Source organism: Nelumbo lutea, chromosome 1, assembly GCF_056320005.1.
Source record: "Nelumbo lutea isolate HS-2025 chromosome 1, American lotus-T2T, whole genome shotgun sequence".
NCBI lineage: Eukaryota > Viridiplantae > Streptophyta > Magnoliopsida > Proteales > Nelumbonaceae > Nelumbo > Nelumbo lutea.
In genome coordinates, this window is record NC_142684.1 from 218,398,348 (window position 1) to 218,540,313 (window position 141,966).

The window sequence follows — 141,966 nt, forward strand, 5'->3', positions numbered from 1 at the left end:
CTCCTTGGTGGTGTACCAAGTGAAAACCAAATGATTCTGGGCTGCTGAATGCTGTTGGTTCTGTATACCTCATTTTTTTTTGGATCGTGTGATCCTGTTCATGTGTTAAGACGACTACAGGTCATGGATGACCTGTCATCTCAATAATTTGACTTGGTTATAAGTGATAAGGATCTCTCTTGCTGATTAATGGCTTTAGACATTCTGGAAGGCTGGTGCAAATACATTCCGTGCTTTTAACCCAACTTAAGCTAAAGAGACTTATTCAATGGTCACCGCTAACCGCTTTTGGTCCCAAATCTTTGGGGTTGCTTTTTCCAATAAACGTTGGTTACATTTCTTTATGTTATTTGTACCAATAACCGGTTTATGGATGAGTGCTCTTGGAGTAGTCGGTCTGGCTTTGAACCTAAGTGCCTATGACTTCGTTTCCCAGGAAATCCGTGCAGTGGGAGATCCTAAATTTGAAACTTTCTACACTAAAAATATTCTCTTAAGCAAAGGTAGGTTGGGACTGTTAAAACCGTATAGTTCTGAAATCTACCAAATATTGCTTCTGTTTTTGTCTTGAATTTTGGTACTGTTTGTGCTCAGCCTGTTGTTAAACCCAAGTGTGTGGGTGTGGACTGAGTGGAGCATTGTTTTGTTTAGTAAGGAGGGGTCCTAAGTCCGGTGTTTGGGACTGATTATCTGTTTTGACCATGTTGTCTGAGAATTCTGTTACTTCAGAGATTTCAGGGAGCCACAATGGAGTGAGTGGGGGAATGGATATGAGTTTTCCCATGGTTGTTATTCCCTTTGATGGTCTGAACTACCTTGAGTGGTATAGGGGAATAAAACTCTACATCACTGCTAGGGGGAAAATAGGATACATCAACAGGAGAGTGAAGGAACCGAAGTATGGAAGTGCTGAATATGATAGGTGGAACCAAGAGAATAGTATGGTAATGTCTTGGCTCTTGGTTTCCATGCTGCCACAAATAAGGAAGACCTTTATGTAGGTTGAAACTGCTTGTGAGATATTGGAACAAGCAAAGTCTACCTATTCAGAGCAGAGACACTATGCCAAGATATATCAACTGCAAGCCGAATCCTCTACTTGCAGGCAGGGGGAGAGGAGTCTCTCAATGTACTATTCTGATTTGACATCAACATGGAAAGAACTTTATCACTATCAGAATGTGAATTGGAAGTGTGATGAAGATGCAAAGGCATATAAGTCACTTGTATCTCAGCAACGAGTTTTTGCCTTCCTCTTAGGGCTGAATCCTCCGTATGAGTCCATTAGGGTGCAGATCTTGGACAGTAAAGACTTGCCATCAGTTTAAGAGGTGTATGCATTGGTGCAGTCAGAAGAGAGTAGAAGTGTGATGAACGGTGTAGAAGGGGAGTCAGTTGCCCTAGCTGTCCGGGGAAATTCAGATACACATGTCAGAGGTGGTTTTAAAAAGGGTGACTCTTAGAAAAAAACAGATGATAAGAGCAAACTTTGGTGCACTCATGGCCAAAAGACACGACACACGAGAGATACATGTTGGGATCTCCATGGAAAACCTAAATGGGCATAGGATTTGGGTAAGAAGTCAGCACCTGATCAGAGCAAGAAACCAGGCCAGTAGAATAAAAAAAGGTATACCTCAACTAATATGGCATCAACAGAGACTAGACCTTTGGTAACTCAAGAGAGGCATCCCAGTTCTGACCCTAAGGAAGATATTATCAACTCCTTTCATGAACATTTGGAATTGTATGGTAGGACTCTCCGCCAGATGGATTCTGGTCCTACTCCCTCTACCTCGTTTGCGTCTACATCAAGTAATGCTGCCACAACCTTCCATGTGTCATCTCATACCACTAATTTTCCTTGGATTATTGACTCCGGAGCCTCAAACCACATGACTAGTAAGTCAAATTTGTTTCAGACATATAACCTTATCTCTGGGAGAGATAAGGTAAGATTGGCTAATGGTTCTTTTTCTACCATAGCTGGTCGAGGTACCATACCTCTCCCACTTGGCCTTACCCTTCCTAATGTACTGCATGTTCCGAAATTACCTATTAATTTGTTGTCCATTAGTAGTCTAACTCACTCCTTGAACTGCTCGATCACTTTTTTTCCATCTTCATGTGTGTTTCAGGATTTGGCCTCGAGGAAGACAATTGGTAGAGGAAGCATGGTGGATGGTCTCTACGTGTTGGAGAATAATGATTGTCTTGTGGCTACAAAGTCCATGAGTTCGCCAAGTGAGAGTCAAGCCTATTTATGGCATAGTCATCTAGGTCATCTTTCTTTTGAGTCATTAAAAGTTATGTTTCCAAAGTTGTTTGAGTCCTTGTCAGTGAGTCAGTTACTGTGTCAGACTTGTCAATTGAGTAAGCATTGTAGAAGTTCTTTACCTTTGTGAAATAAAAGATCTAAATTTCCATTTCATATTATTTATTCTGATGTTTGGGGCCCTGTTACTCTACCTACTGAGTCTGGCTATAAGTACTCCATTACCTTGATTGATGATTATTCAAGATACACTTGGATATACCCTATAAGATCTCGGGATGAAGTGTCAAAAATTGTGAAAGATTTCCAACGCATGGTGTTCACTCAGTTCCAAACGGAAATCCATATCTTCCAGTCGAACAATGTGAAGGAATATTTTCTTAGTGATCTCATGAAGTTTTTTGCTTCGAGTGGGTCACTTCAGCGAAGCTCTTGTGCCAGGACACCCCAACAAAATGATGTGGCTGAACGGAAGAACCACCACCTTCTCGAAGTAGCTCATGGCTAATTAATTCATATGAATGTGCCAAAATGGTTTTGGATGGATGCAGTCTTGTGTGCTACATATATCATCAACCGCATGTCCTCTCGGCTACTAGAGTATAAGGCTCCACATTAGCTTTTGTTCCCTACAACCCTGTTGTCCACCATTCCGATGCGTGTTTTTGGGTGTTGTTGCTTTGTCTATAACCTATCCCCTACTCGCGGTAAGCTTGACCATCGGGCTATTCCTTGTGTTTTTCTTGGTTACCCTTTATCTCAAAAGGGGTATCACTGCTATGATTCCACCTATCGCAAGTACTATGTCTCTATTGATGTATCCTTCTTTGAGAATCAACATTTTTTTCTCAGTTTCTCCTCAGGGGAGAGTAGGGTTGAGGAGAAACAAGCGACTCAATTACCTCCTTTACCCGATCCTCCTCCATTCCGAGTTTTTCATCGTCGCCATAAAATCCAGTAGAGTTCAAGAGCCGTGGAATCTGACACTATGCAACCAACATCATCGGATTCACCCGAGGTAGATCCGTCTCATCAGCTAGGTACACTTGCTCTTGTTGATATGTTTGTTCCTCTAAATGTTTATTCACCTGTCATCAAAGATCTTAATATTCATATTGCTAAGAGAAAGGGTGTTAGGTCTTGTACCACTAATCATCTTATTTCTAATTTTGTGTCCTATGATCATTTTTCACCTTCATACCGTGCCTTCCTCTCTTCTGTGGACAGTGTCCCCGTTCCTAAGAATGTGACAGAAGCTTTGTCTAAACCTAAATGAGCAGATGCGATGTAGGAGAAAATTGATGCTTTACACAAAAATGGCACTTGAGAGTTGGTAGACATTCCTAAAGGGAAGGAACTAGTGGGTTGCAAGTGGATGTTCATAGTGAAACACAAGACTGATGGAATAGTTGAATGGTACAAGGCTAGATTGGTAGCAAGAGGCTTCATACAGGTATATGGAGTGGACTATGCAAAGACTTTTGCTCCAGTAGCCAAGATGAACTCTATCAGGATCTTTCTTTCATTGGCAGCAAATCTTGACTGGGAACTTCACCAATTGAACATAAAAAATGCTTTCTTGAATGGTGACTTGGAATAGGAAGTGTACATGATCCAACCCCCTGGGTTCTGTGCCAAAGGTAGTGAACAAAAAGTGTGCATGTTAAAAAAATCCTTATATGGGTTGAAACAATCACCTCGGGCTTGGTTTAGTAAGTTCCATTTAGCAATTCAACATATGGGGTTCAAACAATGCCAATCAGATCATACTCTATTTGTGAAAAGAGATGAAGGTAAAATTGCAGCCCTTATTGTGTATATGGATGACATAGTGATCACCGGAGATTGGGAGGTTGAAATACAGAGACTAAAAAAATTCTTAGCCACTCAATTTGAGGTGAAAGATCTAAGCCTCTTACGTTACTTCCTTGGAATTGAAGTTGCTCGCTCTCACAAGGGCATCTTTATTTCCTAACAGAAATATGTACTAGATCTACTAGAAGATATAGGCAAGTTGGGGTAAAACCAATTGATTCACCAATTGAAGCTAATCATCATCTGGGAGACAATCATGAAGAGTTTTTGAAAGATGTGAAGAAGTTCCAGAGACTCGTGGGGAGATTTTTGTATTTGTTTATGACCAGGCCTGATATTGCCTATGTAGTGGGTGTCCTCAGTCAATTCATGCACAACCCTAGGACAACTCACTTTGAAACTGCAGAGAGGATCTTGAGATACCTCAAGAAGTTTCCCGGAGCTGGTTTGTTGTTCTAGAAACATGGTCACTTAAAGGTGGAAGTATATATAGATGCAGATTGGGCAGGAGTAGTCAATGACTGAAGGTCTACCAGTGGGTATTGTGCCTTTGTAGGAGGAAACCTGGTCATATGGAGAAGTAAAAAACAAAGTGTGGTGGCTAGATCTAGTGCTGAAGTAGAGTATAGAGCGATGGCTCATGGGGTTGCTGAAATCATGTGGATAAAAAATCTGTTAGGTGAACTGGGTTGCGTAGTGAGCAATCCTATGTCACTCTACTGTGACAATAAAGCTGCCACCAATATTGCTGCTAATCCAGTTCTGCATGATAGGACGAAACACATTGAAGTGGACAAGCATTTTATTAAAGAGAAACTTGAAAATGGAGAATTGTGTACACCATATGTCAACTTAGAAGAACAACTTGCAAATATCTTCACCAAAGGTCTTCATCATGTGCGGCACAAAGATTTGTGTGACAAGTTGGACATGATTGACATCTATGCTCCAACTTGAGGGGGAGTGTTAAAATAATTTAGTTTTGGTGCTAGGGTCTATTTGACTAGTTAAAGTGGTTTTTTATTTCGTTTTTTCATTTTTGTTATGTCTGTTATTGTACTCAGGGTCACAAGGGTGTTTTCCCTTGTTATTTCTGCCGCCCTATATATTATAATAAAGGCTGGCGCCGCCAGCACTGTTACATTGCAAATACCCTCTCTTCTCTTCTCCCTTCTCTCTTCTTCTTCTCTTCCCTTCTCTTCCTCTTATTTTTGGCCAGCAATACTGTCAAGAGTTACAACAACCAGTAGATAAAGTTTGTTCCTTTCACCTGAGCACAGGTGAGATACTTTGATGGCCATCTAACATTTTTTTTTCTCTTGATGGATGACTAAATACTTTATTAATGATATAAAGAAATGGACCATCAAACATTTCCATCATATTTTTTATTAATAACCTTAATTCAAAAATTTCAAGGTTTTTTATCAGTATATTTATAGTTAAAGATATGAACCACTGTTTTCCATCATGTGGCCAAATTTTAACTGGTTTAAGGCAGCACTCTTGTACACTTTGAAATACCCAAAAAAAGGCCATGTATACAGCTAATATCTGATAGTTTGATAAAGCAAGGGGTAAAAATAATTATGTTTCATTATGGGATCACCTCTCAAGCAGAAGAATGTAATGGGCATCATGTTAACAGAATAAGTGGGATACCCTATCAAAAAGAAAGCTTAGGTATGAAACCAGATACTGTATATCATTCCTTTTCAGTATCAAACAAAAAAAAAAATCCATTTGATATTAATAAAAAAAACAAGGACAACTTGAACAAAATCCCCAACTTCATGATCTAAGTAAAAAATAAAGATCTTAGAATCAAGTTAAACAGTAGACCTGAAAGTCAAGATATAACAGAACAAATGAACATATTGAAATTTGAAAGCCCATGGCCATATACCTAGTTAGCATCCAATGCCATATACAAAAGTGATAGTGCTTATATACTAGAACAAATGAACAAATAATTGAGAAGTCCTTATGGCTTTCCCATATAGACAACATTTCAGATATATTCAAAACTCTTATCTCACTACATAATCTTGAATAATTTCTGTTACCACTTGAAAAAATCTTCAATTATTTTTGGCCTTCTTCATTTCCTATTAGAATCCTTGTTTGCACCAATTGTTCTTTCTAACTTTTTTTTTTTTATCAATAATTGGTCTTTCTAACTTATGCAGTAGTCTTTCTTTAATATGGTTACTTATCTTCACTTATCATATAATGTGACATGTTGGTTCTAACCTCTGTTCATTGGGTACACCTATGTAATCTATTAACAAGTCATGCTCACCAGGATCCTAGTCTCCAGTACTTCTTGTTGATGGGGGCTGTTTCTCGATTGCCTAACATTTTGGTTTATAAAGAATGGCCTGTCTGATAGCTATCCTATGACCTGTTAGCTCTTCTAGAAGGCCTAAGGCTTATCTATTTATCAGGTTGGAATGATTTGGTAATTGAAGGGGGACTGCCAAGTGGGCGAATGCCTAGTGGTAGTTGAGAGGATGACTTTAGCTGCATGTCAGCATGTAGTCTTTGGCCCCTCTGACTATTAAAGATGCTAAGGCTTTAGCTTACTTTTGAAAATCCATCTTTAATATCTCTATGTATAAGAATGACTGAATCTAACATGAGATCTAGTTAAACCATATGCAGAGTCATAAAGTAAATTGGTCAAACCATAGTTCTTTAGTTAAAAATAAGAACTACATGTTGAGCCACAACAATTGGTGTTAAACCAAACATGAATCCCGTTTCTCCATTCTTTTCTGTTCAATGCCCTGATAAGACAAGGATTTCTTCTAGCCATTAAATTCTAAATTCTTATTGGCATAGTTTAACCCTTCTGCTGGTATTTTCTACAATAAACTCAGCCCTAGAAAACAAAATAGCCTAAACTCATTGTTTCAAACCCTGGTTGCTAATGTTGGCTTTGCTGTGCTGCCACTGATTTCCAGCATATCAGCATCTAGGGGTTGTAGCATGGAGACATGACTATAAATGAATAAATTAATACATAAGCTGGCATGCCAACATCTAGAATCCACGGTATGAAGGTAGGGAAACAAATTAATGTTTTAAATAAAACAATAAGTAGTAGCCAAAATAATAAAATTAAAGAAAACATTGGAAACTTGCAATGTTGACACCTTTGTCATTAAGAGTTGTTCAGTATTATTGGATACTTTTTCTAACTTTGGGAACATCATCAGCACTGAGAAGCATCAATGAGCCTCGATGGGCTGATAAGAAAAGTGAAATGGGCCATGATGGGGGCAAAGTGTAGAAGAGCAGCAAGGTGATTAGGTAGAATCAATTTAACCACTCTGAACTGGTTGAACCAATTTAACAACTTGTTTAAGTTTAGGTTGGGTTCATCTTGAAATTAGCTGAGAACAGGATAGGGGCTGTTGTGTAGACAGGACTGGGTATGGAAGGCTTGTTTAAGTTTAGTGGTCTTGTTGCTTGAGAGTTGAGAGAGAGCCTTTATGGGCTGCAATTGGAAATTATCCAATGAGCCTTTATGGGCTGCAATTGGAAATTATCCAATGAGCCTTTATGGGCTATAACTGGAGTATCACCAAATTGTTTGGAGATCTTGGACTTGTATGGATACAAAACCTATCTCTTAAGATGGTTCTATTTCTGATGACCTGTTCATGGGCCGGGCTTTGGGCCTGAATAGTTTTTGTATTTTAAGTTTTAATTTTTTACAAATAAATGAATAATATATAATAATATATATATATATATATATATATATTAATTGGGGTTGGGGCAGAATGGGGATTGCATTCCCCATCCTGTAATTGAACCCGATCGGGATTCAGGAATAGCCCCATACCTGACCCCGTTGAGTCAGGGAGCCTGGGTGCCCGTCGGGGACGGGAAAATTGCCACCACTCCCCCATAAGAATGCTCATAGTTCGGTTAACCGAACTGGATGATAAATTTTTGGACCTAATTGGTATGTTTGGTTTTTATATTTAACCGAATCAAAATCGAACCGGTGCGTTCGGCAGTTTAAAACTTTAAATGTGTTTATTAGATTTAAAAATCGACGGTTAACCGAATCGATCGATATTCGGTTGACCACCGATTTTTTTAATGATTAATCGAAACTGAAACGAAACTATCGATTTTCTAAAAATATTGAACCGAAACGGAACCGACCAGTTCGGTTTTTCAGGTTTTTTTGCTCACCCCTATTCCCCCTGTATGCAGTAACAGAGGGACCGGGACAGACGTGTTGGTTAGAAGCTGGGGCAGAGCCTGAGATCTAAAAATGGATTTGAAAAATCTTCACAAAACCCTTTTCATGCTTACGTAATTTGGAGCCTACATCTCCTGGGCCTTTCCAGTAATTGTTTTTTCTTTCTTTCTTTGCTCTATCTCAACTGTCTACAAATTGGCCTTCATTTTCTTGTTCATCCAATTTATCTAACTGCTGATAGATTCTACTGAGAAGCGTAAACAGATAACCTAATCCCTCAAAGTGTGAAAGGTAGGAGGGTTGCTTTTGCTTAATTGAGAACAAGAGAGATACTTGCCAGCATTCTGCTTCCCCAAAAATACTCCACTTGGAGTTAACATTAGAGAAGACGTCTACAAACAAATAAAAAAAGGGGTATTAATTATAGGTGACAATTGAATAACGTGAGCCACCCAACTACCTTTCAGTGAAGCGAGATCACATCTGCTGTGTTTGACCCGTCCATTGCAATTGCAAGTAAATTATTCTAGCAGGGTTGTCTTCAAATGCGGCAAGGAACTGTTACACTACATGAGTACTCTGTTTTAAATAAAGAAGGAAAGAAAAGCCAGGTGTTAGGATTAGGATTTAGGAGAGTGAATGTATGTCAGTATGTAGCCCCTGCCTCTGCCTATACCTCCAGTCGAACCACGCCACTATCTGTTTACTCAGCAAGAGTCCAAATTTACTCCCATTCACTCTGCAGGAAAGTGAAAGAATCCCAATTACCAACTCACCGAATCAATGATGCTGTTGAGGGTGATGGCTGCCGTTTGCGTAAACATCCTATTTATCCGATAGGGTGAGGTCATTGCCGGATCATCCACGCCTAATTTTTTGTAGTACGTATGAATAATATATTTTGAGATGAAATTATTGGAAACTAGTCTGAATTCTATTTCCAATCGAAATTAGGAGTTCACATCTGCGCCTCAAAATCTCCCACAACAAGTATTTAGAATATTTCCTAATGACGAGATCATTATATGGATAGATATTTTTAACACATGGCGGAGATGTGCTGTGGGACGTTGTGGGGGCGTAGATCTGAATTAAGAAATTAGGATAATAATTTGATCAACTGTCAAATAACTGAGGCCCTGTTTGGTTTATAAAAATAGGGGTTTGGAATCGAAATTGGAATGGGCTATTCCGATTCAACTGTTTGGTTGGGTGGAATCGGAATTTCATTCCTATTCTTATTGGAATGGAATTCTTCCATTTGAGGGAATGACCATTCCCTGCCCCTCCCTTGGGAATGAAATTCCATTCCTACTGATTTTAATTCCCATTTCCATTCCTGTTTGAACCAAGCAGACTATGAGAATGGGTTTCGATTCTGATTTCGAAGGATTTCAATTAATTCTAGCTGTGAACCAAATGGACCCTCATCAAATATGTATGATACCTAAGGGCTCATTTTCTCATCCTTCTAAATTGGGATTTGGGAAATTGTTTAAAACTCACCATGAGCTTTCAACATTTCTGTTAAACTCACCACAACTTTTCAAAATGTCTAAAACTCACCATGTCACTATTTTGATGTTAAATAGACCAATAGGTGTTAATATATTACCATTTTAACCTTCACAGAAAAATACAAATATATACAAAATAAATTAATGGGTGTTAATATATTACCATTTTAATATTTAGACATGAAAAAAAGGAAAAAGTTCAAAAAAAATTTCAAATATAAAATACATAAAAACATAGAATTTACAAAAAAAAATATACAAATTTATAGAAATTGCAAACAAAATAAAAAATTATTTTCAAATTATAGAAACTATAGAAATTGAAAAACAAAATCAGAAAATAAAATTTGTAGAAAAAACACCAAAATTTATAGAAAAACACATAAGTTGTAAATAAATAACAAAAGTATAGGAAAATTTATAGATTGTAGAAAATAGAAAAATGTAAAAAAAAAATAGAAATTATAAAAAACATTGGAAATTATAATAAAACACTAAAAATGCAAAAAAAAAAAAAGAACAAGAAAATTGAAAACTGAAAAAGAACACTTTTCCTCCAACTCACCATTCAAGGGTAATTTGATCATGAAAATTGTTATTTATGCTGACATGGACACTCTGTTAAGAAGCATTACTGGTGCACTAACGGAAGGTGAGTTTTGGAAAATAAAAACTTACTGACATGGTGAATTTTAGACATTTTGAAAAGTTGTGGTGAATTTAAGAGAAATGTCAAAAACTCATGGTGAGTTTTAGACAATCCCTTCCAATTTTATAAACCCTTTTGGCTTTTGATATCAAGGGCTATATGAAAACAAAACAAAATAATTCATCCATGCATTAATGGTGGGGTCTTTCTATCGGAATATTTCAAATTAGTTCCACACGTTTGAGCTAATTGATAAGTTGCTATTTGGACACACCTCTCTTTCTGCTACATTTTTACCATGCATATAACTTTTTCTTTTTCTTTTTTTTTTTTTTTTGATAGCTAGTGGAGAAGCCCGTGCAATGCACGGGTGAAAATGAATGAAAATTTAATAGTTAAAATTATAACTAAATTCATTAATGTAAATCAAATATGATAAAGAAAATACAACTTGGGATGAAAATATGGACTTGACCCCAAGTTGGGAAGAACTTGGATATAGGCCATTAGAAAGTGGTTCAATTGATATTTGACAATTTATGATTATTTCTTTGCTATTACTTTCTCATGCCCTTTTTTGTGTTATCTACCATCTTTCATGCCCTTTTTTGTATTGTCTCTAGTTTGCACTTTTCACTACTTCATTATAAAATATAAAGTGAGTTGTGTCGTGCCAACATGACACGATTTTGCAGGTTGTTTATGCTTTAACAGGCCGTGCCACGTCAACACGTGGTCCTGGGTGAGTCATGCCCTACCTGACTTGAAACTCTTTAAAGGTTAGGCCTGCAGCACAAGCCCAGGCGGGCTCAGCCATAGGCCGAGGTGTGAGAGGCATGATTTTTTATTAAAAATTTGAAAAAAATAATGAAAAGTTAAATAAATTAACAAAATAGACAAGAAATTGAAAAATCTTAAAATTTTATTCTATATGAATTTGATGTATACGATTGTTTATATATGAAATTAAAAAATTACAATATAATTTGAACAAAATAGTATAATAAAATTGAATTATATATATATTCTCTAATAGGTTGTGGGCCTATACCAGCATGGTACATCTTTTTGTTCTATATCATGCTGATACACGAGCCTCAAAACCCAAGCCCAACACAATCCAGGTGTATGGGCTAGCCCAAATTGCTACAGTGATTGGGTTGTGTCGGGTATAACCCACTTTCTAGTTTCACATTTATGAGAGATCAAACATTGGAATAGCAGAAAATGATAAAGGTAAAAATGAAAGGATGAAACTTTGGTTGATAGTCGGTATGTTAACGGTTAGTATTCATTTTTATTGAAAAAAACTTTGTTTCATAGTGTACATCTCATTCAATGATAGGTTAAATAAATATTGGAATAACAAAAACATGATTCAATCCGATCCAAAGTCTGATCCTATTTTATCATATTTGGATATCTTCATTACGGATTTTCGGATCAGATTGGATAATTGGATCCGATTAAAAACCGAATCGGATTTGGATCACCCCTATCCGATTCGATTCAAAAGGATCCAATATGTTATTTATATTATATTTTTATAATTTTTTTATATTATTTATATTTTTATAAAAAAATTTATATATGATGAAAATAGTTGAAAAATACTTTCATTTTTTGTTTTTCATTATTTAAATTGTTATATTTTCTTTTTTAATAATTTATTATTTAAAAAAAAACTAAATCTGGTTGGATAAGATTCGAATATCCAACATCCTTATCGAATTCAAATCTAAATCAATATTTATGAGATCCGATTGGATTGGATTGGACCTATAATTTATCATATCAGATTCAGATATATCCTGATTTGAATCCAATCTGATCCATTTGCATCCCTATAAAAAGGGAAAGTGTGATCAGGTTTTTTGACAAAAAATATTGCTACCACCTTCATTTTGTTATAGATTATAAAAATATATAATGGTTATACAAAAATTAGGGTAGAATGGCTAAGGAGGGACAATAATAAAAATATAAAATACTATATATAATGTTATAAAACACAATTGAAATAACAATGACTAAAAGGGGCAATAATAAAAATAGATATGTAATTAAAATAATAATGACTAAAGAGAGATAATATGGAAATGGATAATCGGATTACCCATCTATTCTTATTTTTATATATGATAATAAAAAAAATTAAAAACATCCTGTCTTTATTCTCGATTGAATTAGGGTATAATGACTGAGGGGCGAAAAATCAGGTCTTTTGACGAAAACCTAACCATTCTCGTTTTTATACATGGCACAGATATTTGGTGAACAACAGAGCAAATGCCAATTTCGAGGTTGGACTATTTTAGAGAACTCAATTTGGAATTTCGGATCCTAATGGATGGCAGACAGTGAGCTCAGCCATACGCACAAAAGAATCCGATCGAAAATGGTGGCCCGTGGCCGGTGGGGTCTCGCTTGTTCGTGGTCTGTAGTCTGTAGGGGACAAGGATAAGAAGAATATCATTGACGGATCAAAGGGACGGAGTGCACTATTCAACGGCCAAGATTGAGAATACTGTAGGATGGCTGTAGGATGTAGTCTCCAGCACCGTTTTGCTGCTAACAAGTAGGAAAGGGGGAAGGGGGCGATATCAAACGGATGGCTCAGGCCTCAGCTTGCGGTAGATTCCATTGTACCGTAACTATTTGAAAGCGTGGAAGGTCATTAATGATTATTAATCAGAAAAGAGTCGGTTACGCAACGCCTAGGCGCCTACTTGCTTTGGAGAAAGAGAATATAGCGAAAGGCAGAAGCAGACGATGTGAGAAATGGAAGGGCAGTAAGCCACATTTTAGAGAGAGAGAGAGAGCGCGCTAGCGTACCAAATAGACCCATCGCTGGCTTGTGCTTCTCAAGTGGAGGGCCATTGCGGCCGGCTCCGGCTTCTTTCTACTGATTGATTCCTGCTTGCATTGATTTATATTGGAAGTCAAATCATGCGTACCCCTTGTTCGATCATACTTCTCTTTGAGAAAATCAGATAATAGTAAGAAATTGGTGAACAAAGTCAGCACCAATTTTCTTGCTTCCCATTTGCTATCCAGCATAATAATTAATCTTAAATGGAGATGGGAGGTAGGCCCACATAAATAAAAGATTAGCTGAACTCCGGCATTTACGAATTGACATCATTTAATCATTTAATAGGGGCATGAGGCTGCAGGGATTGATAGTTTTGGTGTTTGGTTGCGTCATTCCAGATAAACAATGGACTCAAACAATTCCAGCTTGTTTTCCTCTGTTTTGCTATGTATTATCATCTACTTTAGAATTATTATATGTAATTGTAAAAGCTTTTAGGACTCAATTAGAATGATTGAATTTTAATAAACATTTTGTGTAATGATAGATCGTTTTCCTTTTTATAAACAAAGTAAATTATATTACACAAAGATATATATACATGGGTTCGAGAGCCACGAAGGGTCCTCACTTAATTTTCCCTGCCTTTTCTTTCAACCAAACTACCAAAGTGAAGCTTAAAAGATTTTTATTTTTGATAAAACCAAGGTGGTGTTTTGGTATGTCTTTTCAGTGTATCTTCCAATCTATGCAAAGTGCAAAAGATGAGAAAATTGTTTTTTTTTTTTTCTGTTTGGTATCATATAGATTGAAAGATACAACGGCAAATGTGTAGAAAGAACGAAAAACGTAAAAAATCAGAAAGCTTCAAATGAAGCTTTTGATCTTTTTTATACTGAAAATAACCTTTTTAATTGTTTTTAACAGTCTAATAAAACATAACATGAATCAAACAGTCTTGATCTTTAAAGGTAAGAATCCAAAACTTAATGAGTCAATTGGGCTGTTGGAAGATCTACTTTAAAAGATTTGCCAAACAGCCCTAAATTAAGGTTGTATTTGAATTTTATAGAAATAAGAGATAGAAGGTTGAGAGAAAATTATTACAGATTATTATTAGAAATCCGAATTTTATCATGAAAAAATCAAAATTGCAATTGAGGTAAAGTTATTACAGATTATTATTATTGGTTTTTTTTTTGTAATTAGAAGTCCGAATTTCATTAGTAAAAAATCAAAATTGCAAAGAAAAGTTCAGTGGTAATTGAAATAAATTGAAGCCATTAAGTAGGCCATTACGAATAACGAATGGTCGGTCAATCAACACCCGATCAATCCAATCGAAAGAAAAAAAGGGGCCCCATCATCAGAATTTGAAAAGTTAAATATAATATCACCGACTCCAAGCCAAGTGTGGGAGGAGCTTCTATCATGATGCATTAGGATATTTGGCTCCATTCAACAAAAAATAAATAAAATTAATGTCATTTTCGCTTTTTGGTAAGTTAATAATACTGGTAAATGCAGTTATTTGGATAAGGTTTTTCTGATAAATAATATAATGATTATTTTAGTTATAAAAATCAATTATTAAAAAGAGTATTTTTGTTTTGTTCAAGTGTTGGTAACTTTTCTACTAGGTGGAAAAATTATTTACTCACTTAGGAGATGGGTATCACTTATCGGGGTAAGTGGTGCCCGATAAAATAAACTTTTCCTGGCCCCCACATAAATATGAAAATAGAACATGAGATTTTTGGTCAATGAAAATTAAAATCCCAGTGACTAATTTTCTCCTTCTCGAAATCCGAAAAAAGAATAGCCCGCAGAGGATTAAAGATAGAGCCTTTTACTGGAAAAATATCAAATTTGGATAGGGGCATGTTTAAATCCGATGCCATAAGTATGCAAGAGACTCCATACCGGATGTATATGTAGAAGATTTCAAATTCAGTTCATTTAGAAACCGGATGTAATATGAGGGTACATCTATGGTACCAGATAGACATGATTTGGAAGAGTTACTTTTGGCCAATCAAAACCTCAATGAATTTAACATGATTGGTTGCTATTTTTTGTTTACCATTTTTTTGGATAAATTGTTGAAATCTTCTTTAAAATTTTTATTATTGCTGAAACCTCTGAAAATTGATGAGGGGTAATTTGGTTTATTAGTCATGAAGAGCCACACAATGAGCCCTAATAGTTGAATGACACCTCAATGCCATATGGGGGCAAGTTGCACCTAGCGAAATAGGACCAAGACAATCAGCCCAACCTACATCTCAATCAATGGAAGACCGATGGGTCGCTCCCTGTTAGAGTGGAGCATGTCACTTCGGGAGAACAAACCGATGATTTCGGATGTCGGCTTGACCTCTCCAATTTGGGCAGTTGACGAATTGAATACCCAACCGACCTTCGAGGCTTCGACCTACATGTTGGGCTATCCTTATCCAGTTAGCACACTATCAGTTCGAAGCCAATGGAGACATGTTGCTTACCTAGCACAGATGACCCCAGTCTCCACACACTTCAGATAGATTGGATGAGGATCGTTGCTAGTGTTGGTGCATCGTGCCCCAAAGATAATGTGCCAATAAGGCCTATCACTCTCGGATATCCCAGACATGGCTCTTGGACCCCGGGGCTTATAAAAAGGCATCTACTTGCCTTCATAAGGTATGCGTGATTAAATGCAATCAATCTTCTTGCTCTCACTCTCATTCTCTGATTTTTGCTCTCTAAGCTACTTTCATCAGCTCAGCTAACTTAAGCATCGAAGTGCTTACTCTAGGTCCAAACCCCCAAGTACTTTGGTCTTCTGTTCTTGTAAATCCATCTGCTGACCTCATTCGCCGATCGCTTGAGCTATCCTCCAATAGGGAAGTCAAATGCATGATTTGCTCTTGATTAGTAATTATAATCACCTCCCCTAAACTTTTTAACATAGGTGCAAGGAGACCATCTCTATTAGAATCTTCAAACAAGAGACATGAAAAATGTCTAAAATACCCATATAATTACTTTTAACCAAAATATTTATTTTCCAAATTTTCTCTTCATATTAACCACTACCCCAAACCCTTCCAATCTCTTTTTCAAAATTGATTTTTTTTTTTTCAAATTTTCCCTTCATATCAATCCCTAAAAGGGTAAAGATGCAACTTTAAACTCTCTTTTTTTTGTTCATAAAGTTCGTATTGTTTTCTACCCATAGAAACCAACCTCAATTGTAACTACATGAATATTTTTGAACATTCTCATGCCTCTTATTAGAATAATCTAATAAACAAAATCTACTTGCAACGGTGTCATAAAGTTCAAGGGAGGTGATTGCATTTACCAAACTTTGGGAGATATTAGCAATGGTCAGAAACTTCAAAGGAGGTTTCAATAATTTACCCAATTATTTTGTACACCTTAGGAAAAAAAAATCATTGCTACTCAAAAGAAGAAATACAATATAGGGATGGCAATTTTGACCCAACTTCCCAGACCCAATGGAGTTGGGGATGGGGATTGTTTTGGTGGGGCGGGGATTAATAAGAATCCTCGATCGGGGTCAGGGTCGAGGTCTGGGATGGGGATTGAGGTTCCCACCATGCCCTGCCCCGACCCCGATTATATTATTTCTATATATCAAAACATATTTAAAGCATTGTTTATAATTAAAAAAAATTATTTATTTTAAATATATTTATTTATGAAAAAACTATTATCTAAAAAAAATTTAGGGATTTGGATCTCTATGGGGAACCCATCCCCGTAGAGAGTTAATTTTATTCCAATAGGGATTAATGTCAAGGATGATAATTAATTTCAGAATCGGGGTCAGGGATGGGAAATATGATTCCCACCCCGAACCTGCCCGTTGTCATTTCTAATACAATCAGTCGTTAAGGCCTCTGAATTAAAAAGGAGGATACACAACCGTGTATGTGCAACCTTGACCAGTGGGAGATCATTAATTTCTACAGTGGGACAAGGATGTTTATTATTAATCTACCAAGGAAGAGAAAGGATTCTCGCAATAGAATTCGAACGCTTTAATCGTTCAGCAGGTCGTGGAACCAATGAGGTTCCAACGCCAGTATTAAATTCATGGGTTCCACCGTAAAAGATGCGGGCCCATCTATCCTTGCAAGTTGCAACAAAGAAATGTCCACTAATTATGCATCTCCTTTCAAAAGAATATGATAAAAACTTTAAGGTTGTGTTTGATTTGAAGAAAAAAAATAGGAAAAAGGAAGAAAAAGGCAAAAAAACTTATACAAGGTTTATAAATTTTTTTTTTATATTTATCTTCTTTTCCCTATCTTTTTTCATTCAAACCAAAAATTGGCTAAAAGGACCATCAGTTTATAGGTCAAATATATTTAAAATAAAACAAGTCTTATGACATTTTTACTTAAATCAAACTTAAATAAAATTCATCCTAATATTTTTTAGATACGTGAAAGAAAAGGCTTTAATATAAGCAAGGGGTAATTAACCCCAATGTTCCATATCATGTATTTTTGATATCATAATCGATTGCTTAATATATGAGATTGGATGAAACAATTAGTAAACAGATCAATGTCTTCAGATTTAATGCGATTCAATCATGACTAAACAGATGTCGGAATCCAATATAAATGAATCGAATTTAAATTGGAAGAGATTAAATCTGATCCATTTCAGCCCTAGGGCTAATTTTAAACTACTTTTTGAAGAGCTTTTTCCTAGCATTTCATCCATACTTTTGTCATGTAAATACAAATGAGAACTGATCAAACATGCAATCAAGAATTAGAATACCGATTCGCCTGATAACAAAAGTTAGGTATAAATAACACTGATGTTTTGATTTTGGATACAAATATGATATATCGGATACCCGATACTTTGATCTTTGTACGCAATGACGCAATGCTGACCAGACCCATGTAATAGAGGAGACTAGATTGGTTGGGTTACATATAGAGGTGTCAATTGTAATGAATTTGGTCCAATCCGATCCAGTCCAATATGAATTCATTATAAATGTAACAGGTCCAATTCAATCTAATGAATGTCTTGGATCAATTTGGATTGATCCAATTCAATGTCTGGACCGTCTAATCTATTCAAATTCATTTTGATTTAGATTGATTTTAACCCAAATTTGGTCCATTGACACATATATTGTTATCTTATATCAATAAACCAGATATTAGCTAACTTAATCCAATCCAACCTGAGGATGCACAATCCGGTCGGTCCTAGCTACCAGTTACCTTGTCTCTGACGAAATTGGAGGTGCCTAAAACAAGGAAGAAAATGGAGACTTCCGGGGAGGAACCCGGTTGGATCACTCCGAAGCTCAAGTTAGTGCTCTTGAGAAGGCAAGGGGAATGAAGGACTTCAAGACCAGAAAGCACAAGAATCACATATCTCCTTCGTTGGGGGAAGGGAGCCTTTTATAATCACCCTGTACACTCACTCCCATACCTCTGCCAGATTGGGCATCATCACCTCCGCCAGATCGGGTGTCATCATCTCTGCCAGACGCCAGCTTGGGTGTCATCATTTTTGCCAGACGCCAGCTCGGGTGTCATAACCTCTGCCAGTTGCCAGTTTGAGTGTCATAACCGCCACTATCTTCCTTGTCAGGGTTGTCTCTGCCATGTCTGAGATGGCGGTGGCAAGTGGCCGTTGGAGGGAGGCTGTCATGTGTCGGACCCCTAATCAGTCAGGCGCGCCGCCTCCGTGTACGAGCTTCCTAGGCGTCAGGTACAACTGTTTAGCCAGGCGACTTGGAGCCGAAGTGGTGTGCGAGGTGAAGTCTTGAGTTCGGATAGAAGTGTGGCTCGAACTGCCCCGGGGTGGGTCATCTTGGGTTTTTGCCCTTTGCGCTCCTTGTAAGGCTCAGGACCTCCAAGGGAGAGCTCGGGTTGTGGGTTCCTTTTTTGGGGGAGCTCAAGACTCCTTTTCTCGGAGCTCGGGTTGTGGGCCCGCTACCGTGTCGAGCTGGCGCTTCTGCCAGGTCACTTTCGGTTGCTTCTACGTGTCGTGTGGCCAAGGGGTCAGGCCAAATCGCCCTCCATCAATTGCCCCCCACTCCCCGTGCCTGGGGTCTTGACCCAGCGTGGGGAGTTCATGGGATGACGAGTGGATTTGCCTCATGACGGTTTGGCCTTGGTTTGGAGCTTCTCCGGTCTGACCTGCTTGTGTTTTTGGCCCGATCAGGGTCAGCTTGGTCGACTAGGAGTCAATCCCGGGTTGCGTGCAGCTCACGCGCGGACGCCAAATGATTTTAAAATTTCGAACGTCGAAAATGCGTGCTAAACTGGCTTCTCCTCGGTGGGCGCGCAGCTAGTTTTGCGAGGAGCCGTTGGATGGTTTTGATCTTGGCCGTTGATGCGCGAGTACAGTGGCTATAAATAGTTGGGGGGCCCTGGTCACTTCCCTTTGCCATTCTTCAACATTCGTTCCTTGAGTTCGCATCCAAGGCTGTCAGCTCGCGTCATTCTTCGTAGTCCGGTAGCTTTTCCCCGATGAGTCCCTAACCTTCTTTTTGATTCAATGTCTAGCTCGGGTAGTTTAGATATTCTTCTGGGGGGGGTTAGATGCTGGTTCTACAAACCAAGCTGCTGCACCTGACAGCCTTAGTGAGTCCAAGGCGGGGCCCGAGGTAGAGCTCAAGTTCGAGCCTGTAGGCCAAGTCACCTCGGGTAGCTTGGCATCCACCTCCCATTGAGGTCGGGTGCCAGATAAGTTTGGGCCTTCCACAATGACGCCCGAGAGAATTTGGTTTCTTATCGCTCAGTATAACCTGCCCGAAGAGTATACTTATATTTTACCCTCGAGTGACTTTCCTTGGGAGCACGGTCCGGACGAGATCATGATATTCTGGGAGCAGCTTGTTGCCGGGCTGCGCCTTCCTTTCCATCCCCTTATCGTCGAGGTCATGAATCACTTCAGCGTTACTGTCGGTCAGCTCCACCCGAACTCTATTCGTAACCTTGTTGGGACCATCTCCCTTTGTTGTGAACACTGCCTTCCATTAAACCTGGAAATCTTTTCTGCCATTCTTATGCTCAAGAAGCAAGCGGGTCCCCTACCCGGGCATAGGCAGGCCTACTACTTGTCTCCTCGTCTGAGGTTCAAGCTTTTGCACGATTCCGAATAAGGTCCCAACATGGAAGCAGGACTACTTCGTGGTTCAAAGTGCTACGGGGTGGTCGTTTCTTACTGAGTGGGGATTGGCCATTCCTGATCCCGGTGCCACGTTAGATGAAGAAACAGTGAAGGGCCTCTAGGACTGGGCTCGGCTTGGACTCAAATGCGAAGTCTACCTGATGGAGGCCAAGCTTATCTTGGCCGGTCTGAGTTCGGGTAGGTTTCTTGCTCAGAGGCTTGCTTTTGCTTTGTTTTTTATTCTCGTCTTTTGACGTTGAGCTCTTTTTGCGGGTGTTATGGAGACATCGAAGACTCGAGGTGCGAACTTGTTTGATGGTATGAGGAGGAGGAAGCAAGCTGCTAAGCGGATCTGTGCCGATCCTTCCCGGGTTGCGGAGCCCGAGGCACTGAGAATGGAGCCTCTTGGGGAGCCCGAGGTGGCCCCTCCAGTTCAGAAAGCGGCAGGGGTCCCCTATGCGATACTGCTTATACCCGGGCTGTGCCTTTAGGCTCAGGAAGTCAAGATGGGGGGCTGGGAGCATGCTGACGCCGAGCTACGCTCTCCGAAAAAGTAAGAAGGCTATTTGTCCTAAGGAGGTCGCGGCGTGGGCCGATCTTCCTCCGCAACACATAGGCACACGTGCTGCTACTCACGCCATGGTGGTAAGTTGAAGTTGTTTTTTTTTTTTTTTTGGTTGGGCTGACTATGTTGCCGAACTGCTAGACTTAGGCCCCGAGGTGAGATAACATAGTAAGGCTACACGCTCGATCTGTTTTCCGCCCGGGTTAATTAACATAGGCTTAGAATTGGGCCCTGGGCTATGCACCTCGGGATTCATACTCGTGCAACTTGCTTCGTTGATGAGGTGTCGAGGTCATCTTTAGCTCGGCATTCTGGCCCTTACGGTGCCGAGGTCCTTGCTAGCTCGGCATTCTGGCCCTTAGGCTCTGGTAGTGGCTCATGGCTTGCTTAGTTTGATAATTTATAGGTAATATCATCTTAAGTTGACAATGTTCCATGCCCGAGGTATCTTTTTACCCTCTAGGGTCTCGAGATCGTATGCTCCCCCGAGTGCTCTCTTTACACGGTAGGGTCCTTCCCAATTCGGCCCGAGTTTGCCAACGCCGGGCTCGGGTACCATGACCTTGAGAAGAACCAGGTGGCCGACATGAAAGTTTCGCCTCTTAACTCTGGCGTTGTAGTACCGAGCTACCCTTTGCTGGTACGCCGCGGTCCTGATGTATGCGACGTCCCTTACCTCATCAAGTAGGTCAAGGTTAGTACGTAGCTCATCGTTATCAGTATTGTCGTTGTATGCTTCCAACCAAAGTGAGGGGATTTCGATTTCGGCTAGGATGATTGCCTCCGTGCCATAGGTGAGGTTGAAGGGAGTTTCTCCGGTGGCGGTCTTCTTTGTAGTTCGGTATGCCCATAGGGCGTTGGGTAGCTCGTCTGCCCATAACCTTTTAGCTCGGTCTAGCCTGGCTTTTAGTCCACGGAGGATAGCTTTGTTCTGACTTCTGCCTGACCGTTTGCTTGTGGGTGCATAACCGACGTGAAGTTTTGTCGGATCCCCATGTCTTGGCACCACTCTTGGAATTTGATGTCCTCGAACTGCTTGCCATTGTCGGAGATCAACACCCGAGGTAGCCCGAAGCAGCACACTATGTTCTTCCAGAAGAAGTACTAAACGTTTCAAGCTGTGATGGTTACGAGAGTTTTAGCTTCAATCCACTTGGTGAAGTAGTCTACTGCCACTACTAGGAACTTTCTTCCTCCTGTTGCTGGTGGGAATGGCCCGAGTAGGTCGATACCCCATTGTGCGAAGGGCCATAGGTTGGTGAGGTACTTGAGGTCGACGGCATGTTGGTGGTGAATATTGGCATGCTTTTGGCACTTCTCGCACTTCCTGACTAGCCCGATGGCGTTTGCTTTCATTGTTGGCCAATAGTACCCCTGTTGTAGTGCTTTCTGAGCGACGACCCTTCCCCCCAGGTGTTCGCCACATAAGCCTTCATGAATGTCGTGGAGTACGAGCTCGGCTTCGAGAGGCCACAAGCAGCGCAGGTAGGGGAGCGTGTAGAATCTTCGGTACAATCGTCCGTCTATCATGACATACTTGTCTGCTTGGCGCTCTACCCTCCTGACGGAGTTGCAGTCTATGGGGAGGGTTCCGTGTAGCAGGAAGCTCGCGAGTGGATCAATCCAGCTCGGTTCTGCTAGGGCAACAGTAGCGACCTCCTCTGCCCCCTGAAGAATATTAGGCGGAGGTAAGTCCTCTATGTACACAGTTCTCATGGTGTTGTCACTGGTGCTGGCTAGTCGGGACAAGGCGTCGGCCTCAACATTCTCTGACCTCGGGATTTGCTTGATGAAGTGTGACTAGAAGCTAAACAGAGCCTCTTTTACCTTTGCCAAGTAAGCAATCATAGTTGGCTCATGGGCTTCGTACTCGCCGGTGACCTGGTTGACCACGAGCTTGGAGTCGCTGCAGATAACGATGTGTTTTGCCTTTATCTTGCGCCAGGGCTAGCCCGGCTCTCAACGCCTCGTATTCTGCCTCATTGTTGGATGCCGCAAACTCGAAGCGTAGCGCATACTCCAGTTTCGTGCCACTCAGACCGTGGAGAACTACACCGGCTCTGCTGCCCTGCTGATTTGAGGAGCCATCTACTTGAATGATCCAGGGCTCTTCATCCTAGTTCACGCTTGGCCTAACCAAGAGAAACACCGAACTGGGTGCGACCTTACAGGGCTCGGAATCAATTGGCCTAGAAGCACCGAGCTCACCCGAACTGGGAGCCTCGTGCTCAACTGGGCTGAGGACCTCGGAGCTAAACGTGCATTCTACAACAAAATCCGCCAAGGCTTGAGCTTTGATAGCGGTTTGTGGCTTGTACTGGAGGTCATACTCACTGAGTTCGATGGCCCACTTCGTTAATTGACCAGAGACCTCGGGCCTGAGTAATACTTGCCTCAAGGGTTTGTCGGTGAGGACGATGATGGTATGGGCTTGGAAATACGGATGGAGTTTGCGGGCCGCAATGACCAGCGCATAGGCTAGCTTTTCTATCTCCGGATATCTTGTTTCTGCTCCCTATAATATTTTACTAACATAGTAGATGGGTCGTTGGATCCGATTTACTTTCTTTACCAGTACCGAACTGACCACTTCATCGCTTGCCAAGAGGTACAGTTCTAAATCATCGCCCTCTTCTAGCCGGGTCAACACTGGGATACTGGCGAGGTATTTTTTGAGCTCGTCAAATGCGAGCTGGCATATGATGGCTTTTATCTTGTCCGGGTTTGCCTCAATACCGTGTCAGTTAACAATATACCCTAGGAACTTACCTGAGGTGACACCGAAGACACACTTATTTGGGTTTAGTTTCATGTCAAATTGACGCAGAATTTGAAAGACAGAATGTAGATCTTGTACCAATTGATGCAAAAACTGTCTTGACGACCATGTCATCTACATAACATTCTATCTTTATGGCAATTAAGGGTTGAAACAGCTTATTCACAAGCCTTTGAAAAGTTGCCCCAACGCTTTTCAGTCCGAAGGGCATAACCTTGTAGCAGTACAGGCTGAACTCGGTTACGAAGGCGGTTTTTTCCTCGTCGGCCGGGTCTATCCTGATTTGGTTGTAGCCCGAGTAGGCATCTAGGAAGCTTAGCAACTCGTGTCCCGAGGTCGTGTCCACTAGGCGGTCGATCCTGGGGAGGGGGAAGCAATCTTTTGGGCAAGTTCGGTTCAGGTCGGTGTAGTCGATGCACATGCGCCACTTGCCGTTTGCCTTTTTTACCAGAACAGGATTGGCCACCCAGCTCGGGTAATGAACTTCCCTTATGAAGTCTGCTACGAGGAGCTTCTTGACCTCCTCATCGACCGTCCTCTAGCGTTCTGGGGCTAAGTTGCGTTTCTTTTGTCTAATGGGTCTAACTACAGGGTCAGTATTGAGCTTGTGAGTTATGAGCTTAGGGTCTATGCCGAACATTTCTACCACGGACCAAGCGAAAGCATCTAAGTTATTCAGTAAGAAGCGTACCAGTTTGGACCACAAGGGTTCTTCCAGGGGATGCTCTGACCTGAAGTAATCTGGCGGGGTCTTCTGCCGAGATAGAGATGGGAACAGTTTCCTCTATTGGTGCAGCTCGCTCCTCGTTCTGTTCCACAGCTCGCTCTAGTTCGAGGCCGCCAGTTACCTTGGCTTTTCCCATGAGGGCGGCAACGTAGCACTTATAGGACTCGAGCTGGTCGCCCCGCACTACCCCGATGCCGAAGTCTGTTGGGAACTTCATGGATAAATAGTAAGTAGACACCATGACCTTTAAAGCATGGATGATTGGCCGACCTATTATTGCATTGTAGGGGGAGGGAGTCATGACCACCAAAAAATCAAGATTGAGTCTTACCGTACTAAGCCATGTGCCGACTTCCACGGGTACTATGACCTTTCCTAGGGGTTTGACCTCTTCTCCCCTAAAGCCGACCAATAGGGTGTTCGTAGGCTTCAAGTCATTCTCTCAGAACTGGAGTTTGTCGAAGGCTGCTTTAAAAAGGATGCCTACCGAACTGCTGGAGTCAACTAGTACACGCCAGACTTCGAAGTCATTGATCTTTACCTTTATGACAAGTGCATCATCGAGGGGGTAGTGGACCCCGCATGCATCATCTTCGGTGAAGGATATGGGGTCTCCCGTCCTAGGCCTCTTTGGGGGATTTTGTTCTTCTCTGGCGGCCTCCTAGGTTGATGCCCGAGCTACTGCCGAGGTGCATCCTGCTATGATCAGTCCTCCAACGATCACGTGGATTGTTCCCCGAACTGGCCTTTCCTCCGGGGGCTACTTCTGCGGTTCAGCTGGTCGGCTGTTGGACTCGGGAGCATCTCTGCTGTGCTCTCCCTACCAACTTGTCTTATTACTATTATTATTATTATTATGCTGTACAAAATTCCTTAGGTACCTGCGATGGATAAGTTCTTCTATCTCGTCGCGGAGATTATTACAGTGTTCGGTGCTATGACCGTGGTCTCTATGGAAATTGCAGTACAAGTTTTTATTCCTCTCGTTCGGGTTTCCCTTCAAACGAAGTGGCCATTTCACGTACGGGGTGTCTTTGATCATCATTAAGATCTCGGCCCGCTTCACGTTCAAGGGCGTGTAGTCCGTCTGACCTACTAAGGGAGCTCGGAACGGCTGGCTTGGCTTCGTTCCCCGAGGTGGGTCTTTCCTTCTCCTGTCATCTAGGTTGGAGGATTCACCTTCCCTCTTCCTTTTTTCAATCCCGTTTTCAGTCCTTTGATTGATCTCCTCATCTGTTCTTATGAATTTGTCCGCGAGCTTGAGGAATTCAGCTACGATCGCAGACTGGTTGACTACCAAGTGCCACTTGAACTCCTTGTGTGTCACGCCCCTCTTGGCTGCCGCGAGATGTACTGCGAGGTCTAGGCACGGTATCTGCAAGCACACGTCATTGAACCATTTGACATAGCCCCGGATGGACTCTCCTTCCCTCTGGACTATTCTGAGGAGGCTCTCCTCGTTCGGGGGCACCGCTTGCTTGTAATGAAGTGTGCGGTGAAGATTTACACGAATTGGGTCCAGCTTCTTATCGACCCAGGGGCCAGGTTCCTGTACCAGGTGCAGGCCACTCCCCTGAAGGTGGTAGTGAAGGCCACACACATGCAGGACTCACTGGCCTTGCCAGGTGTATTTGGGACTGGAAAGCATCGACATGGACATTAGGGTCAAAGGACCCATCATACTTGTCTAGAGGAGGGAGTTTGAAATCTTCGGGCATGGAAACTGCAAAGAGTTCTGAGGACAGGAGGGAAGGGACTGAAAGAATAGGGGCAACGTTTACCTTGTCCGAGCTTGTTTCTTCTTTACCTCGGAGCTCGGGCAGTGGCGCTACTTGCCTCGGTGTTGCCGAGCTCGATCGGCCCGACCTGTTGGCAGTCCACGGCCAGGACGCCGAATTGGTTCTCTACGAGCGGGAGCTCGAACTTAGAGTGTTGAGGTGCTGACTTGATCGGCAAGGAGGTTCCTGATCCATCGGCAAGCTGCGAGGCAGGGGTAATTAGTCTTTCCCTCTTGTTCGAGGATGAGGCCTGGCTCCTAGAGGGGCTCTGGAGTTGGGAAGCTTCCCCTTGGTGGAGGTGCCCGCCCTGAGGGGAGGGCTTGACCGGCTTTGGAGCAGGGTGCCGAGGTGGGAGCTGTGGTTGGTTTAGAGGCAGTTGGGGGAACTGCTGTTGATAGTGACACTGAGAAATGTGGTGCAATACTTTCTGTTGATGGAGCTGATGTTGTTGGATATGCTGCATTTGGGCTTGCATTGCTCGCATGCACTGCATCAAGTCATCAAGCTGGTTCTGGCTGGTCGCCAGAGGGACAACGGTTGGTTCGGAGAAAGTTGTCTCGATAGGGGGGCGGGGAAGGGGAACATTCACAGGTGCCACCGCACTTGGTGCATTGAGGCTAGGGATTCCGTCCATCGAGAGGGGGACGGTGAGCTGTCCGATACATACAGTGGCGGGATGAGGGTGTTCCCCTACAACATTCAAGTCGGCATTATGCCTGTTGCTGCTGGAGGAAGCCATGGAGGCTAAGGTTTCTTTGAGAGAGAGAGAGAGAGAGAGAGAGTTAAAGGTTAGGGGAGGCTTTTTGAAGTCTTCCCACAAACGGCGCCAAATGATGATGCGCAATCTGGTCGGTCCTAGCTACCGGTTACCTTGCCTTTGACGAAATTGGAGGTGCCTGAAACGAGGAAGAAAATGAAGACTTTCGGGGAGGAACCTGGTTCAAACACTCTGAAACTCAAGTTAGTACTCTTGAGAAGGCAAGGGGAATGAGGTACTTCAAGACTAGAAAGCACAAGAATCACATATCTTTTTCATTGGGGGAAGGGGGCCTTTTATCATCACCCTGTACACTCACTCTCATACCTCAGCTAGATAAGGCATCATCACCTCCGCCAGATCAAGTGTCATCATCTCTACTAGACGCCAGTTCGGGTGTCATAACCTCTGCCAGTTGCCAGTTCGGGTGTCATAACCGCCACTATCTTCCTTGTCAAGGCCGTCTCTGCCACGTCTGAGATGGCGGTGGTAGGTGGCCGTTGGAGAGCGGCTGTCATGTGTTGAACCCCTAATCAGTCAGGCGCGCCGCCTCCATGTACGGGCTTCTTGGGCGTCAGGTATGGCTGTTTAGTCAGGCGACTTGGAGCCGAAGTGGTGTGCGAGGTGAAGTCTTGAGTTTGGATAGAAGTGTGGCCCGAACTGCCCCAGGGTGGGTTAGCTCGGGTTTTTGCCTTTTGCGCTCTTTGTAAGTCTCAGGACCTCCAAGGGAGAGCTCGAATTCTTCCTTGGGGAGCTCAGGTCGTGGATTCCTTTTTTGGGGGAGCTCGAGACTCATTTTCTCAGAGCTCGGATTGTGGGTCCGCTGCCGTGCTGAGCTGACGCTTCTGCCAAGTCACTCTCGGTTGCTTCCACGTGTTGCATGGCCAAGCGGTCGGGCCAAATCTCCCTCCATCACAACCTAATATAGATATGTTACGGATGGACCGGGTTCAATCTAATATAATAATATTTTGGACCGGAATGTCTTATTGGTCCGTCCAATACGTTCAAATTGATTTTGGAATGGACGGAGTCGAATCCAAAACTGGTCCATTCACACCCTTAGTTACCCATCACAGTAGACACGCCAGCGTTCAGTAAAGATAAGCCTAGACGGAACCCACAGTAAACAGTAACCCAGCTCCAATTCATCCCGTAGTGGAGACAGTTCCGGTATGGTTTAATCGGATCCATCCGACGGTACCGACCGATATACAGCCCTCTACACTACTAATATTGCTTTCCTGCTGATACTTGCCTTGGCTACACATCTGAAATTCTGGATCAGCATAAAAGAATTTAATATATTTATTTCTCTTCTCTCCGGTCATCCCTCTCCTATTACAACCCACTCATAGTCACAAAAAGGAAGTAAAACCGCTTTGAATTTACAACGTACAAAGCGGGAAGGTAGTATAAACTTGTACTACTTCTGAAAGAGAAGCTATTATTTCTGTAATTGTTTATGTTCATTGACCAAGAAGCCCTTGTGGTAAGGTCTTCTGACTTCTGCTGATTGGATCGGGGGTCCAAGAAGAGGTTTCCCTCGTCCCCATCAAAATTGCAAGAGCAGCAGCAGAATTGTAAAAGTGAATCTGCAGCTCCGAAACATAAATGGGTGGATCTCTTTGAAGTCTTGACAACACAACAAAACGATCGCATTCGTCAACGTTCTGGGTGCGCAATCTTCACCCAATCTCGCACTCCTTTTCTTTTTCTTTCAATGGGTGACGTTTAGTGGGCTTTTAAGGGAAGAATCGATCCTTCCTTCAGTTGAATCTTGTTCAAATTCTTTACTCAGTACCCGACTTTCCTTCTCAATGGACACGATAAAAATATGAAGAATAAAGAGAGATCCTTGGAACAAAGAGAGAGCTGCAGATTTCCACCTGTATAGTGTACTACAATCACTAAGTTCTACTTTAGAAGTACATGCTATTGCTATTGTGATCGGAGTTTTCGCAGATTTTCTTATTGTTTTTTTTCTTCGTTCATGATTTTATTCTTGTGTGCGCTTATGCTTTTTACTGCTTCAATTGATTTTTATTTGTATTCATCTTTGCGAACCAGGTGTGTCTTCTGGCGGTTTCCGAGGGAATTCGATAGGCGGGTGGGGTTCAGTTTCAGTAAATTGATCAAGAAGGGAGGCCGGTTTCTGTTTGTTTGTTTTTCTACTGCTTATGCAATTCCTCTGCTGAAGAACTAATAACAACAGCAGGAGGACTGGAGGAGGAGAATAAGGTACCCAGGGTCTTATGCATAAGCACATTGTTCCAAAATTTGTGTGAAAATTTTCTTTTTTACCACTTCTCTAACCAAGATATTGGAATTTCAGATGGGGTTCCCCTGTTGAATGAAGAAGTGGTGCCAAACGACCTGTACTATAAAATCAGGAGCCATGGATATGGAGGAATCGAAAGATAAGAAAGAGATCGATAGAGAGGACTTGGAAGAGCCACAGGAAAAACCGATGGAAGAGTGGAAGAGAATTCCACCATGGACTAAGCAGATTACAGTACGCGGGCTTATTGCAAGCTTACTGATCGGGGTTATCTATAGCGTGATAGTGATGAAGCTTAACCTCACCACTGGCCTCGTTCCTAACCTCAATGTCTCTGCTGCCCTTCTCGCTTTTGTTTTCATACGGTCGTGGACAACGCTGCTTCAGAAAGCTGGAATTGTCTCATCCCCGTTCACACGGCAGGAGAACACCGTAATCCAGACTTGTGCAGTTGCATGTTATAGCATTGCTGTAGGAGGTGAGATGCTCTAATATTCTGTAAATTTATCAAGAGATTCAGAGCAGAGAAAAAGTTTTGTTTTTACCTTTAAAATATCCATTTCTTCCTCACTGTTTTTCAGATTTTTGTTGTTATTTGTATCTCAGGAGGTTTCGGGTCCTATCTTTTGGGATTAAATAAGAAGACATATGAACAGGCAGGGGTTGATACAGAAGGCAATACTCCAGAGAGCTTCAAAGAACCTGGAATTGGTTGGATGACTGGGTTCCTTTTTGTAGTTAGCTTTGTTGGACTTTTGGCCTTGGTTCCTCTCAGAAAGGTAGATTCCTCTTTTTCACTGTTATATTTATAATATGATTTGGAGGCAGATTCCTCTATTTCCTCTCAGACTTGGGTTTTGTTGTATGGTATTTTTTCCTTTGCTTCTAAATTTTCTGGTTACCAGTGAGATTACAATTCATCTTCTTGCAATAAGATTGTCAATTCCTATAAAGGGGTTCTGGGTAAACCACCTTAAATTTATCTTTAGCGCATTAATTATTTCTGATATGCTGTAACTTCTCACTCATGTTGACTTGGTGGGTATAACCCTCGCCCGACCTTGTAACATAATTGGTGTAGTAGATATTTGTCTTTAGGTTCTGTTTGTTTTTGTTTTGTTCAAAAAAGTAACCTTGTCTTAAATAATGTTCCATTTCAAACTTGTCAAGCTTTATGCTGGATTTCTGCAGTTTAATTTTCTCAGTTTTGCTGTTATAGCAGCAATCAAATACAAATATAACGATATAAAATGCTAATATTTTGGAACTGAACATCATTGTGGAGTAGTTCTATAACTCTAATCATTATATCTTTTCCGATCCTAAAGATATGCTCATAAAGTGGATTATAATTATTCCACAGATTATGATAATTGACTACAAATTGACCTATCCGAGTGGTACTGCAACTGCGGTTCTTATTAATGGTTTCCACACTTCTCAAGGGGACAAAATGGCCAAGTACCTATTTGTTTTTCACAGTTCCTTTCTCCTTATAGAATCAATAATTCAGATATAAACTTGATCTAAAAAGAGTTATCGTCTTTAACACAGAAAGCAAGTACACGGGTTTGCAAAGTTCTTCTCAATCAGCTTCCTTTGGGGTTTCTTTCAATGGTTCTATTCTGGAGGGGCACAATGTGGGTTCTCACAGTTCCCAACTTTTGGATTGAGAGCATGGAAACAAACGTGTGTATTGTTCTGTTTCCTACCTTTGCAGCTATACCTGTGAATCATCCTTTCTTGACCGCTGGTTTATGTTCATTGGATTTTGCAGATTCTACTTTGATTTTAGCATGACTTACATTGGAGCAGGAATGATTTGTTCACATCTCGTGAACTTTTCTTTGATTTTGGGAGCTGTGCTCTCATGGGGGATAATGTGGCCGCTGATAAGTGGGCTTAAAGGAGATTGGTTCCCCATGACTTTACCTGAGAGCAGTATGAAGAGCTTGAATGGTTACAAGGTTACCAAAATCAGATATCTCCTTTCAAAATTTTCATTACTGACGGTAACTTATGCTATTTAGAGAAAAAGTGGCTTCTCATTTACCAATGTATTGGGCAGGTTTTTATTTCCATTGCCCTCATCCTTGGAGATGGCCTCTACAATTTTCTCAAGATAATGTTCTTCACCATCAAAAGTATCCATGACAGGATGAACAAAAGGAACTCGAACAGAGGTAAATGAGACCACAAGTAGGACCGTTAGCAATCCTATACATGTGCAAAGAGAGTCTACCTAATGCCTGGCAAGCTGAACTTTGCTGCCTATACTGATTGTTTAATCGTCTGGTCAATGTTGTTGAGCAGGACTTTCTACAGAGTTTATAACTCAGGCCAGATACAGGCCTGGCTATGGACTAAATCCAGTAGCTGCAATCAGGCTATCACAGCTTGAGCCTAGATGCTTTGACCATGATGGATCACAATCAGTTCAGGCCAGGCTTGAGCAGACGACCTTGGCATGCATCCAAACTTGCCTGTTGGCACCTAGCAGTCTACCAACACGTCCCATGTAGACATGGTTTGTTTTACAACTTGAGCTAACATTTTTGCTTCTTATCTTCAGTGGCAGATCATAGGAGTCAGCCTCTTGATGATCTTCAAAGAAATGAATTGTTTGTGAGGGAAAGAATTCCTTTATGGCTTGCCTTTGTGGGATATGCCACCTTCTCCATCATTTCCACTATTTTGATCCCATTAATGTTCCCTGAGTTGAAATGGTACTATGTGGTTTTAGCTTACATTTTTGCTCCGTCTCTAAGCTTCTGCAATGCTTATGGTGCTGGTCTGACTGACATGAACATGGCCTACAACTATGGAAAAGTTGCCCTCTTTGTAATTGCCGCCTTGGCTGGAAAAGACACTGGTGTGGTAGCAGGGCTTGTCGGTTGTGGCCTGATTAAATCCATTGTTTCCATTTCCTCTGATCTGATGCATGACTTCAAGTCCGCTCATCTCACTCTCACTTCTCCTCGCTCAATGCTTGTGAGCCAGGCTGTTGGAACTGCCATGGGCTGTGTGGTTGCTCCTCTAACATTCTTTCTGTTCTATAAGGCTTTTGATGTGGGCAATCCTAATAAAGAGTTCAAAGCTCCATATGCATTAATCTATCGAAACATGGCAATTCTTGGAGTCGAAGGCTTTTCTGCACTACCACGGCATTGCTTGCAACTCTGTTATGGATTCTTTGCCTTTGCAGTTGGGGCCAACTTACTGAGGGATTTATCCCCACCTAAATTAGGGAAGTGGGTTCCGTTACCAATGGCTATGGCAGTGCCTTTCCTAGTTGGAGCCTATTTTGCGATTGATATGTGTGTTGGGAGCTTAATTGTCCTTGTATGGCACAAGCTCGATAGCAAGAAGGCTACTTTGATGATTCCTGCAGTTGCATCTGGTTTGATCTGTGGGGATGGGCTGTGGATCCTCCCTTCATCTATTCTTGCTTTAGCCAATGTTAATCCTCCCATCTGCATGAGGTTCTTGGCTACGTAATGCGGGAATTCTCCAGAAGAAAGCAAAGTAATATTGAAGGAATTGAAACAACAATTGGTGAGTACAAGAGTAGTCTAATTTCAAAGTGGAGGCTTTATAAAGGATGAATATACATACAATGAAATCAAGACGTGCTCACTTTATTTTTAGTACAGTAGTGTTAGCTCAAGCTGAAGCTGACAGAAATCAATATAGGTTTATCCTATATGAGATCATTATGTAAGAGAAAGAATCAATCACTCGCATGGTGTATAAAACACAAAGCACTTGACATAACTGAACATGTGCAATGAAATTTCAATTATCAAATAGTTAGAGATTAATTTTTCGCAGTAGTTTAACAAGGATGCTTCAATTGTTTTGAGTTTTGTTACCGAGGAGCAAATCAAATTTGAAATTCCTCCCCTTTGTCAAAATTACCTTTACGAGCCCGGATCTCCTGCCCATGTTTATTGCAGTCACATGGAGAACATCTCATCCTCTGCATAGTATTATGCTGGGGGAGATGTTCTAAATTCAAGGGGATAGTGTATTGGGGTAGGCGTGGGCAGGGATCCGGAGTCTACCTTTACCTATGTTATAATATTCTTTTACTTCACTTGTTGTTGGTGAAGCAACTTTAGTTTAGCCCCCATAGGCAGGGCTGCAAACGGATCTCCCTCTTTTCTTCCCCTTCTTTTCTATTTTTCTCCCGTCCCTTTCTCATCTGTTTCTGTCCCTCTTCTTCTTCCTCACTCAGTCATCGGTCATTTGCAGTATCCCATCTACAGTGGAAAGGAAAGAAAGGTGAAGTCTTCAACTAACATCAATCACTATTGGAAAGGGAATGCCCAATGCACGTCAGTGTCCATTGTCCAATCGTTTTTTACCTAATGAAGAAACGAGATCAGAGACGCTGAAATCCGAAATAAGAGAGAGAGAGAGAGAGAGAGAGAGAGAGAGAGAGAGAGCTGGTTATCTGTACTGGAAATCGGTAGGTGTCGTCTCTTCCGTCCAAGGCTCTTCGGAGTTTTCACTTTAAGGCCAGAAGAAGAAGACGGTCAAAAGACACCGAAGGGAAAGACTCGCGGTATATAAGATCTGAGATTAAGATCTCGGCTTCGTCTTCTTCTGCGTCTTCATTTAAACCAGAGATACACCACTAAAAATGAAGAAGAGACCGAAAAAACCGTCTCACCTCACTTTTATTGAATGGGCAAATTTCTTAAACTGCGTTTAGCGAATTGATTAAGTACCCTCACTTTTTGAAAATTGACTAACACTTTCAAACAATTGACTAATACTTCTCTTACGGTTAACACCCCTTAATTTTCCGTTAACAAAAATATAAAAGAACTATTTACCCTTTAGATCTGTTTCTGCTTTACAATCATCGCCCTTAAGCAGAATTGTTACGCCAGCTTTCTGTCTTTGACCACCCACCCTATTTCTCGTGGCTGCAAGACCCATATCTCTCTCTCTCCTCCTCTTTCCCCATCGTTGTTGGGTTCATGGACAGAGTAACAGAACATTAGAGCTTCAGCAACCGTCCAATGTTGTAATGGTCATCGGCTTTCGGAGAGCTTCAGCAAGACGAACAAGGGAGATCCGCCGCTTGGTCCGACCAAAACATATGGGAAGGAAAAAGAGAGGGAGTGATGAAAAAGAAAAGAGAGAACGAAGGAGAAGAAGGAGAGGAGGAGAGAGAGAGTGAGAGTGAGAGGTTAACTTCTGATATAGTGCGATCTAGTCACTCCTAGCCGGTAGGGGCTTCACTCCTAGCTAGCAACAGACAGCACCTGAGAATGAGAAGACGGATTCCTGGGAATATCGTCCGACGGGAACACTCTGATACTTAAGTTAGAACTCGGTAGAAAGCTTAGAGAGTAGTAAAGGAAAACGAGCTAAGAGTGGAGATGCACACTACTCAATTACAAAATTTCAATTACCTTCTTCCTTGGGGGTCGGAGCCCTTATATATTAATGCTCTGTCAAATCGGGTGTAATCGCCTTTGATTCTCTACAACTGTTATTCATCAGGCTGATTCGATTGGTGTAGGTATCCGTCGCAGGGTACGATCCTGTCAGCTGAGAGACGTTATGCAGAGTTGGCGTGCACGACGCCGCCTGACGTTGAGACGTGGGCACAATCCTCTGTACTGGTAGGTGTTGCGCCGCCGGACAAGAGACATGGGAGCAGTCTGACAAGCACAGTCTTGTCGGATAAGAAGTTTCCCGAAGACTCCGGGTTACTCAATAGCGAGCTCCCTTGTAGCGAACTCCTTCGTAGCGAGCTGCCTTGTAGCAAGCCGTTCTGTAGTGGGCTGTAGCGAGCTGTTCTGCTGGGATTTCAGCGAGCTCATTACGTCAAGTTGTGGTCAAACTGTCATGCTGAGCTGTCACTTACGTCGAGTCATATCCACGTGTCCCTTAGTTAGGAGGTTGGGTCAAATCACCCTCCATCAATTGCCCCCCACTCCTCGGGCTAAGGGTCTTACTCTAGCACGGGGAGCTCATGAAGTGATGGGTAGATTTGACCCATAATTTAAACTAGGTTGACTGATCGCATGATGTATACGCGCGGATGTCAGGCGACTTCTGGATTTTTTGAGCACCAAAAAACGTGCCAAACTGCCTTCAGTTTCAGAAGACGCACAACCAGCTTTATTTTAGTCTCGGAGGACGTGCAACCAGCTTTATTATAAGCCGTTGGATCCGCTTTGATCGGGACCGTTGGTTTTTTGGGCACAGTGGCTATAAATAGGATGGCCCCAGGCCTCGTTTTCTTTACGCCAACTTGCCTTGCTTTCGGTTTGAGGTCGCGCCTTTGCCTTGTTTTCTCGAGCTCTCCCTGTTTTCGTCGCTTTCTCAGTTCACTTTCTTGGTGAGTCCTCTACTCTGTCCAAACAATGTCTGGGTATCCGTACTACGGTGGCTTTTCCTAAGATGGTAATCAGGGTGAGGTCCCCTCGATCTCGGGGGGAGTTTGGTGGTTTCCTGAAGGGCAGGCTATAGAAGTCCAAGAGGCCTCCGATAACTCGGCTTCCACTTCTCGGGGTCGAGAGCCGGATAGCTTCGGCCCTTCTTCCATGTTAATGGAGAGGCTTTGAGCCCTAATCTCTTACTATAACCTCCCCAAGGATCTCATCTACAGCCTCCCATCCGGTAACTATCCCTGGGAGCACGGCCACGATGAGATCGTGATCTTTGAGGAGCAGCTCGTGGCTGGTCTCTGACTCCCTCTATACCCTTTGATAGTGGAGGTTCTTACCCATTTCAATGTCACCATAGACCAACTCCATCCGAACTCAATCCAGAATGTGGTTGGGACAATTTCTTTGTTTTTCGAGTACTGTCTTCCTCTTTACCTTGATCTCTTTGCCACCCTCTTGTCAATTAAGAATGCCTCCCCTGGAGCCCCCCCAAAAAGGTGTTCTTATTACTTTTCCCCTTGTCCTCGCTTCAAGTTCCTCCACGGTTTGCCAAATAGGATCCCAGCATAGAAGTGGGGTTATTTTGTAATTCGCAACCTCGAGGGGTGGCCCTTTCTGACCCACTGGAGGGCTGCAGTTTAGGATCCAGGCGTTGAGCTGAACCCGAAAGTTTGAGAAATTCTGTAGTATTGGGCGGGGGTAGGCTTCCTCTGGTCAGACTACTTGGCTGAGGACAAGCTCATGCAAGCCAGCTTGAGCCCCGGTAGGTTACCCTTAGGTCACCTTCTCTTCTTTTTTTTTTTTTTTTTTTTACGAGCTGGACTAATGCCTTGTGATTCTTGTGTGGATGCACGTCGCCTTTTGTCGAGCAACCAAAAGCGTAGGGGGAAAAGGTCGCACCCCAACCAAGCGTCCACTTCTGGGGCCGCCGAGTTCGAGGCTGTGGATCCAACCTTTGTTCCGCCATCGGAGGTCCCACCCTAGGAGCAGTACCCTTCAGTCGTGTGGTCCGGCCCCACCGTCTTCCCGCGGTTTCCTACAGAAGGAAGGGACGGTGGTAAGTGCATGCTTCTTCCCTTTTTCTCCCCCCTTTTCTTTTCTCTCTCCCCCTTACTTCGGATTTCTATTGGTAGTTGAACTCCACCATCCACGCCATGGCCTGTCAGACTGCTATCCACTCCCACGATGTCGTCGATAAAAGGTCGGAAGTGCAGAGGCTCCAACGCGAGCTCGACCAGGCCTGGGATGAGTTCATCCATGCTCAGAAGGGGAGTGAGGCCCAGGAGCTGCTTGTTAGGGACCAAGAAGCACGAATCTCCCGACTGTCTAAGGAGAGCGCCCATTATAGGGAGGAGTCTTTGAGGGTGGCGGCGGAGAGGGAGCTTCTTCGCCAGCAGGTCCAGAGCTTGGAGTCCACGCTCATGAGAGCACCCGAAACTTTGACGCCACGGTGGAGGCAGAGCGGGCTAAGGCGGTGGAGGACTTTAAAGAGTCCCAACAGTTCCACGACCTCTAGGTTGAATACAGCTCGAAGTCCTACCGCTCGGGGTTCAAGCTTTGCCAGTGGTTGGTCCAGAAGAAGTTCTCTGTCCTTAACCTTGAGGGCGTAACAATGAGGGACCTGGCCCCAGAGACGGTGGATACTACGGAGGAGGAGCCCGACTCCCTGGAAGAGAGCGATGAGGACGTAGAGGAGGTGGGGCCTTGAGGTTGGTTGCTCTCTTTTTTTCTTCTTCTAAAAAATGAATCTTTTGAAGTGGTTGCTCTCGGGCGGATAAGCCCGGTTCTCTTTTTTTCTCTGTTTTGGTGTACTCTCCCGGGCTATTAGGCATGGTTTTATCTAGTAATGAAATGTTTCTCTTTTTTGCTAAGTGTTGTGCGATTTACTCTTTTGCTGAAGTGACTATTTCACTCGAACTGTTAGAGCTAAGTGCTCAAAGTGGGGTTTCTCGATTATCGTTACCCCGAGATGTCTCCTAGTACTTGGTAGGGGTGATTTTATAACGTACACCGAGGCGACCAACATAGCGAGCATATGCCCGACCTGTACGCACTTGGGTTACTTAAGTTGAAGTCGGTTGTCTCTAACGGGTCCAACTTGTATACTAGGACGGGCTATGCATCATAGGATTCACACCGAGCTGCCTGTGCCTTTGGTATTAATACTTAGCCTATGCCGATGAAGTAGTTAGGTCTTACACGATGTCGAGGTCTTCGTTAACTCGGCGTTTTAGTCATTGGGCTAGGGGAGTGAGGTCCACTCTCCTAGAGTTCGCCCATGCCATAGAGGCGACTGGGTCTTATAGTGCCGAGGTCTTCGTTAGCTCGACGTATTGGCCCTTAGGCTCGTAGAGCGACTATGGTCCACCCCCTTCTGGAGTTCGCCCATGTCGAAGAGACGACTGGATCTTATAGTGCCGAGGTCTTCGTTAGCTTAGCGTATTAGCCCTTAGGCTCGAAGAGCGACTTGTAGTCCACTCAGCTCGGTGATTACAGGTAATATTGCCTTAAGTTGACAATATTCCATGCTCGAGGTACTTGTTTCCCTTCTAGGGTTTCGAGCTTGTACATTCATTTTTCGAGCAACCGCTTTACTCGGTAGGGTCCTTCCCAATTTGGCCCAAGATTACCAACATCGGGCTCAGGTACCATGACTTTACGAAGAACTAGGTCTCCGACGTGGAGGTTCCACTTTTTGACCTTGGCGTTATAGTACCGAGCTACTCTTTGCTAGTAGGCCATGGTCCTAATGTATGCGAGGTCCGTACTTTGTCAAGTAGGTCGAGGTTGGTGCGTAGCTTATCTTCGTTTGCTTCGTCATCGTACACTTCTAGACGTAGCATGGGAACCTCGATCTCGGCTGGGATGACTGCTTTAGTCCATAAGTGAGGTTGAAGGGAGTCCCGTCTGTTGCGGTCTTTACCGTGGTCCGATAAGCCCATAGTACACTGGGTAGCTCGTCTACCCAAAGTCCCTTAGCTCGGTCGAGGCATGCCTTCAGTCCGTGGAGAATGGCTTTGTTTTTGACCTCCGCTTGGTTGTTTGCTTGAGAGTGTGCTACCGAGGTGAAATTTTGTTAATTCCTATGTCTTTGCACCAGTTCTGGAATTTAATATCCTCAAACTGCTTACCGTTGTTAGAGATTAGTACTCGGGGTAGTCCGAAACAACACACTATACTCTTTTAGAAGAAGTTCTGCACATTCCGCACTGTGATCATTGTGAGAAGTTCAGCTTCTACCCACTTGGTAAAATAATCAACTGCCACCACTAAGAACCTCTTCTGCCTTGTCGATGGCGGAAATGGTTCGAGTATATCAATCCCCCACTGTGTAAAAGACCACGGGCTGGTGAGATACTTCAGGTCGGCGGCAGGCTAGTGGTAGATGTTGGCGTGCTTCTGACACATGTCACATCTTCTGACGAGTTTGATCGCATTTGCCTTCATTGTTGGCCAGTAGCTCGGCTTCAAAAGGTCGCAAGCAGCGCAGATAGGGGAGCGTGTAAGATCTTCGATACAGTCGTTCGTCTATTATAACGTATTTGGCCGCCTAATACTCTACCCTTCTATAGCATTGCGATATGCAGAGAGGGTCCCGTGTAGCAGGAAGCTCGTAAGCGGATCAATCCAGCTCGACTCTACTTGAACGACAAAAGTGACCACCTCTACCCCCTCGAGAATGCTAGGCCGAGCCAAGTTCTCTATATACACGGTTCTCATGGTGTTATCACTGGTGCTGGATAACCGGGATAGGGCGTTGACCTCAGCGTTCTCAAATCTCAGGATTTGCTTGATGAAGTGAGACTGGAAGTTGAGTAGAGCCTCTCTGACTTTGGCTCAGTAGGTGATCATGGTTGGCTCGCGAGCTTCATATTCACATGTAACTTGGTTGACCACGAGCTGAGAATCATTGCAGATGATGATGTGCTTGGCTTTCACTTCATTTGCTAAAGCCAGCCCAGCTATTAACACCTTGTACTCCACTTCATTATTGAACACCGCAAACTCAAAGTGTAACACATACTCCAGTTTCACCCCGCTTGGCCCATACAAAACGATTCCAGCTCAGTTGCCCTACTGGTTGGACAAGCCATCCACGTGAAGGATCCAAGGCTCCTCATCCCAGGTCGGGTTCGATCTAACTAAGAGACGGCATTGGTTGCTGCCTCACGGTGCTCATGCCCAACCGGCCTGAGAACCTTAGGCTCATCTGACTTGGGGACCTCGGGGCCTCGGACTCGATCGGCCTGGGGACTTCGGTGCTGAAAGTGCATTCCACGACAAAGTCAGCTAAGGCTTGTGCCTTGATAGTAGTTCGCGACTTGTATTAGAGGTCATATTCGCTGAGCTCGATGGCCCACTTCGTTAGCTTACCAGAGACCTTGGGCTTGAGTAAGACTTTCCTCGAGGCTTATTGGTGAGGACAACGACAATATGAGCTTGGAAGTACGGACAGAGCTTCCGAGCTATGATGACTAGCGCATACACCAACTTTTCGATCTCTGGATACCTTGTCTCTGCACCCTGCAATACTTTGCTAACATAGTAGATAGGTCGTTGGACCCGATCTACTTCTCTTATCAGTACCGAGGTGATCAACTCGGGTTGGGTTAAGACTGAGATATTGGTGAGGTACCTTTTGAGCTCGTCGAACGTGAGCTGGCACTCTTTGGTCCATTCAAAGCCTTTGCTTTTAATTTCCTTAAAGAAAGGCAGGCAGTGGTCTACCGATTTGGACATGAAGTAGCTCAAAGCAGCTATGCGGCCATTGAACCTCTGAATCTCCTTCAATTTTCGGGGTGGTCTCATATCTAGGATAGCCTTGATTTTATCCAGGTTGGCCTTAATACCACGCCGGTTGACGATGTACCCTAGGAATTTACCCAAGGTGACACTGAAGGCACACTTGTTTGGATTCAGTTTCATATTAAACTTACGCAAAATTTCGGGAACAGAATGCAAATCTTTTATTAAATCATTTGAAAAATGAGTTTTGACGACCATGTCATCTACATAACATTCTACTTTCTTGCCGATCAATGGCTCGAACAACTTATTTACAAGTCTTTAGAAGGTAGCCCCGGCATTTTTCAGTCAGAAGGGCATGACCTTGTAACAGTACAGGCCTAGCTCGGTTATAAAAGTTGTTTTTTCTTCATTGGCAGGGTCCATTCTTATATGGTTTTAGCCCTAGTAGGTATCCATGAATCTTAGCAACTCATGCCCTGAGGTCGCGTCCACCAGGCGGTCAATCTTGGGGAGTGGGAAGCAATCCTTCAGACAAGCTCGATTCAGGTCAGTATAATCGACGCACATGCGCCATTTATCATTGGCCTTCTTTACCAGGACTGGGTTGGCTACCCAGCTCGGGTAATGGACTTCTCTGATGAAGTCGGCTACGATGAGCTTCCCGATCTCATCGTCAACTGCTCTCCAACGCTCCGGGGCTAAGTTGTGTTTCTTCTGTCTAACGGGGCTAACTACAGGATCAGTATTTAGCCTATGAGTGATGATGCTTGGGTCTATGCCGGACATCTCTGCCCCGGACCATGCAAAAAACATCTAAATTTTGAAGTAAAAAAAACTTACTAGTTGAGGTCATAGGGGTTCCTGGACTGAGGCGCCGATCTGAAGTGTTTGAGTTGGGACCTCAGCCGAAGTGGGCACGAAAACATTCTCTTCGGTAGATGCAACTCGCTCTTCGCATTGCTCTGTAGGTTGCTCTAGCTTGAGGTCATCGGCCACCTTGGTTTTCCCTTTGAGGGCGGCGATGTAGCACTTGCGAGACTCAAGCTGATCACCTCGCACTACCCCAACTTCAAAGTTCGTGGGGAACTTCATCGCCAAATAATAGGTGAAGACCACCGCACGAAGAGCATGGGTGGTGGGCCGACCTATTATGGCGTTGTACGGGGAGGGAGTTGCGACCACCAAGAAGTCATGGTTGAGTCACACTATGCTAGGTCTAGTGCCGACTTCCACAGGTACTGCGATTCTCCCTAGGGGCCTGACTTCCTCTCTACTGAAGCCTACCAAGGGAGTATTTGCGGGCTTGAGATCGCTCTCTTGGAGCTGAAGCTTGTCGAATGCTGCCTTGAAAAGAATGTCTGCTGAGCTACCGGAGTCAACGAGGACATGCTTGACTTCGAAGTCATTGATCCTCATCTTTACGACGAGCGTTTCATCGTGGGGTATTGGACCCCGCGCGCGTCGTCCTCAGTGAAGAAAATTGGGTCTTCTGTCTTTGGCCGCTTTTGGGGGTTCTACTCCTCCCTTCTGACCTCTCGAGCTGATGTCTGAGCTGCGGTCGAGGTGCAGCCTGTGATGATCGAGCCTCCGACAATCACATGAATAGTCCCCCGAACTTGTATCTCTTCAGGGGGCTACCTCTACGGCTGCTCTGCTTGCCTGCTGCTGGATTCAGGAGCATCTCTACCTTGCTCCCTCTACCGACCTGCTTTATTATTATTATTATTTTGTACAAAACTTCTTAAGTATCCGCGATGGATGAGCTCTTCTATCTCGTCGTATAGGTTCTTACAACTTTCAGTACTATGACCGTGATCTTTATGAAAACTACAATACAAGTTCTTATTTCTTAAATTGGGGTCTCCTTTCAGCCGGGGTGACCACTTCACATACAGGGCGTCTTTGATCGCCATAAGGATCTCGGCTCACTTCGCGTTCACGGGTGTGTAGTTAGTCCTTTCTGCTGGAGGAGCTTGGAAAGGTTGACTCGACCTTGCCCCCCGAGCTGGGTCTTTCTTCTTCTTACTGTCCCCATGGGTTGAGGACTCAGCTTCTCTTTTCCTTTTCTCAGGCACACTCTCATTCTTTTGGTTCATCTCTTCCTCCATCCCTATGAACTGGTCTGCGAGCTTGAGGAGCTCGATTATATTCTTCGGCCGGTTGACAACCACGTGCCACTTGAATTCTTTGTGCATGATGCCTCTCTTGGCTGCTGTGAGCCGCACTGCGGGGTCCAGGTCGGGTATCTGTAAACAAGCGTCATTGAACCGCTTAATGTAACTCCGAATGAACTCCCATTCCCTCTGGACTATGCCAAGGAGGCTCTCTTGGGTTCTCGGGCAACGCTTGCTGGTGATGAAATGAGAGGTAAAAAATTGCACGAACTGTGCCCAACTCTTTATTGAACCGGGTGCGAGGTTTCTGTACCAAGTGTGGGCCACTCCTTTGAAGGTTGTTGAGAAGGCTACGCACATGTAGGATTCACTTGCTCTTGCCAGGTGCATCTTGTCCAAGGGAGGGACCTTGAAGTCCTTAGGCATAGGGACGACAAGAAGTTATTGAGATAGGGGGAACGGAACTGAGAGGAGGGGAGTGGCTTTTACCTCACCTGAGCTCACCTCTTCCTTACCCTTGAGCTCGGGCAGGTTATGAGTGGCAGTTCGGCGAGCTCGGTGGCGTCTCTACTACTTTGTTGGCTCGACATTAGTACTACTTGCTTTCGTGTTTCCGAGCTCGATGGGCCCAGGAAGGGGCTCGGATTGCTATTGATGGCTGTGAACCGAAGGGCCCTGCCTGTAACCCACAGCCAGGACTTTGAACTGGTTCTCAACGAGCAAGATCTCAAACTGCGAGGGCCGAGGTGACATGGGTCTGACCGGCTGCGAGGTGGGGGGAGTAACTTGCCTTTCTTTCCTGCCGCGGGATGAGACTTGACTCCCAAGAGGGTTCTAACTCCGGGAGGTCTCTCCCTGGCGGGGGGTTGCTCGCTGCGACGACGAGGCTTGGCCTACTACGCAATGAGGTGTCGAGAAGGGATTTGTTGCTGGTTCTAGGGCAGTGGTGGAAACTGCTGTTGATATTGGTGTTGATAGACTTGGTGCACCACTTGCTGCTGATATAGTTGAAACTCTTGAAACTGTTGGATTTGGGATTGCATAGCTCGCATGCAATGTACAGGGTCTTCTAGCTGGTTTTGGCCAGTCACGGAAGGGATATAAGGTTCGGTGAAGGTTGCTTCTACCGTGGAGGGTAGTGGAGCGTTCACAGGTGTCATTATCTGAGGCACATTCAGAGTAGGGACTCCGTCTGTAGAGAGGGGGATGGTGAACTGTCCAATGTAGAGGATGGGGAGCTGAGGTCGTTCCCCGGAGGTGTTCTGGTCAGCACTTTGTCCGGCGTTGCTAGAGGAAGCCATTGAAGTTTTGTTGAAAGTTGCAGTGTTTGGTGTGGAAGGCCTTTTGAACCGGTTCCCACAGACGACGCCAAATGATGTAGCGCGATCTGGTCACTCCTAGATGGCAGGGGCCTCACTTTTAGCTAGCAATAGACAACACCTGAGAAGGAGAAGATGAAGGATTCCTGGGGAGCTCGCCCGGCGGGAACACTCCGATGCTTAAGTTAGAACTCGATGGAAAGCTTAGAGAGTAGTAAAGGAAAATGAGCTATGAGTGGAGATGCGCACTACTCGATTACAAAAATTCAATTACCTTCTTCCTTGGGGGTCGGAGCCCTTATATATTAATGCTCTGTCAAATCGGGTGTAACCACCTATGATTCTCTGCTACAACCGTTATTCGTCAGGCTGGTTCGATTGGTGTAGGTATCCGTCGCAGGGTATGGTCCTGTCAATTGAGAGACGTTATGCAGAGTTGGCGTGCATGATGTTGCCTAACTTTGAGACGTGGGCACAATCCTCTAGAGTAGTAGGTGCTATGCCGCCGGACAAGAGACTTGGGAGCAGTTTGACAAGCATGGTCTTGTCGGATAAGAAGTTTCCCGAAGACTCTAGGTTACTCAATAGTGAGCTCCTTTGTAGAGAACTCCTTCGTAGCGAGCTACAATAGCGAGATGCCTTGCAGCAAGCCGTTCTGCGGTGGGCTGTAGTGAGTTGTCTTGTGGCGAGCTGTTCTGTTGGGGTTTCAGTGAGCTCATTATGCCGAGTTGTGACTAAGCTGTCATGCTGAGCTATCACTTACGTTGAGTCATATCCACGTGTCCCTTAGTTAGGAGGTTGGGTCAAATCACCCTCCATCAGCTTCTCTTTCGTCAATTGTCTACGCACACTATGGTGCCTTTATGAGGCGCGGGTGATTGAGACCGAACAATTGAAGTCGTGGATTACTAAGTTGGAAGCTGAGCTATCCGAGCTAAGGTGCGACATAGAGGAGCGGAATGACACTATCCGCAAGTTGAAGGGCTGTGTCATCAAGCTGAAGGAGGCGTGGGATGCACTATGGAGAGAGCTCGGGGAGGTTGAGGCAAAGATAGTTCGGGCGGAGGAGGACGAAGTTGTCAAGTATAAGGCCTCGAAGGCCTACTAGAATGACTTGGATGACTTTTCCACTTGTTCCTGGGAGAAGGGGTTTGCCTTCTATCAGTAGAGGACCATTCGCCGCTTCCCCGATGTGTCCGAAGTCATGTAGGGTTTGGGCCTGTTCGATCCATGCCCAGTGAGGACGCTGCTGCTGAGGTCAAGGAATGAGCTGAGGAGCCCCCGGTCGAAGATTGAAGCCCTCTACCTTTTGCTATTGGCTTTTATTCCCTTTTTTTAGTTGTGATGTACATGGCTCGGTATGCCGAGCCTTTTTACATGTAATTATTTTGATGATTAATGAAAAAACAACTTTTTGGGTCCGAGCTTTGTGTCTCTCTCTTCCCTTTTTTATTGAACTTAAGTGAGTGAGTTGATCGTGGGCCTCAGTCTTGTCTTGGCCAAGGTCTTGAGTAGCCAAGATCTTGGGTTTTGAGTCTTCGGCTTCATGCTGGCCGAGGCGCTTCCAAGCTCTTGTCGTCTTGGGGATGCTTGGTGGCACTTGGTCTTGAGGAGCCTCACGCTCATTTTGGGCTAGTTGTGTTCCTTGGTTAGCTATGCTCTGACGTTTCATCAGCTGGGTGCGCGGAGTTCGATGGCTGCCCTCTTGCCTTGGAGGCGGGGGTGTCATTCCTGCTTCGGGCTTTAGCCGTTAGAGGCCAATCAAGTCTATTGGTCGTCCTAGGTTGGCTATGCATTGCCGAAGTGTGAAGGTGTGTGCAGTGACGGATGCGTGCGGTGTGTTGGCACCTTAGCCGTTAGAGTTCGGCTTGGCGGTGTGTACTGACCAATTGGATGCAAAATAGAGCTTTCATCAAGTTTGTTGGTCGTCCTAGGTTGGCTATGCATTGCCGAAGTGCGAAGGTGTGTGCAGTGATGGGTGCATGTGGTGTGTTGGCACCTTAGCCGTTAGAGTTCGGCTTGGCGATGTGTACTGACAAATTGGACGCAAAATAGAACTTTATTGATCTGAGCTATTGATAATACATTCTTAAGTTCCTTGTGCTCCTACTCCTTGGAACGGGCTTCCCATCGAGGTCTTCAAGCATGTAAGTACTCAGTCCTAGAACTTTGGTCACTTTGTATGGGCCTTCCCTGTTTGGCCTGAGCTTTCCTTCTCTTTGCACGGGTACTTTGACTTTGCAGAGGATGAGGTCACATGTCTTGAACTCTCTTCTTTGGAATTTGGAGTTATAGTATTTAGCCATCCGGTGCTGCTGTGCTACCATTTTGAGGTATGCTCGGTCACGGGCTTCTTCCACTAGGTCGAGCTTTGCACGAAGATCTTCACTGTTTTATTCATCGTCATAGAGCTCGGTCCAGAGAGTTGGGGAGCTGATTTTTACAAGGATCATTGCTTCGACCTCATATGCTAGACTGAATGGTATCTCTTTAGTAGCTGTCCACGGTGTGGTCCTGTACACCCAGAGAATACTCGGAAGCTCTTTGATCCACCTTCCCTTGGCCTTGTCAAGTTTGGTTTTAGGCCGTGGAGTAGGGTTCGATTGGTCACTTTGGTCTACCCATTACTCTGTGGTCGGTGAACGGCTGTAGTCTGATGATTTATCTTTAGTTCGGCATAGAAGGCTTCAAACTTTTGATTGGTGAAATGGGAGCATTGTCGGTGATGAGGACTCGAGAGATGTCGTATCGACAAATTATGCTTTACCAAAAGAAATTCTAGGCGTTCTGTGCGGTGATGCATGCCAAGGCATTGGCCTCCATCCATTTGGTAAATCCACTACGACGAAAAGGAACTTCTTTTGCTCAACAACGGTAGGGAAAGGTTTGAGGATGTTCATTCCCCACTAGGTGAAGGGCCACAGACTTGTGACGGGCATTAGAGGAACTGTTGGCTAATGCTGAAGGTTGGGGTGCCTCTGACAGTGATCACACTTCCTGACGAGTTGGGCTGCATCCTGTTTCATGGTCGGCCAGAAGTAACCTTGCCGAAGTGCCTTGTGGGCCAAAGTTTGGGCGTCAGGGTTATCTCTACAAATACCTTTGTGTATCTCCCTAAGGACGTAATCAGCCTCGGTTGAGGGAGACACCTTAGATAGGGGAGAGTGTGCAACCGGCGGTAAAGTTGTCCTTGGATGAGGCGTGTAATTGATGTCAAACTCGCTTAGCTCCACACTCCATTTGGCTAGGCGGCCAGATGCTTCTGGCTTCTACAGAACATGTTTAAGAGGTTGCTTGGTAAGCACTCAGATGCTATGGGCTTGGAAGTACAGCCCGAACTTTTCTTGCCAAGGTGACTAGGGCCAGGGTGACCTTCTTCAAGTTTGAATACCGAGTTTCCACACTGGTGAGGACTTTGTTGGTGTAGTAGATTGGTCTTTGTGTTCGTTATTCCCTTACTAGGACTGAGCTAACCACCTCATCTCCAGGGCTTGGCTTTGTGAGCTGAGGTGGCGAACTTAAGTACCTTTTCAACTCTTGGAAGGACCATTCACACTCCTCAGTCCATTGGAAGTCTTTTGGCTTTTTCATCGCCTTGAAGAAGGGCAGGCACTGGTTTGCGGACTTTGACATGAACCTGCTGAGGACGGCTACTCGTCCGGTGAGATGCTACACTTCTTTGTACTTTCAAGGTGACTACATGTCGAGAATGGCCTTGATCTTTTTTGGATTGGCTTTGGTCCCCCTTTGCGTGACCATGAATGAAACCCAGGAATTTTCTGGAGCCGATCCTGAAGGCACATTATGTTGGGTTCAGCTTCATTCGTTATTTCCTGAGGGCGCCGAAGACTTCCTCGAGATCGGCTAGGTGCTGCTCGGCCTTCTTGCTTTTCACTAGCATATTGTCCACATATGCTTCTACATTGCGGCTAAGCTGATCTTTGAGTACTTGATTCACTAGCCTTTGATAGGTAGCTCTAGCGTTCTTTAGAACGAAGGGCATCACTCTGTAGCAGTATAATCCTTGGTTGGTGATGAAAGTAGTTTTCTCCTGATCGTCTGGATGCATCTAGATCTGGTTGTAGCTACAGAATGTGTCCATGAAGCTCAAGAGTTCATGCCCTGCCATTGCGTCGACGAGCTAGTCGATCCTCGATAGGGGAAAGCTATCCTTCATACAAGCCCTGTTCAAATCGGTGAAGTCGGTGCAGATTTGCCATTTCCCATTGGTTTTTTTTTTTTACCATTACAATGTTCGCCAACCAGTCCAAATATTCCACTTCTTGGATGAAACCGGCGTCAAGCAGTTTCTACACTTCTTCGTTGATCACCTGCCACCATTTAGAGGTGAAGCTCCTCTTCTTCTACCTGATGGGTCGGTGTTGCGGTGGTGATGACCTTGGGGTCAATCCCCGACATGTCTCCTGCTGACCAAGCAAACATGTTAGCGTTGTCCTTCAGCAACCAAATGATATCTTCTCGAAGACAGTGTTTTTGGGGTCTTTGTCAGAGAGTGGTAACTGGATGAGGCCGTGTTGTGTCAACTTGTCCCTTAGATCCATATTCTCCATGCTAAGGGTCTTGGTACCGTGAGGCCTTCCTCAACAGACCGTTAGGTAACATTGCCATGTAGTTCTCTGGTTTCCACGGACTACACCTATCTTGTATTGGGTTGGAAATTTGACTGCCAGATGGTACGTGAAAACCGAGGCCCGCAGAGCATTCAAGGTCAGCTGGTCCAGGATGGCGTTGTATGGAGAGAGGACTCGAACAATGATGAAGTCAACCATCGTTGTTGTGGTGATGTCGCCGTCTCCGATTAGTAAGGGCAGGGTGATCTTTCTTTGCGGCATAAGAGAGTCTCTAGAAAAGTCAACCAAGGGAGTGTTGACTAGGGTGAGGCGGTCCCTACTGATGTCGAGTTGTTCGAAGGCTTCCTTGAAGAGTATGTCGGCGGAGCTTCTTGTGTCCACCAAGATGCGCTGAACTTCAAAGTTAACTATCTCGGTGGTTATCACAAGGGCATCATCGTGCGGGGTCTGAACCCCCCTAAGGTCGTCCTCGGTGAAGGTGATCGAATCATCCTACCGCCGTCTCTTCTGCTCCCTGTCCTCAACTTGGTGTAGCTATGCATATGCCTTGCAGACCAAGCTGCTTTCCCCACCAGATGCCATTCTGCTAGAAAAGTGGAAGTCACAATACTTGTCTCGACTTCTTTTGTTTTTCTGGGACTTCATTTTCTCGGGCCATCTGGCGAAGCTTCGGTCGTGGATCTGCATCAATATCTCGTATGAGATGCATTCAGTGGTCTGAAGTTCTTGTACGTTGGGGGCGGGGTCCTTGGCTTTTAGTTGGATCTCCGGTTCGGTCTCTTGCTTTCTTGTTTCGGCTTGCGCTCGTCGTGGTCTCTTCTCTTTCGATCATGCTACTCCTCATTCTTCTACTGCATGTGGGCCTCCTCGGCATTCATGTACTTCTGAGCATGCTTCATCAATGCAACCAAATTTGGAGGGGGTTATTCGATAGTGAGAAGCTGAACGCAGAGGAACACATGCCTTGCATGATGGTCGTGACTGCTACGAACTGGTTCAAGGCACAGGCTTATAGGGCTTCGGTGTTAAACCTCACCAAGTACTCTCTAAGAGATTCTCCCTTCCTCTGCCACACTTGCATGAGGCTGGTCGAAGTTTTCTAATGTCGCTGGTTGGCTATGAATTGTGCCAAGAATTGGCTCTCCAGCTACTCCCAAGAAGAGATGGAGCACGGGGGAAGGGAAGCATAATAGGTTCAGGCAACTCCTTTGAGGGTGGCGATGGAGGCTTTGCACATCAACCACTTGGACGATCCATGTAGCATCATAAGGGCTTTGAAAACTTTCCACGTGGTCATTGGGGTTTGTAGCTCCATCGTATTTATCGAACTGCAGAGGTCGCCAGCTGGTCAGAGGGAATTCATCTTATTCTTTGGCTAACTAGTTATGAGGTTCCGAGGGCTGGGCCGTTGGAGAAGCCATGCTTCTATCAACTTGCCTGCGTTCCAATATCTTTGCATCTTTGTCGAACGGGGCTATGCTCGCAGGCTTTTCTCCTTTCGGTATTGCAGGATAGTCCCTAACCGAATTGGATTTAGCAATTGAGATCGGTTGCTGTTGTGGACGGTGGCTGAGCCTTTCTTTCGCTAGAACTCGAGCAGAGCGGTGTGATTTGCTGCAGTAATCACGTGCACGAGATCGAATTGGGGAGTCCGACCTTTTCAATGATTGTTGATTTTCTTGATCTGACCGACCCCTGTGCCTGTCAGCGTGGTGCTTTTTGGGGTCCTTGGGGCGAGAATCAATTGTTGTATGACAGGGGGAACGGTTTGGGGTGCCTGTGCTAGTTGTCCTAGTGTTTGCATCATGGCAAGAATCTGATCGACCTTTTGCTGCATCGCCTGGAACTGCACGAGGTTGACAATGGCTTGCTGTTGTGGCTCCTGAGGTGGAGAGTTGTGGTGGGAATGAGATCCCCGAGATGGGTATTGGGCTGCAGAGTGATTGGATGTGTTTCTTGGCATGGTTCTTGATTGCTCGGAGAGAGTTTTGGGAATGACCTTTCATACGTTTCCCATAGACGGTGCCAATCTAATGTTGTCCCATCCGAGGCGTCCCAAACCAAGATTGCAGTTAGATAGTATTGCCAACTAGCAAAGCCAAGGTGAAGGACAAAGTCACACAACAAAATTTGAAACCAAGAAAGAGATTAGAGGCCCGAGGAGTTGTTCCCTAGGTAGGTACACCGACGCTCAAGTCAGTAATGGAAGAGATGGGTGGTCGGGCCAAGTAGAAGCAGAATAATAGTACGATGCTCAAAAGTCCCTTACCTTGAGCAGGGTTACCTATTTATAACCAAAGATCTATTTCCGATTCTGATGAGGCTCCCGAGGTTATTGGGACGAGGTTGTCCGCTGAGGTCTTTGGGATAAATCCTAATCCCTAGCGGAGCTGTCCTCCTTATCTATATGAGGTTCCTCTTCTTGATTGCACTTATCCGTCCTATGTGGTGCTGACGGCAATGAAATTGTTTAAAACTCTCGAGTGTAATACATTTGAATATACAACTGCCTAATACATGGAATGTGCAAAGCTAGAATGCTTGAAATTGCCGAAATAGTTGGTCAGTTAATGCTAGATTGAAGAGAAAAGGGAATACGGTAAAAAGAAAGGAAAAAGGTAAAATGGTCTGAATATTATCATAAGGGTTAGTTTTGGCATTATGAAATTATTTAAACAGCACCTGATCTCACATGATGGCCCTAACTGATGGTGATTTAATGCTAGGTACCACAAATTGAAAGTTTGGATATTGGATTGTTGCATTTTAAAATTTGGGGACCATTGTCATTTGAGCCAAATTATAGGGTACTGATTGAGAATTTTCTCTATTTTTTATCACATGTTAAATTAATTCAAATTACTGATTTGCATTTTGCTTAAAAACACCAAAAAAATATTGTTCTTGATCGACGACGTAGATTACCTCACATTGTGTATATGAGATACACGTAATAAAAAAATAGGGTGTGGCCCAAACCACACAACACCTTTATGTAGTAGGTGTGGTGTGGTTCAGGCTACCAAATTTTAATCATAGTGCATAACACCTATTCTGCAACACACCAAGTTAGATTCTTCTGCCAACAAAACACATTCCAACCCTTTACCAATATGATCTCACACTTCATATCTCACCATGAGATTGGGACCCGCCATATATGAGATGTATGGCTTGAGATGATGCTGATAGAGAGTTGAAACGTGTTTTATTGTTAGGTGATGTGGACACATCATCCAATTTCTCGACCACATTATAGAAAACAGGTTGCGAGTACGGTGAGATTCTAGTGACTGGAATCGACCAGCGACAACCAACTTCTGCACAAGCTAAAAGATCATACCATTTTTGGGTTCTGACTCCCATGTCACTCTGCCATCGGTGTCCCACAAAGTTCCCATAACACATCCCAACCATTTAGTGAGATCATCATCTCCCATGATAAGTAGGGAAAATGTTTTCAATGCATATTAATCTGAACTCATTTGGGGCGGCAAATAAGTTGAATTAGACCTTATTCGAATCCAATTCGATCATTTAAAATTAAATTTGGATTCCTCCCTTGATCTTAACAAATCGGATTGAATTGGAAAAATTAATTTATATAATTAACAAATCGAATATAAATTTTATATATTATCGTTTATATAATTATATATAATATATTATGTAAATAATACAATATATTATTTATATTAACATCGTAATTTTTTTTAATGCAATCCAATTCCAAACATTATGTTATTATACCTCTAATATGAACCCAATCGAAACATTTAAATCTGACCATTTTCTACCCGGTGGATTCGGGTGTGGATGGGTTGGGTGAGAAACTAAGGCCACAACTAAACCACGTGTGTAGGTATAACTAATAAAAACACTTGGCTGTATTGTGTCCTCTGATGTTTCTCTCTTGGGTTGTATACTTGTATCTTTTCAGTGACCGCCAAAGTGATATACATCAAGCCAAAATGTAGGGACGGGGACGGGGTTGGTCACGACTAACGACTCACGACTCCGGTCCAGGGAAGCCGAAAGAAAACCCAGTCCAGATTATCCCACAGCTTTAGATGATGAGATCTCTCTCCGCCTATCAAAGAAAAACCTACATCTCTCTCTTATCTTTTATTTCCTCGCCATCTCTCCTTCTAGTCCCACCTTCCTCACCTGTTCTACGCTGTCGAGGCGACACAACAGGGGATCATGGCGACCACGCTCTGTTTTCTCAATTTCCCCGCTCTCTCCCATAGATCTCTCCAAAACCTCCAAAATCACTCCAAACCAACTAAGATCCTTCTCTCCAAACACTCTGACCACCTCCCACAACTTCTCAAACCGCTTCAACATACTATCCACCAATTGAAATCATCTTCTCTCTCTTTTACAGCTTTAGCATTGCAATTCTTCCTACATCCAGAGGTAAGTCAACTCAACCTTTCCATGCTTTGGCTCTCTCTCTCTTTCTCTCTCTCTCTCTCTCTCTCTCTCTCTCTCTCTCTCTCTCTGTAATGGGCATTTTTCAGGAGTATAGCTTCGAATTTCTTTAATTACTTTAAGAAATTAAACTAATCTGCTTTCATAAACCTGCGTTATTTGGACGATCAAACAGGATGCAGTGGCTGCTGGTGGGGAGTTCGGGTTGTTGGAAGGTCGAACATTTGCGCTCATCCATCCCATCGTGATGGGTGGATTGTTCTTCTACACCCTGTGGGCTGGGTATCTGGGTTGGCAATGGCGACGCGTACGGACGATCCAGAATGAGATCAACGAACTTAAGAAGCAGGTTAAGCCTGCCCCCGCCGCGGCAGCAGAAGGGACCCCATCAGCGGAGGCGACGGCGTCAATGTCGCCAGTAGAGGTTAAGATTAAACAGCTCACTGAGGTACGAAACGGGCACTTCTTGGGAAGATCTCACAATGTCAATTGTTTGTAGAAATGGAGTACTGGGACATTGATTAATTCCTCATCCTCCTTGATACATACCACGCGAGGAGTCTGGTCCGTCCGGATCTGGTACCAACAGCCATAGCAGCTGTACATCGGAAACACCTGGCCATGAAGGACAGGGGAGATGTTTATGGCTGCAAATGGCTATTGTTGGGGGCAAGATTTTGGGACTAGAGAACATTGCCTGAAATCTGAATCATTTTCATCGGAAGGGTCTTCACATTTGGACAAACAACAATACAGCATGTTTTATTTTTCTTACTGTTACGAAGAAGATACTAGTTTGTCCTTACAACAATGCTTGCTGAAGTGTTGGGAGGACCAATTTTATAAACATTGACGTCCGAGAGGGTCAATGCAGGAAAGGAAGGAGTTGCTGAAAGGGTCGTTTAGGGATCGGCACTTCAATGCAGGTTCAATACTGTTAGGATTTGGAGTGTTGGAATCCGTTGGTGGAGGATTAAACACCTGGTTCCGAACGGGAAAGCTATTTCCAGGGCCTCATTTATTTGCTGGAGCAGGTAAAAACGGAACGAAACGGAATTGCACTACTTTTTCTTTTTAATCATTCTTGTTCTTGCCCTACCCAACCTCTATTTTTTTTTTTTGGCTACGACACCGATCAAAAGATATGAGGCCATAATAACCAATCAAAAACTTTGATTTAGTTGTTTCAGCCCCGGGTAACGCAACACTAATGAGCTTATTGGAAGTAGTGAACTACTCTTTCTTGCATTTTCTATTTATATATATTCAATTGCTCGTTTTCTCACTGTATTCGGCTTTTTTCTTTTTCGTTGGTACTGTGATGTTGGAACAGGAATTACTGTGTTATGGGCAGTAGCAGCTGCGCTTGTTCCTGCAATGCAAAAAGGGAATGAAACAGCAAGGAATCTCCATATTGCCCTGAATGCTCTGAATGTTTTGCTCTTCATTTGGCAGATTCCAACTGGGATCGATATCGTCTTTAAGGTATTTGAGTTCACAAAATGGCCTTGAGCCATGTAAAGCTACAACCTGAACTCGTTCCCATTGTAACATATCATATACTTCCTTCCCCCCTTCCCCCCTTCCCCCCACGGAAAAAAAAGGGAAAAAATATGGCAAAGACTTGCCACAAAGAACATTTTTGAAAATGTTGTTTGAATTTCAAAAGTTGGAGCTTTGCACCAAAGAGAAAATGTTGCGGAAAATAAACATATGTATAGTTCTAACCATTTCAAGCAAACGTAAACGTAATTTTCCTCCTCTTATCTGTTGTTCTGTTTCTAGATACAACTATGAGAAAATCTCACTGTAAAATTGAGCGCAAGTGGTTAATTCTTTGGCAACAACAAATTGTCTTTGTATTTTCTCCTTTTGTATCCACCTTGCTAAAAGACTAGGGTTTGTGAGTTTGTACCCTGTTGCCCAATTCTTCTTGCTACCTTCCAGGCTTCCATACAGGTTAAATTCTGAAAAAAATCCATGCATCAATTGCTGTCCTTTCAGTATATCAGTTTTAGAAAACGTATATCAGTTTTAGAAAACGTACTCTAATGTTCGACCAAATATCAACATGCAATGAAACCAAAGACAGAATACCCCTCATCCCACCCAAATAAGAACAGGAAAGAAAAACAAAGGATAGATAAAGTAAATAACCATATCAAGAACATATTCAGTGTTAATCCTTGAGCTTAGCTTTCAATGGCATGGTCTTAAATTCGAGTTTAGTTTGTGTATGCATTCCAATGAAAAATCCAATAGAATACCCATGGTGTCCTGGGTTCAGAAAATCTGTGTCATGCAATTAAATTCGAGTTTAGTTTCCTTTTTTCTTTATGCAATTTATATTCATTGCCCAATTTTGTCTCTGGGTTACCAATATGAACTTTCAAAGACAAATAATTTGCTTGATTTCTTCTACAAACAAGGTGTTGGCTCGGAATTTGATGCGGAAAATGGTAAATTCCTAGAATGCCATCAAGTTGAAAATGCATTGTGTATCGGAAAGAAGGTTCCGGGAACTTAATTTTGGAACTCAAAAAAGTATGCCTCCAAGAGAAGCGCCAACAAATGTAGCATCTGATAATAGTAATATACTGGGTCAATGATGATATACCACACCAGTTTCATACATATGGTCCTATATGTCAGAGAATGAAAATTAGGATATATATATATATATATATATATATATATATATATTGCTTCATACTTACAATCTGTCTGACTCTGATGAAAATCAACCTGTGGGAATAAAGACATGGGGTAGGGCAGGACATGTAAGCGGAAGATACTTGGCTCCAAATTAAATGGTTTACATTTTGGACCCTAACCAAGGTGAGATAAAACTCAAAGACGTCAATGGAGACTCCCTAAACTGCTTTTCCTGTTTTCCCATGAAAGCATGTGGTCAGAGTCATCTGAAATCTTGGAATTGTCCATTACATTGTTTTCAACTTGAAAACATGAAACCATCCTCAATGTTCAAACATGTAAGCTAGAAAGTGGAGAGGGTTGGCAACTGATGGGTATAAAAAAGAATGGGTCCAACTCCAACCTCTTGTCTAGTGTAACTAACAAAGGAAATGCCAGGTCAAATGAACTTGAATCTACTTCATTCTAGACAGAAGAAAGGATTAGAAAGAAGACTGTGGTGACGAAATATCTTACCTTGATGCAAGTATATTGAGCACCCTGCATCTAAGCTTGGGATCTCATTCTTCAGCTTATACATCTTACTCTAGCTATGGTAGCCATGTTTTTATGGTCTAGAATAGATAGACTGTACCAACTAGAACTAGAAGAAAGAGCAGGACTTGAAGTTAATGAGTATATTGAACTGCACAGGAATATCAAATATGCGAACTGCAAAGACATATAGTATAGTCAAAATAAAAGGGCAACTGCATATTTTAAACTGCTCATCATGTGCTTCCCATTAAAATTTAAAAGATGAATTTCAAAAGGATCTCTGGGGGAAGTACTATTGGAAATGTTGCTTTGCTTTTCCTAGCCTAACAATTCCATCATAAATATCAGATATATAAAAAAAAAAAAAAAAGAAACTACAACGCCATCAGCAAGAGACCATATTGACTCGCTTCTTGTTTTGTTCGGAAGGAGTTAAACCAATTTATCTTCAAATTTCTGGTTCAATAATACAAGCTAAGATCAAATAAAAATCATGGTTTATGGTTGTCTAGTAGCCATAACTGAGCTGATTAGCTGATATAGTCAAGGCAAATGACGACAGAGACTGCAAGTTTCTGAGAGAGTAGAATATTGCAGTTTCATGTTGGCGAGGACTGAGGAGAGTACAATTATGGCAGGAAATATGAATAAAACAAATAAACAAATAAAAGGAGCAGAAAACGAGTTTCTGAGATTTCAGTCTAGAAAACCTGTCCTCTGCCAAACGTCATTTCGGACACGGCGCAGATCCCTCCCCTTAAGCGTCCGTCCGGCACCCTCAAACACCGAGAAGGTCGTGCGATGCGACCTGGCAACGATCTCATGTGGCGGGAGCATCTCGTCCTCCTTGTCTTCGTCGTCCTCCTCGAAATACCCCAATTTAGCAGATCCATTGGAGCCACTTCCCTTAGGCCAGACCGGCACATTGACTGGGGCCGACTGATGGAATTTCCCAGAAGACGACCCGGCCAACACCTCGGAGCTGGAACCTGACCTGGGAATCGACACGGGTGGGATTGTACGTGCCGCACTGGCCGCGGATAGCGAAGGGTCCAACGCTGGTTTTCGCTGAATGAGAGGGCGGTGATCATCGGATAATGCGGCGGAGAGACCGAATATCCGTGGACGGAAAGGGTTACGCTGATTGTTGGGAGAATTCGATACCGTCGACGGAACCGGAGAAGTGGAACCAAGGGATTCGTCCTTGGGAGAGGGAGAATCAGAGAGTTGGGAGGACCAAACCACGTCACTCTCGTCCAACTCGAAGGGGTTAGAATTGGAATCTGGTTGTTTTAGCAAGCCGAGGAATCGGATCGTGGAGGAAGATGAGATGTTCTTGCGAAGTGAAGAAGACATGTAAGACAGTATCTCTTCTTCCATGGCGGGAGGGGGTTATCTTCTGTGGGCTACTTTCTCAACTTGGCAGAGCACGCTTCTCTGAGTGAGAAGGTATAGTAGAGAGGAATGGATGTCGCCAGAGTCCGGAGCGAGAGGATCCCCTTCTCTCTGCTTCTCTTGTGCGTGCTCTGCCTGTTTGTATGTATGCGTAGGAGAGAGAGAGAGAGAGAGAGATGACGGTGTGCTAAAACTTGGCGATAATCCGAGCCGTGCATCCACGTCACTTTCCCTTGGCGTTGATTGAATCCTCTGAAAATGCAATATATGACGACACGTAGCAAATTGATGATGTGGAGATTCCTTGTGTGAAGTGACATCGGGATTGGTTTCATTGGTTTGATTAGAGGGAGATGGATAATGGGACAGTTTCAGAAACATATGGTGGTGGTGGAATCTATTCTATTGGCTGGCTGGCTTGGGAGTAATGAGAATGGAATTGTGATTAGAATAAAAGCTCTTCGAAATTAGACTAATGTAATATAATTAACACTTGACACAGATTTCACTCCAGTCCAGTTATTGTATATATTTATTTATTAATAACACCAGGACGGACTGTCTGGGCGTGCGTCGATTGCCACCTATTTTTTCTAATTCTTGGTGATTTTTTCACTTCTTAGATAACCATCAACCATGGTCCATGCAGGACAAATTAATGAATTGTAGATAGACATCAAAGGCTTATAACGCCCTTTCTTGGAGAGACCCACCAGCTGTCTTCGGCATGGATGATGGATCCCCACCTTCCTTGTAAATCTGGCTTGATGTGTGGTCCAAAAGAGGTCGGCCCAATTTTTATCCAACAAAAACTAATCAACCGTACGTCCGTCCACACTCCACACTAGTGCTGCTGCAATCCCAAGAAGTAAAAGCTCAATGGTTAGGGAGTTGCAATCGACGCAATGGATGATAAGTGGATAATAAAAGCAAATGGCAACATAAATAAATCAACTTTGAGCTGAGCGCTATCTTTCAACAGATTAATGGCATGTCGCTGTTCGCAAATGGCAACGCATTATTTTCTTATGTTGCATGCGTAATAATTAATTTTTTATTGATATTATTATAATTTATAAGCAATAATCATTTATAGTAGGTTTTCATTTCTGTACAAGTCGATTCGTGAATTATATTATTTTATTCAGGTAGATGGAAGTTAATTAAGGGTTTCAGGGCTTGTCAATCCTTTATGACGCAACCCAACCACATTTACACAATTACACATTAGATGTTGGTGCCTCAAAAAATAAATAATCATCCTCCGGTCCACTCACACAAGCCTCTCTTTCGCTTCTTTCCTATTAACAATATCAATTCTAATACCCACGTAACCTTTTGTCCATATTGAATCATGACTCGGAGCCCATGCCCATATAAGTTGTTAGCAAACTACTTTATGTTTTGGAGACCCACATCAAAGCTTTCTCATGCATGATTGCATGGTAGGCCTTAGGATCAAAAGCTTTCTCATTCACTTCTCTGTCACCGCCGGACCCACAACATCGACTTCATCTCATTCCAATGAAAATTTCTCATAGTGGGTTTTCCATGTGGTCTCAAAACTACAAAGGGAAACCAAGCATACACTAAAAGGATTAAATGGACTCTAAAAAAAAGACAAACTCGATAATTTGCAGAAGTTGTTACAAAAATGACATCATCTATGAGCGGATTTCGCAGAGTCAAGGAGTCTACAACTATAAAGTAGATAATATAATGTAAGAATATTGTTTATCTTTTCTTTGAGAACTTGTGGAGGTGAGGCGTTCACATGGCAAAGTAGTTGGTACCTTCGTAGACCAGCGTAGTGGAGCATTTAAGTAACTTCATTGATTGGCAGCAAGCCCCAAGTGTGGAACCCACCTCGTACCTCGTGACAATATTACTTTTATGGGAAATTGTTTAAAATTCATCATCATGACTTTTCATTGTTTCTCTTAAATTTATCATAACTTTTTCAAACGTTTAAAACTCACGGTATCACTAATTTCACGTTAAACAAACTAACGGTTGTTAATATCTTATCATTTTCATAGAAAATTATAAAATATATACATAAAATGATAAAAACAGAAATTACACCTAAAACTTTGAATACCTAAAGAATTTAGATTGCTCAAGCAGCAATTGCTGCTTATCCAAATCAGAGAACTTTCCTTGCTCAAGCGGCAATTGCGCAGGTTAAGCAGCGGCCTCTCAAGGTCTGGATGCAATGCAGATGCAGATGCAGACACCATTGCTTATCCATCACCTTCCCCACAACCCACCACCACCACTACTATTGTTCCGTTGCTTTTTTGCTTGCTCAAATTTGAATTCTAGGGGTTCTGGTTTCATGGGGGGTGTTATTGATCTCAACTCCGTCACCGACGACGAGGACGCCGCTTCGACGGTGGCTGTCGAGAGCGGACTTGCTTCACTCTCGTCGCCTTCTTCTTCATCGTTGGTGTTTTCCACATCAGCTACATTATGTTCATCGTTGGCGGCGGCAGGTGTCTGTTTGATGCTCCGGCATGCTTGTGCGGGGCTGGTTATATCGTTGCGAAAGAAAGGAAGTGCTATTGTTTACTTTCCGCAGGAGCACTTGGAGCATATTTCGGAATTTCCAGCGACGGTTTATAATCTTCTGCCTCATGTGTTCTTCCGCGTCATCGACGTCAAGCTTCATGCGAAAGTTGCCATGGATGAAGTTTACGCACAGGTCTCCCTGCTTCCTGAAACTGAGATTGAGCAGAAATTGCTGAGAGGAGATATGAAAGCTGATGGTGAAGACGAGGAAATTGAAGCTTCATCCAAGCTGACAACACCTTACATGTTCTGAAAAAACCTCACTGCTTCTGATACGAGCACTCATGGAGGGTTCTTCGTTCCTCGACGAGCCGCCGAAGACTGCTTCGCCCCTCTGGATTATAAGCAACAAAGATCATACCAAGAGCTTGTAGCAAAAGATTTACATGGTGTAGAGTGGAAGTTTCGGCACATTTACAGGGGTCAGCCACGGAGACATTTGCTTGCAACTGGATGGAGTGCATTTGTCAATAACAAGAAGCTAGTCTCTGGGGATGTTGTCCCCTTTCTTAGAGGTTTGAAATGAAGTTCAAAATGAGGTTTGGTAACTGGGATGCAACAGCGAAGATACAACATTTGTTAATCAACCATTTTGAAGTTTGAAACTGAAGATGCAGCAGAGCGAAGATACACTGGTCTGGTAACTGGGATTAATGATATGGATCCTGTTAGATGGCTTGGCTCAAAATGGAGATGCCTATTGGTGAGGTGGAATGATGATCTTGAGACAAATCGGCATAATAAGGTTTCTCCATGGGAGATTGAGCCAACCAGATTTTCCAGTTCCTAATGGAACGGGATTTTCAGACTTTGGGGAATCTTTAAGGTTCCAGATGGTCTTGCAAGGTCAAGAAATTTTGGGTTTCAGTACTCCTGAGCCATTCGAACGCTTCTTGTTCTTTGAAGAAAAAACACTGAAATCCTTTGCCGAGATATATTACCAGAGCTACTGATCGGCCAGTTCCCGCGGTTATTACAGTCGATGCCTGCTGGAGAGAGAAAAAACCCTAAATAAACCTTTTTTTTCTCTAATTCGCTAGTTAAGGGTAATTTGATCATGATAATTGTATTTATGTTGATGTAAACAACTTTTGTTAGTAAATATTAACAGTAATTTAACGAATTTGAAAAATAAAAACTTATTGATACGATGAATTTTAAACTTTTTGAAAAGTTATGATGAATTTAAAAAAAATACTGAAAAGTTATGATGAATTTTAGATAATTACCCTACTTTTATTTATTTATTTCATCACCTGTGCGTCTGCCGCCTAGCTGACTTGAAAGAGGCAGAATCTCATGCTGTAAATACTTAAATACCGAAAGCCAATTAGCATTTGGCATGCCCATGAAAACTGAAAACCATCAGTAGTGCTGTTTATTAATATTTTTAACGGACAAATACGGATACATAATTCTGAATTCCAGCCCCCTTAATAGTAGCCTTCTCTCCTCTATAAATCACATTCATTCCTCCTGTACTTTGGGGCTATAAAATTCTCATCTGGGCTGATTGGTCATTCTCCTATTTTTAATCAGTTATATAGTATTCGTAATCGGACCTGGAAGTTTGTGACAGCAGGAAATAATTCTTCACCAAATGTCGAAGTAGTTTGTGTCACGCTCCTGCTACATCGTCATTTGAGCCAATCAAGGACAAAAATAGTACAAAGCAAAGATCAACACCTAGTAGTAGACGTGAGGTTCGATTTCCTATGCATGACGGTATAGAAACTGAACAAATAAACACTTGTCCATGGACCTCAGCCAACAGCATGTACACATTATGATTTCATCCATGTGTGCACATGTTTAAATATACAAGGTCAAACAAAACCACTGTTCTGCTTTAAGGATAGCTCATTTTATCCATACCAATACCATATCAAAAACTCTGCAAGAAAATCTAGCTTAAATACCATTCTGCTTCCCCGTTATAGTGGTTATATTTTCATTTTCTTCTGGCCTTGGAGTTCAGTAACTTCTGTTTCATACAAAAATTTTATTTGCACAAACCACTGCCGCTGGCATCTAATTAAATGGATAGATAATCAGCCAGTTATGATGCCTGCTAACACATCGCTCTTCCCTCGCGCATAGATTGTGTAAACAAGACGAATAGCATCAAGCCACCCATCCAGTGACTCCCATGTGTCGGAGACCTGAGGAAATAAAGTAGAGATTACTAAAAAGAGAACAAAAATGGACAGATGTGTGTGCAATAAAATTTCCACATTGTGCATCAAATGAGATAGGTCTAGCTGTTCAGCGTAATGTGGAACCAACAATAACGCTCCACACCAGTCATAAAATGCATGGGACTCACACCATTCGACCTTTTACTATGGGCCCATGTAATTGATCACTGCTCACTGGCATGGTGTCAGGGGGTAGTTCTACAGGGGAAGAAATCCGTGTGTAGACAAGGCTAAGCCTGTGTCAGACCGTCACAATGGGGCATTATCCTTGGTTCCACAGCCCACTACACAGGAGATCAGATCTGCACCCCACAAGGGGGCACCCCACAGTGTCAAACAGCACATCCCCACCGTGTATTGGAAACATCTCTCAATGATGATATCATTGAGACTGGTACTATCGTTGGGAGATGTTCCCAATGCACGGCGGAAATGTGCTGTGGGGCGCAGATGTGAACTCGCTACACAGTTAATGCATCCAGCTAATGCGCAACGAATAAACCTCAGAATTAATAGAACTAATGCACCATTCATTCTATTTTACTGAAGCCTCATGAATAACTTTATTGGAAAAGATTATTTTACTTCCCAAATACAAACCCAACACTAATTACCTCATTGGCAAAACCTGTCAATACCAAGTATTTAGGCTTTTACTAACTAATAGTGGTGGACAAACAAATAAAGCGCGGAAATATACTACTATAAATCACACATGGATTGATTAGGTTCAAGTATATCCTCGTTTCACCAAAGTAGCATCCTCAAAACTACACAATAAGTTTTGACATCGCCATTCAACTTCCATAATAGTATGCTGCATCTTAATTCTCAGTGACGGCAAAATCAGATGCTTTTTCCTTTGATTTTTAATCTGAAGAAAAACAATGAGTGTGGATTTCTCCTCTATGATTATCCTGTAATTAGCTAACAAGCCGAACCAGTACTGAGTTAAGCATAATGAGATATTTATACAGTACCTACATGGCTAAGAACAATTTCTACATACCCATACATAGAAAGGGAGTTCCCCAATGGTTTGGCAGGAGATGCTTACCAAATACACCGGTCCATGAATTGTATCAATACAGAGTCCAGCACCAGGTGGTAATGTAAGATCTGCACATGCTGATACAGAGATGATATCTGCAACATCAACTTTGGTAGTTGATTTATTGTTCACTGCACCTCCAGACCTGTCAGAGAGGTTTGGTGGTGATTGTTTTTGATCAAGTTTGTCAAGCTGCATAAACAGAAATAAAGTTTCATTAATAGAACATAAATTTTGCAACTACAATGCAGTCATACAAGGGCCTAATTAAATCTTACAATTACTTTTTTGTTTTTGATCAATAAAATCTTGCAATTACTTATGAGGTCTAATTGTTTGCAAAAGGTAAAACGGGTGGAACAGTATTATAAAGTATACTATTGTTGTGCGATCACTCAGATACCAAGGCAATTCAAAAAGCTTTGTATAGTCCAGGTATCTAAATGACACCATAACAATATAGTCTGTCACTGCAAGACACTGCTTGTAAAAAACGTCTACATAAGCAAAATTTTCCTGAGTTACTGTGCACGTAATGGTACTCGTAACTCGTAAGACAACCTACAAACATTAGTATCTAGATGTTTTGACAATACCAGTTTGATTCTTTATAAGCCTAATACATAAAATATACAACATTTCTAATTTTCATATCTCCCTCAACTCACCCTCCGTTACTTCCTGATAGTCCCCTACTTCCAGGTAAACTCAACTCAATAGCATGTTCTCTGTCAAGAGCATGCCCTCAATCAAATTGCACATCTTTAGGTCATTGATAAAACTTTGGGATGACAAACATATGAATGCGGGTTGAAGACTGAGGGTGGTCACTTCATGCTAAAAATGCTACAAATACCAATGATAACCAGGACAAACATTGGGTCAGTTTCCTGGTCCAAGTTGGAGTTTATAAAGGGATGTCGGAGTTCATAAGATGAGTCTATTAATAGATCCCTTGCCAGTGAATTTACATTTTTTTTAATTTTTTGATCAATAACGGTGAATTTTATTCAAGATTGAGAAAGTACATAAATAAGGAGCTAAAAAAACTACACTCCCTAATACATCAATGTACACCCAACCGTAAACAATTACAAAACAGCCCAAAAAATAGAGTTTCTGTTCACCCCTTGCCTAGCTAAGCCATCTACAATGAGTTTGCACTTCTCTTTACCCATGTACAACTAACTTCCATGTCCTTACTCAGTCACTTAAATTTCCTCTTTTCATTGTTGTAGTTCCAGAGCTTGGATTCGTCCTCTTTTAACCAGTTCACTACAATTTCAGAATCACCTTCTATGATCAATTTCTTAACATGCATGTCTTTGACTCTTTGTATGCCTTCAAGAACTCCTAATATCTCAGCCCTCAAGGAGTCTCCCACCCCAATTGGGCCAGAATACATAGCTAACAGATTCCCTTTTTCATCTCTTATCACTCCCCCTATTCCAGAGGGCCCTGGATTGCCCAAACTACTGCCATCAAAGTTCAGTTTGATAAACCCGCTTGGTGGAGGGGTCCAATAAGAACTTGAAGCTTTCTTAACTGAAGTTGATTCTGCAATTTCCTTCCAATTCCTTAGCATCTCATCAACTGAGAACTCAGCAAACAATTCCAAAGTTTTTAACCAATGTATCACCCTAATATGAATAATCTCCAATATTACTTCCAAGATTCTCTCTTTGTCTAGAAAAATCCACGAATTTCTCTCCTCCCAAACGGTCCAACAAACTGCAGCCCTTACACATCTCCACATAACCTTTGCCCTTTTTGTTGAGCAGTTGGGCATGGAAGTGAATAAGCTTTTGCACATTCAAAGGGGGAGTCCACCTGCACCCAAACAAAAAAGTAAACCATTCCCAAATAGCTATAGCAAACTGACAAGAAATTAGTAAATGGTATCCAGACTCACCATCAGATTTATAGAGAACACATCAATGAGGAGACAAACAGCTATTGGGTCTTTTTCTTTGAAGTAAATCTCATTTATAGAGAAAATCTCTCATAAGTATTTTCAACCTGCTAGCCACCCTTATCGGAATCTTAAGGACTGACAAAAAATAGACAGGAAGGTTAGCTTATGTGGACCTAATTAAGATGATTCTCCCTCCAAGAGACAAATAGTTTTTCTTCCACTTCGCAAGTCTCTTTTCAAACCTTTCCATAACCGGAACCTAAAATTCATCTCTCTGAGGATTATCTTCCAATGGCAAACCAAAGTAGTTTAAGGGCCAGTTACATACTACACACCCCAAAATGTCTGCACAGTCACCAACCTCCCCTTCCCCCATATTTGATGAAATAAAGTTCGGTTTAGTAAATTCTTATTCTTGCTAGGAATTTTTCTTCATTTTTTCCACATCTCCCACCTAGTAAGTGAACAAGTGATATATCTCTTTGTTGTTTACCATAAGAGCAAGAGTTCCATGGTTTTCACGGTGCCGAGGTGATGCTAAGCAATGGAGGGTTGGGGGGGGGGGGGGGGGACCTTGTTGCCTAGTTACCTAGGCATGGGATTTATTTTGAATGCGAACCATATATCCTAGGGTAATTCCCTAGGTTTAGCAAGCAGCAACCATCTTTCACTATTAGATGTCTATGATCTTCATAAAAAATGCATAAACTTCATTTAAAGCATAAAAATCAACATATTCATTAAAAAACGGAAGAAAGAGAAGATTTCAGAAAATTGAGGGCTGAGCATTTATTTTTTTCCTAAGAAAAGAAGAGAAGAAAGAAAGGATGAAAAAACTCACAATTTTGAGTTTTTCCATGCATATTAGCTCAGGTTTTGAAGTCTTCAAGGGTTCAAGACAGTATCTATCTTGATTGAACCCTAACAAATAAGAAAAATAACAAAAGTAAACTAATATTTTAACTCAGTGAATAATTTAGTTTAATAATGTCTGTTTTATTATTATAACCTCAGAAAGTACTGTGAGAAAAAAATATCTTAGTGATTGAGGTGACTCTCCATGAGTGCCTTATCGCCTAGGCATGTCATCACTCTACACCTGGGGCATATGCCTCAGGTGCAAGGCCCCCCTTTCTTGATTGTCATAATAAGGTAGTAGGCCTAGACCTTAGAGATGGTGTTTATTTTTTCATACGTCAGTGGGTAATTTTTGTATCATTTGGGGTAGGAAAAAGGCACACTCATTGGCTGATTTGATTATTAATATGTCTGTTTTATTGTAGGGTTGCAAGAAAGTGTTGTGACCATGCAAACTCATCGAAACCAAGTCACTCAGGCATGAACTCACTTGGGTGATTTAGTTAATAGCATGTTTGTGTTTTATTGGAGGGTTGCATGAAAGTGTCAAGGTTGTTCAAACTAATCACTCAACATGTTAGGCAGTTAGGCTACCTTGATATTTCTAAATTCTCATGGTAAGGTAGTAGACCCTAAAAGCAATCTCTATTTTTTCATATGCTAGCAGATTGTTAGTGTGTCATTTTGAGTAGCAACAGCAGGATCCACTCAATATATAAAAGTATAGTGAAATGAAAAATATTAGTGAAAAGGGCACTCTTGGAACTCCGGTATGCTCACACAAGGGGCTTGGTCAAGGGTTTGGGGGAGGAGCCCCCAGCCCAACCGCCATGCTTAAAAAACTATAAGAAGTGCAAAGTTTTACAAAGGTGCCCACCTAGGCTGAGGCACAAGGGGCATGCCAGGCATACACCTTTCTAAAGGGACTACACCTGGGCCTAGGTGAGATGCAAGCCTTGAAATACACCTCACCTATATGCCTAGGCACACCTTTTCAATTACAGGTGGAAATACATCCCTGTAAAGCATAAAAGGATAAAAGAGTAATCGTCCAAATTTCTACACATTAGTATATACACCTTGTTTTTAGTATTCTGAAGTTTTGTGCTTTATGGGATTGCGTCTGTCACTACTGATCGTTTCACTAGCATGGCACAATTTTGGATAAGGAAATGGATGTTTTCGTAAGGGATAGGGAAAATACTTCATTTACAGATAAATGCAATGTCCAAGAAGTCTCAATAATGATGAGGCTTCCAATTTTTTTCCTTCTCGTCATTTCTAGTCTTCTTCCTTTTTTTTTTCAAGGGTGCTTTATATTTAGACTTGAATTAGTTTAATCAAGACGGTTATAAAACCTACCAAAAATACTTGAATGTGAGGTGGGAGCCCTAAGTTAGAAAATGGTGCCACATTAGGATAAGATTTGTGTTTTTAAGAGTTTAATTTGTCTAGGAATGTCCTTAAGTAGGTATTTGGTCTACAAAATGAAGATGGGGTGGTGTAATGAAGTTACTCTGAATAAAGGATTTTCTTCATTATTTGTGTGTATGCATGTGCACCTATGATACCAATATACCTGTACAAGAGAGTCGTATCATGTAGGGTACTTCATTTTAAGTGTAAATTTCATGTCTGACACCTTCTCCAGCCATGTCCTTGGTATATCTGGGTAACATGGGTGTTAAAACCACTCACAGTCCACGGCCATCACACCAACCAGAACTTGGGGTTCAAGAATTTCCTACTCTTATTTCCAATGTTTTCCCAAATTTCTTTGTTTTTAATCACTTATGACATCAGCTGATTCCACAACCAATCAATTTGAATGGGACAGTCAAACCAATGAACTATGTACTGCCGAGAAAATGGTTCAATATCTTGTGCAGTTTTAAATACATTTTGTAATTAAAAAAGATGAATCCTACCTGCAGGAGTCCTTCATGGTTCAGTACAAACTGTGATTCCTTCCAATCACTATGGGGTGCAAGTGGGTTCCCTGCAGGTGGTGCTGTCAGATATCCGACCTTAAGATAGGGCAGAGGTAGCTGTCAAGAAAGAAATTCTGTCATAATAAAATATATAAAGAAAAATAACTGCATCAACCAACCAACAACCAACTAAATGGCATCATAATTCTTGAAAGAAAAAAGAACACAATCATTTTTCATGTGGATTGCCAAATTATCTATGCTCTCACCAGGTCAGATTTTCACATCAAAAACTAGTCAACAACTGACTAAATCAACAAGTTGCAAAACAAATTTTTCTTGCAACACCTCAACTCGTTGTAGAGTATTACCCAAGAACATCCATACTCTACATCATCCATCTTAACTGGCTATTCTGGTAATAGATTCAGTTTAAAGCAGCTTTATGAGCTGCAAAACCTATAACTTTTAATGCAAAGAAAAAAACTATTAGGCAAGCTCAAACAGAAAACAAATTTTTCTTGCAACACCTCAACTCGTTGTAGAGTATTACCCAAGAACATCCATACTCTACATCATCCATCTTAACTGGCTATTCTGGTAATAGATTCAGTTTAAAGCAGCTTTATGAGCTGTAAAACCTATAACTTTTAATGCAAAGGAAAAAACTATCAGGCAAGCTCAAACAGAAAACATTATAAACCCAATGAACCTAAAAAAGACATCCTGGACCATATGTTTAGGAATTAGGACACATAAGGACCATTGCTTGGTGCAATACACATGTGAAAACATAGGCTCAACTCTGAGAGTGGCTACTTTGTGCAAAAAATGACAAAGGTTAGGTTTATATCCAGTGTTCCCCTCCCAAGACCCCATAAAGGATAAATCTACTAAGATGCCAATGGTTTGATTTTCCAAGTTTTTCTTGAAGCCTCAGTGTTTTCCTTTTTTTTCTTTCTTTTTATATTTCTTATGCTATGCAATGTTTTATATGGCCATGTTTACAAGCCAGCCTTCCAGAGGTTTACATGCTGGACATCCATAAATACATGGAAAGTTAGTAACTGTGAAGTTGTGATGAATGCAAAAGTGACATTGTTTAAATGTCTGTTGTACATATAATCACATGCTAAGCATTCTACTCTCTTCATATAACATTTCACCATATGGAATATATTTGGACTTCGATGACAAATGAAAAATACATGCAGGTCTATGATGTAATATGAAAGATCAATACTAACCATAGACCTCACAAGTCTCAATGCACTGCGGTATACCTGCATATCAGAAACAATAAAATCAATAATTTGTCATTATCATTAAATGGAAATTGAGAAGAGACACCATATTTCTAAACCTAGCTTCTACTTCTTGAATGAGAATACAAGTGACAAAGGGCATATCAATAATCAAACCATTGTATCTAAGAAACAACATGATACCACCAGCTCACAGATGTCTGTCTCACTCTAATCTGAGTGAGCTCTTTGGTTATTCCCCCATCATTAAAGATGACAACCATACTCTATGACAAAGACAAACCCATAGAGGATGAAATCAAAGGAGTTAATCTTTTCCATGGGGGCACTAAAGCGCCTGGACCTGATGGCCTATCTCTTTTACCAATAATTATGGGATTCCATCAGATCCAAATTCATATTGTTCATGTTAGAGTACACAAAACAGGGGTATTTTGGTCATTTGGTTTATCTATTTGAGAGTGAAAGGTCTGTTTTGTTTAAGTTATGTGCCCCATCACTTATGAGGGACAATATGGCCTTTCTTGTAACTATGTTATTGGAGATCAATACAAGTGAGTCGACTAGAGAGGACTGATTTTCCTCTACTGGTCGAACCCTTCTTCTTCTTCTTCTCCTCTTCTTCTTCTTCTTCTTCTTCTCCTTCTTCTCTACTGTAACCTAGGACTAAATAAGGTTTTCACATGGTATCAGAGCGCATGTAACAAGTTCAGATCTGCTCGTCTTGCTCTTTTATTCTGGTTTACCCAGTTTTTTTTATTGCCCTCCTCTCTAGGGTTTTGCAGATTTCTCAAGAACCATTGGAAGATTAAGGGAAAGGTTGAAAAGGAGTGGTCGTTTTTCTCTGTAGGAGGCCTTCATGCCTCCGGTTTGTGTTGCAATGGCTGTTTGTGGTGATTGGTAGGAAGCTCTCTATTCGATGGTATGAAGAGAGCAGGTTCGGGTAAACAGTGTTCACCTGAGTACAAGTTGGTTCTGCAGAGTGCAGTGTAAGTGTTTGGTTTAATGGCTGAGTGATTTCAGCCCTTGTATTTGGTGTGTGAATGGTTCTGCAGTGTGCAGTATAGGTGTTTGATTTAATGACTGAGATTTCAGCTCTTGTATTTGGTGTGTGAGTGGTTCTGCAGTGTGCAGTACAGGTGTTTGATTTAATGACTGAGTGATTTCATTTTCTGTATTTGACGTGTAATGTGTATTTGAAGAAGTTGGTGGTGCTGAAAGTGAGATAAGTTTTGTGGAAGTGCATGAGGTTGTGCTGAATATTTGAAGGTGAATACTCTACATATAGCAGTTATTTCTTTGTGAGGTAAGGTGAATTAGTTAAGATGGCAACGATTGGAGATGGGAATGACAATAAAACAGGCGTTATGATTTCTCCAGGTTACCTAAATGTTCAAATGACATCTATTAAGTTGAATGGTGAGAATTATGTATCGTGGGCAAAATCTGTGGAGGTGTTTTTAAAAGCCAAGAAAAAATTAAAACATGTGAGAGAGGAGAAACCCTCATCTGATTCTCTAGGGTTTAGTGACTGGGAACAGGAAGATGCACAAATAATGACATGGCTATGGAATAGCACGGAACAAAAAATTAGCGTGAACTTTATGTTCCTAGATACAGCTAAAGAAATATGGAATCATGCTCAGAAACTGTATTCCGGGAAAGGCAATACAACTAGGGTGTATCAGTTGTACTAAGAGTACTTTAATCTGAAGCAAGACAGTCAAATCTTGGAGGAATACTATGCAAGTCTAAGGAATATCCAAAATGAGCTCAATGTGTATCATCCTCTGACACAGGATGTTCAGATTCAGCAATAATAGCGTGAGCAACTTGATGTGACAAGGTTTTTGGTGGGTTTGAAGGCTGAATATGAGCCTGTCCGAGCACAAATACTAGGGGGTCTGCTCTTCCCTCACTTGAAGAAGTTTTTGCCCATCTTAGGAGGACATCTATTGAGTCTATAGAGCATTCTTCTCTCTCAGACAGATCTGGTTTTGTGGTGACTAGAGGGGGAGGCCGTGGAAATAGAGGTGGCGGTGGTGGTCGTGGACTTCCAGGTAACTGTGGTGGTCCCATGTTTAACCGTGCTGGTGGCCGGAGTGGAGGTCGGGACTCAAGGGGAGGTCGTGGTAAAGGAAGAAGTAATGCCCCTAGGAATTGTACATACTGTGGAATAGAGGGGCACACAGTTAATTTCTGCTATGATTTACATGGTCCACCCAACACTTGGGCTAACCATGCTGTGACTAAGGGTAGTGGTATAGCTACTGAAAGTCAGCAAACTGACCCGATCCCCTCCACATCTACTGGTGTTTCTGGGAAGGAGATGGTGAGTGTACCCCATGCAATATATGAGCAGTTTCTTCAGACAACTTCTTAGTAGAACACAGCTACCCTTGCCCATTCAGGTATGGTTTGCTTGGCTTCCAAGCCTTCACACTGGATCATCGACTCCGAAGCCTCGGACCATATGTCTGGGACTCCTAATGTATTTTCTTCTCTTTCTCAGTCCTCCACATCTCAAACAATTACTCTTGCTAATGGTTCTACATCTCCCATCTGTGGTGTTGGTGATGTTGATCTCTCCTCCTTGTCTTTATCATCTGTTTTATATGTCCCCAAGTTCCCCTTTAACCTTATGTCTATTAGTAGATTAACCAAGTCACTTAATTGTTCCATAACCTTTTATCCCTCTTCTTGTGTGTTTCAGGATCTCAAGACAGGGATGAAGATTGGTGGAGGGCATGAGGCAGGTGGATTGTATTACCTTAGTGGTGGTGGCCCTCCAGTAGCTTTTCAGTTGTCTCTTACTCCTCTTCAATGGCACTACAGACTTGGTCATCCTTCTCTCAAGGCTCTGAAGTTGTTGGTTCCTTCGTTGAGTCATCTTTCATCTTTGGATTGTGAGTCATGTCAGCTTGGGAAACATCATAGTCTCTTTTAGTCCAAAAGTTGATAGTCATGTCTTGAGTCCTGTTTCTTTAGTTCATTCTGATGTCTGGGGTCCGATCAAAGTGATGTCATACAATGGCTATAAGTATTTTGTAATTTTTGTTGATGACTTTTCAAGGATGACATGGATTTATCTTATGAAAGATCGCAGTGAATTGTTCTCTATTTTTCAAAAATTTTATGTTGAAATACATACCCAATTTGGTGTTCATATTAAAATTCTTCGCTCCAATAATGCCAAAGAGTACACCTCAATACCATTTCAGCAATACTTAGAGCACCATGGAATAATTCATCAAACTTCTTGTGCCTACACCCCACAACAGAACGGTGTAGCTGAATGGAAAAATCGGCATCTCCTTGAAATTGCTTGGTCTTTGATGTTTAATATGAATGTCCCAAAGCATTTTTGGAGTGATGTTGTCCTCACATCCTGTTTTCTCATCAATCGGATGCCCATGTCCATCCTTGGAAGTCAATCCTCCTTCTCGGTGTTGTTTCCCACCTTGTCTCTGTTTCCTCTCACCCCAAGAGTCTTTGGATGTGCTTGTTTTGTTCAAAACTTGGGGCTTGGTTTAAACAAGTTAGATGCACGAGTTACTAAGTGTATCTTCCTTGGCTACTCAAGGACTCAGAAAGGGTATAAGTGTTACAACACTCAGAAAGGGTATCTTCCTCTTCCTGTCCCTATTGCGGATCCCCTTCCCGTGGTTCCCATTCCAGTTGTAGATTGACCTCCCGTGCCAGTTATACTGAGAGACCACCAATCAGACAAGTGTATACTCACAGCCAGTATCTCAACCCTTGTCAAATCACCAACCCCATTGGTCCTGAAAATAGGGATAGAATGTTGCTATCCTCATCTCTTAAGACCCCTCCTATACCCAAAGGTCATGGATTACATTGACTGCTCCCATCAAAGATCAGCTTTATCACGCCCTCTGTAGGAGGTCTCCAAACTACCTGTAGTCTATTTTTTTTAGCAGCTATGGAGGCCACCTCTGCCCAAGCCCAACTTTCCAAAGATCATCAAAGGAGTAACCTCTAAACAAATCTAAAGTTTTCATCCAATGAATTGTTCTTGTCAAAATACACTTCTCCACTTCATTGATGCTTCTTTCCTTTTCTTGGACTATTCTAGCATTCCTCTCCTCCCAAATAGTCTACAAAATGGTTGCTCTGATGCACTTCCACATTAATTTCACTCTCTTAATAGGCCACTCAAAAGTAGATGGGTCAAAAAGCAAGTTTACTTCAAAGGGCAAGTTCCACCTGCACCCAAACAACATAAAGACCCAATTCCAAATATTAGCAACAAAGGCACAAAATAACAAATGGTGGCGGTCCTCATTATGCACTTTACACAAAATACACCGGTTTGGGGATAAAGAAAGAAAAGGTATCTTCTTTTGCAGGTTATCCATAGTATTGGTCTTACCATAAAAGGCTTCCAACAGAAAACAACTACTTTGGGGAATGGGCCTTGACCAAATTTCTTTGACAGGGAACTCCAAAGAGAGAGAGGGGTAGAACAGAGGGACTTGAAAAAAGAAACACAAGTAAAGTAACCATTAAGACTTAGAGTCCAAATTCTTCTATCGGATTTAGAGAGGTCCAAACAAACAAAGTCCAAAAGAATCAAAAGGTAAGAGACACAAGAAGATTCGTCATCCCTTAAACCTCTACGAAACCCAAAATTCCAATTTAGAGTGAAGGGGAGAGCTGGGGGAGACAAAAATTTTGAAACAGGCTCCTTTTTAAAAAGGGAGATAGAGTAGGAGGGGAAACGATCTTTTAGAGGTTGAGAACCACCTAAATATCTTCCCAAAAAAGAACAGAACTACCAAAGCAGACGTCATACCTTACATACCTGAGGAATTTAGGGACGGTGCCAGAAATAGCCTTCCAAGGTGTTGTGAGCAAAGCCCGTCGAAATACCCCCTACATCCCAACTAGTCTCAGAGCAACCATGAATACTAGCCACCACCTCATGCCATAATCTCTCTCTTTCCAATGACCACCTCCAAAGCCACTTACCTAGAAGAGCTTCATTCTTACTATCTTTCCTAGCCCTAGCCCCCTTCTTTTTTAATACAGCCCACCACTTCCCAACTAATCAAATGATATTTTTTTTCTTCCCTTAGCTCCCATAGGAAATCCCTCATCAATTTTTTAATCCTCTTAGCTTCCCTATAAGGTATCCTAAAGACTGACAGAAAGTAGATAATAGTTTTTTTCAAAATTTATTTTAAAATTTAAGTTTATGTTTTTAATTATATTATGTTCAGCATTTTTCATTTTTTTACTTTTTTTTTTATTTTTGGCCTTTTTTTTTTGCATTTTTGCACCTTGCTTCAAAAAGACGCATGCCTTACCTTCCACCATGTGCCTTGGGCACAAAATGCCCCTTGCTTGTGTGTGTGTGTGTGTGTCTTGCACTTTTAAAACAATGCATTGTAGACAGGGCCAGGAAATAAATTACCACCCTTAAGCAATATCCTCCAGCTATGTTGTGGTGAAATTCAACTTTGGCACGTTTCATAGGAAATGGAGAACAAGGTACGTCAAATTTTGTAGATTGTGATGGTTTAATCATGATGATCTATACCACACCTATAGGGAAAAGGGAATTACATCAAAGTGGAATGTTTTATCCCATCTCCATGGCCTTTATATTGAGTTCCACCATATGAATTGGAAGACTAGAGATAGAGGGGGATTATTCACAGGTCATTACTGATCAGATGCCAAGCCTTGTAGAGAACCTGATAAAGAGAGATCACACCAAGGAAGATTAGAGATTTCACATTCGGTATGAACTTGAATAGATTGGAGAGAGATGATTTGGGGGACTAGCCCCAAGCTCAGCATGTTCTCTTTTTTGGATATGCTTATGCATGCTATCCTTCAAAAGTGGCATCACATTTCTTTTCATTTGTTATTTTAGTTACTTGCTTTGAAATATTGCACGTATGTCATATGTGATTTTCTACCTTATTCTGATGATTAATGAAACTCTCATTGCTTGTCAAAAGAAATGGGAAATCTTCTAGGCACTAAAAAAAATCCTAAAAAAATACTTTGAGAATTGGATACTAAATTAAACCAACCACTTAAGGAAGTTGTCTCAGAAGCCTATAAATGATAAATGCCAATGAACATATATGCATCATGAGATCAAGGGCAAAATAAAATGTGGAAGAGTTCAATTATCATGGACCTTTTATTATTAGATTATCTTGATATTGGTTGTTGTTAACCTGGGTTAATCCAATTCCATTCTGCAGAACCCACGTAACAGATTTGACCTGATGTGGGTAGGGATGCAAGCGGATTGGATCGGATTCGAATCAGGGTATATCCGAATCCGATTCGATACTATGAACAGCAGATCTGATCCGACGATTCAGTCGGATCTCACAAACATTGATTTGAATTCAAATCTGAAGAGAAGTCAGATATTTGAATATGATCCAATCCGATTTAATATTAAAAAAATTAATAAGTTATTAAAAGAAAAATAAAAAATAACATTTTAAAAAAGAAAGAAAAAAATACAATATAAATAACATATTTATAAATAAATAAATAACATATATATGTGTTACAGATATTTATATAAATAAATAAATAATAGATATATCAGATTGAAAAGGGGGTGATCCAAATTCGATCCAATTTCTAATTGGATCCTATTATCTGATCTGACCCGAATAGCTATTATCTGATCCTATTATCCAATCTGATTTAATATTAAAAAAATACAATATAAATAACATATTTATAAAATAAATAAATAACATTTTAAAATATAGCTAAAGCCTGTACTTTCAGCTTTAAACAAGTGAAGAACAAATTGGCAAGCTATCAAAATGATTTACTCACTGAGTAATTTGGTTTCAAGGCATGAGCAGCTGCAATATAGATAGCTGATTGGCTATAAAGTTCATTAGGGTCTTTTGCATTGATTGGTCTCCCAGTTCTTAATGTGTCTTCTGCTAATCCATACTGCAAAATAACAAGATTAAAGAAAATTTAGGTTATTTTCTACTCAAATGGAATAATATAACTGCATGTGGTATTTCATGTTACCCAATAAGTTATATACCCCCAAAAGGTCCTGCAATCCTAAAATTAAAATCCTAAACTTGGAGGCAAAGGAGTAGCAATAGACTAACCAGAACAGTACCAAGATTATAGATTGCTCGATGGAAATCAAATTGCAATTGTATGGCTGCACGAAACTGCATAAAAATGAAATTAAACAACACAGAAATAACACATTTCTAAAACACATTGGATGCATAAATGCTACACATATTTCTACAGTCACATGTCTCCAAACTATTTTGTACCTTACTGATTGCAGTTCTTACAATTGTCTGCTTTTCCCGAACAGGAACAATTGCACTAAGTTCCTAAATTGAAAACATTTTTGCACAACATCAAGAGAAAGAACTAAAGGAGGCCAAAATGTAAGCCATATGCAAAAGAAACATTCAACATAGTAAGTTCACTATAAACAAAAATAAGTAGTTTGTTTGGAGATCTCAAGACTGTAATGAAGGTACCTGTAGAGCAAGTCCCCAGTTATTAAGTGCCTGTGATCAACGATAAGAAGTCTGGTTAGGAAAAGTGCAACAGTAAGCTTCTTGGCCTACAAATATGACAAATAATAACAATCTACAGAATGCAAACACCATTCATAATCTTTTAGCAAAGTAATAGAGTGATAAAATAAAGTGACCAGAAATGCAAGGAAGAATGGCACAGGAATCCTATGCATAAAATACCAGTACTAAGAATAAACATGAGGAAAACAATAAGTTATTACAAAAAACCTGAGGACTATTCCAGTTCAGATGGACCGCTCTTTCATAGTTTCTTGTTGCCTGCAAAGATGGAGAAAACAATTTAATGTTAAATATTAGAATATGATTTTAACTGTATAATTTATAAACCAAGTAGACTAAGACCAAAATCATTGAATTTACATCTGCATGCACAAAGTGTAAATAGAAGCATCATCATCATCACCAAAGCCTTATCCCAACAATTATGAGGTTGGCTACATGAATCCTGTTTCACCATTCCATTCAAACTATCTTAGTCTACTTTCTCTCATTTTATCACCTATTGGAGCTACTCCTAGTTTCCTTTGAATAACTTCATTTCTGACCCTATCCTTTCTAGTTCTTTCACTCGTCCATCTTAGCATAAGCATTTCTGCCATCCCCATTTTTTGGACATGTTTCTTCACTGGCCTTACAACTGCTTTATAAAATTCATGGTGTCAAAGTTCATCATCGAAGCCTTATCCCAACGGTATGGGTTTGGCTACATGAATTCTGTTTCTCCATTCCATTCTGTTTAGTGTCATATTCATTGTTAAATTATGAGCTCTTAAATCATTTCTTACTACTTCAGCCCATGTCCATTTTGGCCTACCTCTAGCCCTACTAGCCCCTTCAACTTGCAACAAATCATTTCTTCCTATGGGTGCTGTTGATGATCTTTTATGCACATGACCAAACCATCTTTTTTTTTTTTTTTACTTTCTCTCATTTTATCACCTATTATAGCTACTCCTAGGTTCTTTCGTATGACTTCATTTCTGATCCTATCCTTCTGATTATTTCCACTCATCTATCTCAGCATATGCATCTCTGCCACACTCTTTTTTTGGACATATTTCTTGACTGCCCAACACTTTGTTCCATATAGCATAGCTGGCCTTACAACTGTTCCATATAATCCCTTTTAATCTAAGTGGCATTCACCTATCGTATAAAACTCCAGATGCATACCTCCATTTTTCCCATATTGCTCTAATTCTATGCCATGGGTGGTGTTAAAACTACTAATTGTTGTATACTAGTGCCACAAGGACACTTAAGTCTTTTTATGTTTTATTATTTTAAGTCACCGTAATATAAATATATTGGCTGGCACCGCCAGCCTACTTTTGCCCCTCTAATTATTTTTCTCTCTTCTCTTCTGACCTTTTCTTTTCTATCCTATCTTCCTTTTATCAAGAAAACATGGTATCAGAGCAGTTTTATGGGCCTCAAGACAGATCAAACATGTTTTTTCTTCATCATCCTGCTGTTTTCAGATCGACCTCAGGAGTAGGGGTGTCCACAGTTCAGTTAACCGAACCAGTCCTACCAGTTTTTCCATTTCTCTGAACCAAAACCAAACTGGTACCACTGGTTAACCGGTTGATCAGTTTCGGTTTTTTATATTTATAATATATCACATAAATATATAATATATACAATATATTTATAAATAGATAATTATAAATATAATATATGTATGTTTATATATATAATGCATATATATTTATATAAAATATATAGATAATATGTGACATATTAAAAATATATATAATATATACATATAAATATATATACTGGTCAGTTCGGTTAACCTCCGGTTTTTTCTAGGTTAACCGAAAACCGAACCAGTACTTCGGTTTTTCAGAAATGCCAAACCAAAACCAAACCCCAATCAGTTTGGTTAACTGGATTTTCCAGTTCAGTTTTTTGGTTTTTTATGGACTCCTCTACTCAGGAGAAGTTTTACCATATCGGACTGAGAACAGTTTCGCACCTTTTTTCTCCTTTATTTCTTGGTTGTGTGCCAGATAAGCCATGTGTTTGTGGCAGCTGATGCTGTGAAGTTGTTTAGATCAGTAACGATTGTGTGATCCTTCCTTTGTACCCAGGTATGTGTGGGTCTGTACATCAATTATGATCTGTTGTTGCTGGGGTTAAGCTTTTCTCTAGTAACCTTAATGCTTGTGTGGTCCTCTAAGTGGATATACAGTAATCATGGGATTTTCCTGACTTTTAGCAATGTTCACCTATTCTGACATGTGTATGGACTGAGCAAATTAATTCGTACAGTGTTTTCTGGTCTAGAAGTGTTTTTTTTTTTTTTTTTGTGGCTGTGAGCTCTGTTTTTCCTGGTTGAATAGTAAATTTTTGGTTGGTACATTATTACCTCAGAGGATACAGCTACTTCGGGTGTGTCTTCTTATCAAAACAGTGATGGGGTGTGGATATGAGTTCTCGTGGTTGTCATTCCCCTAGATGGCCTTAATTACCTGGAGGGTTGAAGGGAATCAAACTATATATTACTGCAAGGGGAAAAATAAGATACATCAATGGAAATGTATAAGAACTGAAGTTTTAGAAGTGCTGAACATGAAAAATGGAACCAAGAAAACAATATGGTGATCTCATGGCTTCTTGTATCTATGTTACACAAGTGAGAAAAACTTTATGTGGGCTGGTACAGCTGTTGAGATCCGGGATCAAGCAAAGTCTACCTACTCAGAACAGAGGTACTATGCAAAAATTTATCGGTTGCAGGAGCCTCTCAGTCTACTATTCAGATTTGACTTCAATTTGGAAGGAGTAAAATCACTATCAGAATATGAATTGGAAATGTGATGATGATGCAAAAATTTATAAATCTTTGGTTTCCCAGCAGCGGGTATTTGCTTTTCGTTTGGGGCTGAATCCTACATATAAATCTCTTAGGGTCAAGGTTTAAAGTATCAGAAATGCAAAGTGTATCAGAAAGACAATTTTAAGAGATGTATCGAGATACGCTTTGGATACACATAGATATGGACGGAAAACCAAGATACGCATGGATACGCTATGAAACTCAAATAAATCATAAAAAATATATTAATAAAAATAAGCACAAGGCATATATGGCCATAAATAAGTTATTTAAACATTAAAAACTTTAATGGTTTACATGAAGTGTAAAAGATCGGGACACAATCGTAACTGTTGAAAAATGACAGAAAAGCTAAAATGTGTACATATATACCTTACCTTGATTTTTAGAAGATCAAAATAATGTCTTAATATTTGTTGATATATACATTTTAATAATCAATTTTAGCATGGGTGATCATTTCAGCCTAGCCCAACTAGGAAATTCAATGTTTGGGCTTGGGTTTTGTGTTCAGGCTTAATATATAACATAAATATTATAAATGTATCAAAAAAATTATATGCATATTTATATTATTTAATATAAAATATTATATATGTAATATTGACCCAACCCATAATTTTTTGATCAGTAATCAAAGTAGATTTCATTACTTAGAGAAAAAAGATAATACAGAAGCATGGGCAGCCTCGGCTACCAACAATAGAATACATAGACAAATTGATGATCAGTCTCACAATTGAGCCCAGAAGCACTCTGCTCTATTTACACCTTGCTTTGCTAGATGGTCAGCTAAGCCATTTGCCGACCTAGGAGCCCATTGAAATATCAGCTGCATATCCCTTGAGAACCTCTTGAAATGTTTGAAATTGTTTCTGAAAAACCAAGGAATCTTCTCGTTCTGCTTAAACCAACTTATTACTATTTTGGAGTCACCTTCAACTATTAGCTTCCAGAACCCCATTTCCAAAGATTTCTGCATCCCATAAAGTACTGCCTTCAATTCTGCTGTTACAGAGTCACACACCCCAATGGGACCTGAGTACATTCCCAAAATCACTCCGCTTTCATTCCTTGGAACCCCTCCAATTCCAGAGGGCCCTGGGTTCCCAAAACTACTTCCATCGAAATTTAATTTCAGGAAACCTACCTCTGGGGGTTCCCAGTCCTTTAGTGTCCTCCGCTTAGCTGAAGTTGAGGCTGCAATTGTTCTCCAGTTCCTTAATATATCATCAATAGAGAAATCTGAGAACAACTCCAAAGTCTTTATCCAGAAGGCCACTTTTGCCATGATCCCTTCAATTAATGCTTCCTTGCTTCTTTTCTTTTCCTCAAATATACGCTTATTTATTTCCTCCCATAGTGTCCATATTATTGCTGCTCTTGTGCACCTCCACATCAGTCTTCCCCTCCTTTTTGGCCAGCTGAAAGTGGATCTACCGAACAACCTATCCAATCTGTCCAGAGCATTCCACCTGCACCCAAAAAGAGAAGAACCGATCCCAAATACCACAAGCAAAAGGACAGGTAATGAACAAGTGAAGAGCAGATTCACCATTGGATTCACACAGGCAGCACCAATTAGGGGAGAGGCACCATCCAGGTCTCTTCCTCTGTAAGGATAAAAATGGATAAAATTTGAACAAAATGGATTTGGGTGTAGCGGTGGACTCATGGTCATTGTACATGTGTGACCAAGGTTTAAAACTCCTTATACACTACTTTATTTTTTACGCACAAAATTATGCACATTAGGCCTTCGATTGGCGTGCCAAATTTGACATTCAAATTCAAGCTTGCCTTAAAGATTAGAGAGAGAGAGAGAGAGAGAGAGAGAGAAAGTAATTAATGAAAAGGATAATGAACAATTCTAAGGGGGAGTTAATTGCTTTGGCAGCAAAAGGGTGAGTAAGCATAGCGGGTGGGAATTCTTTTAAGAAAGGTGATTTCCAGAAGAGGGCGGATGACAAGGAAAATTGGTGCACACATTGCTAGAGATCTAGGCACACTCAGGATATATGTTAGCATCTTCATGGGAAGCCGAAGTGGGCTCCGGAGTTGAGTAAGAAGTCAACATCAGATCAAAATAAGAAATCAGACCAATAGGATCAAAAGAAGTACAATTCAGTAAATATGGTTGCTCAAGAGACTTAGACTTCTACCACTACTATGAATCAAGAACGTTCTTTTGGTTCTAATCCTAGGGGGGATATCATTAATTCCTTCCGTGACCATTTGGATCTGTATGGCAAGGCACTCCGTCAGATGGACTATGCCCCTCCTCCCCTAACTTCTTTTGCATCTAGTCGTCTACATCAAGTAACTCTGCTACAACTTTCCATGTGTCTGCCCAAACCTCAGATTCCCCTTGGATAATTGATTTTGGAGCCTCAAACCGCAAGCGAGTCCAATTAGTTCATTCTCCACCATAGCTGGTCAAGGCACCATCTCTCTACCTATTGGCCTCACTCATTCTAATGTTTTGCATGTTCCTAAGTTACCTACAAACTTGTTTTCTATTAGTAGTAATGTAGTATTACCAATTCATTAAATTGCTCAATAACCTTTCCCTTCTTGTGTGCTGCAGGATTTGACCTCGAGGAAGATGATTGGAAGAGGTAGTATGGTAGATGGGCTTTACGTGCTGGAGAATATGGCTGGTCTTTCAGTCACAAAGTCCTAGAGTCGGTCTAGTAAGAGTCAAGTCTATTTGTGACATAGTCGTCTCGGTCATTTATCTATTGAGTGGTTGAAAAATTTATTTCAAGAGTTGTTTAAGTCAACGTCCATGTCGGAATTCACATGCCAAACTTGTTAGTTAAGCAAACATTATAGAAATCATTTTCCTTCAAGAAATAATAAATATAATTTTCCGTTTCACATTGTTTACTCTGATGTTTGGGGCCCTGTTACTTTACCTACCGAGATCGGATACAAATATTTTTATCACACTTACTGATGATTACTCCAGAAATACATGGGGACCCAATGTGATCTCGAGACGAAATACCCAAAATTGTAAAAGATTTTCAATGGATGATATTTACCCAATTTCATACTGAAATCCAAATTTTCCAATCTAACAATGCCAAAGAATATTTCCATAATGATCTTACAGAGTTCTTCACTTCATGTAGCTCCCTTCATTGCAGCTCTTGTGCCAAAACACCCCAGAAGAATGGCATTGTAGAACAAAAAAACATAATCTCATTGAAGTTGCTCGTGGATTATTGTTACATATGGATGTTCCCAAACGTTTCTGGATGGATGTTGTATTTTGTGTTGCATATCTCATTAACCACATACCCTCTCGGTTGTCAGAGTACAAAGCCCCGCATCAACTTCAATTTTCGAAGGCTCCTTTGTTCTCTATACCCATATGTGTATTTAGTTGTATATGTTTCATTCATGACCTATCTCCCTCTCGAGATAAACTTGACCCTCGTGTTCTTCCTTGTGTCTTCCTAGGGTACCCTTCTTATTAAAAGGGTTACCAATGTTTTGATCCTATTTCCAAGAAGTACTTTGTTTCTGTGGATGTGTCTTTCTGTAAGAGTGAGCCTTTCTTCCCTATTTCTCCTCAAGGGATAGTAAGGTTGAGGAGAAACCAGTTCAGGTCCAACTCCCTCCTCCTCCATTCAATGTTTTCTTTTGCCATCATAAGGGCCAACCAAGTTCATGAGCCGTAGAACAGCTTGAAGTTGTACTACCAATATCACCAGATTCTCTAGGGGCAGATCCTATATAGCCAGGTACCCTTGTTCCCACTTATGTGTCTAATCCCATTGCCATAGGTACCTTTATTGTTAATGACATGGACATCCCCATCGCACAAAGAAAGGGGGTTTGGTCCTATACAACTAAACATTCCATTTCCCAGGTGTATGGATTAATGCAAAGGCCTTTGCTCCAATAGCTAAGATGAACTCTATTAGAATCCTCCTATCTTGAGTTCTGCGAACCTTGATTGGGAACTTCACCAGTTGGATATCAAAAATACATTCTTGAATGGTGATCTCGAAGAAGAGGTGTATATGATACAACCCCCGGTTTCCATGCCCAAGGTAACGAGTAGAAAGTGTTTAAACTGAAGAAGTCATTAAATGGCCTAAAATAATCTCCAAGAGCTTGGTTTAGTATGTTTCAATTAGTTGTGCAGCAGATAGGCTTCAAGTAGTGCCAATCATACATCGTGAAGAAAGGAGAAGGTAAAATTGCAGCCCTAATAGTATATGTTGATGACATAGTAGTCATAAGTAATTGGAAAGCTGAAATTCAAAAGTTGAAGGAGTTCTTAGTCACTCAATTCGAGGTGAAGGATCTAGGTTCTTTATGGTATTTACTTGAAATTGAAATTGCCCACTCACAAAGGGGATCTTCATTTCTTAGAGGAAGTATATCCTAGATCTATTGCAAGATTCAAGGAAACTAAGAGTGAAGCAGGCTAACTCTCCCATTGATCCCAATCACAGGTTGGGTGATTGCCATGGTGAAGATGTAATAGATGTGAAGCAATTTCAAAGACTTGTGGGGAGATTTTTATATTAGTCTATTGCCAATTTGACATTGCTTAACTCACTTAGAAGCAACCAGGAGGATGCTTAGGTATCTCAAGAAGTTTCCAGGGGTCGTCTTACTGTTCCAAAAACACAGACATTTGAATGTAAAAGTGTATACAAAGATGCTAACAGGGTTGGATCTGTTGATGACAGAAAATCCACTAGTGGTTACTGTACTTTTGGGGAAGGGGGTATTTAGTGACATGGAGAAGCAAGAAACAAAATCTGGTTGGCTAAGTTCAGTGCTGAACCTGAATGTAGAGCAATGTCCCATGGGGTGGCTGGATAAAGAATTTGTTGGGTGAACTGGGATTTAATTTTATGGTCCTATGTCTCTTTATCGTGACAATAAGGCAGCTATAAACATTGCCACCCAATCCTGCCTTGCATGATAGGACAAAACACATCGAGGTGGACAAACACTTTATTAGGGAGAAACTAATTAGTAGGGAAGTGTGTACTCCCTATGTAAGTTCTAAAGAACAGGTTGTAGATATCTTCACAAAGGGACTACTGACTACACCACTTGCGGCACAATGGCTTATGTGACAAATTGGGCATGATTGACATCTATGTCCCAACTTGAGGGAGAGTGTTAAAGATAGTAATCATTGTATACTAGTCTCACAACGGCACTTAAGTCTTTTTATGTTTTATTATTTTAAGTCGCCCTAATATAAATACATTGGCTGGTGCTGCCAGCCTACTTTTTGCCTCTAATTAACTTTTTTCTCTCTTCTCCTCTTCCTACCTTTTCTTTTCTATTATTTCTTCCTTTTATCAAGAGAAAGTTGGTTACATCCTTCTCAATATCTCCCTTGTTAAGAATTATTAATCCAAGGTACTGGAAAAGGTCATATTATCTCTTGGTCTCTAATAAATTTATACATGAAATATCAAGGGTAATTTTTAGGTTTATATGTATCAAGGTTTCAATCCATATATTTTGGAGGGGGGAGAGTTTCATGCACAGGTCACAGATATTATAGGTGAACAAATCATTGCATAGATGCCCGACTAGGTGATGTTAACAGGTGTAATATATGTACTGTTCACAGACTTAATACCCACAGGGGTATTTTTGTAATTCTGTAGGCATATTGTTATGTACAGCCAGAATAGTATAAATGCAAAGCTTCACTCGACTGAAGCTATGTTTTGTTGAGGCCTTAACTCAGTTGCCTCTTATTCTTCTTCCTCTTCTCCTTCTTCCTTCTTTTCTCCTCCTTTTCTTCTTCTTCTTGGCCTCCTGCTCAACATGGTATCAGAGCAGGTTCGTCCAGGCCTAGAAAACAACTAACTGAGGTCTCTCTCCTCTGCTACGAAGGAGCTATAGTACTGATGCTCGAAGACAAGGAGGAGGAAGCTTTTCTAGTGCTGCGGCTAGTGTTCACTGCCGAGTAGGGCTTTGCTACAAGTATGCTGACTGTTCAACTTCCTAGCACAGAAAAAGGGTTCGGTTACATGTTTTTTGCTGGTAACTGGGTTGCTTCGGCTAAGAGGACTGTAGAAATCCATCCCAGATGTTCGAAGGAAGGCTCTGACCTTAAAGGGAGTTCGAGTTCATGACTGAACTGCCTATTGCAATCTGACCTGAATGGAAATTCGAGTTCATGACTGATGACTGTGCTGCCTATTGCTGGTACTGAGATTTTTTTTCTCTCTTCCTGTTTATGGCTTCTTGCACGACTGTTAATGTTCCAGAATCTGAGTAGGGATTGTTCCCCTTCCTCCGATTGTATGTTGCCCTAGTCTGCACTCTAAAGGGCTGTTGATGAACCCTAGAACTTGAGTGACTGTTTGGCTGCGTGGATATCAGCCGATTAGGTGTGGTGAATCACCACTCGTATTGCTGCTCCTACTGTGCCTTTTTTGGGCTGAGAAGCTGTATCAAAGTTGTGAACTGTAGGTCTTTCAGACCTGGTTACACTGCATGTGCAGTTCGCATAGTGTTTTTGTGAACTCCTACACAGTGTAGGTGATAACCCCTAGTACTGCAGTTGCAGTGTTTGTATTTGGTTCTCTGTGAAACTGAAAATCAGCAAGTTCCTAGTTGTGGACTGTAACAGCTCTGTAAGGCAGTGTACCTGTGCTTTTTGAGTACTTCTAAACCTAGAATCATGAATAAGGAAAGATTGTGGTGCACTAATTGTCAGAGGCCCCGACACACCAAAGATACTTGTTGGGATCTCCATGGGAAACCAAAGTGGGTTCAGGATTTACCTAAGAAGCAAGGCTCAGATGTAATTAGAAGACCCGGGCAACAAGGTACCAAGAAACACCACATGGCAAATATAGTTTCTTGGAAGAATCAACCCTCTACTTCTACTGTGCCTCAAACACCACATAGCCAACACAGCTACTCTGGATCAGACCCAAGGGAGGATATTGTAAACTCCACCACCTCTTTTGCATCCATATCAGGTAATTCTGCCACTGCTTTCCATGCTGCCTCACACAACCTTGAGTCTCCATGGATCATCGATTCTAGAGCGTCAAAACACATGATTGGTATATCCTCTTACTTTCAAACTTATCAGCCTCTTTCCGAAAGAGATAAAGTGAGACTAGCTGATGGATCATACACTTCCATAGCTGGTCAAGGAACTCTCTCTCTTCCCCTCGGCCTTACTCTTTCTAATGTTCTTCATGTTCCAAAATTCCCTATGAATTTGTTCTCAGTCAGTAGTATTACAAATTCCTTGAACTGTTATGTGACTTTTTTCCCTACCTATTGTGTGATTCAGGATCTGGCCTCGGGGAGGACGATTGGTAGGGGCCGTATGGTTGATGGACTCTACATGGAGAATATGGATGGCCTTCATGTTACAAAGTCTGAGTCAGTTCAAAAAGAGTAAAATGTATTTGTGGCACTGTCGTCTAGGTCATTTGTTTTTTGAGACCTTGAAATTGGTTTTCCCAGAACTGTGTAAGTCAATATCTGTTTCTAATTTTTCTTGCCAAACGTGTCAGTTAAGCAAGCATTGTAGAACTCAATTTCCTCAAAAAAATAGTAAATCTGAGTTTCCTTTTCACATTGTGCATTCTGATGTGTGGGGCCCTGTTACTTTACCTTCTGAGAGTGGCTACAAGTACTTCATTACCTTCATTGACGATTATTCCAGATACACTTGGGTATATCCAATGCGAACTCGTGAGGAAGTACCAAAAATTATCCAAGATTTTCAACGGATGGTCTTCACCCAATTTCAAACCGAGATTAAAATATTCCAGTCAGACAATGCAAAAGAGTTTTTTCATAGTGACCTCACGGAGTTCTTTGCTTCACATTGCTCTCTTCATCGGAGCTCTTGTGCCCATACGCCACAACAAAATGGTGTGGCTGAACGGAAGAACCGACACCTCCTTGAAGTGGCACAGGGTTTACTACTCCACATGAATGTTCCCAAACGATTTTGGCTTGAGGTTGTCCTTTGTTCTACATACCTCATTAACCGAATGCCCTCTCGTTGGTTAGAGTACAAAGCCCCACATCAGCTTCTCTTTCCTAAGGCCCCTCTTCTTTCTATCCCTCCTCGTGTTTTTGGTTGTCGGTGCTTCGTCCAAAACCTATCTCCCACCCGGGGGGAAATTGGACTCTCGTGCTATCCCGTGTATATTTCTTGGCTACTCATTCTCTCAGAATGGGTATCGTTGCTTTGATCCTGTTTCTCGGAGATTCTATGTCTCCATAGATGTTACCTTCTTTGAAAATGAGCCCTTCTTTCCTGTTTCTCCTCAGGGGGAGTGTAGGCATGAGGAGAAACTGGTTCAGCTTCCTCCTCTTCCTAATCCTTCTCCTTTTCCCCCTTCTCTTCCTAATCCTCCACCTTTCCGTGTTTTTTCTCGTCGTCATAAAGGCCAACCAAGTTCAAGAGCTGCGAAGAATCCAGAAGTTGTACCTCAAGTGCCATCAAACTCCTCGGGGGAAGATCATACCCTCTCAGGTAACTTGACTCCCAATGATAGTCCTGACCTCCCTGTTGCTAATGATCTTAACCTTCCTATTGCTCACAGGAAAGGTGTTAGGTTGTGCACCACAAAACACCCCATTTCCAACTTTGTCTCCTATGAGAACATCTCACCTTTATTTCGTGCCTTCCTTACCTCCATTGACAGTATCCCTATTCCCAAGAATGTGGCAAAAGCTCTCTCAGTACCAGAATGGACAAATGCCATGAAGGAAGAAATTGATGCTTTTCATAAGAATGGCACATGGGAACTTGTTGATCTCCCTAAGGGTAAGGTTCCAGTTGGATGTAAATGGGTGTTCACTATTAAGCATGGGGCTGATGGAACTGTGCAGAGGTATAAAGCTCGTTTAGTGGCAAAGGGTTTTACTCAAGTATATGGAGTTGATTATGTAGAAACATTTGCCCCTGTTGCCAAAATGAACTCTATTAGAGTACTTTTCTCTCTTGCGGCCAATCTGAATTGGGATCTACATCAGCTCGATATCAAGAATGCCTTCTTGAATGGTGACCTTGAAGAAGAAGTTTATACGGCTCAACCCCCCGGTTTTTTGGCTCAAAGAAATGAACAGAAAGTGTGCAAGTTAAATAAGTCTTTATATGGGCTGAAGCAATCACCAAGAGCTTGGTTTAGCAGATTTCATACTGTAGTTCAGCAAAGGGGATACAAGCAGTGTCAGTCAGATCACACACTGTTTGTAAAAAGGGTAGAAGGTAAAATGGCTGCCCTAATAGTATATGTGGATGACATAATTGTTACTGGTGACTGGGATGATGAAATTCAAAGTTTGAAGGGCTTCCTTGCCACTCAATTCGAAGTGAAAGATCTAAACCTGCCAAATACTTCCTTGGAATTGAGGTTGCCCGATCAAAAAAGGGTATCTTCATCTCCCAATGGAAATATGTCATAGACTTGTTTAAGAACACTGGAAAGATTGGGGTTAAACCAGCTGACTCTCCCATTGACCCCAACCATAAGTTAAGTGACAGCCAAGGTGAACCTCTTAATGATGTGAAGCAACTTCAGAGGCTTGTAGAAAGATTGTCATACCTCTCTATGACTCGTCCAGACATAGCATATGTTGTTGGTGTCCTCAGCCAATTCATGCATGCACCTAGGTCCACCCATCTTGAAGCAGCAGAGAGAGTACTTCGGTATCTTAAGAAGTTCCCAGGTGCTGGTTTATTATTCCAGAAACATGGACACTTAATGGTTGAAATTTACACAGATGCGGATTGGGCTGGATCCCAAAGTGACAGAAGGTCTACTAGTGGTTACCGCACCTTTGTACGAGGGAACCTTGTTACTTGGAGGAGTAAGAAGCAAACCATGGTAGCTAGATCTAGTGCTGAAGCTGAGTACCGTGCAATGGCACACAGAGTAGCCGAAGGTATGTGGATAAAGAATCTATTGGGAGAGTTGGGTTTTCCAGTTGGTAAACCCATGACTCTACTCTATGACAACAAGGCAGCTATCAGTATCGCTGCCAACCCGGTACTACATGATAGAACAAAGCACATTGAAGTTGGCAAGCATTTTATCAAAGAGAAAATCATCACAGGCAAAGTATGCACTCCATACACTCTGAAGACCAACTAGCAGACTTATTTACAAAAAGGCTAAACCATTCTAGACATCAAGGTCTCTGTGACAAGTTAGGCATGATTGATATCTATGCCCCAACTTGAGGGGGAGTGTTAACAGGTGTAATATATGTACTGTTCACAGACTTAATACCCACAGGGGTATTTTTGTAATTCTGTAGGCATATTGTTATGTACGGCCAGAATAGTATAAATGCAAAGCTTCACTCGACTGAAGCTAAGTTTTGTTGAGGCCTTAACTCAGTTGCCTCTTATTCTTCTTCCTCTTCTCCTTCTTCCTTCTTCTTTTCTCCTCCTTTTCTTCTTCTTCTTGGCCTCCTGCTCAACAGGTGACAAGCTGCTATCTTGTTTCTTTCTCAAACAGTCACACCTGGGTCCCTTAATAACTATGACTGGCAATATCAAAAAACATCCATGGCAATAATGTTTGCCATAGACCATAACACTTGTAACAAGAAGTGACCTATTACAAGTTGAAGGCCTAGTTTAAGCACTCATAATTAAATGATGGATGTAGAAAAAAAACAGTTCTGAAATAAACGGACTAATTAAAAAGGTGTGAAAAGGTGTTAGAAATCAGCAGAAAAGAGAAAGTAAGAGGAGTGAAGAAGAAGAAGAAGAAGATGGCAGTAAATAGGGTTTAGTGAGTAATCCTTCGAATGAATCCTCTCTTCCCTAATCCCTTTTCATTAAACATTAAACATAATTTACAGTATTTACAGAGAGGCCCTTAATTGGGCGATTAACTTAAGTAGACGTAACATAAGAAAGGCCCATTAGCTGGAGGCCCATTAACAGCATAGAAACATAAACAAATAAATAAATAAATAAAAGCCTATGTAAAAGGATCATATGGGCCATTCGGCCCATTCTCTCTACAGATATGGGTCTAAACAATGGAATGATGAAACACCTGACCCCATATAGTTGGGACAAGGCTTAGATGATAATGATGATCCATGGCAATATGTTTTCCACAATTTTGGTTCCTTCACCTAAGTTGCTCCAACATGTACTATTCTTCTAATATTGCTCGTTTAGGAACTTCATATGTCTTGTCCTTAATTTTGTTGATGTGGGCTTTATCCTGTGTATACGTTTCCACACTCGCCTTGGGTCTGATTCATGTCAGGCTACTATCTTAGGCAACACCACTTTATATCCACCCCTCCATTTTGTCTACCCTAGGCAACATCCTTTTCAATCCCATCCAAGCTAGAGAATTATAGATTATCAAAACAATGTAGTGGAAGTGATCACAATAAGTTATCTCTTGGCCCTTCCAATCCTAATTGCACCCTTTATTTTCCATAATTTAACTAAATTGATTGTATCAATGTTGGACCAGTGTTTTCAATTACAAACTTAAGTACTTTGCATAATAGACTTGTTCTCTATTTGCTAGAGTTTGAGAAACAATATAGACAACCTTTTGCACTTTTCTGGGTTGGTATGCCATAAGTACCACAATTCATAAGTTGGCAGCTTTCTACAGTTTCAGGTACAGATTATCAAGTGTCTCACTTTTCAAAATTTTTTGAAGGATCTTTCAACTATTTATCAATGCAATTTTGCAATTATACATTAAGGAAAATAGATATGATTTATAGAAACCAAAGAGGAAAGTATACAGAAAAAAAAAAAACAAAAGCAAACAAACAAACAGGAAAGTTATCAAAAAGCAGACTTGAAAGAAAAAGTAGTAAACATAACTGTAGAAACCACTGATGTGGTCCCCACCTCTTTCTATTGTACTCGTATACAACTATTAGTTATTTAAGTCAGTCCACAATTAGTTGTTAGTCTTTTATTAGGATTTTATTTTTTCCATGTAAGCAGTCTTATCCTTACTTCAGAATTAATATACATAGAAAGAGGGGGGCGGCAGATTAAGCATCCTCTTCTTTTCTGAAACCCTTCCTTCGAATTCTTCTCTTCTTCTCTCTTTCTCCTTTCATTCTCTCCTCTCATCTTCTTAATTTCCTGTTGATTATACACCACAGCTTGGGCTGTTAGTAGTCTCATACGACTACATGGTATCAGAGCCAACCTAAGAAATCTTATGATAGTCTGACATGGCCGACTGCATAAGAATTTCCTAGGGTTGGAAAATTTCCAGCAAAATGGATCATCGGCTGAATCTTGGAGATTGTTGGTGAAGCATCAGAGGATGACCAGCAATCAGGGAGAGTCAGAAGGAAGAACCCTCAAGATTAGGGTTCAGACTTGATTTTGATGGTTGCGGCCAGAAAGTCAGAAGGAAGAACCCTCAAGATTAGGGTTCAGACTTATTTTTGAAGGTTGTGGCCAGAGTTTTGCTGAAGTAAGTTAATCTTTGATATTGATCTATTAAAAGATTACCTTTTCTGGTTATTTCAAAGGTTCGACTGAAAGTTTTTTCCTCCTGAACTGTTCTTGATACATTAAAAGAATAGTTTTTGGTTACTTTAAGAGGTGCGGCTGAGAGATCCCCCCCTTTTCTAGCCATTGATTGTGTTCTTGGCTTGTTTCTTGACCTTTGACTGGTTCTAGGTTCAAGATTCTAGTTTCTTGATTGTCGCCAATTCTAGGGCTGCAGTTAGTTTCAGAACTGCACTCTAAGTTGTTCTTGGAAGATTACCTTTTTGGGTGGATTGCCGACCTAGAAGGATAAAGTAGGTCCGGCTGTTAACAAATTCTGGGTGAGATTACCCAGTCTTAGTTAAAGAAAGGTATTGTTTCTTGACCTTAGGTTCGATTGATAGCAAATTCTGGGTGTAATTACCCAGTCTCAATGATACAAGAGGCATTCTTTAATCTTTTCTTGACAAATAATGGAGTTTAAGAGCCAAGGGGAAAACCTTTTAGGGGCTGGTGGTGCTGGTAGACCTGATAACAGTTTTCAGATTACCACTGTAAAACTTGATGGGTCAAACTACCTAGAGTGGGCCCAATCAGCCATGATGGCTACTGGGGGTAGAGGAAAGCTAAATTATTTACTGGGAGATGTCAAGGAACCAGACAAGGAGGACCAAATATATACCAAATGGGTTCAGGAGAACTATTTGGTTATGACATGGCTGTGTAACTCCATGCAACCACATATCAGCCGAAATTATTTGAGGAAAAACAGCTAAAGAAATTTGGGATATCATGAAAGAAACCTACTCCCAACCACTCAATGTTGCTAGGGCCTATGAGCTAAAATGTAAGGTAAATAACCTTAAGCAAGGAGAGAAGCCAGTCTCGGTTTATTTTTCCACCTTGAAATCCTTGTGGCATGAGATTGATCACTTAGAAACAATTGAGTGGGAAAGCTAGAAGGATGCATAAACCTACAAAAAGCAGGTTGAGACCAATAGGGTATTTGAGTTTCTAGCTGGTCTGAACTCTGAGTATGACATTTTGAGACAACAACTTCTAACAAGAGACAGTGTGACCCTATCACAAGCTTATCTCTGGTACACAGTGAAGAAAGTAGAAGGAAAGTTATGTTACAGCATTCGCCACTTGAATCAACCTTTGCAGCAACTAAACCCAAGTTTGGGGGGGATAAGGAGAGATATATGAAGAAGGAAGACAAGAAGGACCCAATATGTGAACATTGCAAGAAACCTAATCATACCAAGGGGCAGCTCACATTGCTCAAGCTCCATGATATGCACAGGTCTATGCCAGAAGAGCCAAGCATGTTCACCAGCAGCATGACATGCGTGTGAAGTTAGACATGATTTCCTTAGATTTCCCAATTGTAAGCCTATATAGCAGCTATACCTAGAATAAGACAGGAAATCACTTGACTTTTCTTATCCTCTACTCATCTTCTCTTCTCTCAGGAGGGTGGACTCTTCAAAACATTCCCTGTGTTAGGCAGAACCCTAACACTCTCATTTCAGATTCCCCAAGTCCTCTTCTTAGACTCAAATCCCAAGAGTCCCCATTACCATGAATTGATGACATGGATTTTTGTTTATGCAAAGAAAGAGAATATAGAGAAAGAAATCTAACCATGAGGGAGGTATCCCCAATCCAAGTATCTTCCTAAAAAGGCACTTTATTGTCAAAACATGCATCACGTAAAAGTGGGTAGCACTTTATTGTCAACTCCAGGTCTCCAGCAACCCAACCGTTTGCCACCAATCCATGGATGCTAATTATCACCTTGTGCCACAACCTGTCCTGCTTAAGGGGCAATCTCCAAAGCAACTTACGTAAAAGTGCTAATTTCTTTTCCTAATGTTTCCAATCCCTAATCCTCCTTGCTCCTTAACCTCCAATTTATTCGTTCTAACCTTGATCTTGATTTGAAGAGTCTCCTCCAACCTCCTCTTACCTCTCTATTCATTCTAACTTTGGTTTTCATCCTCTTTCTATTGTACATCCTCTTGAATTTGCTACTTGGACCTGCTCCAATTAGACCATCTTTCAATCTAGAAAAGACCTTAGACCAGTGAACTCTATAGAAGATGGTGAAAGCAGGTGTTCTGAGGAAGAAGTTCTCTTAGGTATTTCATTACCAAATTTTAAATTCTGTTTACAGGGATAAGGATTCAATGGGTAGAGAATAACCCTGTCTTTTGTTTACATTGAAGTTTGAACCTTCTGGATTTGTATTTCCATTTAGTATAGTTTACTTAATAAATTACATTTATAATTATTGGTCAAGGAAATAAGCACTCATTTACACTTATTATTACTGTTTATGCGTACTTATGTCAGTTTAAGAGTATATGTTAGATAGAATTCATAATATACATTATTCATATTTGCAAAAACTAACTGTATGACAATAATTAACAATGATAAAGAGATTCTAAATGGGATCCCTTGCAACTGGAGCCACATATTTTGATGTCATTGAATCCACCAAAAAGTGGGTTGAGGAATTGCATCCTAACCTTAATGATATGATGGAGGAGTTCTCACCGGCGAGAAGGTGGAGGAAAATGTTGAAAGTTGAAGCAAAAACCTTTGTGATAGAGGAGGTGTGGACTAGGGGAGCCCAAGCACTGAAGATAGTTGAACTAATTGAACCCTCAAAGACTTAAAAACCTGAACCAATAAGTAAGGAAGAACTAAAAATTTTATCTAATCAGCACATTTTCCTCTTCCATATATTCTTCTTCTACTACTACTACCAATACTTTTTATTTTCTTCTTTTCCTATAACAAAAATAAGGGTTCAACCCCTATTTTTTTGAATTTTATTTTTTTCTTCTCATGAATATGTTGATTTTCTATACTTTAATATGAAATTTATACTTTTCTTATGAAAAGCATGAATAATTATTAAAGAAATATGGTTATGGTACCTAGGGAACTACCCTAGGATCTATTTTTTGACATAAAAAAGTCCATCACCTAGGCGACTAGACGCCCCCCCAGTCACCTAGCCTCGCCTTGGCGCCTTGAAAACTATGCTTATGGCATAAGGTAATTGTAAGCATCAATGGCATGGTAGACAACGGATGGAACGCTGGCCTTGATCCTAGGGCAACAAGGGCTTCTCCTTGGAAAGGAATTCACAATTTGCTACCGTCTTTCTTTCAGCTGGTCAAGTATGATGCGTGTATGGGTAACAAAGTTTGTTTCTGGGAAGATATCTGGCTTGGGGACATTCGTCTCAAAGACAAATTTCTACCTATTTTTTCTTTGTCCCTCAACAAAGGGAAAGTGATTTCTTCAATGTTTGTTAATGAAAACTCTTGGGATCTAAGATTAAGGAGAGGGTTAAGGGAACATGAAATGGGCTTAGTAGATGAACTAACTTCCTTTCTTAATACTGCATTCCTGGACCTCTCTTGCCAGGACAGCAGGATTTGGTTAGAGTCCCCCTCTAGCTCCTATACCTGTGCCTCTTTTTTCTCTGCCCTCCTTCATTCCTCGCACCCAGGAGGCTCTTTTCCTACAAAGGAAGTCTGGTGTAGTCCTGTACCCCCAAAAATAAGAGCCTTTTGTTGGGAGGTGGTGCTCCAGAAAATTAATACTCTGGATAATTTACAAAAAGAAGGCCGAATCATTGCCTCTCCCCTCATGTTTGTTGCCTTTGTTTGGCAAATGGTGAGACAGTTACACATCTTTTACTTTCTTGTCCCTTTGCTTCTTGTGTGTGGAATTGGTTTTCTTCCTTATTTGGCTGCAGGTGGACTTCTCCCCCAGATGTGACAAGTCTTTTCAACCCAAGCTTCTTCCTACTATCAAAGAAAAGGGGAGAGTGATGTGGAGGGCAACAAGAGCAGCCATTCTTTGGTCCTTACGGGAAGAAAGGAATAACAGAATATTCCAAGGGGCACAAAGATCAACAAAACAAATTATTGACTACGTAGCCATTAAAGTCATACATTGGCTGAAAGTGACTTATTTGAAGACTTTTCAATGGATGATCTACAAAGGGGATGGTCAGCAGTGACAAACTCTTCTAGCAAACAGCATGTCCCTCAGCTTTCTTGGACAACTGCAGCACAACAAAGGGTAAAATTAAATTTTGATGGAAGCTCCATGGGTAACCCAGGACCCTCAGGAGCTGGGGGAGCTTTTACAGATGGGGAGGGCAGAATGGTGGCACTATACTCTGGTCCCATAGGAGTGGGAGACTATAAGAGCTGAAATTTTGGCTCTACTACAAGGCCTGAGATTTGCGGAGCAATGGGAATTTCAGAACTTGGAGGTGGAAGGGGACTCTAAATTGTTAATAGGGTGGCTGCAAACAAAGAAGTTGGGTGTATGGAATTTAGATAGAAAATAAGGGAAATAATCTGATTGGCAAGGGAAGTTGGAGTAACATTCAAATGGGTAAGGAGATCAGCAAACTCTGTGGCAGATAGCTTGGCAAAACGGTAGAGACTGATCTATGTCTCTTACATCTTTCCTTTTTTGGCCCTTGGGACCACCCTTTTATGTTGTAACTTATGTATACCATCTTTTGTTTATTATTTCTTGTAAGACAAGGACATAACTGTCCTTTCCATAACTTGTATTATCTCATATATAAGTTAAACATTTCTGGGCGTGATGTTCAAGACAGAACACACCCTTTTCACTCTCAACTCTTTCTCCTCTGTTTTGATCCAAGTTGACATGGTATCAGAGCAGGTTTTTCAACCTGTCCTTGATTGAGATCATTTTAGATCTGTGAGATCGACCCATCTTCTTCAGTTTTGGATCTCGTATGTTGCTGTACTAATCTGCACACATCTCCACTGCTATTTCTCTGGAAGCTCGCCATCAGAAATAGGGTTTCTTCATTTTCTCTCAATCAGCTACTCCAATCACTGTGAAACTTCAGATCTGAAGTCGCCCAGGTCAGATCTACATAGATCTATAATTTTTTTTGGTTCGGATTCCTTTTGAAGAGTGTTCTGCCCCTCTTCTTGTTCGACAGTCCAGAAAACTTACCTTTTTAGGATTATCAATTCGAGATCTCTGTGTGACTGGTTTCTTTATTGGTTTTTTATTCCTCTCTGTGGTGTGTGGTTGGGCACACTTATTCTACCGAGTTTTGGACTTTCTTGAACCTTCGGATGCTCTATTTTCTCAGTCTTTCTTTGCTTACTTTGCTGAAATGGCCATGGAGAAAAGAGATATTCTACCAGTAAATTTCAATGGAACAAACTATGCCTTCTGGAAATTCCATTTCCAGTTCTATGTTGAAGGAAATGGACTATGGGGGTTCGTAGATGGTTCCACAAAACAACCAGATGGGTCTGATTCTAAGGGGCTGAAACAGTGGAAGATCGACAATGCCAAAGTAGTGTCTTGGCTTCTCAGATCTGTTGGAACCAAGATTGCTATCCCAGTGAGAAGTTATCGAACTGCTAGTGAGATGTTCACCTACATGGAAAAGGTGTATCAACAGTCCAACATCTCACGTCAGTATCAGATAGAGACAAAGATATTTTCTTACAGTCAGGGTGAGAAGAAAATACAGGAGTACTATGATGGTTTCGTGAACCTATGGATGGAGTATGAATTAGTTCACATGGGTGAAAACACCTCTACTTTCTACATCAAAAATCTGAAAGAAAACTTTGATAGGAGGAAAATCATGCATTTTCTGATGCATCTGAGACCTGAATATGAAATTGTAAGGCCCAACATTCTCAGTAGGGGCACTCCTCCCACACTTGACACACTTTTGGGGGAGCTTCTCAAGGAGGAAACTAGACTCATTATTCAGTCGACCTTGAGGTCGAAATCTGATTCAGGAACAGAGACAGCCTTTCTGTTGAATCCAAGCCCAAGAAGGACTTGTCTCGTGTACAATGCTATGAATGCAAGGAACACGGACATGTTTCACACTGCCGGAAGAAAATTTTCAGCACTTACTGCAAACAGCATGGACATATTATTCCTGAATGTCCTACCAAACCAGCTAAGGGGAATGGTTCTAGCACTAAGAAGAATCAACAGAAGGCCTTCCAGACAACCATTGAAAGTACAGACACAGGAAGTACAGCTTCAGCTGGAATGGATGAAAATTCTGGGACTCTTACAGAAGAAAGAATGCGGCAGCTAGAATCCTCAGCTATTTCCTCTGCATTTTCAGCCATAGATCTTTCGGCTGAGTCATCCTATTATTGTTCCTCCCCTAGCCACTTATAGATCATTGATTCCAGGGCCTCTAACCATATGGCAGGGGCTCACACTGGTTAGTTCATTAAACCCAAATCCTTGAATAAGCATATTGTTACTGCTAATGGAGAGAAACTAGATATTGTTGGTTGCAATGATTTGTCCTTAACTACATCTGTTAATTCTTGCTTTCATCTACCTAAAACTTTCTTTGTTCCTAAACTTACAACTAATTAGACCCCAGTCGATCAGCTAGTTGAGGATGGTAACATTGTTTCCTTTTCCCATGATGGTTGGTTGATACGGGACCAACGCACTGGGACAGTGAAAGAGAAGGGGTGTAGACTGGGTTGGTTGTTTGCCTTGGAATTTGAAAAGACACCTGGGCACTCATCCACATCCTGTTTACTTACTACCAATCCTAGTACTGAAGTTACTTGCAGAAATAATGTATGGCACTTGTGGCATAGACGTCTTGGGCTCCCCTATGCAAATAAACTTGAGTCTTTGTTTCGTGATGGTTATTTGTCTTCTAAAGCTACTTCTTTTAATAATGTTGATAAATCTTGCATTTCTTGTTGCTTGAGTAAGATCCATGTTTTACCCTTTCCTCTAGTTGTTGAACATGCGTCCATTCCTTTTAAAATAATACATAGTGATGTTTGGTCATCTCCAGTTGTTTCCAGATTGGGATTTAAATATTTTGTTACATTTATTGATGACTGTACTCGCTTTACATGGATATATTTCTTGAGAAATAAATCTGAAGTTTTTTCTACCTTTAAATCCTTCCTGGCAAGAATCAAAAACCAATTTGATGCAAACATTGGGGTTTTCCATTCTCGGGGGGTGAATACCTTGATGGAGATTTTCAAACATTCTTGAGAGACAATATACAATCCCAAATGTCTTGTCCTGGCACTCCACAACAAAACGGAGTGGCAGAGCGCAAGAACAAACATATCCTAAGCATATTTCGAACTCTTCTTCATGATTCCCATGCTCTTACTTCATTTTGGGTGGAGGCCTGCACTATTGTATGTTTTGTTCCATCATTGTATACCTTATTAACATTCTTCCATCATTTGTATACCTTATTAACGGAGTGGCCAGCACTATTGTATACCTTATTAACATTCTTCCATCATTTGTCTTGCAATAATACATCTCCTTCTCAAAGTTTGTTTCACCGTTCACCTGGTTTTTCTATTCTTCATGTCTTCGGTTGTGTATGTTTTGTTCACCTTCCCCCACATGAACGCACAAAGTTGACTCCCCAATCAGCAATGTGTGCTTTTGTGGGATATAGCCCGGATCATAAGGGCTTCCTTTGCTATGATTCGAAGTCTCGTCGAGTTCGCGTATCCCGCAATGTCATCTTCCTTGAGAACATGTCCTTTTTTGCTCACATTGTTAAGCTACCTGCTACTTCCATTTCGATACTACATTCTTTTGACTCTGCATGTTCTTCAGATTCACTTTCTATTCCAGAGTTGCTCCGTGTCTATTTCAGAAAGATGCTAGCTGCTCCAGCTCCTATCGCCCTACCCCTTTCATCACTAGAAGCTGATCCATCATCTCTAGCCACGAGTTCTCATCCTTCTCTTGATCTTGTAAGTACACTTGCACCTATCCATGATCCTCAACCATCCTCTAATCCTCCTTTACGTCACTCTTCTCGAATTTCTCGTCCTCCTAACCGTTATGGGTTTCCTTCAAACCATAGCTCCTTCTCTATTGTTCTATCTACCACAAATATTCCCACATCATACCGGAAGGTTATGGCTGTCCTGCATTGGAAAGAAGCAATGGATACTGAGCTCCAAGCCCTTATGGATAATGATACTTGGGATATGGTTCCAACCCCTCCAGATGCCTCTCTTATTGGAAGCAAGTGGGTATATTCAGTGAAACTCAAATCTGATGGGAGTCTTGATAGATACAAGGCACGCTTGGTGGCACAAGGGTACAAGCAGGAATATGGGATAGATTATGATGAGACATTTGCCCCTATAGATAAGATGACCACCGCTCGTCTGTTGTTGGCTATATCTGCAATTAAACATTGCGACATTCATCAGATGGTTGTCAAAAACGTTTTTTTGCACGGGGACCTCAAGGAAACTACTTATATGAAGCCTCCACCGGGATACTATGGCAGTTCTTCCCTAGTATGTTGACTCAAAAAGTCCTTGTATGGCCTTAAACAAGCCCCTAGGGCTTGGTTTGAGAAATTTCGTTCAGTGATCACAAATGCAGGATTCACACGGAGCTCTTCCGATTATTCATTGTTCATACCGAGGAGTCCCCAAGGAATTACATTACTACTTTATGTGGATGACATTCTTATTACCGGTGATGACAATCAAAGTATTCCCTCTCTGAAACAGCTACTCAGTCAATCTTTCAAGATGAAGGACCTCAGTCATCTCACTTACTTTTTGGGTCTAGAAGTTACTCACTCTCCCCATGGGTATTTTGTTAATCAACACAAGTATGCGATGGACTTTGTGAGATCTGCAAACTTGAGTGATGACAAACAGGTTGACACACCTCTTGAGATGAATATGAAACTTTCGAAAGATGATGGGGACCTCCTAGAAGATGCCACTCTTTATCGAGAGCTTGTCGGTAGTCTGATATACCTCACCATGACACGTCCAGATATCTCTTATGCGGTTCAAGTGGTCAGCCAGTTTGTTTCTTCTCCTAGGCAACCGCACATGACGGCAATTCTTCACATTATCAGATACATCCGTGGAACACTTTCACATGGCATTTTCTTCCCTACATCTCCTTCGCTTAGCTTATCCGCATATGCAGATGCTGATTGGGCAGGATGCCCAGACACTAGACGCTCCACTACTGGCTGGTATTTCTTTCTTGGTGACTCTCTTATATCCTGAAAGTGTAAGAAGCAACCGACCGTTTCCAAATCATCTACCGAGGCTGAGTATAGGGCTATGTCATCCGTTTGCAGTGAGATTATATGGCTGAGAGCCCTCCTTAATGATCTTGGCATCTCCTTGTCATCCCCAATTCCTATTTATGCTGAAAATGTGAGTGCTATCAAGATTGCATCCAACACGGTCTTCCATGAGCGCACCAAACATATAGAGGTTGACTGCCACTTCATTAAAGACCAGTTTTCTGCTGGACACATATCTCTACTGCATGTGTCTTCTCCCTATAGCTTGCTGACATATTCACGAAGGCTATGACCCATGCTCGCCACCAGTTTCTAGTTGACAAATTGATGCACGTACCTCAGCATCAGTTTGAGGGGGGTGTAGAAACTGATCTATGTCTCTTACATCTTCTTTCCTTTTTTGGCCCTTGGGACCACCCTTTTATATTGTAACTTATGTACACTATCTTTTGTTTTATTATTTCTTGTAAGACAAGGACATAACTATCCTTTCCATAACTTGTATTATCTCATATATAAGTTAAACATTTTTGGGCGTGATGTTCAAGACAAAACACACCCTTTTCACTCTCAACTCTTTCTCCTCTATTTTGATCCGAGTTGACGAAAACAAGGGACCTTCAGGGAAAACTTCTTTTGGGTTGTATTGTAATTCTTGATTTCATTTTGGGATCAACACTCTTTGTCTGAGTGGTTGACATTGCAAGATGTAATTTGATATCCTTAATGAAAGTCATTGTTTCCAATCAAAAATAATAATAATAATAATAAAATAAAGAGATTCTAAATTCCAACACCTAGCACATCTCCACCTATAGCCATAATCCTTTCCAGGAGAATCAGCCAATAACAACATAGACTTATTATAGATCACTCAAAAAATAGAAATTAGAATGTCAATACATGAGAACCAAGATTGTACAACCAATTTCAAAGTCAAACCTGTTTCCATAGTTCTTCAGCCTCCTTAGTACGACCACGCAGCTTTGCCCGATCAGAGATGGCAATAGCCCAATTATAGAAGGCCTAGCATATAATGACAAAAAGATTACTAATATAAAAAGTGGGAATTTAACTCAAACATAATTTTTGCGTGGCAACCCTATGTTACAGATATATAGAACAACCATAGAAACAGAACCATTGTCATCATCATTTAAGCCTTGTCCCAATCAGTGTTCCAACAGAGGTGTGTGTGTGTGTGTTATATATATATATATATATATATATATATATGTGTGTGTATGTATGTATGTTTATTTTATATATATTATTTTATGTTTAATTTATCTTTTTTATTTCAGTTTTTATTTATAAAAATGATAAAAATTGGGATTTAAGGACAAAAAGGGTTTTTTGGCAAAAATAGCAGGGCAAGATATTAAAGATCACCCCAATCAAACAACCAAGCACAAAGTTACGGCCTTGGGAAGTTTGCAAATACATGTAGTGTGTAACCTGTGACCCAATGGCCAGGTCAAATGGGTTTTGACCAAGTCAACGATTTTGGTCAAATCCTGGGTTTTAGGAAAACTGGACACAGAATTGTGGCTGGGTGACGTTAAAACGGTTCGACTATCTGGGTCAACAATGGGTTGAAAACATTGGTCCCAACCATATCGTGTTGGCTACAACACAACCATTGAATGAACAAGATGTTTATCTAACATATAAATCACTATCATCATCATCTCTAACCTTAGGGCATCAATCCTCGATCTTTATTCTTTCAGAAATTCATGCTTTCTGGAAGGGATTTTGATTTGGGAAACAAAAACAAATGGTATCTACTAGTTATCTCCCAAGGATAAAGATATTAGGGATGTGGTCCCTAATACAAGGGCTGTCAATCCGCTCCCTTCCTAGTAAGGGTATCAGTTAGGGGCCATCTGAAAACAACTTAAGTGGCAGAACTAAATGACTTATTGTCTTTTAGTGGATAAAATAGTTTTATAATAATTTTTAGCTATATAGTAACTAATCCAACAAGTCATCCAAATCATCTACTTCAGCCATTATCAAATGGCATTTTGGTGTATTTTCTTTTAATTTTCACATTTTAATTATCAGTGCTCTCCTTGTATATCAAGAGTAACTTTGTATATAATTTGATCACTAAGTCTTAATATTCACGTTCATCTCACAATCCAAATCCCAAACATTAATACAATTTTATTAAGAAAAACTAATATTGACACTTACATCATGAAGGGTAGGGCATAGTTGGATGGCTTCATCATACTTTCTACAAGCCTCCTCAAGCAAAGCATCTTTTGAAGGTGCACTAGAATCTGGATCAACATTATCTGCACTTTCCTGCATCCAGAATTAATATAGATGGAAAGAGTGATTGAAATTTGGTACCCAATGGGTTTGAAACAGATTAGATTAACAAACAAATATAACACCACCATGCTAAATAGTAATACAAAATTATAATATTAAGAAAGCAACTTTTTTTCTGATAGACACACATCTCCTCTCCCCCTCAGGTATGATCCCTACATGCATCAGTGAATGTCATGGAAGAGCCAATAATGATAATCAAATGATAAAAATCAGACCTGAAGAACCAATGCCCAATTGTAAAGTGCATCATAGTCTTCTGGGTTCTTCTCTAATGCACTAGCATACCTGCCAGAAACAGCCACATGATTGTTTTGGAGATTAAGAAACAAACCTTACCTATCAAGCAGAGATTTAAGAAACAGTCCAAATTTATTAAATATAAAAGTTTTTTTAGCAAACTCTACAACATACCTTGACAAGGATGTGTGCTTGTATGGACTTGATAGGAGCAAAAACTAAAATAAAACAGGAGGAACAAGTAACAAACTCACCGGTGGTATCTTAATGGTTCAAGCTTCTAAAAGGGATTTCTGCTGGGGTGGGGGGTGGGGAGACCACAAAGATGAAGCATTGCTCGATGGTAGCTACGGAAATAAGAATGAATTTATTTCTAATATAACTACATGCTGTAATCTACCATCACTTTCAGAACTTCTTTGGTTAAGCAACATGAAAACCAAGTTCTACATAAGATGACCAATGCCATTGAGTATGCAACTAAAAGCAGATTTTTCCTAAGGTGTAAGTGAAGCTTATCCTTCTTACTTTTATTAATAAACTGTCAAAATTTTATTATGATGATAATGAATGAATTTTTGTGGGAATCAGGAGAATCCAAAAGAGAGAACATAATCAAATAGGAGACAGTATATGAAAGCATAGAAAGGCAGGTGAACTAAGTCTGGGAAGAATAACACTTGGGAACTCATCATTATTGGGGAAATGGTTGTAGAGCTTTCTCTTGGATTCCAATAGACTATGGCATAAGTTATCAGAAGCATCCACAGACTAATGCCTAATAGGTGGGACTATAGCTTGAATGCCAGATTGGAAAGCTATATTCAGACTACTCCTCTCTTTCTGCAGCACATTAAGCATGATGTCCAATTTGAATCTGGACTGAATTGGGATTTGTGGTTTAGAAGGGTTTTGAGGGATGATGAATTATGATGATGAAGGGTTTTGAGGGATAAAGAAGTTCCAGAGACACTATCTTTCGGAATCCTTGGAGGGTGTTTGTCTTGACATTTCCTCCTTGGATTCCAAGGTTCCACATCAAGCTTGTTTTCACGTACTTCATTCTTTAAGAGCTTCACTCAGTATCGTAATCAGATAATTTTTCCTGTAAAAGCACTTGAGTTTGCAGGGTGGGTAGGGGAAGGGACTGGTATGCCCAAAGGCAAGGCCTTTCTATTGGGAAGAGAAGGCCTTTAAGAACATACTCTTTTCCATCTCCAAAAATACTTGCAAACTCCCCCCCCCCCACCCCAAGGGAAAAGAGGCACAATTGTTTTGCCTACTCAAATTTCCATTTCTATTATATTTTCCAAATCAAGATGTCCTTTCCGCTGGGCTCCACACTGATAATATCCTTTTCCAGGAGCCAGTGTTTAATGCATTAGTTGATCCCCGAAGAGTGAACAACAATAACAAAATCTGTTTCTTAGTTGCAAAAAGAATGAACATGGTATCTGATAAGGCACAAAAAATGCACACAGAATCTATATGCACCATGATCATGTCATTCAACTTACAAATACTCTCCCGTTTACTTTTGTAATTCATTATGACATCCAAAGGAGCCTCACTTAAGTGTTCAAACTAACACCTCTCTCTCTTCTCTTTTCCTCTAATATAATCTACCACAACCAAATCTACTTGTCTACCACAAAAAATGCACACAGAATCTATATGCACCATTGTTTAATGCTGTTTTGCCATTCCATTCCATTTAATGCTAGATCAATTGTTGAATTTTGGGCACTAAAATCATTTCTTACTACTTTGGCCCATGTCCTTTTTGGTTTACCCCTAGCCCTTCTACCCCCTTCGACTTGCAACGGATCACTTCTTCTTACAGGTGCTGTTGATGGTCTTCTATGCATGTGACAAAACCATCTTAGTCTACTTTCTCTCATTCCACTGTTGGCAAAACCTTATGGATTTCATATTCCATTATTTCACTCCAACCACTCCCAAAAGTTAATGAAAAGTCAACCTTTTTTATAGCTTTGACAAAATTTAAACCTTGGTTGGAAAGATCCAAAACTACAAACAACCAGCATCACAAAAAATGTACTGCCTGGTGTTGAAACTGCTTGAACTAGAAGAGGCGTTGTGGAATTTTATTTGAGAAATGCATGGAAAAAATTCAGGAGTTAGAGAAAGGGAAGGAATGCTAAAGTATCATTATAAAATTCAGTAAGCAACACTAAAGAGAATTTGCCTCAGGTTATAAACCCATACAATAGAACCTATGATTGAACTTAAGGAAACCTCTAAACCAACAAGGGAAATAGGTGAACAAGGATCTAAAACAAGGAAGAAGAAAAGCTACAATGGGGGAAGACAAAAGATGAGATTCATACTGATATCTTCCCATACCAGCTCTAGGACTTGAGAACTTGAAGTTATCCTACGAGATCCATTGCCTCACAATTCTATTGCTGGCAGGTGGGGCAAGAAGCCACAAATTCCCAAAACTACTTCTTCATCCCCTTCCAACAATTAGGGATGCAAACGGATTGGATCAGATTCAAATCAACGTACATTCAAATCTGATCCGAAACACTGTAGATCCGATCGGATCTCATAAATACCGATTTTGAATTCGAAGTTGATCAAGATGTCGGATATCCGAATCTAATCCGATCCGAATTAATTTAAAAAAATAATAAATTATTAAAAGGAAAAGAAAATATAATTGTGTAAAGAAAGAAAAACAAAAAATACAAGTATCTTTTTCAACTATTTTCATCAATATATATATATATATGATTTTATAAAAAATAAATAATATAAAAAATTTACAAAAATGGAATATAAATAACATATTTATGAATAAATAAATAACATATAAACATATATATTATATATAAATAAATAAATACATAACATATATATTGGATCGGATCCTTTCGGATAGGATAAGGGGTGATCCAAATCCAATCTGATTTTTAATTGGATTCAATTATCCGATCTGATCAAAAATTCGAAATAGGGATATCTGAATCTGACAATATATGATCGGACTTCGGATCGGATCGGGTCATGATCCAATCCATTTGCATCCCTACCAGCAATTGTGGGTTGCCAGTCTTTAGTGACTACTTGGGATTCTGGAGTGTCATTGAGAGAGAGAGAGAGAGAGAGAGATCTCAAGTATGTGTTTAGACTTTAGAGGCTACTTATATAACCATTCAGCCATCTCGCATGAGTGTTAGGACTAATGAAAGGATGAGAGATCCATCACATGGACGCCCAAAGATTGCGGAATAAGGGGCGAATTTCAAAAATTTTCCCTCTCCCTTCAACTGGGAATCACATTCCCTATTTAGAAAATCATATTTTCAAAGATAAATCTTGAACCTTAAACTGAACCAGATCTGAACCAAAAGGAATGGGAGAGAATAATACCTGATACGGAGAAGTAATATCTCCCAACGAAGGTGTTCTTCCCCAAGAACTCTGTCCTTCGCAAGAAACAGTAGAATGGAACGTGAGCACAGCTTCCTTTTCAATCCTTTCTCAAAGAACTGATGTCGAGATCCAATCTTGACTTCTCCCACAGCTGGAGATCGAACTGGCAAACAGGGCGACAAGAGCAGGGAGGCGGCAAGAGAGTATTCGCAGGCTGCACAATTCTCTCTTCTTGATTTCAGCACTAAAGAAGATGTGATGTGTTTCTTGGTCTCTCTAAAGGTTGCCGCCCCCTTCCTTCTCTTGTTAACTTAAAAGATCAGCTCCTAATCCCATTAGGAGGTGCTTATCCAAATCATATTTGGATCAGCCTTCTCTTCTAGTGATAAGGATAAACCCTTATCTTATCTGCAGATTAGATTAGCTTTATCCTAATCCCATTAGGAGGTTTCTAGATCTGAATCACATTCAGATCTGGACTCTCTGAGTGGATAGGATTAAGACCCTATCATATCTGCTAATCCATCTCAGAATTCGCCCCTTTAATTAACTAAATAAATAGCCCAGTTCGAAATGGGCTTTAGGCCCATCAGGCTTATGTGCTCACTTAACCTTCCTAACTGCTGCCTAGTTGGGCTTCCTTGTATGGCATGGGACCCAAGCATTGATCTACACATCAGTCACATGGGTTCGGCCCAACCTTTGTTACAAGGCCTGGTCGAATACACTGTTAAAGACAGTGAACCCCTTGAAACCCATCGAATGGGCTCTATGGGCCCAACACTTACTCTAAGTGGTCCCTGGGCCAAGCCACCTTGTAACACCTAGGGACTGTGGGCAGATGCAAGATTAGCCCATCAGATATTATCCTCAATGGTCTTACACTTAACCTCTCAGCCCTTAATGATCATACACTGCCCGACAAGAGAGGACCTCTCCCTCGGCTGCAAGGAACAGTGTTGCACTCTCCACTCATATGGATCCCGGGAATTAAAACCTTTTGCAAACATTTTAGAAACCATAATGTATATACTTTTATATCTCATATAAAATATACTTTGCAAAACAAATCTCAACGGTTGAAATCGGCTGCCGGCAGTCTTGGTTTCCAACAGTGAGAGCGCATCCCCGATCATTACCTTTGTCCGACAAAGGGGCTGATCCTATCACTATGATCACCCACTCAAATGAATTCTCGGATTGTCCCAACATACCCAGGTTTTTACCCCCGCTAAGAATCTCACTGATTGGTACATCAAAGACACCGATCCGACATCTAGTGCAGTATCATAATCGAGTCTAGGGGTCGGGTGTAACTTTCCAGTTTTGCCCATCAATCTCCAAGGTCCAGGGCAATACTTGGAAATCTGGTCCAGTTCAAAGATTCAATTAATCCCACACTGTATGTGCCTAGGGTCTCACCCCGGTAGCTGAGACAAGCCACCTCAACCGACTTGATGGCACCACAGTGTCAGCCTTGTCAGGATAGGTTTCCCCAAACCGACCCACTAGCTGTGAACATTCTAAACTAACACGAGTCTCAATAAGTGTCCAGTTTAAGGGTATTACACAGAAACATACCAAGGGAACATGAATCAAATATGCACTTTTATTCATTTACAATAAACTCATAAAGTACATCAATTTTGATTGAAGCTAAGGGCATACAAAACTGTCTAACAACTAATGTATACCCCAATCTGATATGTGGATCCTCAGCCCAAGCCTTGCATATCTTCATGAATGTTGGGTTAGCTTGGGCTTCTTCCTTAAGTCATTCTCAAAGAGGGTAAGTGGGTTAGGTCACAATGAGTCGGGGCATATCAACCTCCATTTACAGAGCATTCCAGCCTTATTAGTGAGTGCAGGTTGTACTCCTTTAGGAAAGGTGTTGGTTTTATAAGACTCAGCTATTTTTTTACAACTCATGGGTTGGGCATTTTTAAATATTGGGCCAGGGCCTTAGCTATGTTCAAAATCACAATGGGATTACCCAATAGACTAACCCCTTTAGGAACAGTCTTGGTCTTATAAGGTAGATTCATTTATCTTCTAACTCTCCTCAGTAATGAATGCCACTGTCATCTAAAATCAAAACTGCATCACAGTTCAAATAAGTTTTTTACTAAGAATCATGGTTTGAGCAGTACTAGAGATCAGGTCAAGTTTGAGCTTGTTAGTGTAGGGGTATTTCTGTCTTTATACTTATGTTGAGGTTGCTGATCTGTAATATTATATTAGAACTAGTGTCCCTCACTTAAATAAGGGCACATGTGTCTTTTCCATTATATTAGTAATATAAAACATGTCTGGCCGAATGAGAGAAGTAATTTTTCCCTAATTCGAACCAGACTTTTCTTCTCTCCTTTTCTCTTCCTTTCTCTCTCTCTTTCTTTCTTCTTTCTTCTTCTCTCTTCTTGGCTGTTATCAGACTAACAGAACTCAATGGCAGGCCGAATTATAATATGGTATCAAAGCTCAACTAAGCAACTCGGATCTGCCTAGATTTCTGTTTTCTACGCACTCAATCTAGGGTTTTCTCTTGATTTCTCTGCCATCGATTGGAGATAAGGGAAAGGGCTGAAAAGGAGTGGTCGCCCTCTTCCCTTGGAGGTTTCTATGCCTCCAGTTGTGTTGTTCGTGGTTGGTTGTTGTGGTCTCTAGGAAGCCCTCCCCTAATCGATGAAGAGAAGAGGGCTGATTCGTGTGGTGCAGTGGGTGTCTTGTGTGGACTGATTTTCTTCTTGTGTGGTTTGTTTTTCGGGTGATGAGGTAAGAGTTTTGTATGCATATTTTTTGTTATGAATCAAATAGGAAGAATGTTTCAGAACATATGATGGGATTTCAGACTATGTGTGCTAGGGTTTATGCTGCTTTTTTTGTGTGATTCGAATGGGGAGTGGTTCTCATATAGTGGTGAGATTTCAGGTAGTCGTAGGGTAGGATTTGTGGTGTAAGGAGTGCAACCTTCAGCAATAACAAGTGCTGAAACCAGTGTGATTAGTGTGATCAAGTAGTGTGCAGTGTGCCGAATTTAGTAATAACAGAATTCAGCAATGGGAGATAACAGTGATAGCAAATCTAATGTGATAATACCTGCTGACTACCTGAATGTTCAAATGACCTCCATTAAACTGAATGGAGAGAATTATGTACCTTGCGCTAAATCTGTAGAAGTTTTTTCTGAAGGCAAAGAAGAAGGTGAAACACATAAGGGAGGAGAAACCCTCCACTGATTCTCATGAGTATGAAGACTGGGAACAAGAGGATGCACAAATTATCACGTGGTTATGGAACAGTATGGAACCCAAGATTAGTGTAAATTTCATGTTTCTTGACACTGCCAAAGATGTGTGGGACCATGCTAAGAAGTTGTATTCTGGTCAAGACAATACAACCAGAGTATATCAACTGTATCAGGAATATTAATCTGCAATAGGGCAATCAGAGTCTTGAGGAGTACTATGCTAGTATGAGAAACATACGTAATGAGTTGAATGTTTATCACACCCTCACTTCTGATGTCAAAATTCAGCAACAACAGAGAGAACAGCTTGATGTGAGTCGATTTGTGGTGGGGCTGAAATCTGAGTATGAACCAGTGCGGGCTCAGATACTAGGAGGGTCAGCTCTCCCTTCCTTAGAAGAGGTGTTTGCTCGACTTCGGAGGACTTCCATTGGATCTACTAAGAACTCTAATGTCTCAGATAGATCAGCCTTTGCAGTGTCAAGGGGCCGTGGTGTTAGAGGTGGAGCTCGAGGAGCTCAATCTGGTCGTGGTGGTAGCAGTGGTCCGATATATGGCTGGAGTGGTAGTGGTGGACCTACGTATAACCGTGGTGGTGGTCGTACTGGAGGTAGAGATTCAGGGGGAGCCCGTGGCAGAGGACGTGGCTCGGGTCCGAAGAGATGTACTCATTGTGGTATGGATGGACATACCATTAATTATTGCTATGACTTGCATGATCCACCCTCAACCTAGGCCAATCATGCCATGACTAGTGACACCAATTTCAGACAGGAGAATCGTTCAGCTGATCAGATGCCTCCTACATCCACAGATGTTCCCGGGAAGGAGATGGTGAGTGTTTCCTGTGATGAGTATGAGAGGTTTGTCCAGTCCACATCTCAGCAGAACACGACTACTTTCGCACATTCAGGTACGGCTTGTTTGGCATCCACACCCAATCCCTGGATTATTGACTCTGGAGCCTCCGATCACATGATTGGAACTCTAGGTGTGTTTTCTTCCCTCTCTCATTGCTCAACATCACAATCTGTTACTCTTGCTAATGGTTCCACATCCTCGATTTGTGGTGTTTGCAATGTTCACTTGACCCCCTTATCTTTATCCTCAGTTTTGTATGTCCCTAAATTTCCGTTTAACCTTATGTTTATTAGTAAGCTGACCAAGTCACTTAATTGTTCTATTACTTTTTACCCTTCTATGTGTGTTTTTCAGGATCTCAAGACAGGGATGAAGATCGGTGGAGGGCATGAAGCTGGTGGATTGTATTATCTTGACGGTAGTGGAAGAACATCAACAGCTCTCCAGTCATCTCTCTCTCTCCTCTCCAGTGGCACTGTCGATTTGGTCATCCTTCGCTGAAAGTTTTGAAATCTTTGGTTCCTTCATTGAGTCAACTTTCTGTTTTAGATTGTGAGTCGTGTTAGTTGGGGAAACATCATCATGTTCCCTTTAGTTCTAGGGTTGATAACCGTGTGTCGAGTCCTTTTTCTTTGGTTCATTCAGATGTTTGGGGACCTTATAAAGTGATGTCATACAATGGATATAGATATTTTGTCATTTTTGTTGATGATTTTTCAAGGATGACGTGGCTCTATTTAATGAAAGAAAGAAGTGAATTGTTTACCATCTTCCAAAAATTTTATGTTGAGATTCACAATCAATTTGGTATTCACATTAAAATTTTTCGTTCTGATAATGGTCGTGAATATTTATCTCCATCATTTCAATGATACTTGGACCAACATGGCATTATACATCAGACCTCATGTACCTACACCCCACAACAAAATGGGGTGGCTGAGAGAAAGAATCATCATCTTTTGGAAACAGCACGATCCCTCATGCATCACATGAATGTTCCCAAACCCTTTTGGAGTGATGTGGTGCTTACTTCTTGCTTCTTGATTAATCGGATGCCCACGTCTATCCTTGATGGTCATTCCCCATTCACTACCTTGTTTCCCACTTTGTCTCTGTTTCCTCTTTCTCCTCGGGTTTTTGGGTGTGTCTGCTTCGTCCATAATCTGGGCCCCGGGAAGGACAAGTTAGATGCACGATCCATCAAGTGCATCTTCCTTGGCTATTCTCAGACCCAAAAAGGGTATAAGTGTTACCATCCTGGTTCTCGATGTTCTTTTGTGTGTGCTAATGTTACCTTTTTTGAATCTACTCCGTTTTTCTTGGGGTCCGGTGATGCTTCTTCCTCTTCATCACCTCCCCCTCTTCCACTTCCAGTTGTCGATTTTGTTCCCCTTGTTCCAGTTGTGACCAAGTCCTTGCCTCCAATGCCACCACCTGTTGAACGCCCACCTATCCATCAAGTGTATACACATCGCCCACATGTACCGGTTGCTACTCCTCCGGCTCCATCACCGTCAATAGATCCAGCAGTTGTCTCCACACCAGCCCCAGACCCAGTATCTGATCTTGATCTTCCCATTGCCTTGCGGAAAGGTAAACACACTTGTACCCTTCATCCTATTTCTAATTATGTTTCACTCACTCACCTTTCCACTTCCCATCGCCAGTTTATCTCTTTGTTATCCTCAATTGTTGTCCTTAAGGATGTCTAGGAAGCCCTTGCCTCTCCAGGGTGGTGTCGTGCAATGGAAGAAGAACTCTCAGCTCTACTTCATAATCATACTTGGGACCTCACCGCTCTTCCTCTTGGGAAGCAGTCAGTTGTAAGTGGGTTTATACTATTAAGTATTTGCTTGATGGTAGTGTTGAGAGCCTGAAAGCTCAATTGGTTGCAAAAGGGTACTCCCAAACCGATGATATTGACTACACAGAGACTTTCTCCCCAGTTGCTAAGATAGGTTCGGTTCGTGTTGTGATCTCTCTTGCAGCTATGTATGATTGGCCCCTCTATCAGCTTGATATCAAGAATGCTTTTTTGCATGGTGATTTGCTTGAGGAGGTCTACATGGAGCAACCACCGGGGTTTGTTGCTCAGGGGGAGGATGGTAAGGTATGTAGACCAAAGAAGGCTATATATGGACTTAACTAGTCTCCTCGAGCATGGTTTGGTAGGTTCAATGAGGTGGTAAAGAAGTTTGGTATGAAACAGTGCCAAGTTGATCATTCCGTCTTCAGTCATGACTCAGGCAGGAAAAATCCTATTGGTGGTGTATGTAGATAATATTGTTATCACCGGGAATGATAAAATGGGCATTAACAGGTTGAAGACTTTTCTACAGGAACATTTTCAAACAAAGGGCCTTGGTAAATTGAAATATTTCTTGGGGATAGAAGTAGCAAGATCTAAGCATGGTATTAATTTGTGTCAGAGGAAATATGTGTTTGATTTGCTAGAGGAAACAGGTTTGTTAGGTGCTAAACCAACTGAAACACCTATGGAAACAAATACTAGGCTGAGCAGTGGTATGGGTGAAGTGTTTGAAGACCCTGGCAGATACTGGCGACTTGTAGGTAAACTGAACTACCTAACCATTACTCGACCAGATATTTCATTTGCAGTTAGTGTGGTAAGTCAGTTCATGCAGAAACCTCAGGTTCCTCATTGGGATGCGGTTCTAAGAATTGTGAGGTATTTAAAAGGGGCCCCTGGTCGTGGTTTGATATACAAAAGTGGTGGAAAACTTGAAATAGAAGGTATACTAATGTTGACTAGGCCGGTTCTATGTCCAATAAGAGGTCTACCACAGGCTATTGCACTTTTTTCTTGGGGGTAATCTGGTGACATGGAAAAGTAAGAAGCAAACAGTCGTGGCGAGAAGTAGCAGTGCAGAAGATAGGATACAAATATTAGTGTGGCTAAGGAACCTTCTACAGGAGATAGGATACAAATATTAACACTCCAATGAAGCTCTATTGTGACAATCAGGATACAGTTCATATTTCTTCTAATCCGATGTTTCATGAAAGAACCAAGCACATAGAGGTTGACTGTCACTTTGTGAGAGAGAAGGTGCTGAATGGAGTGATAGACACTGCATATGTTAACACAGGGAACCAGTGGGCAGACTTTTTTACAAAAGGGTTGAGTCGGGAAAGAGTGGACTACATATGTAACAAGCTGGGATTATATGATATATACTCACCAGCTTGAGGGGGAGTGTTAGTGTAGGGGTATTTCTGTCTTTATACTTATGTTGAGGTTGATGATTTGTAATATTATATTAGAACTAGTATCCCTCACTTAAATAAGAGCACATGTGTCTTTTCCATTATATTAGTAATATAAAACATGTATGGCCGAATGGGAGAAATAATTTTTCCCTAATTCGAACCAGACTTTTCTTCTCTCTTTTTCTCTTCCTTTCTCTCTCTCTTTCTTTCTTCTTTCTTCTTCTCTCTTCTTGGCTGTTATCAGACTAACAGAACTCAAAGAAAGGCTGAATTATAATAGAGCTATCATTTAAAATCGGGATGAGATTACCTAATATATTACCTTTCTTCTTATTTCTCTACTAATTCGTGGTTGGCATTTTTAGAGATCGGGTCAGGGCCTTAGTTATGTTTGAAATCGCAATGGGATTACCCAATATACTGACTCTTTCAGGAACAATCTCGGTCTTATAAGGTAAATCCATTTGTCTTCTAACTCTCCTCAGTAACGAATGCAATAGTCGTCTAAAATTAGGACTACATTCAGCTCAAATAAGTTTTTCACTAAGAATTGTGGGTTGGGCAGTTTAAAACCGGGACTACATCTCGACTCAAATAATTGATTTAAATCGACTCGTGGACTGAGAATTATTAGATTGGGCTAGGGCCTGAGTTATCGTTTAAAATCATGATTGGATTTTCCAATATACTGACTCCTTTAGCAATGATGTTGGCCTATAAGACTAACGTATTTTCTACTAAATTGTGTGTTGGACATTATTAAAGATCGGGCCAGGGCCTGAGTTGTCATCTAAAATCGGGATGGGATTGCCCAATATACGGACTCCTTTAGACTTATCAAACAAAAAATATATATATAGACTCCTTTAGGAACAGTGATGGTCCTATAAGGTTGTGAAAAGGCTCAGAAGTGGGCATATTTTGTCCCATGTTCCACTGTGACCAGTATAACCAATTTTCCGTTTGAAGTAGGAAGACAAAAAATGAAATCCATACTGGTTTCTTCCCATACCAGCTCTAGGACTTGAGAGCTTGAAGCTACCCTAGGGGATCCATTGTGTCACAATTCTACTATTGGTAGGTGGGGTAAAAGGTCATAAATTCCCAAAACTACTTCTTCATCCCCTTCCAGCAATTGCGGATTGCCAGTCTTCGGTAGCTACTTGGGATTCCGGAGTGTCAGCAAAAGGGAGATGCCTCAAATTGATGTAATATCTCAAGTATGTGTTTAGAGGCTGCTTATATAACCATTCAGCCCTCTCGAAAGAGTGTTATGACTGATGTATACCCCAGTGTGATATGTGGATTGCTAGCCCAACCCTTGCATATCTTCATGAATTTTGGGTCAACTTGGGCTTCTTCCTCAAGTCGTTCTAAAAGAGGGTAAGTGGGCTAGGCCACAATGAGTCGTGCTATATCAACCTCCCTTTATGAGCGTTCCAGCCTAATTAGTGGGTGTGGGTTGTACTCAATCTGTAATCGGACCCCGAGAGTTTGGCCACCCATCACTACAAATCTGGGATGAGGATTAGTTGGTCCAACAAGTATTTGAAGCCCTGCTAGCCAGTTCTTATAGTGAATCGCCAGTGCAGGAGATAGGGACTCCACCTTTGAATTGCTAAAACAACTAAAATAAGTTCCTTTTCATATGCAGATTTAGGCTGGACCAAGGCCAAAAGAGCCATACTAGAAAAGGCAATTGCATGCTTCTTTTGCAAAATAAGGGCCACTATATCCACCCCTAATGCACTACAATTCACGACAAATTTTTCTGGTGAAAAACAGGGCCAAATCTAGGGGAGAGGCAACGACTTGTTTTAAGTCATCAAATGCATGATGAGCCTAAGAGTTCTAGGTGAAGGAATCTTTCTTTAACATCTATGTCAATCGGGGCACAATGGAGCCAAATCCTCATAGGAACAAGTGGTAATAGTCGTCTAGGTCAGCTTGGGCTTCTTCCTCTCAAGTCATTCTGAAAGAGGGTAAGTGGGCTAGGTCACAATGAGTCAGGCTATATCAACCTCCCTTTATAGAGTATTCCAGCCTTATTAGTGAGTGAGTTGTACTCAATCTTGTAATCAGACCTGAAGAGTTTGGCCACCCACCCCTACTAGTCTGGGATGAGGGTTAGTTGGTCCAACAAGTGTTTCCTGTCAGCCAATTCTTATAGCAAATTGCCAGCGTCGGAGATAGGGACTCCCACCTTTGAATTGCTAAAACAACTAAAATAAGTTCCTTTTCATATGTGGATTTAGGCTGGACCAGGGCCAAAAGAGCCATACTGAAAAAAAGGCAAATTGGATAATCCTTTTGCGTAAGTGGGGGCCCTATACCCACCCCTAATGCACTACAATCCATGACCAACTTTTTTGGTGAAATAAGGGAGGGCCAAATCTGGGGGTGAGGCAACAATGGCTTGTTTTAAGTCATCAAATGCATGATGAACCTAAGAGTTCTAGGTGAAGGAATCTTTCTTTAACAGCAATGTCAACGGCGCCACAATCAAGCCAAACCCTCATACAAACAAGCGGTAATTCTCAAACAACCATTCAACCTAAAGGCTTAAGCTGTTAGATGAGGTCCTTGAATAGGTTGATATTCTCTAACACGCCCTCTCACACGAAAACCGATTGGGCTTGAAGTGTGAACAAGCACAGGCCCACCCATACCTAGTGCTGAAACTTAATTAATTATAATGGGGGTAATGAGGATCGAACACTAGACCACTTGGTCAAAGTGGCTCTGATACCATCTCAAAGAACCATTCAACCTAAAGGCTTAAGCTGTTAGATGAGGTCCTTGAATAGGTTGATATTTTCTAACAGTAATACCCCATAAGGCAAAGGACACCTCCTAGGCTATTCACAATAGGGGATATGGGCCAGTTGACCATATGCTCAATCTTTTAAGGCACAGCTCAGATGAGGCCAAATTCCAAAATATCTCCCAATTATTGGACCTAGATACATACTGGACTTGGCATAAATGTGGTGTTGTCTAAAATCATCCAATATAATGACAGTGTTGCCCAGGTCTTCAGTCCAACTAGAGTTGTACACGAAGATGTTATCAGAGAAAACCAGGTAAGGAACTCAAAGAACCACTTACCATTGTAGACCCAAGGTATATAGGATCTTATCTGGCATACATGGGAAAATTCTGGCTCTTAGGTCCACAACTTTACAATGGTGTATGTGATAGGAAATGAAGGGAAAATAGGGATGAGATAGAAATAAAATAAAGAAAAGAAGAAGATCACCCCCCTTACCTACAGCTACAAGTAGCTTAAAAAATTATTCAATTAATTCCTCTTAAACTTCAATTAAAATTACTTTGTTTTTTCTTTTGATGAATAAAATTACTTTACTTTATTATCCATTAAAAAATGTAATGACCTTATTTATTGATTCAACATAAGGACCATGTCAGCTTCAAGCCAACTAAAAATAGTTATCAGATATAGTCTGAGTTTGTTAGTAGTATCAGATGTGAATCTAGAAAATCCAATCTAAAATAATGAAGTCTTACTATGTTTTTCCATGGAAAACATGAATCCTTGGAAATGACAACTGAAGAAATACTATCTTTCCTTTTTAATCAATAACAGAAAAGAATTATCCTGGAAAGTAGCAACAAAAGCTATTATATCGCAAAATTATAGTTAAAAACAATGCCAGTAAAGCCCAATAACCTGATTTATAAGATCTCTAACCCTCCTCCAACATGGAAAGAACACATAGCAAATAATACAGCCATACCTTTTAGCAGCATAAGAAAGAATTCGTTGGCGAGCACGACCTTCCTCATCAACACCAGAGACATTATTGATCAACTCCATGGCAACATTGCTCTGGCCCAAATATTTCTGTTGCATTTCTTCTTGACTGAAATGTTTTAAAAATCAAATGAGAAAAAGAATGTACCTCTTTACCAAAACTAAGAGAGCCTATGAAATGGGATTTGATGGAAAATGTTAAAGTCCAAACATTATGCTTGGTTTATCTTTTTTTTTTTTTCATTTTTGCAGTTTGAATGATTTTAAAATTGAGTAAAGCACTGAGCACATGTCTGCATCAAACCAATCAATTACGGCTACAGATTATTGCAGCAATAGAAAGATGGATAGAAAAGAAAAAGGCCAACAGCACAATGAAAAACTAACAATTATGATCCTGCTCAATGAATTAAAGGAATATGCAGGACTGAATGCGTAATAGCAAAGGTACCACAATCTTATATTATCTGTTTAGAACAAACCATCCTCCACTGCATTAAGAACTGAAAAACGTGAATAAAGCCGGTGAAGGATTAAACAATCCAAAGATAACAGAAACCCCAGGTCTTCCTATAAGAATATCTACTAAACAAACGGATCTGCAGAACTAACCTGTGAGGAGAGCTTGCATCCTGTCTGTCTGCATCGTAACTAGTGGTACCTCTCTTAACTTCTCCGCCTGAAATTTCGTTTCCATCTTCCTTCAATTCATTCAATAATTCTCTCATCGTAAAAGTTCGGCTTTTCTCTTCATCTTTCTGAAGCCCGGAAGGCACGGTTTCTTCAACCGCAGGAGATTTTTCTACCTCTTCTGATTTAATCTCTCCATCTTTAGTTTGATCAAGCTCGGGATCTGAATCTTCTACTCTTCCAAGTTCGCTTCCATTCTCCAATTCCGATTTCTCGTTGTTCCGCAACTCCAATTCTTCGACGTTAGCAGACATTTTGGAAACGATAGTCCGCAAAGCATCAACGAGGAGGAGCGAAGTTCAGACTTCGAAAAGAATGAGGACAGAGATCTGCCAAATATGAATAACATCAGTATTCTTCTCTCTACTCAATCTTGTTAGAACAGTGCATTTTGTAGGCCCGATGGTCACTTCGGATCGCCTGTATTAGGAATCGAAGGAATTTCCTGAAAAAAAAAGGGGAAATTTCATGTTAGTACCTAAACTTTCGGGGTAGTGTAAAGTTAGTACCTAAATTTATAAATATGTTTTAAAAAGTGTCAAATTGACCCCTACCGTTAATGGACAGTTGGTTATTAGATCACAATTTTTGAAAATATCAAAATTATTGTTTAAAAGAAGACACTGTCCATTATCATCTACCTTCATACTACACCTGTTGAAGTACTTAAGATTTTGAACTAATAAAGATATTATTCATTGTCTTCTACCTTTAGATGGTAGGCCCACCTCTAACCAAAACGGAAAAAAAGGGAGGAGAAATGATGATACCTCTAAACAGAACAAGAAGGAGATAAGGTAAAACAATGGCAACCCAGTACCCATTTGGGATCAAGAACGAATGCACCACTGTTCCAAAAGAAGTTAAACTGCAATGGGGTGGTGGGCCTGTTCTTTCTAACCCCTTTCTTGTTCTAGAAGCCAATGACATGTGTTAGCGAGGAACAACAGCCCATGGATAAGAACGGTGGGCGGCGATGATGCTGCAAGATCAAGGCTACCATCAACAACGACTTGAGGCATTTGCCGATGGGCAATTCTATCATATAACTCAGAAGAGGAAAAATTAGATGAAGCATAGCTTCATTTTAAGGATTGAAAGTTCAAAACTTAGGGTCTGGGGTCTGGAATCGGAATCAGAATGGGCTATTTCAATTCCTACTGTTTGATTGGGTGAAATTGGAATTTCATTCCCATTCCTGGTGGAATGGCATTCCTCCATTTGAGGGAATGGCCATTCCCTGCCCTTCCCTTGGGAACGAAATCCCATTCTTGGTGATTTTAATTCCCTTTTTCATTCTTGTTTGTACCAAACAAATTATGGAAATTGATCATTCCGATTCCGATTTCAAAGAATCTTGATTCCAATTCCGATTCTAATTCTAATTCCGACTACAAACCAAACAGACCCTTATTATCCCAATCAAGAACATGTCAAAAAGTTCAGGTCATTATGAGTTTTTGACTGAAATAGGATGGGATTCACTTTATCCAATAAAATCCAAGGTAAGAAACAATTATTTGTTGCCTCTTAACTTAAACCAAGCCTCTGCATAGTGACGATGTGCAATGTCAAGTTCGTCTTTGCAATCGCAACCAAGCGTGATAAGATCCAAAACCAATTGGATGATCAGAGCCTGAACTCAAGTGACAAATCCTACAAACTTTCTCTCCCTCCCAATTTCTACTCACCTCTCCATCCCCGCATTTAATATCGACAACACATGCATGCTTCTCCAGCTCAGTCGCTTTTGTTCTCTGTTCTTCTAGAGACACATCTTACTTGTCTCTCGCAGTGACAAGTAACGTAACACTTTTTGAAAGTTTGGGTATTGTAGTGATACGTTTGAAAGTCCGGATACTAACGTAACACTACCCCCAAAGTTCAATGTACTAAAATGAAATTTCCCAAAAAAAGGCAATTTTTTTAAAATACCACTATGGTTTAGGAAATTGAGTAACTATAACCCTACTTTTTATATATTGTCTTAAAATACCCTCAAGGTTTCTAAAAATTATTATTGTTGTTAAATACTAACAAAAATGATAAAATGTCACTTCCACCCTTTCAATAAAATCGACAACAATCGCACGAAAGGGGAAAATAATCAGCTGAGCTCATAGACAAATTAATCGAAATTCAAAGTCCAAACTCAAAAATGCTATGATGAATTAGTAAGAGAAGTAGTGGATTGGTGATTTGGAGTTTGATTTATTATAGAGACGATATGGAATTCTCAATTTCAAGTTTTCTTTCAACCCTATATGAGTTGGGTTGCATGTATTGATGAAATTTCCATTGGAATTAGGTCTAAATTTTCACTCGGCCCTATATGAGTTGGGTTGCAAGAGTAACTTTGTTTTTGTTCGAGGCCGATGAGTGTAACTTGAGAGTGAGAGAAAAGCACACAACATAGGCCCCAGGCGTTATCCCATAGGTGGAGACTCCGACGATCAAGTTAGTCAAGCACTTTGATGGGGTCAGACTATGCTTGAGATGAGGTCACTCGAGAACAAGAATGCAAAAGAGCAAGAGTAAGCAAGATGGAATTACTTTGAGTTGGGCACCCCCTTTTATACTTGACCTTGCCATGGAATAATTGGAGGCAGTTAAAGGTGGACGACCAGGATCTCATGGCCGGTGCCACATGGCATGATCTTGGGCCTTGCCATGTGCGCCTACATCAAAATGAATGCTAAAAGTAATTATTGGATTGCTATTTTCTCATAGTTTAGTTGCAGTAGTAGGCCATCTCTTCCTTTATCGGCTTGATGGGCTGAGCTTAGAGATGCCCTTCAACACCAAACCTTCCAATCTAACCATGTCTTATAACTCCAAACCCTCCTTAACTCCCAAACCTCCTTGCACGTTGTCGACCCATAGGCAAAACTTCTGTTCTCCATTCTCTCCTCTCCCCATTAATCTCTCCCTCATAAATCCCATCCACTTATTTTTTTTTCTTTTTTTTTTGATATTTTCTCACCATTATCAAGTGTTTTCTTCTACAATCTTGTTTTTATCTCTCTACCTTCTCTTTCCCAATCCCCTATTTCTCTTTATCCCTCCATCGAATGGTTGTTTGCTGTCTGCAACTTTGCTTCCTTCTTTTCCATCTATTCCAACTTTAATTTACTTGTTCATATTTGTTTTTCCCTGATAATCCTCGCTCTACTCTGATAAAATTGTGGGAGGTGCTCCTATTTCAACATTTTCACCTGTGTCTTAATCTGAATATGAGAATGTCTCCTCTTCGCCATTGGTGGTGACTTTCGCTTGGAAGCTTAGAGTGCAGTAGGAAGATACCTCCTTGGATCTAAAGCTCAAGTTTATCTTCCGATGCAATCGATCATCTATGAAGTTGTTCTACTTATGGGTGTTGTGTCTTTGGTGTTGTATTGTCTAGAAGCTCTAAAGGAGTAGACTTGCTTGGAGCTTTTATGTAAGCTCTTGGAAGAAGAATACAGAGCTACTGAGTTGAGAGAGGAACTTGTGCTAGAGGTTCTTGCTGGTGTACCATCTTCTATTGATTCTAATCATTTTGGTAAAATATTGGATTCTTTGTTTGCCGTTTGGAATAAGAATGGTGTCCTTGTAATCAAAACATCATCTTCGATGTCAGCGACTATCTATATTATATATTATTTTTATTTTTTGGCAATACCAAAATAAAAATAATTAATCTCAGTTAGGGTTGTTCATCAAACCGATGATACCGACCAACCCAACCGAACTCGACCCAATTTGGTCACTTTCTAGTATTTGTGTTTGGCTTCAGTTCAGCAATTTTCCCAACTTGACTAGGTAGGTGGGTAAGTTTTGGTTTTGCCATTTGTAAAGTGACCAAAATCGAATCGACCCAACCATAGATATCTATATTAAAATTTTATATTTTAAATATAATTTTTTTAATATAGAAAAGTGGGAAAATTACCATGTTTCTTAATCTAAAATATTTTATATTGTAAATTTAAGTTTTTAAACTTATTTTTTAATAAGTTTAAAAGCGGGTCAATTTTTAAAACATTAACCGATACAACTCAAGTTAGTCAGTTTTCACTAATCATTAGTTAGTTTCAAGTGACCAACTCCCCAACCCAACCAAATTAGTTTGGTTGGTTATGTACAACCGAAACAAACTAAATAGACTAATGAATACTTCTAATTTCAGCTAAGTTAATAATCTAATCTCTAACAAATAACAATAGTTTAATATCCAATAATTATTGAAAGGGCAATTTCCTTACTATTCAACTATTGTCTTGCACCACCCCTATTGTTTCTGACAATTGACTAGGGGTGGCAATTTTTCACCCAACCCGCTGAACCCACCCAATCCACCCAGTATCTAACTTATCCAACCTGCCCATTTACTTGGTGGGCTGTGTGATCAACCCATTACCCAACCCACTCATTTAAATGGGTTGGGTTGGGTTGGGTTGTGGATAACCCTTGGTTAACCATTACAGACATAAGTATTAATTCCTTAGCAGTTTTTTAATTTTCTTCATTTGAATTAAATAATTTATAATTAATGTATTAATTTTCTATTAATTATTGACTAAATTTAGTTTTGTCTTGAATAAACACACTTCACCCAACATAAATCCAAATCCATTTGACTCGAGTTCAGACTAGTTCAACATGGTTTGACTCGACTCAGCATATACCGATTTGGGTCGACCCAAATCCGAAACAAACCATGTGGGATGGTTCTGCTTGCTCTGCCCGGTTTAGGTCGCCCGGACCAACCAGTATTCACACGACCTAAATCTGAAACGACTTTGGGCGGGATGGTTCGGTGTCTGCGTGCTTTGCCTGGTTTGGACCATCCGGCCAGCCAATAGCCACAAACCTTACCCGAATCCAGGCCAACCCGATTTACTTATGTTGACCTACTTCGGGTCAGTCGGTTCACTCCCAAACCCGTGCACAAACCTGATGTGGTCCGGTCCAAGTCAATCCACCATTAAGTGAATCAGTCCGGTTCGACCAGACTGATCCAGATCTAAATGGTTCAACCACCCTTGATGTGATTAGCTTGAAAATAATCCAATTAGATAGTTCAAGTTGGTCTAACCAATGGCTTTGCCGCTTGTGTAAAAATAACATACATGTAATGTAATTTGAACCTTCACCACTTGTGTAAATAGTAACTACAATTACCACCAAGCTATGACCAACTTATTTGTTAAGAGAGAGTTAGTTTGTTTTTCAAGTCCATAAATATAATATCAATGGGCTTGGGCGGGTTGGATTGGGTTAAAGCAAGTTTGGGTTGAACCTAACCCATGTAATTTTATATAACTGGGTCATTAATGGGTTGGCGGGTTAGATGGATTAGGTTGAAGCTCAACCCAAACCAAACCCAACTCAACCCGCCTAATTGCCATCGCTACAATTGACTAACTCTACCCCTACCGTTAGCATCCGTTAATGTTTCAACAAAATCCGTACACACGTGACACCACATGACGTATAATTTTTTTTAAAAACCCAATATTAACCTTCTTCCTCTTTTGTAAGTCAGGTAAAAATCACCGCCCATGAACCAGACTGTTATGCTAGATTTTCCAATATTTGAGGATTCGCTGTTGCAAGTTGTAGCCGTGGTGGAGGAACATGGGAAGTGAGAGAGATAGAGAGAGAATGGGAAAGAGAGAATGAGGGATAAGGATATCCACTCGGCGGTGGCGAGATTATTGAAGCTAGAGGAGTCAATCCGGGGGCCGGTCCTGATTAGCCTCTACTCACCATTCTCATCCTTTTTGGAATCCAAACTCATCCGTGGAGGCAAACCCTCATCCCATCAGCTGGCATAAGGATAGACGACTTGACAACGACCATCTCCAATGTGGCTCACATGTCAACCTAGTTGCACTACTTCAAGCAATGCTTGGTTCGGATGTAAAGTACCGTCGGGAGGGAGGTTGCCAGTCGCATAGTGGAAGACATTTTGTTTGCTATTGGTGTCGAAACTAATGACATGATATTTAACTTCTACGATCTACCAACGAGGAGGGGTTAGTTCTCGCTTGCAGCATACCATGATTTTCTACTCCAAAACTTGGAGTCCTTCGTTATGGTAAGTAACAAGATACATTCGATCTCTATTCCTCTATCTCAACATTTTCATCATGTTGATCCTTCAACGACGTATGAGATGAACTACTTAAGTTGTGTTAATGCAGAGACTTTACAACATGGGAGCATGAAGGTTCTCAATATTAGGGCTACCACCGATTGGGTGTTTGTTGAAGCAACTGATGGCGGAAAGCATACTACCAATGCCGGGGGGCCATATACTACAAAGGACTTGTAATGCTAAAGAAAATCAGGACTCCCAAGTGTATAATGCCAAGCTCCAAGCTCCAGGCTCTTGTGTTGTGGTTGCATGCTACGCACCCTGGTTCCCGATTCGCGTATGTCGACATCTACAATCCATTGCTAGACATGATCACCAAAAGTTTACATTAAAATTTTCTTCATCCTGGGAAACCCATCTTTGTTTCGATGAATCCGTTGAAACTAATCCCTCATGCTCCCTCTCTAAACCTTCTTCTGCCTAGGGGTGAGCATTCAGTTTATTTAGTTAAAAACCAAACTGAATAAACTGAAAATTTAAAAATGAAATAAAAAGATGAAAACCGAAGCAAAACCGAATTACAAGAAAACTGAAATAACCAAAACCAAAATTTTTGGTTCGTTATTAATTTTGTGAAATATAAAATTATTATTAATATGAATATTATAAATCTATTATAATTATTTTTTTGAAACTTTGAAGCTCCAAATAATCAAAATTTTCTAATATTTCTAGTAATATTAAAATATATTAAAAATATTAATTACTGAAAGTTATAGTTACTACATTATTGAAAATATTAAAGTAACTAAAACTTAAAGAAATATCAAAACAACAAAAACAATAACAATAATAATAATAATAATAATAATAATAATAATAATAATAATAATAATAAAATAATAAAATAATAATGATGATGATGATGATGATGATGATGATGATAATTATTGAAAACATTAAATCAAATAAATATAAAATATAAAACGTAAATAAAAACATTATAATTATTTAATTAGTGCAAATTAATTTTATCAAATAACTAAAAAATAACATTCGATATTCAATAATTATTTGAAATTGTTAGAAATCATTTTTGGATAGTATTTATGATTTTCATAATTTGATGTTAGTCAATAATTATAAATGATTCTTAATGATTAATTTATATAAAAATGAATGAAACCGATGTGTCAAGTAATTTACTAATAAATTAAATATCATTATATATCTTAAGGAATTAATAGTAGTGATTGGTTATTAATAGCTTGAATTAATAAGTAATGATTATTTATTAATTAACGCAATTATTATAATTTATTAATGTGTCTGGTTTGGACTAGTTTTAAATATCGTTAATTATTTTGAGAAATTAACATTTATAATTGGTTATTAATAGTTATTAGTTAAAAGACAAAACCGAACCGATTATTAATAGTTATGTTGATTTGGACCGATTCAAAAGGATGAAACTGGACTGGTTTGTTATTAAAATGGTTTATTTATATGGTTATGGATCGGATTTGAGTCAGACTATTTAGAATCCGACACAAAATAATTGTCTTCATAACCCGAATGAAGCCAATCGTGTTGGCATAACCCCTTATTTTGGCATGTTCAAGTACAAGTACAGTTAGCAAAATAGGGAGCACTGACAAAAGTAAATGAATGCCAGAAAACTAATAGCATACCTTTAAAAAGTTTGTTTGATCTAGTGCTCATAGTGTCATAAACAAAGTAAAACTACCGTTGGAATATAATGAACAACAAAAACAACCATAGCAGTCTCACCCCTATTTTGGTGTAGTCAAGTATGAATCTATGGTTAGGAAAATAAAGGATGGAGCATTGATAGAAGGAAAGTGATGTCAAAGAATTGATGATACTTGCTTTATCTAGCTCTCGAACCGTTCCAAAAACTTCTAATAGAATGGAAGAAAACAGAGCAAAACCACTGGGGTGGGATTCTCAAGCTATTGCATCGTCTTTGTTTATGTGGGATTCTCAAACTTCGAGCTTCTCTAAAGGTGAAGAATAAGGGTTGGTAGGAAGGAAATAGTTCATCAAGTTGCAGAAAAAAATATAACCTAGAAGGTATTCTAGTATAACATGACCTAGAATCGTGCTTCATTCAAAGTTGAGTGGAGAGAGTTCATTAGGCTAGGAAAATCTCCCAAAACGTGAGCTACATGCTTACTTAGATGGAATTACGTAGAATTAAAAATAAAAAAACAAAAAAAAAATTAGCAAAGGGGAATTTGGAAATTGAGGGGTTGGCCACTTGGCTAGCAAAGGGGATAGATAGATAAGACTTATAGATAATTTAGGAGAAAGTGGGGGATAGTGGTGCCACTTGGCTAGGTTAGATTAGATTTTGGTAGAGAGTCATTTTAGGAATAGTTTTAGGAAGGGATATCCAAAAGGAAAGATGGATGGGCCAGGCATGTTGAGATGTCAAAATGAGAGAGGGACAAGGGAGTGATGAGGTGGCTTCATGAGGGAGCAAGGAAGGCGAAAATGAAGAGGGGCTGAGAGTTCTTGGTTGGGGTAAGGGAGAAAGCTTAGGCCATGACATGGCATGTTTCTACTTTAGATGGATAATGAAACTGAATCTAAAACTTTAGGATAACTTAAGGATAGGTGGTTGTATCTAAAAATAATTCATCCATTACGTCCCCTTCCTCCCCAAAATAAAAAGGCAAGATGGTCATAGGGTATGGAGGTGTGGGATTAAATCTGCATTAACTGCAGTATCTCTATAGTAAGTTTCCACTAGGAATGGCAATGGGGTGGGTTCGGGGAAGGTTTTATAAATTATAGACCCTTCCTATCTTCCTAAACCTCCCAAACCATACCAACCCCAAAACCCGTAGCAGGTTGGATTTTGAGAATCCAAACCCTTTTTGCACATGAAAATGCATAGCCTTCCCTGCATTCAAGGGTAGGGTGGGTTGGGTTTAGAACCAATTTCCTATTATTTCTTGTTATATATAAGCAATAAACAAGTAAAATAACATAAACCTTGACCACATCCAGCCAGGCCCATTCATAATCTTAATTGTATGTTTAGTTGTTAAATATAATAAAAATATTACATATAAGACAAGAGGAAGGATTCAATCCTCAAAAAGTATGTGCTTGGTTCCATGGGTGTTTTATAAATAGAGTGTTTATTACTTTAAACATTTATTTGAAAAACTCCACTTTAAATGTTTCTTGCTTTTATTGTTTGGTTGGGCATTTCTTAAATGTTTCTTACTTTCTACCTCATATTAACACCCCACAAAGTATGCCATATAAGTGTTTCATTTCAAGAAACGTTGGGATGTTGGGAGAAACAAGAATTTGATGTTTCCCCAAATGCCTCATGCACATAAATCCAAGCGTTTATATATTTTGTGTTTATTTGATAAACATTTCAATAAACTCCCACAAAACCAAACATAGCCAAAATCAAGGTTCTTAAAATTGAACCAAATAGGGAACCGTTTTGGGGTTTGGTTCCCAAGTCAAATGGTCCAATCATTCGAACTGAACGGACGACTTGTTTTGACAAAAAAAAAAAAGTAAAAAATGACAAAAATCTATTGTCCATGTCAACAGTTCGATCACCCAGGTCAATGCTGACCAAATCAATGGTTTTTGGCCAAAAAGCGGTTCTAGGCAGAAACAAAAGCGGTTAGGTTCCCGGTTTTTCCGGTCCAGTTTTGAAAACATTGGCCAAAATTATGCTCACACCATTCTCACAGCCATTTTCAGCCATGCATTGGAAACATGTCCAACACCAAATCCTATTTCATAGGACAAAAGGCTAATCTTGATAGGATTGACATTGGCTAGGGTCCACCCTATCTTTTGCCAATCTTACAATGGGTTTGGGCCATCCAAACATTCCACCACGCTCCATAGTCCCAGCGCCCATGCAGGCTGACTTTGTGCTAGTCCACCTAGTAACAGCTGAGCACTGCAATACGAACGTCACCACTTGTACCACACAATTGCAATTGGAAGGCATAGTGTAGGCTTTGATGTTATTTGTTATGTGCCTTTGGAGAACTCACCCCTAAAAGCTAGTTGTTAGAGTGAGGGAACCTAAGCACATATATATCCCACAACAATATCCCATATACTTTCTCTGCATGAGAGTGTAGATGTGTTAGAATGCAAATTTTAGTTTGCTTTTGCTTTAGATATGATTATTGAGAAGTAAAATTGCTAGTAAATGGAAGTAAGAAGAGGGTTATCTTTTTGAGAGTGAGGTAGGAAGCAAGATGTTGTAGTCTCTACTTTATATAAGAGAGAATTAAGGTAGGAAGGAGGTGGTGCAAATTTTGCACAAGTTTTTGGTATATAAAATTCACACTATTAATTAGTGCAAATGATACATAAGGTTGTGTTTAGTTACAGTCAAGGTTCAAAGTATCGACACATGCCGATACACCAGTAGGGTGTATCAACTTGTATCTACTAGTGTATCGACCTGTATCAGTACTTTTTTTTTTTAGGTTTTATTTATTTTTTTTTCAAAGCCAATTCAGAGGGGTCTGTTTAATCCCCACTACCCTTTGAACCATGGTCTGACCCGATACAAACCCCTAGAGGGGTGTATTGGGAAGCCATCGGCCGATACGGGCTGATACTTTGAACCTTGGTTGTAGTGCACTTTTATTTGCATTAATACAAATACATGGGAGTGCAAATGAAAAAAATCTAAATTCTCATTTAATTTTGTTTTGGGTTTTACTTTATTCTGCTTCATGTCTTAATTTATTTCATTTGTATTGCAATCAAACTAAATGAACAAAATTTTGAAATAAAAATAAATTAAAATTTACACTCAAATCATTTGCAATACCATAGTTTTGCATCAATGCAAATTTATTTGCATTGCAATCAAACACAGCCTAAAATACAAATTTTATATCATGTAGGAGTGTAAATATAGGCTGCGTTTGGAAACGATGCAAATGGAGTGTAAATCCCGGTTCAGGATAAATTTGCACTGGTTCACTTTTGCGTGTGTTTGGCAACATTACATTTATGCATTGACAAATGATAGACCAATGCATATTTACATTAATAATAAGATGTAAAAGTACATCAACAAAAAAGAAGTAAATTTACATTCAATTGAGCTTTTGATAAAAAAAAAGCATATGCTTTATTGGAATTCATGTTTGCATCCATTACAGCTAAAAGTCTGTTTGGTAAGAAGGTAAAATTGCCAATGCAAAACTAACCCAACTTTGCAATTTATATGAATTATTTTACACTCTACATAATTGCATTCATACTTATTTTCATCATTTCCAAACGCAGCCTAAGTTTTTAATTGCAAAAAGGAGATAAGTCCTTAAAACAAGGAATGTCAAATGCAGCTTAAGCACTTATTGGTATTTGGGAAATAAGCCTGAAATAAGTGCTTATTTTTGAAGCCCAAATTTCTAGCTTTTTTTAAGCGCTTATACAGTAAGCAGTTATTTAGTTTTTTTCTTCCAAAATTATCCCTAGTTGAATTTTAAAATACCACTTATACCTAGTTGAATTTTATAAAAGTACTTTCATAAATGTTCTTTTGTAAAAGTACTTTTATAAAATGTTTTCATAAAAGTGCTTTTGTTAAAGTACTTTTATAAAAACACTTTTAATTATGAAAGTACTTTTACGAAAGCACTTTTATGAAAGCACTTTTATAAAAGTCCTTTTATGAAAGCACTTTTATAAAAGCACTTTTAAGAAAGTAATTTTATGAAAGCACTTTTAAGAAAGTCCTTTTATGAAAGCACTTTTATAAAATCACTTTAAAAAAAGTACTTTCATGAAAGCACTTTTATAGAAGCACTTTTATAAAAGTACTTTTACAAAAGCACTTTAACAAAAGTACTTTAATGAAAGAACTTTTATGAAAGCACTTTTACCAAAGTACTAAAAGTGTTTTCATAAAAAAATTTCATAAAAGTGTTTTTATAAAAGTAATTTAATAAAAGTGCTTTCAAAGGGTATATTTTGAAAATTTGAAAGAAAATGAAGGACGAAATAATCATAAATGCTTATTAGAGAAAGAACTACCAAACTCCCAATATAAAATAAGTGCTTATTTTAAAAATTAATCACTTGAAAAAGTTGGGTGCCAAATGCAAATAAATGCTTATTTAATACACACTTATTTTTAACATAAGCACACCCCAACATGGCCTAAGTTTTGTATATAAATAATTATCCACAATAAAAGTTTAGTTAATAACTAATTTCTTAAACTTTTCTTGAAAGACAATAACTAATTAAACTTTAGGGGTTGATAAAATTTTAAATAACTAAGTAACTCAGAAAATTTTGTTTAGGAGTGGATAAAGTGATCAATGCAACCATAAAACTTAACCAAATTGTAATTTAGGTAACTATAACATTTTATTATTGTAAACTACTAAACTCTATAGGGGAGGTTTAAGTAATTTGTCCATTATTTAAAAATTTTTTAAAGCCTAACCTATATTTAAAGTTAATTAAGTCCAATATAAATTAAGTATAAAAAATAAAAATAATTCTATAAATAATATTTTAATTAATAATTCATTAAACTTTAGGGGATGATAATTAAGTAACTCAGTAAATAAGTAATTTATTTCCTTTATCCACTAAAATTCTAAATATGTTATTTTATAAATTAAATGAGCTGATTAAAATAGTAAAATTATTAATTTTCTTAACTGAACCACTTTAATTGGATAGACCTCCTCTCTTAGATGACATCAGTAGACAAAAACCTCTCATTCCTCAACTCTCCATCCATATCTATTAGCACATGACATCATATGTGGTTTAAATTTTTTAAAAATCCCAAATTTACCCATCAATTATCTCTTTGCTTAGTTTTTCAAAAATCCTCATATAGAAAAAGCAACCTTGAACAGATTCATTCTTGTTTTTAGGTTTTTTTCTCTTTTCTCTTTTTATTTACTTGACTTTTGTGTTAATTCAATCGTGGATACAGTGTAGTACGTATGGTTGAAAAAAAAATTCTTTTCGTAAAATTGTAATATCTTTCTACAAAATAAAAAAATAGATAAAAATGATTTATAGAAGAAAGTTTGAAGTGAAGATTTAACAAAATAAGTTCAGAAAAATACCCGTTTACCCTTTTGTGAGGAAATTAAGATCACCAATTGTTAATTGCCATTGAAGAAACCCAGTTAATAAAAAAGTGCAAGGATCCATCACCCAACTCTCCACCTCCCTCAAAAATGTCAAAAAAGGAATCTTCAACAACTTTTTTAAAAATGTCAAAAATGTCAAAAAAGAATCTTCAACAACTTTTTCATAAGAGGTAAACACATTAATTGAGTATTTTCATTGATTCAATCATTGTCTTGTCTGTTACACTATTGAAATAGGTCGTTGTACATCTTACTCCACCACCGCAGTCAAGTTTTTACTACTTCAAAGGTTGAAGACGATAGGTTTTTCACTTTAAATTAATTATAAAAAATTAACCCATCAAATCCCAAGTTTTATTTGGGGTATCTTAATCCTTTTCCTAGATTTTTTTTTTCTCTTTCTTATCTTTTTGTAACGATTTAAATGAATTTAGATCCTCAGGATACCTGCCACATGGCAAGTTATGGGGTCCTCCATCATAACAACTTCTCTCATAGCCCCATTGCTGAAATTGTGGGTATTTGTTTGGTTCGTGTTAGAAGTTAGAACTTAAATTAATATGATGTTTGCTTTGAATTCTTCCTAAATTTCTACAATAGAACTCATAGAAGCTATTTCATATCAAAGTATGCCAATTTCTACAACTACAACGTCGTTTTTTTTTTTTTTTTTGTGATTGTGGACCGACTATATCTTCATGATGCAGATAAATGTCTATAGGTTGAAGAGGGAGGCAATTCTTCCATTTGACCACGTTCTTCTATTTGCAACCACAGCTTGTAAGATTAGAAGCAATGGTGCTATGTGTGTTATTTTCTCACAATAATAATAAATAGAAAATAACAAAAACAAAGAAATTAAGAAAAGTTAAAAGAAGAAAACGTGAGGGTTGTTTTGATGGGGAGATGTTTTAGGAAAACTTTTTTAGGTAATTGAGAAGTGGGTAGAGTGTGAAAGTCTTTCATATGGCCTTTATTTTAGGAAAACTGTTTAGGTAAAATCCCATCTTACTCTTTCATATGGCTTTTATTTGATCCCAGGTCTCTACTGGGACAAGTCAAAGAACCTACCAACTGAACCACCATCAGTTGGCATTGTTGACATGGAGTGTATAATATAGTAATAGATTTGGTGATACAACCAAATCCCCTATAGGGCCACTGAGTAGCACAACACCACACTAATAACCTTCTCCCCAAAGTTGGTGGCAGCAGGATTCGATTTCCCATCTCTACTGAAATGAACCAGATAACATACCAACTGAGCCACCTCTCAATTAGAGAATTATATCTATATCTTTGATCCCATGCCAGCAGAAGTCCTTCTTAACCTCCTAAGCGTGCAACTTGTGGGTATCCTTGGATTGAGAATTTGTTACATTTTTAATGGGCTTGAACCCTAACTTAAGCCCAGTTGAAACTCTTCAAATAGAGCAATCGGACTTGTATCCCTATTCGGCTAATCCTGGTCCCTAATTCTGTCACTTCAATTTATAATGATCAAAAGCACATGAATTGTACAGTCTACTTCTTATGACCCTGTAGTCTACTTGAAATGCTGCCACATCAGCATGAGAAGGATCTTTTGAAATCACAAAATCACACGAACGCTATGAGGTCATTATAAGCATGAGAGATATTCTTAAGGTGAGAATGAATGCTTGTGTTATTATAAGGTGTTTGCATGGTTTTTGCTTTTAATAAATCTGATCTCCTTGCCACTATCTAGACATTTTGAGCTTGAATGTAGCTTCCTTTCTAGTGGAGACTGTTGTGAGTTAAAATAGTTATAAAGTTTTTTTTACAAGAAACATACAAGAGGGGGTGTTGGGGCCTTGGGGAATGTCAAATTGATTCCTCCATCGGCTGCTCTTAGTTGGCATCCAATATGGCAGTGTCACATACTATCAAAGATGGATATACATTAAATATGGAATACCCATAAACTCTCCAAAACGAAGATTCTCTTTTTTTTCTCATTCTATTCTTCTTGAACCATTGGATCTGCATCTAAACGTTAATCTCTGTAATATTGAGTAATCGGCCATTAAAAAAACATTTATTTTTTAATTTGACAATTGAATGAGAAATCGATCGGCATGGTAGGGTAGTGTCACATTCAATATAAATATTTCACTCATACGTTTTAAACAGTAATGTAAATGCCAAATACAATATTACTCAAAACACTTTATTCAACGACTAGTTAGCATAAGTACCAATCGAATAAATTTCATTTTATGGCGTTTTGGCATTGGAAATGTCATTACCTCTCAAAACGTTTAAGCATAAAATGGCAAAGGTACCAACAAAAACCTAAGTTTAATTAATCCAATCGAGTGGTGGAGGATGTCATGCATCCAATGTTACATCACTTATGGGTCGGTTTGGGTTAAGACACTTCGGATTAATTTTGGGTTGGGTTGAATTTCGTATTGGGTTATTAAATGCTAGATCCTAACCTTAAATGTTCAGGTTAGGGTTGACTCGTGGGTCAATTTGGGTCATCCAAAAAATAACTGAAATTTAAAAAAATAAAGAAAACTATATGAAAAATGCTAAAATTAAAGGAATTAATCTTAAAATTCCAAATATAAAATAAAAAACTTAAACATTTAACAATTTAAAGAGTAAATAATAAAGAGTAAAGACTAAATAGAAAAAAAATTAAAGAGTGGAAACTTCTAAAAATGCATAAATAGTCTCAATTAGATTTGACAATCGGGTCAACGGGTTTGACCCATGATCCAACCCAACCCAACCCAACCCAGAAAAAACTGGGTTGGGTTGGGTCGGGTTTGTGGGTTGGGTCAACTTTTTGCTAGGTCTATTTACTTGATAGGACCGGAGGGGGGGGGGAGTTTGATGGTTTTAATAGGACAACCGACTTTATTCTATGCAGTTTGAAATTATTCGGGAATTATTTGATTTCGGTTTGTGAAAAGCTTGATTTGGTTTGGTTTAAATCAAGCTTCGAGCCGAGTTCAAGCTTAATATATATGTGTTCGCTTGCTAATTGAGACAAACCTGAGCTCAATGAAGTTCGGCTCGTGAAACTAACGAGCCTTATCGAGCCTAATACATACATATATGTATGTATAATAATATCTTTATATACATAATATTTTATCTTTTATATACATGATAATAAATAATTTTTATAATTCTTAATATTTTATATGTAAAATGAAAACATAATTTTTTATATGTATTAGTTTTATTTTTTTAAATAGCTTGACTCACAATTGAACTTTATAATCGAACCGAATTAGAACTTAAATTTTGAACTCAAATCGAACTCAAGCTTAATAGTTTTTTTGATGAGGCAAGCTTGAATAGATGAATAATCAGTTTCAGCTCGACTCGAATCCATCTCTGCTTTCTAGAATAACCAAACCAAACTTGTACTGTTACTTGTTGTTTGAAACCTCTTGTAATATTTGCTGAATTGCTGCAGTGTCCAATTTTTCAGTTTTCACCAGTAAGAAAATAAATTATGGCTTACTTACTGAAAAGCAGAATGAAGAATATGTAGATCATTCCACATTTAGGTTTAGTAATTATAAAACGCCACCTGATGCCAGGTACTAGACGCCATTGAGATGATGAAAAATTACGTGGCGCGCACGGCAATCACGCATCCGATGACTAATGTGCAGTGTAGATCTTGAAATCTGTTACGTGGTGAGAACTGTTTGATTGTGGATGTTGGTCCTTTAAAACAAGACATGTGTCACACAAAAGTTGAGATTGTGGGTTCTTTAATTTGCTCTCTCCCTCTCTCGTCCCACCACCAGATTCTCAAGGTCGCAAGAGCCAATAGGATAATCTATTTCCTTCAATGCACTAACACCATATACTTGTGTAGTAGCAGAGTTTAGTAGGTCCCCATGTTGGGTAAAGCCTTGCATGCGCAATGGCTACCACTTAACAAATACATTGACTGAAGAAGACCCCCTGCTCGCTAGCTTTGAAGACCCCCCAAGACCATGAATGGTTGTGATTTTTTTTTTTTTTTTGTTTTTTATTTTTCACCAAATGGCTATGACATTGTATATCATAAAAATAACAATAAGAAAAATGGAAAGCAATCTGGTGGAGCATGTCTAGTGTTGAGTGGTGACAGCCTTTGACATGTGCTCGGGGACGGCAGACCTCCCTCGCCTAGGCTTCGACATAAAAAATGCTAAAATCAAGAATTCAAGATTCATATATATTTCTGGTGGTCAAGCGTTATTCAAATCAGGATTGATAAATCATCTTTCAATTGATATCGATTAATCTAATAACCATTTCGTTTCTATCGAAGCAGATGAATGGGTACATGTCCAAATGTTGATTAAAAAAATGTAAAAAATGGAGGCAATGTAGACACGGCTCCAAGTATTAGACCTGATTTTTTATTTTCTCGCTTTACTTGTTCGTAGTAGTATGTAAGATCTTATCCGTAAAAAACATGGGGCGTGCCAGTCTGCACATGGCTTAATTATCTGCTGTCCATCCGAGAGTCGGTTGTTGTTATCGAATTGAAGAACAATTAACAAACACCCTTTTATCTGGGCATACACATATCAGTGCAACAACCAAAAAGTTCCTACGTGGATTATAATCCAAGAATTCAAGAATTCTTCCCCATATCTGACCACAGCAAATACGTATCTTAGCTGTTTTAATTAATTAATTAATTATTATATTATATGGAGTTCATGATCCAAACATCCAGACCAATAAAAAGCACAAGCTACAAGTCAAACATGAACCGTCTAACGGCTGGCCCACCTCAAGCCCATTCACACTCACTGTCGACTGTCGTTGGCAGTTCGCACCATAGCCCCGAAAGATGGGTCAAAGATGAAATAATAGTGAATGAAAAGGCGTCCACATGGTTCCTAGGGTCGATCTCTGCTTTGCTTAAGCCGTAATCAATAAAAAAAGTATCCATGAAAATGTTGTTGTTTCAGCGGGCCAATCAAATCACTCTCTTTGTAACCTGAAATGTAGGGAGAATTGCAGAGCCATTTGCCTTTTAAAATGGCATTTTCTTGTTTTCTTTTTCTTTTTCTGGCTTTTGTAAAAAGGACTGGCTGTAAACAGAGAAGGACCAAAAGCGACCAACCCAACCCAACCAAACTACAGGGACAGGGACATGGGCAATTGGGCATCCCCCTTCCCCTTCCAATATATGTTATATGTGACGCCCATCTGTCAATCTGCTTTTAGAAGAAGAATCCGAAGCGCACAGCACAGAGAGGACGACGTGATATTACTAACTTTAAGACAACAGACCAGAACAGAGCCCAACACTCCATGCGCCCCTACTTTATTGGTTTTACCTTATGCTACAACAAGACGATGCGCTAATTGTCAAATTATATATTTCTTCTTGCATGGCTCCGCCATCCTCACGTCCAATCACAGGAGGAAGCAGCTGATTGGATGTATTCCTGCCTTCTTTCGTGCCACTGCCACATATATAATTATTCTAATTGAAGTTAAAATTAGTTAAAACCAGCTCATTTAATTTATTAACTCACCATATATACATACCAACCCACAAAGTCTAGCTTTTTTCTTTTTTACTATATTTGGAGATAGGAAAGTGCATGGTTACTCTAGTCTGTACTCTGTAGTGTATATATAAGTTTTCTCTTATATTATTAACGAATCCTTGAAGATTCTTTTCCCCACTTCACATGTTATGACGGACGGCCGACACAGCAAATTCTCTCTCGCCCTTTGAGGTTTGAGCTGGGACAGGCTATTGGGTCATCACGATTCTTGCCATTCAGAGGGATGAATACCACACTTGGCCAACTTAACATATTATTGGAGGTAGAAATTTACGATTCGTCCCAATCAGTTTCTATGGGCTGGTGAGTCATCATGAGTAGTTCATTCATCCTAGGGCATTTGTTGAAACTTGAAACAAGTGTTGAGAGCTGATGGTGCAACGACCGCAATGCTTTCATGGTTTTGATCTAGCTAGATATATAGACTTCTGTTAACTTTAGTGGACCATATCTCACTAAAATTTCCCTACACTACACTGTTTTCACTTAATTTCTCTCTACTTCTCTTAATCCTCCGTTGTTTCGTGGCCTTTCTGCGACTTACATTGTTATGGCTTATACCTACTGTTTTTTTTGGTTAATGCTTAAGAGTACAACTCTAGGCCTACAGGCTACAGCCCTCTCTCTCTCTCTCTCTCTCTCTCTCTCTAAACATCATGTGTCGCAATAGCCATCAGCATCGACCTCGACGTTGTTTGTTACAGTTATTAAAGCAAACTGTGCAGTGACTTGACTATTTCATTGTTTCACCAATCGGAGTACATTGGGCCTAAGACAGTAGGACTACAGGACCAGCAATTTGAGCTTGGCGGACCTCATAATAGCAACTTGTTGCATATAGTTAGAGGAAGATGGGTCTATGCCACAGAAACTCACGATTGGTAGCGTTTTGAAGCAGATTTTCTTAGATCCAAATAACACTGGGATCCATTAAATATTGGACACCAATCCTCTCACTATTGAGACATGTCACAGAAGCTAAAGCCCACAGACCAATTTTGGTCCTATAGTTCCTTGGACACAACCTTCTGCACCCCACTGAAAACGAACAGAGTGGATGTTAGCTCCCTGGAACAGCTTTTGCAAAGGATGCCAATGAGAATAAATAAAGATCTTTCGAGAATATGTATTTCTTTCTGTCTATTTTTGTTTCTTTTCTGCCTTTTGCCCATTTTATAGATTTTGGGAAAATATTGGCATTACGTCTCTGTTTGTTTCAATGTAAAATGGACAGAAAAAATGAAGAAAGAAAGGGAAACGTACAACCTATAGTGTATGTTTTCATCAAATCACTAGATGAAAGCTGCTTCTTTAAACTAGAATTTGTTTCAGTTTTAGAAATAAAAAGCACATATATGACCAAGAACTTACTTTTGTGTTTTTTGTCTTAAGAATCACTTTGCTTTCAAACCAAATGATTTTGATTTGTTTTTGAAACTCAAAGAAAAAACATTCACATTGGAGAACACTTCTTAGTGGTGGTAACATTAATTTCAAGAAAAATATGTCTTGAGTCTCTCAATATACTTGTAGAGTGGGGGAAAGCCTTACCAATAAGGGGGGGGGGGGGGGGGGGGGGAAGGGCAGGGTACTGATATTATTGCAAAAACATGGGTTAGAAATACAAATCTTATATATTGTTTTTCTAAGGTCTGACTCATGTTTGAATTTTGATGTTTCACATTTACAACTTAATTTTTTCTTCGTTGGTTAACAAGAGAAATTAAAAGAGAAAAATAAGCTAGAATTATAACAAACTAAGAAGGTAAACTTTTCCCTTTTTAACCCCTTTTATTTATTTCCTAAAAAAAGTTAGTGGAAGCAGATGAAAAGAGTGTAGAAAAGTAAAATTGGCCCCAACCGGCCCCAATCAATCCCTCCCCCCCCACCCCCCAAAAAAACGATATTTTTTTCTTTTCTCTTTTTTTTTTTTCCATCTTTTTATTGTTTTCTTTGCTGACAAACATAATTTATAAATAAGTTTAACAGGAAGGTGTTTCTTCCACATGGAAACATGCATGATTGGAGGGATGGGCCAGGAAGGGTCCTATATGAAAAATTTCATCCCCAAAAGGGCCAAAACACTTGCTGTATAAAACCACCTTCATTGAAACTTTGCAAGGTTTAAGCATCAATTAATACAAGGCGTTGTATAGAGCTGAATGGACATTTGGCTAAATTTAGAGCTCCTTTATATGATGGACACCAATATTACAGATATCATATAGCTTGTTAGTGACAAAATAGATGAGGTCACATTCTAAAAGAAGCATAACTAACCAAAGTAGCTCCTTTTTCTTTTCTATAACAAAAGGGATAATAGAACAGCTTAATTAGGTTAAAAGTAATACAAATGAACCAGTTTAAGCTATATACATAGCACCTTTTTGTCATTAATCATAAGACACTTACAAATCAAACATGGCACCCTACAGTTAAGTTAATTTATACTTCTTTTATCCACAAGAGTACGATTAGTTTGTTCTCTAAGTAATAGTTTACAAAAACATATTATTTGTTGATTGGGATTCCGCATAGTTTGTGGTCTACCCCATCACCTTCAGTGATAAGACGGAAAGTGTTGGCGATTAGGTCAATTGGATAAGCAGCGTAAATGATTTAGCCATTTAGGAATATAATCTTCCATGTGGCAGAATCATTAGCGGGCCAATACATGCATGTCATGTTCCACCTGCCAATTACTATTTGTAGAACAAATTTAAGGTTAGCTGTGTATGAATCATTCATTATCTCTAAAATTAAAAGAACCAGATAATGTAGACCTTTATTTTTGGGATATTATTTAAAATTCGTCATGACTTTTTTATATTTTTTTAGGCTATGTTCGCTTTTTCTTAAGTTATTTATTTGGGTAAATATAGTTATTTGGGTAAGTTTTTTCTTGAAAAACATTTATCTAGGTAAGTGCATTTATCCATGTTTTTTAATTCTCATTTAAATAAGGCAATGACCATTTTAACCATAAAAATTGATTATTAAAAGTGTCATTTTTGTCACATTCAATTGTTGGCAACTTTCCCCCTAGGTGGGAAAGTTAATTACCCACCTAGATAGGTGATACCTAGGAAAATAAACTTTCCTTGGTCCCCACATAAATCTGAAAAAGAACATGGGATTCTTGGTCAATGGAATTCCCATTGACCAAATTTCCCCCTCTCAAAATCCCAAAAACAAATGCCCCCTTAAATTCACCACAACTTTTAAAAACATCCACGAAGCTCCCAATTGATTGAGTTTTATTGTCCAAAACTCACATTCCGTTAAGATTTCCGTTACATCACTGTTGGTGACAATTAATAAGAGTTATGTATGTAAACATTTAAGTATTTTACATGACCAAACTACCCCTGAATGGCCAAGATTATTAAATATTTTTATGACAAAATTACTTTGACTTAGGCCCTGAAGCACAATAGGCTTGCAAATTTCAATTTTGATGTATTTAATAAGGTTTACTACCATTTTAGGGGTAAATAAAGGTTGACTAACAATTTTAAGGGTAGTTTGGTCACATAAAATACTTAAATGCCTACATCGACAACTTTTATTAATGGTCACCAATGGTAATATAAAGGAAATCTTAACAGAAGGTGAGTTTTGGATAGTGAAACTCAATGACAGGGCTCTCTAGAAGTTTTGAAAAGTAATGGTGTTTAAGAGAAATGCAAAAAATTCATTTTCAGTTTTAGATAATATCCCTTTTTTATTTCAAGATACTAAATGATAAGAATCTGGATTTGCTCCTCAAAGAGCGCACCACACACTAACCTCACAGTGTTTTCACCCAAGTATTGAGAACATCTCTCCTACTTGAGTTGTGCTCTCTCTCAGTTTGGAAAAAAGTACAAATATAAATACCATACAAAACAATATAAAATGCAAGATTTTACACTCTGCATATTTGTATTTATACTCCTTCCAAACTGAGCATTAATTCCATGTTAGATCTTTTTTTACT

General features: G+C 40.3%; 5 protein-coding genes and 1 pseudogene across 8 annotated transcripts; 4 read left to right on the plus strand and 2 right to left on the minus strand.

The window, feature by feature from the left end:
- Positions 1–28,134: 28,134 nt before the first annotated feature.
- On the plus strand, positions 28,135–33,165 carry LOC148881070 (metal-nicotianamine transporter YSL3-like). Of its 4 annotated transcripts, none has more exons than XM_088963334.1 (9): positions 28,135–28,740; positions 29,134–29,304; positions 29,399–29,822; positions 29,951–30,123; positions 30,708–30,805; positions 30,899–31,033; positions 31,122–31,311; positions 31,413–31,527; positions 31,917–33,165. In XM_088963334.1, the coding sequence occupies exons 3-9, from the start codon at positions 29,417–29,419 to the stop codon at positions 32,840–32,842; spliced, it is 2,043 nt and encodes a 680-aa protein (XP_088819460.1). In that variant the 5' UTR covers positions 28,135–28,740; positions 29,134–29,304; positions 29,399–29,416; the 3' UTR covers positions 32,843–33,165. The 4 variants fall into 4 exon arrangements, with proteins under 4 accessions (XP_088819460.1, XP_088819461.1, XP_088819459.1 ...); XM_088963335.1 differs by having other exon boundaries at positions 28,514–28,954; XM_088963333.1 differs by having other exon boundaries at positions 28,519–28,991.
- Positions 33,166–52,422: 19,257 nt separating this feature from the next.
- Positions 52,423–54,726, plus strand: LOC148881071 (plant/protein). The gene is made up of 4 exons (XM_088963338.1): positions 52,423–52,947; positions 53,138–53,410; positions 53,837–53,996; positions 54,296–54,726. The coding sequence occupies exons 1-4, from the start codon at positions 52,732–52,734 to the stop codon at positions 54,472–54,474; spliced, it is 828 nt and encodes a 275-aa protein (XP_088819464.1). The 5' UTR covers positions 52,423–52,731; the 3' UTR covers positions 54,475–54,726.
- LOC148881072 (uncharacterized) lies at positions 54,602–58,140 on the minus strand. The gene is made up of 2 exons (XM_088963337.1): positions 56,865–58,140; positions 54,602–54,929 (listed from the first exon to the last, which is right to left on the minus strand). Exons 1-2 carry the CDS (start codon positions 57,532–57,534, stop codon positions 54,754–54,756), a joined length of 846 nt encoding a protein of 281 aa, XP_088819463.1. The 5' UTR covers positions 57,535–58,140; the 3' UTR covers positions 54,602–54,753.
- A 1,624-nt stretch (positions 58,141–59,764) lies between these two features.
- LOC148881073 (auxin response factor 3-like) lies at positions 59,765–60,910 on the plus strand. Its single transcript, XM_088977894.1, has 3 exons — positions 59,765–60,366; positions 60,541–60,635; positions 60,732–60,910. Exons 1-3 carry the CDS (start codon positions 59,765–59,767, stop codon positions 60,908–60,910), a joined length of 876 nt encoding a protein of 291 aa, XP_088834020.1.
- Positions 60,911–61,877: 967 nt separating this feature from the next.
- On the minus strand, positions 61,878–119,674 carry LOC148881074 (Tetratricopeptide repeat (TPR)-like superfamily protein). Its single transcript, XM_088963339.1, has 14 exons — positions 119,104–119,674; positions 118,475–118,600; positions 103,951–104,020; positions 103,589–103,702; positions 102,329–102,412; positions 77,135–77,185; positions 76,865–76,894; positions 76,649–76,711; positions 76,472–76,537; positions 76,179–76,301; positions 69,321–69,356; positions 68,071–68,190; positions 63,376–63,561; positions 61,878–62,282 (listed from the first exon to the last, which is right to left on the minus strand). The coding sequence occupies exons 1-14, from the start codon at positions 119,433–119,435 to the stop codon at positions 62,172–62,174; spliced, it is 1,512 nt and encodes a 503-aa protein (XP_088819465.1). The 5' UTR covers positions 119,436–119,674; the 3' UTR covers positions 61,878–62,171.
- Positions 119,675–124,724: 5,050 nt separating this feature from the next.
- Positions 124,725–125,655, plus strand: LOC148881075 (GDSL esterase/lipase At2g31550-like; annotated as a pseudogene).
- Positions 125,656–141,966: the final 16,311 nt, after the last annotated feature.

Coding starts and splice junctions, on each gene's coding strand:
- LOC148881074 (XM_088963339.1), bottom strand. CDS start 119,435: ATGTCTGCTAACGTCGAAGAATTGGAGTTGCGGAACAACGAGAAATCG. Junction 103,703..103,950: donor ATTGGGCATTGGTTCTTCAG/GTCTGATTTTTA, acceptor TTCTGGATGCAG/GAAAGTGCAGATAATGTTGA. Junction 76,538..76,648: donor TAAGAACTGCAATCAGTAAG/GTACAAAATAGT, acceptor ATTTTTATGCAG/TTTCGTGCAGCCATACAATT.
- LOC148881070 (XM_088963334.1), top strand. CDS start 29,417: ATGAAGAAGTGGTGCCAAACGACCTGTACTATAAAATCAGGAGCCATG. Junction 30,124..30,707: donor CCTTGGTTCCTCTCAGAAAG/GTAGATTCCTCT, acceptor ATTATTCCACAG/ATTATGATAATTGACTACAA. Junction 31,312..31,412: donor AGAGCTTGAATGGTTACAAG/GTTACCAAAATC, acceptor TGTATTGGGCAG/GTTTTTATTTCCATTGCCCT.
- LOC148881073 (XM_088977894.1), top strand. CDS start 59,765: ATGCAGATGCAGATGCAGACACCATTGCTTATCCATCACCTTCCCCAC. Junction 60,367..60,540: donor AAGCTGACAACACCTTACAT/GTTCTGAAAAAA, acceptor GCACATTTACAG/GGGTCAGCCACGGAGACATT. Junction 60,636..60,731: donor TGTTGTCCCCTTTCTTAGAG/GTTTGAAATGAA, acceptor TTGAAACTGAAG/ATGCAGCAGAGCGAAGATAC.
- LOC148881072 (XM_088963337.1), bottom strand. CDS start 57,534: ATGGAAGAAGAGATACTGTCTTACATGTCTTCTTCACTTCGCAAGAAC. Junction 54,930..56,864: donor TGACGTTTGGCAGAGGACAG/GTTTTCTAGACT, acceptor GATTTTTTTCAG/AATTTAACCTGTATGGAAGC.
- LOC148881071 (XM_088963338.1), top strand. CDS start 52,732: ATGGCGACCACGCTCTGTTTTCTCAATTTCCCCGCTCTCTCCCATAGA. Junction 52,948..53,137: donor AATTCTTCCTACATCCAGAG/GTAAGTCAACTC, acceptor ACGATCAAACAG/GATGCAGTGGCTGCTGGTGG. Junction 53,997..54,295: donor TCATTTATTTGCTGGAGCAG/GTAAAAACGGAA, acceptor ATGTTGGAACAG/GAATTACTGTGTTATGGGCA.